Here is a 144,179-nt window from a genome sequence, read left to right as displayed (position 1 = left end):
ATACGTTTTTCTTCAACACTTTGAATTATAAGAAATGTTTAACTTGTATTGTACATCCTGCAGTATAGCGTAGGTGTTACCAAAATACCTCTATTATATTATTGAATTTCATCGTAAAAGGTTAGCAACTCCGCCGGCATCCGCGAGCCAATTACTCCCAGATTATCCAATCAAGGATGCTTTCTCCGCAGCTGTTGACCTCCACCCTCGCTCCTGGCCGCACCACATCTGCATACACTTACATAATATCAATATACTGCGTACTACGTAATTATATTTTTATCTACATTATAATGTATACAGGAAGAATTTTTACACTTTACAAACTTTTGGAAGTGGATAATGGGTATTGGTACCCATAAAAATAAGCAACATTTAGTACGCCGTCAACTTTCTAAGTTGGCACTCCTAAAAGTTTGGATATTGTTTAAAAACTCTTCCTATAATCGTTATTCATGAACAAACAAATTGAGATACTTTGGATACAAAACTATTGTTATCTACAGGATAGGCCTATCAGTTAATAGAATTAGAAATTATGTGTAGAAACTACGTAGTAAAATAAATAAAAGATAAACAGCTAAATTATAACAATAATCTATTTTTATGTCACATAAAATAATTAGGATTTTGCTATTAGATATCGGAAGTCAATACTCTCTTGGGCAATTTGATTTTGTTAATGTTTGGCAATATGTTGTTGCATACGTGGCATTCATCTACACAATTTAAATTTTTTCTTCCTAAGTTATTGGAAAAAGGTTCAATATTTTCCTTATACATTATATGATCTTGAAACCCACAATTTGCGTGATATTTTGAATGTATATAATGTCCGTGTGGTATTCTATCAATATTTTTGTGCATCACATAATTTTTATCACACTCTTGAGTCCTCCTTTCAGGTGATTTTGAAATGACTTTGTTTCGAAGTTTCGTACAAACATCAGCACTCTGCGTTTCTTCTGTTTGGTCCTGATTTTGAACTAGCTCATAATCTTGATTAGAATCTGTGCTGTCTTCACTGGTGACAACCCTGAGAATTTTTTCATCGTCAGCAAAAGTGTTTTTAGATTCTTTGGCATCATTTTTATAGTTACTTTTATAATTTTGATGCTTATTATTACTTTTAACATCATGTTTAGAATTATTTTGATTTTTTTCAAGGTCATCATCATTTATTTTGTGTGATGCTAAATTATACGGACAACATACATCACAGCAATCAGCTCTTAAGATAGTCATTGTACTTTTGTCAGAACAGCTTATTACACTTCCTATAAGTTTTGATTCTTTGTAATTTTCTTCTTTCTTGATGCTATTCTGGTTATTGTAACAGATTTTATTGGTTTCGTTACATACTCGAGTTTCTTTAAGATCTGCTTTTAATTTTTTAGTTTTTCCACGAAACAAAGAATGCCACTTTGATTTATTATGAAAATTAGAGTACACAGGTATGTCAATTAATTGCGTGTTATAATTTTTATATAATTCATTGTAAAACTTTAAGAAGTCTTCATCACTGCTGTTTGAATTCAACAAAGTGTTTGCTTGGAAACTTCGTTTGGCCATTTTATCAATATTATTTAAAGAAGGCACAACATGTCTTTCCATATTTGTACTCAATATACCTATTATATTTTGGTATCGAACAAAATCGTTTAGAATTTAAATTATTTTTTATTGATTTTTGATTTTTTTGTACAAAATATAAGATCCATATTTCGTTTATTATTGTGCCAAAGAGAACATGACTTTATTATCTGTCAATGCACAAGAATGTTTATGTTTTTTTGCTTTATTTGCTAAGGCTTATGTGTCTTGGCAATGGGTTCGTTTATGTTTTTGTTGCTATGAAAATCAATAACAAATTCTTAAAATTATTATCAGTGTCCTAACAGCTGTAAGGACGGAAACACCTAGTTGATCGCGAACCACTTTAATTCATAATCTCGTGCCAACATGGGATTGACTGAGTCGTTCTTACAAACCGACTCGTCGCCCACATCGCACATGATTCCTTCAGTTTGCTCACGAATACCGCTCAGTCGACGGCAAACGTACGTTTGCAGGCTCGAGCATCGTCCACAGTAAATAGACCTGTCATATCTCTCCGTCAGCGCCGGAACAACGGGCAGGGGGAGCTCAGGTTTAATTTGAGATATGACGAGTGCTCAAGACGGCAGATGCTGACAATTGGCCGAGTCAAAGATCAGAGGAAGTGGGTGCGGGCAGCTGGACGGCGCGTGCGCCAGCGTCACGCTTCCACTCTAATTGTTCGTCATCTCGAGACTTTAATTGACCTCGCGCATGATCAAAGATTTAATAAGCTTCGTAATAGACAGCATAACTACAGTATAAAGATGCACATCAAGCGCACATAGCAACTAATTGTTATGCAGTTCTCTCTCAACTCTAAGCTTTAGTATACGTATTCAATAGAATTGTTAATTATTCTTTTGCCACCCCTACACTCAACCTACACTTATCCAGAGCGGACTAATTAAGAACTTCAGAGTTAAAAACTAGGTGGTCCTCTTTATCTAAGTTATTATAATATTTCCACAAACAGTATAAAACATTAGATAATATATTTAACGCTTATCTACTATCTTCGCTCTCGAGCCCTAGACATCAGACACGTAATAAATAATGAGAATAGTTCGAGTCTCGTAAAATATAAATTAAGGCGCGGTAGGCCGCAATTAAAATTATATAGGATGGATCATATCAAACTCGTAAATATTTTATCGGCCATAAAATTAGGGTATAGTGTTTATCTAACTGCTGTTTTGTTTTATATCTGTTGACAATTACCGGTGATATTATACTACGATACGATACAGACGCTCTGCGAACACAAATTGCATCGATTGTAGAGTTAGACAATAAATCTAATATATAAAATTCTCGTGTCACAGTTTTTGTTGCCATACTCCTCCGAAACGGCTTGACCGATTCTCATGAAATTTTGTGAGCATGTTGAGTAGGTCTGAGAATCGGCCAACATCTATTTTTCATACAAAAAAAAATATATATGGCAAAAAAACGTTTGCCGGGACAGCTAGTCTATACTAATATTATAATTCTGCAGAGTTTGTTTGTTTGTTTGAACGCGCTAATCTCAGGAACTACTTGTCCGATTTGAAAAATTATTTCAGTGTTAGATAGCTCATATATCGAGAAAGGCTATGGGCTATATTTTTTTATGCTAAAACTAATAGGAGCGAAGAAATAGAGGAAAATGTGGAAAAAACGGGGAAAATTATATAAAATTGCTTATTATCATAAGAACTACTGGAGCAATTTTTATGTTATTTTGCAAACATGAAGAACAGACTACGTGAAGGGACTTAGGCTATTTTTTGCGGAAAAATGTACGGTTGCGTGAAATTCCTAAATTACGCAAGCGAAGCCGCGCGGAACATCTATCTATACATCTATACATCTAAATAAAATTGGAGTGTCTGTTTGTAACATTGAAAGAACAGTTTTTTACTACATGCATATGAATGTACATACGATACATATAACCAAATAGCAATTTTTACAATTTTTGTCTGTCTATATGTCTGTCTGTTTGTTCCGGCTAATCTCTGAAACAGCTGAGCCGATTTTGACGGGACTTTTATTGGCAGATAGCTGATGTAATAAGGAGTAACTTAGGCTACTTTTTAACCGACTTCCAAAAAGGAGGAGGATATTTTTTACTTTTTTTATGTTTTACCCTTTACCTATATTTTACTCCGCTGTTTGTGGACCGATTTTCAAAATGATTTTGTTGTTGCATAAGATTTGCTCCATTTTGTTGACGCGGACGAAGCTTAGAGCATTAAACCAGCCGGTTTAATGCTCTAAGGGACGAAGTTGCGGGTAACAGCTAGTATATAATAAAATCGTAGGAAAGTCAATTCTGGACATTGAATATTTTTGTACAATAAATAATACTTGGGATCTGATCTACTATGCTAACGCGTACGAAGTCGCAGGCAACAGCTAGTAATTATATATAGAGCTCTTATTCGTATCTGGGGCTGTACCACGAAACCGTTTTGAGAGTCAAACGATCGATCGAGAATGCCGCATCCTACTGTAACAAACGTGAAATGACGTTGTTAGAGCAGGACGCGGCATTCTCGTTCGATTGTTTGAGTCTCACAACAGTTTCGTAGTAGGCCTACAGGCTACGAATAATAAAAACTACAGGTCATTATTTTCGAAACTCTCAAATAGTGACTGGGTAAAAGATAAACAAGGATCTATAATCTATATAGTACATAATACATACTATTGGTCCAATTACTAGGTTATATCTTCTTCTTGTATACAAAATTCTCGTGTCACAATGATTAGTTACCGTACTCCTCCAAAACGGCTTTACTGATTTTAACCAAATTTTATATGCATATTCGGTAAGTCTGTGAATCGGCTACTGGGTACTTATTATATTGATAAGTGCATTTGTTGAATAAATAATAGTAAATTATTACAACTCGAGATTGAAGACGGCCATTGTTTGCATGCTACGGAATAGCGATGTTGCCATGGTGCCATACTTATTTAGGCACTTCAATAAAATAATATGGGCGAAATACTTATATGGCAAAACAACATTTGCCCGGACAGCTAGTTTTATATAAATATCAAACGTAGTTTTATACTAACTGAAGATAATGTTTTGACGATAGCTAATCAAAAACGCTAGAGAATTGGTAAATTCTTTCCAGAAAACCTCAGAAACTATTATTTTAAATATAGAGCTTCTCGCGGGTATTTATTAATATATGCCTATGTCACTCACTGAAGAAATGATTAAAATTGACTCAGTAGTTTTTAATAATAATAATTATAGTCATTTATACTACCCGTGGCCCGCATTGGTCGGTACCGCCGTTAAGGCCCTGTATTCCCAAAAACGGACGATTTTCAAGATTTAAAAGTGACAGGAGACACAAAAATATAGAAATTTAAATTCTGAAAAAAATATATGTGTCGACTGAAAGCGTACCAGCTGAACCTTTGCGCCTGCTATTTTATAGTTTTTTGATCGTCGTTTTTTTATACATCAATTAAATCGAGTCAAAAGAACGAATCGCCCTAGATTTAGATCTTTGTCTTTAATTCAGTGCAAAAATTATCTGAAAATTCCAAATAATTTGGACATAGTATGGAAAATTCGTTAAAAAAAGAGATAAGTTTGGGATATTTTTCTATCGAGTGAAGTTCATGATATTGTGTAATTGAATATAAATTCCACGGTGTTAGATCCTTAACTAACACATATATTTTTTTCAGAATTTAAATTACTATATTTTTGTGTCTCCTGTCACTTTTAAATCTTGAAAATCGCCCGTTTTTGGGAATACAGGGCCTTATAGCTACGTCCCGCAATTTTTTAATCTGTAATATCTTCGAAAATGTTCATTTAAATCATATATGCTGTAAAGGGCCATATCATAAGATCTATATTAAATCAATAATGTATTTAAAGAATTTAATTGAATAAGCATGATTGCCGTATTTGTTAAAATCGCTTCGAAAATTAGCCATTATATCGACCCCTCTGGCTAGAAACGTCGTAAAAGCCATTTCGGCCAAAATGAGTTTTTAACGGTTTCTTACTCAGAATCGCGAGCTCTATCGAACACGTCACCAACAAATATGGCTTTTACAACATTTTCTCGACTTCAAACATTTTTTTATTCTTTGAAGTTATAATAAACCACTATAGCTCAGTTAGCTTAGATTTTCGGATAGTTTATTAAATAGAAACTCAAAATATTCTACATTCAATAGTTTCAGAAATCACATAGCTTTTGCTACAAAAAAATCTAGTTGTGAATGGCTTTTACAACATTTTTTTTTGCTTCGCGATTATAACCATTTATTCATTTGGTTGTATAGTTTTTCATTATTTTAACATAAAATTGTACTATTCCGATAAACTTTAATAAAATTATCAAATTAAATAAACTTGCTATAAGTAAAAGCTTCTGAGTATGATGACTCAAATGAGATATTCCTTATGTTGATGACGAGCGAAGCGAACATACAGTGGGTCAATGTTTTCGAGTTCAAAGTCTTGATACAGTAATATACTATTGACATTTACTGCCTAAAAGCCGCTCATATTTTGAAGCTGAAATCAAAATATATTTTTTAAATTATTTCCGAGTAAAGAAGCAGGAATCGTAAAATATTTTATTGCGCTCGAAGACGCAGCTAAAGGCTAACAAAGCGGTCTCGTGTAAATAAAAATATTATGAAACAGTGGGAAAACGACTCCATAAACTTGTGCTTTCCCATTAAAAACGTTATGGCCATAATCAATTAGGTAGTGTCGCCGACTTTATATGCGACTTTAATTTTTGACAGTTATAGCCGCGCCCGCCGCCATCGACATGCGACGTGCAACGCGTGACCCGCGACAGTCGCCAGTCGCGACACCCGAATAACCCGATACGGCCTCGATGCACAAGCAAAAAATGGTCAACTACATAGATTGTAGAATCTCATAGAAAGCGTTACTTGTTACTACTATTTTTTTTTCGTGTTTTCATGAAACAGCATCAAGACGTGTTTGGAGACGTTATAGTTATGACAATGCACAATATTAAAGACCAACAATGACCTTGACCCAATTCTCATTTTATTTTTGTAGAAAATAAAGTACAATTTTGTGTCTGCGACGTGTGAGGAAGATCCCTAATAATAAGAGGCCAAAAATTGATTGACATTAATAAATTTAATAAAATAGTGAGAACTGAGGTTGCATTAAACTATGATCAAATATTTCACAATGACCCCCTATCTCTATATTTATAACCCCATGTTGAATAGACATTGCATTTTGCAGCTTCTAGTTTATATGACGGTATACCTATTTAATGAGTAAGTTATTATGAATGAGTAATAATAATAATCACTTTATAATAGAGAGTAACACTACGATTTGCATGAAGATTGAAGATGGATATTTTTCAACATTAACCCTTCATCGCCGGGGTAAAATTGACCCGATAACCATCTCCGGACAATAGTAACGTATATTCGTGTAACGTACCAAACACGATAATCATTCGAAATTGAACTCTACGCCTTAGGGATACGATTCTTTTTATTTTATTAACAGGTCGTTATGGTATAATGGGCACCCCGCGGATAGTCTCGCGAGTCTTTTGTATGGGTAATTTCATTCGTGCTCACCCCTCCACTCCAATAACACTGCACCTCATTAGATACTTTGAAACTAACAAACTGTTTTGTAAACGATACTCCTTGCGAAGTTCTGCTTCGGTCATTTTATGAACTGACGTAAATGTTTCGCACTCGGTAGTTGGCTTATGTCGCATTAAGTAGGTACTTAATAACGTCGTTATAATTTGAGTGTACGAATTCGCAAAAGGGGCACTGCAAATTAATTATTTGTATAAATCCAAAAGTCCAGAAGCTACTCGGTCATTCAATGTTTTTTAAATTTTCGAAAACTCTAATCTAATACTCATTTACATTCCTAGTAATTAAGTTTAATATGATTGTATAATATTACAATGAAAAGACGACCCCCTGAGTTTTTCCTGTAATTAAGATATCAGTGGGTAAATTATATTTAGGAGTGATACACCTTGGTATGGTCGGCAGGTGCACCGTTATTGTATTAAGATATTATGATATTAATGTTCTATTTTGGCAAGCGTAAAGTTCGGTCATGGTGATTTGGTGCGTGGTACACGTTACAAGCTGAAGCGTTTTATTGATATAATAATATTTTAAAAATGCTCGACAATATTATAATATAATATTATTGCGGGCGTAGCAAACGTCGTAGCGACGCTACACCGTGGCGTAGCACGGCTACGACGCACTGTTGCAAGTTCATTAGTAACGCAACAGACATTTTTACTTTTTTTTGGTGACACGGGTAAATAGGGTTCCGTACCCTATTACTAACAGCCGTTCCCAATATTTGATCTATCTCTGGTTTTGCCCTACTAGAGATAGGAATAACTCACATTAGACATTAGAGACATATATTTTATGTCAATTTTGAGCTATTCCTATCTCTAGTAGGGCAAAACCAGAGATAGATCAAATATTGGGAACGGCCGTAAGACTTCGATGTCGGTCCGTCTGTCTGTCTCCAGGCTGTATCTCAAGAACCGCTATAGGTAGACTTCTGAAATTTTCACAGATTGTGTATATCTGTTGCCGCTATAACAACAAATACTAAAAACAAAATAAATAAAATATTTGAGGGGGGCTCTGATACAACAAACGTGATTTTTTTTTTGGTATTTTTTGCTCGATATCAATAACGGCAATACATAGGCTAATTTAATAATTATTAATGATAAAATTAGAATAAACTAAATAATTAAGGGGGCTCCCATACAAAAAACACAATTTTAGCCAATTTTACTGTTTATTGGTACGGAACACTTCGTGAGTAATAATAACACACATTAATTATTACCACTGTCAATTTTGGTTTTAGTACTGCCAAAAGTACACATTCATTACTACTATCAATTTAGGTTTTCAACAGTCTGTAGCTATGTATACCACCACTATAACAGCCTACTGCTACTACAAAAATTACACACCATAATAATATTACCTCTTACTAGCTGTTGCCCGCGACTTCGTCCGCGTTAGTATAGTAGATCACGTCTCAAGTATTATTTATTGTACCTACAAAAATATTCAATGTACAGCCAATGCTGTACATTGAATATTTTTGTAGGTACAATAAATAATACTTATAATAAAATCGTAGGAAAGTCAATACTTTCCTACGATTTTATTATAAGTATATAGATGTTCCGCGCGGCTTCGCTTGCGTAATTTAGGAATTTCACGCGACCGTACATTTTTCCGCAGTCTATGTCCCTTAACGTGGTCTATTCTTCATGTTTTCCAAATAACATAAAAATTGCTCTTAAGAATCTTAAGATAATAAGTAATTTCATATAATTTCCCCTGTTTTTTCCACAATTTCCTCTATTTCTTCGCTCTTATTAGTTGTAGAATAATGAAATATAGCCTATGGCCTTCCTCGATAAATAGGCTATCTAACACTGAAAGAATTTTTCAAATCGGACCAGTAGTTCCTGAGATTAGCGCGTTCAAATAAGCCCTTTCAAATAATTTCCCCCCGTTTTTTCCACACTTTCCTCTATTTCTTCGCTTTTATTAGTCTTAGCGTGATAAAATATAGCCTATAACCTTTCTCAACAAATGGGCTATCTAACACTATAATAATTTTTCAAATCGGATCAGTAGTTCCTGAGATTAGCGCGTTCAAACAAACAAACAAACAAACTAACAAACTCTGCAGAATTATAATATTTATCTCTTACTTTTCTCCGCGATTTTAATATATTACCAATGTGTAGCCGCTTAGTCAGAAGTTCATGTCTTTTACCACACATAGATGGGTGACCCCGCGTGGATGCCACGGGGGTCCGGAGCCCATCAATTATATCTGAGCTCTGTGAGTCCGCTCCGCCCGCCGCGCCCGTCAACAGGTGCTCTGCCCTAATGTTCTGTATACGTAAACATTATTAACTATATTACGGTTACGACATATCTATTTTTAAATATCCAGAAATCTTTGTAACCATAGTAGGTAAAATAGGCGTGAATAATATACGAATAGGAGTTTCTTCGTGTGTTGTGTTGCAAAATATACAACAAAAATCTTTGATTCAGCAGCAACCTATATTTAATTTGATAATATGCATCAGGGACTGGGTAGTCAATAGACTGGATAATAATATGATTTTATTACTATAGTTATAAGATGTAAATGTGGTATACCGTACACCGATTTAATCAGCGACCGTTCACAGTATATCAACTCGAAGCCGCAATCTACAAAAGTACACTCGACATCGAATACCAATATTTCAAAATTAAAATAAATAATGTATGGTTTTAAACATAATTAATAACACATAATACGATCATTATTTGCGTCGTCGTGATTTACGTGGCCGTAGATCGTGATTAGCTCGCAGCTTGACTCTGTCGGCTAGCCGGCTCAGGCGGCTCGGTCGGCTCGGCCGGCTACAGTCGGCGGCTAATTGAGATGTCCGTCACTTAGCCGGCCATTACCCGGCTAAGCGCATGTTTATTATTAACATAAAGCCCCTACTGAATCTAGCTGCTTCATTGCGGCTGTCATGCCGATTGTCTGTTCACTTGATACGATTCGCCAGAAAATAGAGTTATAGTTTACAAATTACAGCTACAAATTATAAATGGGTAACATTTTGATATTGTTAGGGGGCAGCAAATATTAGTTTTGCAACTTACAATAAATAAAAATATTTCTTAACTCAATCTGCTACTCACTTTCTCTTTCGTAGCCAATGTTGAGTTCATTATGCTGGGATCTACCTTGCTTCGGATTTATAAAGCAAAAGTATTCGCAAGTGAGTTTATCTTCTAAAATCATCAGATAAGGTATTTTTTGGAATTTGATAATAGTTTTAAGGGAATATGCAAAAAATGTTTGGAAGTAGAGAAGACGTTAACTGAATATTAAATTGCAATAAGGTTGGATTGGACGATAAGACTCTAAAGTAGTAAAAAGGTAGATACTTGTCACTTTGAATCACATCAATTCATAAGCTGTAAACAGCGTAATAAAACTCGCCAGGAATCGAGTTAGGGGAAACTTTTTTAAATATAAAACTAATAATAAGAAGGATGGTTTTTGTCTAGATTTACAACCGTCGTATATTACGTGTGGATTCTTCAGTTTTACGATGCCCCTGAATGGTCACCATTATACAAAAGAAAGTCTCTAAAGATACACAAAGAGATCCTTAATTTGTTTTGGTTATACGAGCTAGGAGTATTGTTGTTTGATTTATTGTTTTGATTTGTGTTCGTCGGGCCGGCGGGGGACGGTGACCAGCCAGATTTACAACTGGAGCGTGCTTTTATTTTGTGCTGTTAATTGTTTTACGAGTTCCAAATTTTGTTTAATATGACACATGGCAAACATAATATAAATGCTTACATAGACTTTTTGGTTTGTAGCAATATTGGCATATCCGTTGTATACTTAATAATAAATTATTGTACAATGGGAGTAGAATATTGGAATTGTGATAGAATAAGAACAAGCAAAGTTTAAACTGCTTTAAGTACATCTCCTCTTTATCTTTTTTTAATTGGTTACCAATGTTGCAAGTTGCATTGCAAAAACTAATAAGTTTAATTTTAAGCTATTATTTATTTTGCGGTGACGTTCAAAAGTAAGAGGTCCAAGCGTGACAACTAAATTAGTGGCGCGTCTCTACGTGAGACTTATTTATTTATTCGCGCAATCAACGGGACCATAACACCATACGGAATCTAACTCATCCTTACGACACTCCAAAATTAACCTTACTATAATAACGAAGAGTTCAATTTTGAATGCTACGAAACCAGCAGAAAATCATAAGTGAGACATCAAATAAAAGTGAGTTTTAACGTAATCGATGTAGGGTGTGATACGGCGTGGAACGAATGCGCCGCAGAAGGGAGAACGTATCTGGAAATAAATTGTCTCCGATATATCCCTGCACGTATTTTATAAAGCATTTACACCTTTGTAGGGCCGACGTACACTTGTTGTTTTTAATAAACCTCAGTGGAAAACAAGAAGTTACCCACTACGTACGTACTACGACGGCGCCCGCGCCGACGCGCCGGTGGGTCTACGGCAGACACTTTCTATTGCTAAAAATGTTTTTTTTAATTTAGGGCCTCTTTCATCACTTGCTGATAAGTGCCGGATAGGCTATCTAACACTTAACTTGACAGATAGAGTATGGAGAATCTGTTAAAAAAGTTGTGGAGATGGCTAGAAGCTTATCCGGCACTTTATCAGGAAGTGCTGAAACAGGCCCTAATGTTTTATTTTTTTAACCTAAGCCATATTATAACGGAATGGATGTTCATCGAGAACGTTGAACTTCTCGGTGACAGAATCTTTCCCACTAGGAATATGGTGTTACAGGATTCAAGTGGGTATAGCGACAGAGATCCAGCCTTCAGGTAGCAACTTGAACTCAAATTCAACCCCTTTTAAAATCTCATCTATTCGTCAAACATATTCGTTAAGAGTTAAGACGTATTTCGGGAATGAAATTGAGAAATCAAATTATATCACTTAATCAAAAAGTTAATTAAACTTTTTTCTATAATACCATTGTGACTTAACGCTATGGTGTCATTTATAAAAGTTTTTAGTTAAAAAAAAAACACGCTTTTCCCGTAAAAAATTTTTTTTCAAAAAATTTCAACAAATTATTTCATTGTCATTGGCTCTTAATACGAGTACGTATGCAAAGTTTCGAATTAAATTCAGTAATCAAATATTCCGTTACATACATGCAGCGATGCTTGCGATTTCCCTCTGCCAACATCTAAGTGTGCGCCCGTCCCGCTCATCCTTAAGCGGCGTATCAAACAGGATTAAACGAACGCTATAAATATGGCCGACGAGATTATAATAATTTGAATAATAACATTAAAATAATAATAATACGCCTGTGCCGCCGGCCGATGGAGTTGTCATCTCTTAATAGATTTATCTCGGTCGTGCATCAAAATTACTATGTGCTAGTGTTGTTGTCGTGTGGTACTGATTACCGACTCATTAGTCACCCGCCGATATTTATCGATTCCGTCGGTCCCGAATCGATTTTAAGTCTTCATTAGTTTTTATCGATGCATCGGAATTCGTGGATCCTATGTTATTGAAAGTTTAAGCCGGTAAATTGTAGCGGTTATTACCTTCTGTCATTCAAGGTGGAAAATTAAATTTGGAACAAATTATAGAAAGGTACAAATAAAATATATTAGCTTCCGAATTCTTATTCTCTAGTACTCTCTTATAGCCTTGTTAGTTGTAGCCTTGTACCCAGTGTGTAACAAAAATAAGTGATAATACTTTAGGGTGTGTGTTCCTTGTAGAGAGTTCACTGTGAAAGTAGCAGCGCTGAAAGACCAAAATATTTTTCACTTTTGTATGGGGAAACTCGTGACGCTCGGGCCCTTGCCCATACAAAAGTGAAAAACACACTTTTTAATGAATTTTAGGAGTTGAGGAGTAAATTAACTTGTCATCAATTTATAATTAATGAAAATTTTATAGTTATACAAAGACTAAAGATACCTTTGTAAGTTTGTATTAATCTTGTAAAGAACTTATAGCCCACTAAAGCAATAAACCACCCTGCGTTTATAGTTTTACTGGCCCACTGATAACACCTCGTAAGTTTTACAATCTAACTAGCTGACCCGACAATTGTTGTTTTGACCACGTTATTTCGGGTATTGAAAAGTATATTATGTATGTTGGCCAATACTCAGACTTATCCTATTACTTGACCAGTGCCGTAAATAGGGCGGTGCCACCGGTGCCCGGGCACAGGGCGTAGTCTCTGGGTGGCGCAAGAATGGCCGGACCAGGGAGGACTCGTAATTTTTCGGTTTGCTCCCAATAAGTTCCCGCTGCGCCCCAGAGATGTTTCCCAATGTAGTAAAAAATATCCACAGCCGAACATAATATAACCTCCTCCTTTTTTGAAGTAGGTTAAAAGACAAGGATGCAGTTATAGAAGCTCGCACAGGGCGCGAAAAAGACTATTTACGGCACTGGACTTGACATGAGCACTCAAATAGTCCAGCCCTTTTAGAGGCGTTTGGCAACAAATATCGTGATACGAGAATTGTCCCGGACAACATCCCAGTGTAATACAAAATATATTAAGTAATATATTAAGTTTTCTTTAGTTCTCCGCACTTTTTAGCAAGCGGTGCAAGCAGCAAACTCACTTATTTTCTCGACGAACAGATTTTGAAGAAAAGGTACGAAGTATTTACGGAAAATGTTAAAAAATTTGATCAACTTAAAACCCTTCACCCATCTTATTGAAAAATAAGTAAGTATTTAAGTATTTCGAATTTCGAATTTAACATTCAACGCTACGAATAATATTTTATTATTCGTAGATTCTACGATATAAAACAATGAAATTATTCGAAAATCGAACTTTTATATTATGAGCATTGCGCGACACTCGACAACACAAAGCACCATAAGGTATTATTCAGTAAATTTGTTCCGTGAATTTGTCGTCATTGTGTCCGCGTGCGCCCCGCGAGGACTCCTCCATCTTTGTCTTAGCGTCCTGCTGCTATTTTTTTGGCGAAGGTTTGTGTTTAAGTAGTAAAAGTGATCCATCACACGCAAGCTACTGCGTGGTTTACGACGGTCGTGGAATGCGTTCCGTTATACTGTTTTTAAATACTGACAGCTCTTGTAGCGGGTGTTTCAGTTTTTCTCTGATAATACTATAAGTAATGTACGTCAACATTACTAAGATTTTAGTTATATATATATATATATATATATATATATATATATATATATATATATATATATATATATATATATATATATATATATATATATATATATATATATATATATATACGGTGTAACTCACAAAGATGTTCCTGTACAAAAAATGTACCCACTTCTAAGAATAATACTCATAAAATCAATTTATGCTTCCGAATTATATTTAATAGGGCTCGCGTTTCATATGCCTCGGTGATGTATTTGGTAGCCCTCCTATCAGCTAAGTAGTAATTAAGCATTAAAAGCTGGTAACTCGTAAACATTCCGAGAGCGACATCAAATTTTACGACAGGTAGCGCGTTGATGCAGTACTTTATGATATCAGGCTTTGGTGGCTAGCTATAACTTAGTGGGCCATTCACTTATCTAACTCACTACTTATAAAGTAGACAAATCGAATACAATAACAGGGATTTGAAACAGGAAAAAATTGCACCTACTTATTATTTAATACAAAGAAGTTGTGAAATAATCTTTGCGGATATTTAAAAAATTAATATTTAAACTCTATTACTTATATGATTAGATAAATTTGAGAAAGTTTTATATAAAACATTTCATTAGAAAGTAAAATTTAAAATATGTAATCACAAAACTTTCATAGTTGTAATAAAATAAACATAAAGCTCTCTTAAAAAAAAACTTTTAAAAGAGCTTTATGAACATCCTGTATTCCGTTCGCATTGTGCATGTGGCTTTATTGTCCGCACAGTGGCCCTAAATGGTCACCTAATGCTTGTTTATATTGTTAGCAGCTAGAACAAAGCGCGGACATGACACGCCACGAGACACATTCCCAGAACATTCACAATGTTTACTCCGATGAGACATCCGTCTTTGTTATTCGTCTATTGAACTCTTAAGTAATCATTAGGACGAAGTTTTGGATCTACAATAGGATGCGATATGTATAAAATGGGTAAATAGAAAGCATGAGGTAGTATCAAAATAAAATTAACAGAGACAATTAAAACAGAAAATTAAACTTTCTTAATATAATACGAGTTAGATACTGTAGAAAATGTTATAAATTTCTTCTAGTCGCTGTTATGTAACGCCCAATACTTTTGGTTAGTATCGTAAATAAATTTTGACCTTTATTCAAATTGTTTTCATCATCCATCCCAGTTCGAATTTCAAGAAAAAAGTTTATTCATATAATATTATGCATAAATTATTATTATTGGTTCTCTTCACATAAAATTCTTTGCATGTACCTACTTATAAAAAATAAAAATAAATAAAAAGGTGATTAAGTAGGTAATAAAATTACAATATCACTAGATGTTGCCCGCAACTTCGTTTCGCAGATATTTGTTTTTTAAACACAATTATAATCGTGCTAATATTATAAAGCCAAAAGTTTGTTGGATGTATGCTTTAAAGATAATATATGTGTCTCGCGCGCGCTTCGTCGCGCGACACGCGCGAGACCAATCATTTTAAATAAATCTAAGGATGTATGGATGTTTGTTACTCTTTCACACAAAAACAACTGAATGGATTTTAATGAAACTTTACAATAATATAGCTTTACTTTAAACACATCAGAATAACTCATACCCCCTTACTAATAAACGCTGTATAAGCAAATTTCAAGGAGTCCCCTCGATTCCTCCAGGATCCCATCATCAGATCACCACTTTTGTGAACATGGTACCAAATTCGAGTTAAATCCTATACAACACAAAAAAAAAATGAAAATCGGATCACAAACGGCTGAGTTATCGTTGAACATACAAAAAAAAAAGATACATACAGCCGAACGTATAACCTCCTCCTTTTTGGAAGTCGGTAAAAATAAAATTGTTTGTAGAAGTCCTGGGAAGGTTCATAGATTAGGAGGAAAGTGATACGAAGATCCCCGGGTCATCTAGTAGTATATAAGCGATATAAATGTCATGTCCTTTCCTGGGACTCCCTGAGCTCCCGTATCAAAATCGGTTTGGTAGCTTAAGGCCGGACAGATAGACAGACAGCCATGCCTACTTTCGCTTTATATTTATATAGATATTGTACGGAGGCGGAGACTTGTGAACTTTTTGCAAATGACATTCAAAATTAATGAGAAATCAGCGGCTCCCGGTACCTTTGTTGTTAATTATTGCTGTTTCATATTTTATGTAAATAAGTAATAAAAACAGGGCAAGCGATAATATATTAGGAAATTCAGGTTTCTTGTCTTGACGATCATTTGCGACAAGTGTGATGAGTGATGACTGATGACTAACACTTTTTTTTTTAATTTTTATTAATTTCGAATGAACAATTTTGATTTCAAACTTTTCAGGAAATGTAGGTAGTAGTAAAAATCATAATATTAGTTATAGTAGGGAATAATTATTATTATTATCTAAGCATAGTAACACGTACCCTATGATAAGGTAATAATTGTTCAGATAACACATGAAGTATTCAATATTAGCAACATATTATTAAGGTATCGTTTATGGTCGGTATTTTACTAAATCTAAAGTCTAAACAAAAGATGCACGCTGTATTATCCCTGTTTAATACATTTTGATCTAGGTGGAATAAAAGCCAAGCCTTATCATACATGCTGATAGAGATTGGTAGATCTCTAACACTTAGATTAAGATAAATTAAAACTAAGTATAAACTCTACTAACTCCAATACAACCAATATAAAATATCAGTACCGTCGCCGGAGGTTCCGAGGCTCTATCGCGAGCGCGGAGGAAGCGGACACCGGAGCCGAGTTTTCCGGCGCGCGGAGGCCCCGCCCCTCTTCCGCCTCCGCCCCCCGTCCTGCGCCCCGTCATCACAGATATGACGGGCCAGGTGGGCTACTTATATTATATATAGGCATATCACATATCCTTAATAATTCATTATTGTTTGGTAATGAAAAGAAGTATTGAAATTAATGTTCTCATAAACGCGGAATTTTTGTACAAAATCAGACATTGCTGCAACTTTTTTGCATGATTTAATGCGGTAAAGTACATTTTTCCCGAGTCCTCAAATTATTATTATCAGTTCCGTTGTTAAAGCCTGAAAAAGTGTAGCAGATGCCTGACAGCTTTGTCTGACAGACATGAGACAGATAAACATGAAACAGAAACAGTTTCTCTAAATGCAACACAGCAAACATACCAAGGTAAATGGTAATAATTACATGCATAGGTTACTGGGTAACACCACAGTAAAGTCGGACATATCCTTATGGGCTGGCCCATAAGGAATCCAAGAGGATTCTCCCGCCCTCCCCGTGGAAAAAAAAATTACATGTATAGGGCATCCTTTCTTATGAGAGTCCCGACGCATCATCTACCGACCTTCGAGAAGGAGAAGTTCTGGCCGATTGGAGTCGTCTACAGAAGGTTCCGAGGACGACTTCCGAACACATCGCGCCCCACGTTGCAGACAATTACGTGTTTAGTGTTAGTGTTAGTTTTAGTATAATTGTAATATGTATGTTAGTCTATACCTAAGGTATTTATATAATGGGCCAAGATGCCTGACTTAAATAAATAAATAAATATTAGTAATATTTTGTGTAGGTTTTAACATTGATTTGAAAATACCGTATTGTGAGATTCTGAGACTTTAGATACCCTCTCCTACTTTATCATTGTTAATATAGAGTTCAGTTATGATCGCCATAATGAGCACTTTGCGAGTTAACCCTATTCTGTACCTACACGACCTGTCAAAACGTTTCCCCGCGCTGGCGGCATTCGCTTTGGTAAAAACTGAATACAAGCCTTTGGAGTCGGCCAACCCGCAGTATCGGGTTGGATCGGGTGTTGTCGGGTGGTGTCGGGTTGCGACGTCACCTTCCCACCTCGTCCCGGTCACCTGATACCTCCACTATTATGCCCATTATTTGGACACTAATTGTGCCGCGTTTTGTTTGCCGATTGTTAAGATTCCACATAACCTGTACATAAATATTTAGCTGCGAGACAAACACTAGAGAAACTATGCATTTGTTAAATAAATTTTCTTTAGGAGTAATATAAATATGGACCATCGAGGAAATTGATTCCTAGGCAGTTGACGGACCAACTTCATTTAGTCGGCGTATGTCAATTCAATGTTAGCTGTGATCGGTCTAATGGGTTTGACCCGCAAGGCCGCGACCGAATTACTTATATTATTTGGTCCGCCTTCTGCCTAGGAATCAACTTCTTTGCTGGTACTTAGGCCCGATTCGACCAAACATGAAGTTACACGAGTATAACTATCATGAGAATAATTTTACTCTTTTAATTTACTGTAGGATATTATCGTTTGCATTTTACCAAGTTACTCAAAGAGTATGAAATAAAATGTCAATTATAGTTCACAATGACACCGACACCAAAATAGCCCGTGTAAATATTTACTCCCGTGTAATTACCTCATTCTTGGATTAGAGGTTGGAAAAACGCAAAACCAGCTTACTCTTGGATTAGGAGACAGTTATACTCGAGTAAAATTTTACTCCAGTTTGGTCGAATCCGCCCTTAGGGATACAACTTCTAATTTACTCGGGTTATGTCAAGCCTAACCGACCTGACAATAGTTCACGTGTAACAATGATTTACCATAACCCCACCAAATAACGTAGGTCCGTCATCTGCCTATACAACTATTTCTCTGATAGTGATACTAATAATTAATTGCACATGGTGACAAGAAAATGTTGAAATCTAATGTGACACGTATTATATGTGATAGCTAAAAATACTGTAACTGATATCCATGCGGTGATAGTTATTGATCTACATGTTTGTAAAACATCGTTAGACAAACATGTGATGTGACGGTCTGCGACTGCTACCCACTTTTTACAACTTTGTTAGTCAATGGCTGTTAGTGTTACAGACACCGGCTCGAGACAGTTGTACAAATACGTGGATTCTGTTACGCCACTTTTTGTGACTTGCCACCAAATAAACACTCCTTTGTAGCGGGCACACGGAAGTCAAACTGAAAAAGACACGTATTTAGATGAATTAGTTAGCAGGTTTACGCTTAAAAGTATAAATAATCAATCTAAAGATTCTACAGTAATATGTACTTTAATTTATAAGAGTTAAGACACAACAATGAGATCTATATAAGCTCCGTGAATGAGATACACATTACCTATAGGCATGGGCGTACCCAGGTTCTGGGCCAGGGGGGGGCAAATCAGATTTTTTTAAGCTAGGTGCTTATAAAGTATAAAAACTTGTAAAAATATTGTATTACAAACAAATGGCAAAAATTAGTTTTCTTAATTTTAAAATTTTATAGATAAAAGTACATACTAGATAAGATACTTTAGCGAGAGCGAGCGTATCTCGGGATTCGGTATCTCGGGAGCGTACCCCCTGGATCATGTGGAACGTCCACATGATCCAGGGGGTACGCTCCCCGTACGCTCGGTACGCCCATGCCTATAGGTATTTCAAGGAATCCCGAAATTCAAGGAATCCCAAAAGATTTTAATATGCAGGTAGGCATAGGTAAGTCAAAAGTCAGCAGGTGGGTAGATCATTTCTGACATTCACATGGTTTGAAAATAGAATTACCATCTGTCAAATAAGGTCGCTGCAGAATTGAAATCCTTTTAATCTCTAATATTAGGTGAAGTTCTCAGTTCTCACAGATTTCGTGACTTTACAGATGTAGTGACGTGAAATAATCGCGCTGTCGACGAACAAATGATTTTCATTGTGCGTATTGTCAGCGACTTCAAAATACCTGCTGCCGGCTCCCATACACGTCAACTTCATCGCTATGAAGTCAATGCAAAATGTCAAGTGCAAAATGAAGTCATGTGTGATGAAAGTTTCAAAATTAGAATAGGTACAACGAATTTCGAACAATGTAAAGCAACATGGTAATTTAATATTTAAGAACTTTGTGGCTTTAAGGTTATTTTAAACAGGCTAAGATCAATATTAATAAATTTTATATATAAAATTCTCGTGTCACAGTTTTCGTTGCCATACTCCTCCGAAACGGCTTGACCGATTCTCATGAAATTTTGTGAGCATATTGAGTAGGTCTGAGAATCGGCCAACATCTATTTTTCATACCAAAAATTATTTATATGACAAAACAACGTTTGCCGGGACAGCTAGTAACTTATGTAATCTATACATTATAATAAAATCTTAGAGGTAAAATGTTTGTACATTGAAAATAAACTTGAAGTAATCGGCCAAGTGCGTTTTGGACTCGCGCACGTTTCCGTACCATTATAGGGCAAAATAGGTAAAAAATATGTTTTTTCTGTATGGGCTCCCTTAATTCATGAAGCCCTAAGCGACCGCATCCGGCCACGATAACAATAGATAAGCTATTGTGTCTCGTTATTCCACGATTTTATTTAAATTTTGTTATAAATTATTAAAGCACAAATATAATTAAGAATATTTTGAGTATTTCAAGTGCCAACCTGCTACCATTATTGATTACGAGCAAAAAAGGCCAAAAAAATCACGTTTGTTGTATGGTAGCCCCCTTTAATATTTATTTTATTTTGTTTTTAGTTCCTATTTGTTGTTATAGCGGCAACAGATATACACAACATGTGAAAATCTCAGAGGTCTAGCTATAGCGGTTCTTGAGATACAGCTTGGAGACAGGCAGACGGACGGACAGACGGACAGACAGACGGACAGACAGACATCGAAGTCTTAGTAATAGGGTCCCGTTTTTACCCTTTGGGTACGGAACCCTAAAAACGAGTCAGAGGCGGTAGCCAAAGTCCCTTTCGTTAAAAGCGATGACGAAATTTGTTATGAAAATGTATGAGATTTGACATTAGTCTTCGCAAACGAAATGTCATTTAGCGCTGACTTATGTCAAACCGCATACATTTTGATAACGAATTTCGTCATCATTTTTAACGAAAGATACTTTGTCTTAGGAGCCAGGGATATCATAGAAGTGTAATAGAACACATCTTAACTATTTTTGAAATTTTTGTTTCTCCGTCTGCTTGTCTGTTTGTACAGGCTAATCTCTAAATCCGCTGGACCGATTATAATGTTTGGCATGGTGATACCTTACATCCCCGGTCAACATCAGATACTTTTTTTAACCGACTTTCAAAACAGGATGAGAATGTTTACTTTGCTGTTTGTGGTCCGATTGTGATTTTTTTTTTATTGTATTGATTGTAAAGCCGAATTTGATACTATGTTTACAAAAATGGTGATTAATTGATAAATAATGATTCTCTCGGGATCCTCGAGATATCGATGGAACTCCTTTACAACAAAAACATAACAGTAATTTTCACTTTTTTGTAAGTAAAATTAACATAATATTATGATATTATGCTACCAAAAAGTAAGATTTGCACAAGGCATATCTTAGGGTATAGGGCTTCTGAAGGTTCTGTTGCTGATCGGAACTCCTGATTCCTTTATATATAACTAGCGGCCCGGCCCGGCTTCGCACGGGTGGACATTGGTTTTTAAATTATTTTTTTTAAATAAAGGTAGTCAATCTTTAAGTTAAGCAGAACATAAAAATAGTTTACATTATTTAGCCTGCAACTACTATATTATAATTATTATGTACATATAACACATTTTTATTGTATTTTTTTTTATATTTTTATATTTTAAGTGTTATGTTTGATTATTTTATCCTTACCTGCAGAACTATAAGACTATAGTACATCACTTTGCGATAAGTAAGTATAGTCTATAATTTATAAAGCATAAGCAAGAAGGAATATTTTGGTAGATTTTTCACACAATTATTAACACTTAATACGGTTCCCTTTTTTCTCTCATTAAATATAGCCTATATTCAGCAGAAATAGTGTGGATTAAAAAATATGCATTAATACTTCCATCGTACATCGGCATCGTGGGTATCGCAGACACAATAGATCTTCAATTGTTATGCTGGCAGCCGGCTGCCGCTATTGGAGATTTATAGTTAAAGAAATTAATTAATTATAATAGCAATCAAAAATCATAGTCATTCAAAACTTATTTTAAAAAGTTCTAAAAATATTACTTTCGTAGTCATAACTTTTAAAGCTTTTTTGAAATTAGGATTATAATAATGAAGCACGATAGTCTACATCAAATCAATAAAGCAGCACCCGGCTGTCGCATAACTATTGAAAATCTATTGTGTCTGCGATTCCCACGATCGAGGTAATATTTACGTGGACTCTCCGGGCGAGTCTGTGGCACTGATAATTAAATCTCTCCCCTACCGCACGCACACCCGCGCATCGCGCCTTGACGCCCAATTCGCAACGTGCAGCAGAAATCGTAATATTTTAATTTCGCCATAACATTAAAACCAAACGTCCAATTTTAATCATTCAAAGACCAAATATTATCTACATTAACTGTACTTAGTGATGAAATAATTTATTTTGATAAGGGTCAATAGCATGATTTAAATAAACGCATTTAAATATAGTCCAAAAAAAATTCTAGATTTTTTAATAAAAAAATGGTTATTGTGCCTCACTCAACATAGATAGGTATAGTGTGTCGCGGACTTTTTTGTAGATATTTAAAAGATCTATAATTACTTAGAACATTTTATGCCTCTATCTTTTATAGTTTAGGCAGCGTACGCAAAATAAGTAACTTTTCTGGTTGATTTTTTAAACCTTGCGTCCGAAAATCCCAAATATCTTACGGAACCTTATATTTTTCCAAAATAAAAATTAGCCTATGTTCAGCAGAAATAATGCAGGATTCCAATGGTAAAAGAATTTTTCAAATCGGTCCAGTAGTTTCGGAGCCTATTCGACTCAAACAAACAAACAAACAAACAAACAAACAAACAAAAAATCAAATCTTTCCTCTTTATAATAGTATATAGTAAGTAGTAGTATATAATATAATATTATTAGGTATGTATATTCCTATATCCTTTAGGTATATTATTATGTATGTGTTTCAGCGTTGTTTAAAATACTGTAAGCACATGCCGCTAAGTAAATTATATTAAGTAATCATCATGATCACCACCATCATTACACCATCCATAACCACAATATTATGATGCTTTTGTTATTTTTTAGGGTTCCAAATGGCAAAAACAGAACCCTTATAGATTCGTCATGTCTGTCTGTCCGTCCATATGTCACAGCCACTTTTCTCCGAAACTATAAGAGCTATTATAGAGTTGAAACTTGGTAAGTGATGTAGTCTGTGAACCGCATTAAGATTTTGATACAAAAATGGAAAAATTATTAAAAATTTTAGGGGTTCCCATAGGTACAACTAAAACAAAAAAAAACCACCTAACCTATGCGTGTGGGGTATCTATGGATAGTGTAGGTCTTCAAAAATCATATTGAGGTTTCTTATATCATTTTTTTCTAACCTGAATAGTTTGCGAGAGAGATTCTTGCAAAGTGTCCCCCCCCCCTAACTTCTAAAGTAGGGACATGATAAGTCTAAAAAAATATATTATGATGTACATACATTACTATAAAAACTACCAACGAAAATTAATTTGAACGAGATCTAGCTAGTAGTTTTTTTAATAGTACGTCATAAATGGTAAACCTTAAATTAACTTTCATTAAAGCAACTGAAATATAAAAATAAATTAAAAACCTTTTAATTTCATAAAAATAAACCTTACCGGATCAGAATCGAAATTGGTTCTTAATATACTTACATAGTTAATTGTTACTTCAAGCGTTATTTTATTCAGGTTTTCAGGAATCTGAGAGTAAGAGGTAGGTTAAAGAGAAGAGAAAAATATAATATCCCGGCTTCTGTAGTCGTCTATCCTCTATCTCCGTCACATATTCCTGTCCCCTGTCTTGTGGCCCCTTTCCCCTGTCCACGCCAAGCGGTATTCGAAGAAAGAATTTTCAAAACGATATCTGTGGTTCCAGCCCCGCCGACGAAAGTTACTAAATAAGACTGGGTTGCACCAGAGGCGCGGTTAAAGTTAAATTTAAAGTTAAAGTTATAGTAAAGGCAAATTTAACTTTAACTTTAACCTTAACTTTGCCCGGAGAAATTGACAGATGACAGCTGATCCAACAAGGTTATAAATGCACCTGGGCACAGGAGAACTGTCAAAAATGGCGGTTTTTGTATGATGGCATCGTTAGTTCCTTTTTTCGCCACATGCATTTAAAACCTTGTCGAGCTCATAAATAGCATGGCATCTTGATGGCGTCCATTTTTAACTTTAACCAAAGATTTGACATTTTGCATTGTAGTTAAAGTTAAATTTACAGTTAAAGTTAGTTGGTGCAACCCAGTCTTGAGCTTTCAATGTTCCAGGGTCTTTAAAGTAAATTACAAATTTCGTTTGTAATACTATAATATTAATCCTTATCCAAATAAAATAGTTGTTGATGAGTAGGTATTCAATTTTCTAAATCTCGCGGACGAATTTTTATTATCAACATGAATTTCCCTATTTTTAAAAATGTTAAATGATGTAAAATAATTTAATTACATTATTTTATTATGTTTTAATTGCTGTTACATTAACTATAACTATTACTAATAGTAAACATTGTTAAAATAAGTTAAAATAGTTATGAGAACCTAACCTAACCTAACACCATACTAACACCATCTATGGAGTAATAGATATTCAAATAAAACATTTTATAATACTGACATCTAGTGACAAGTAGATTGTGTTTATCCAAAGTAGTGTAAAACGGCTTAGTTTTATTAACTGAGTTCGAAAACAGATGGCGCTTTTAATTATGAATAAAAAATATAATCGACATTCAAAATATGAGAACAAAATAATTTTCTGTGAAAGTACGGTAATACAACTGAGCAGTTACTTAAACAATCTAACGGCCTTAGTCCTTACTCAGGGACATATTTTAATGCTGATAAAACTTCAATTTAATGAAAAGATTGCCAAAAAAAATTGTAAGGCAGTCATCTATTCTTACTTACTTCAACTGAAACATGTTAGTTAAGGTAGCTAACTAGCTACCGAAAAAACAAAAGAAATTACCGTAATAAAATAAACCAATTTTTTATATAATATTATAATGATTATAAAAGAAAATGTTCAGGTGTGAAAAACTAACCTAACTGAAAAAAAACCGGCCAAGTGCGAGTTGGACTCGCCCATGAAGGGTTCCGCAGCAGCAATAAGGTTTATTTTTATGAAATTAAAAGGTTATTGATTTATTTTTATATTTCAGTTGATTTAATGAAAGTTAAATTAAAGTTTACTCTCTCGCAGACTATTCAGGTTAGAAAAAAATGATATTAGGAACCTCAATATGATTTTTGAAGATCTATTAATAGATACCCCACACGCATAGGTTAGATGAAAAAAATTTTTTTTTTGTTTCAGTTGTACCTATGACCCCTAATTTTATTATAACTTTTCCATTTTTGTATCAAAATCTTAATGCGGTTCTCAGACTACATCTACTTACCAAGTTTCAATAGTATAGCGCTTATAGTTTCGGAGAAAAGTGGCTGTGACATATGGACGGACAGACAGACACAACAGACATGACGAATCTATAAGGGTTCCGTTTTTGCCATTTGGCTACCGAACCCTAATTACTGTTTTATGCAAGAGCACAATAACAATAGTTATTCTTACTACTAGGTAAAACAAAAACATTACAATTCCTGGTATACAAGCCTGTATTTTCACAAAAATTTCATAAGAAATTAACAATATTTCCCTAAGAATTATAATCAAGACCTTAATTAGTGTATAACATTGTTACAATCATGGAAAATGTAATACAATTTAATAACCTTAGATGGCACTTTATAATACAAATTTCATTTGTTACATACGTGCAATAATTTTATCTATACAATAAATATTACTAGAGACTAAATACATTATCATTAGTTTGTTTAATAGTTCAATGCTAAAAAAAGCACCATTATCAATTATTACATTCACAGCTTAATTACTTGCTGCATATCTCGGTGCAATAAACAACTGAGTACTAAATATCTGTCATGATATATTATACTATACTCAAGCATTCAGAATATTAGGTATTATCTTGTAATAGTCTCAACAGGGTTAAAACAACAAAACACAAATTAAATATTTTAAAATTAACAGAAAAACTTTCTCTGTTTTAAAGGTTCATCATCACTATCACTGTCCGTGAAACACGTAGCAAAACCACTTTTATCTCTCAAAGAGTCTTTTTGTGATAATTGTCCTGACACATTGTTCGCTTTTGTCACTTGTCTAGTTCTTCTAGATGAACGTAATTGGACACAAGAGGATTCCCCTACTACATTCTTTTCACTTTCATCACACAAGTCTTTTTTATTGTTTCTGTGAGACTTACTACGAGGAGTCAGGGAATTACTTTTTCTAGACCTTCTGCCTCCTACGTTTAAGGTGGGACTGGAACTCACTGGTTCACCACTATTGTCAACATTGAGTCTCGTGCAAGCTGACACTTCTGGATCCGCATCAGCTCCAATCCTTCTTCCGCTCCTAGTTTTAGATACTGTGTTTGCAGAGTTTTCCTTGCGCTCTGATTTACTTTCTTTGGGCATGTTGGCTTTTGTTGCTTTTTCTGAAGCATTCACTTTAAGAGCATCTCTTTCAGAGTCAACTATCGACACTTTTCTTTGCCTCGTTGGATACCTGGATGCATTACTACTTCTGGACTGAAAAGATGCTTCATGATTAGCGACTGTATTTCTTTGTCTTATATTCTTTTGGGAGTCGAGTTCCTGAGTATTTTTAATGTTTACAAATTTAAGCTGGGATGTGCTTTTATCTACATTATTAGTTGCATCCTGTTCCACAGTAACCAGATTAATAATATTTTGTGATGAGTCAGTGCTGCAGTTTAAGACTGCTGCAGTTGGGTTCCCTGTATTTGCTGACTTATTTACATACAATAAAATATTATCATTAGCATTCTTTTTAATTTTGACTTGATTCCTGTTTCCTTTACTCTGGACTTTAGTAGCAGTTTTAGATGAGTGCACTTTAGTGGAGCGTATGTAGTTTGCGGTGAACCCAGAAACGTCACTTGAATCCTCATAGTTACCATTTGTTTCATTTTTATTATGTACTGGCAAGTCTGTTTTCTCATTGGGCTCTACTTTAATTTCAAGTTTGTCCTGTGCTGTTATAGCACTAGCATTTAAAATTTCAAACGAATCATTAAGTTGACTATAATTATTATTGGTTTGTCGAACTTTACGAAGGCTTCTCCTTAGATTAGTGTTAGGTGTGGAAGTGCATACTTTGTTTATCTTGGGTACCTCCTTGTTCCTTTTTTGTACTTTTGGTTTTTTAGGCTTCCGTTGAACTGCTGGTTTAATTTTGAAATCTATGCTGGAAGCCAATGAATCAGATTGTAGACTTTTTGGAGCTTTAATATTTTTGCTTAGTGACTTGTCAAAGAAAACATTCTGCTGCTTCTCTGATGATTCAGATTCATTGAGGAGTTTCAATTTCCTCTTTTTGCTCTTAGGCTGAGAAACCTCAGCATTTGGGGTACTTTTCAATGTATCTTTTGAGCAGTGAGCTTGCTCATTTTGTCTCTTTATAACGTTATCATAGTTAAGAAGGCAAGGTGCCCTTTTAGTGGTCACCCAATACGATATTTCATCCATCATGTTCATAAAGGGACTGGGTTCTCGGTTGCGCGTTGCAGGGGGCATTGGTGGCGGGAAAACTGGTAAATTATATTGGTGAATGCGCATGGCCTGTGCAGGGAACGGAAAAGGCAGCCTAGCAGCGAAAGCCAACTGCAGCCCCCTTGCATAAGCGTTTCGGCGCTTCCATTCGATTTCACGACTGAATATATCTGCTGGTGTAGGATATTTTTGTCCATTTTTACATTCCATGCAACTATAAATAAAAAATGTACATCGTTAGAACATAACTACAAAGTTATAACTAATAATTATATTACAAATGCCGTAATGGCAATTCGCAACAACTGTCAAACTACACAAAAATTATGTCGCCGTATTCGCATCTACAAAATATGAAAAGTTCTTATAATACTTACTTATAAGCCGAATTTTTAATAAAGTTTTATAGACTAGTGTATAAAACAATCAAAATATTGCAAATATTACGTAAATTATTCATATTATGTTGTATGTATGCTTTGAAATGCAACTGCAAACACCACTGGCTTCAAAGGATGCCCTGTTCCTAAATTTATCGAGTTTTACTTTTTAGTTGCTATGCTGCTTTTCGTATAGAAAATTTGTTTAGTTATTAGTTTATCAATTTCATTTCCTCGATGTTCAATTTTATTGAAAATTGTAAACGACAAAATACAACAAAGATTGTAAGACAATAGACAATAAATATTTTTTTTAAGGAATCAATTGACCACAGAATATAGACAATAGATTCATAATCATAGATAAATGATAAATCTAGGGTAAACATAAAAATGACAAGTATTGGACAGTACCAGTCATTAGACAAAGCAAAAACACAATATATTATTTTATAAAGGCGTTCGCTGCGTTGAGCGTGTACCCGGCGCGGGCGCCGCGCCCGCCTATTACTTATATGCTGGCACTCGACATAGGCGAACGCGTTGGCCCAATGTGTAGAACGGGCGTTCACGCGTTGGCCGACGCGATTTATTTCGAGAATACCCTTTAAAAAACTTTTTCTTGTCCACATTTACAAAGTAATTATAAGCTGTGAATAAATATACAGCTGCAGCTGTTAGCGACTCAACATCCATTTTGAATCCGTCCGCACATTGGCGCGATCCAAAGCATACTGAACGACCTTCCTATGTGTGGATAAGGGGGATATTAGATTATCATATATATTGGATCCGAGATCATTGAGTCAATACTCAATGGTATTGGATAATGTTATATAGACATATGATTAATTTCTTCCTTGATCATAGATTTTTGACATTTGCTGAGAGATTGGATCCAATACGGTCATAGAAATAGGTGTTGCCAGTTATTTAATATAAAAAAGAGTTTTTAATTCTTTGTTCGTTAATATGTTTCAAATAATGCAATGTAATTATTTTTCTAATTATATACTTGGATAATCTTGCTGAAATAACAAAAAACAAGCCATATTAAAAATGACGATGTCTTTAGACAAATCGAATTCTCTGAGATCTAGTAACCCTGACGTCAATACCTGTCAGCGTTAGCGCTCTCCATTGGCTATTGAAACCACATATGACGTAAAATAGGATCAATGAAATATGATAATGTAATATGCAGATATGATCAAATGAGCATATATATTGGATCCTATATATGATCATAGAAATGATCATATATAAATGATAATGTAATACCCCCCTTACTCACAAACGCCGCTGCAAGCGCACCGCCAACGCGTCTGCCAACGCGTTGGCCGACGCGTTCGTTTATATGGGGAGGCGGCCTTAGGTATAGTAAAGCCGGCGCCAGACATGTGTTCAAATACGCAAATATAATGCGTCAAGAAACTAGAAAGTCATGACATGACAGGCGTAATCGCGACGTAATCACGCTTAAAAGGTGTATTTTTTTCTTTATATTTTCACAGAGAAAGCTTATTACATTTTAAATATGCCACCTTGCACATTTTTATCTCTAAAATTAATAAAGTTCTCTTATTTTTTATTTCATTTAAAATTTTTCCCGCCTGTCATGAGTCATGACTTTATTGACAGACTATAGCTACAAATTCACCAAGTGTGTATCGTTTTTAGCGCGAAGCTCTACGCATAATATGCGGCCGCGGCAGCCGGCAATAGGCCATAGCACGAATGAATAATGATCTTGATGACGAAGCTTCCTACGATAGACGCATGTGCGGCCACAGACCATGAATTAAAAAAAAAAGTCGATGTCAATTTATGTCAATTGTCATCTGTCGAATCAAAACAAAATTGCGGGTAAACTTTTGCATTCTAGAAAAGTTGAGTTTATTTCCGATGCATTTTACCGCATAAATAAAAATGAATGATATTCAGAATGTAATTGATAGGCAATTGGGAATATGTAAGTAATTTACCACTTACTTTATGTCATTCCTTCATCACAAATGTTGTGACTTGTGGTTGTCCTGTAAATATATATAACCACAATAATGTTCAATTCTATTTTCTAGATTCCCGGTTCAATTACGATAATATATTAAAGAGACTCGTGGTATATGGCGAAGAATCTTATTATGGATTACAAAACACGGTGCTAGCTGCCAACTTTGACCAGGATCCTCCAATATTTGCTTGTCGCTTCAGCGAAGCTCCCGGGCGCGAGCATATTCTAGCGCTCGCAAACGAAGATGGTCGCGTTGCGATACAGGTACCAATTTTTGTATATTAACGAATTAGGGACAACAGTAATGCCCAATCTCCATTTTGCACAATATATAATAATTACCATGTAAATGCCTATTTCCCGCTAGGGTTAGTTAGCTAGACACTCCCTAACCCACCAGAAGATGGCAATTGTTACAGTGGTAAACTATAAACTACTACTACTTCCTTTGTGGCCGCCACACTATATTCCCACATTGGGTGGTGCTTGCTGACTGGTCAGTGTAGTGAGAAACCCCCATGCCGAGGCGGAGTCGCCCAGGCCGCGGTAATTGCGGCTACTGGACGAAGTACCCAATGAGGTGATGCTGGCTGGCACGGTGCAAATGTAGGAATATAGCGTGGTGGCCACAAAGGAAGATCTTCTGACAGAGCGAGGTGTTATGCACGATGAGGCCGAAGCCCATACAACACATTTCAGATGTTGTTTATAATTATTATACCGTCAGTCTATATTTACTGTTTTAATCAAATAAAGTACTGGAGGTTACATTTGCCAGGAGCAATTGCATACCATTAATTATACAGCTGATTTTGAATACCATAGTTCTAGAGTACATATTCAATGTTTTAGTTTACAGTAATTGTTGTGGAATAATACATCCATGCTTCCATACTATTCATACTAATATTATAAATGTGAAAGTGTGTCTGTCTGTTACCTCTTCACGCCCAAAGCACTGAACCGATTTTGCTGAAATTTGGTATGGAGATACTTTGAGTCCCGAGGAAGGACATAGGATACTTTTTATCCCGAAAAAAATGTATGGTTACTGCGTGATAAACGAATTTTGGCGCAACGGAGTTGCGGGCGTCATCTAGTGCACAATATTTTCAGTATTATTGCTAATGCTATCTCTTCAGTATTATTAATAATGCCCTATTAATATAATAAAGTGGCCACTAAGAGAATACTTTGACCTTCAAAAATATTTGTGTAGTGCTCTAAAAACCAAATGTCGTCATCACCAATTATAATAATATAATGAATTATTTGTGAATAAAATGTTGCAGGACACTTCTACAGTCACAAGTGCAAGCTCCTTGGAGGGTTTTCAGTGTCACAACAATGCAGTGTTTGATCTTGCCTGGATGCCTCAAAACATGAATTTTGTCACAGTTTCAGGTATTTATTTGTCATATTAATTCTTTGTTACTTTATTTAATAAAAGCTATATTTGTATGAGCCCTTTTTCAACCCTACTTAGTACTGAGTGAACTATGAACTGGCTTTGTCCTTTGAATATTATAAAATTAGTAAGATGTGGCCTTTGACTTTAAGCTGATAATAATCGGCCAATTGCAAGTCGGGCTTTCGCACGAAGGGTTCCGTACCGGTATAGAGTGAAAGAAGACAAAAAAATGTGTTTCTTATATGGGAGCCCCCCCGTAAATATTAACTTTATTTTATTTTTAGTTTTAGCGGCAACATATATACACAATCTGTGAAAATTTCAGAAGTCTAGAGCTATAGCGGCTCTTGAGATACAGCCTGATGACATACAGACGGACAGACATCGAAGTCTTAGTAATAGGGTCCCGTTTTTACCCTTTGGGTACTGAACCCTAAAAAGTAATGATCATTCATTGTATTTAATATTGTAACTTGAGCAAAGCTCGGTCAAGTCGGCTAGTAATAATAATTATAGCAACATCCAAAGCAAATCAGAAGTTCGGAAGTATTGTATTGTATAGGTATATGTTACCGTTAGAATGCAGAATACGTTAACATGCATGTAATCTGCATATTACTATAGTTTGTGCGTTCTAAGATGATATGGGTGACAGTTTTCATGTTCCTTGCTACGGGTTTTTTTTACAAGAAAACAAAAAAAAAACAAAATGTAATAAATTATATTCCATCTGCAAAAACATATGTTTCCTTTAATTGTAAATGAATAAAAATGAAAAGATGCTAAATGCTAACTTATTGATAAATTAATAATTATAAATATTTACTGTGAAAAAAAGTCGCCTGGAACGCATTCAGAAAAAGTTTATAACTTACCTGACTTACCGCTGTGGTAAAAGATTTGATTCCTATGACGAGAGCTGCGCTGAGTTTGATCTCTTGCCCCTGGAGCAGAGACGTACTGTTTTTGACTTATGTTTACTGTACGACATCGCTAATAGTAAAATAGATTGCCCTGATCTCGTGTCACAACTTACCTTCCGCACGCCGAAATTCCGCACTAGAAACACCCCCCTACTGCACATACCTGCATCAAACACTAGTTATGGACAGAACTCTGTTATATCACGTATAAGTCGCTCATACACAAAAAAATTTAATTCTGTAGACCTATTTGCTTACAATACTAAAACGAAATTCAAGAGTGAAGTTATAAAAATATTAAAAAATGATACTTAATTAAAGAAAAAAAAAAGAGGAATGAATTTGCAGAAACATGTTGTATGTACAAACCTTACATGCGGTACCTACCCTAGTGGTATTTTTCACTGATCCCAAGACTTCGTGTCGTAGGGCTAGGGTGCCGCACATGCACACACACATACACACAAACACACACACACATACATTATATTAATATAATTAATTAGCTAAGACAAAAATATTTTACATTTTATTAAAACCACAATACTGGGAGTTGACTAGCTTATTAAATAGTAACCATGTCAAGACCTTATTGTGTCGATAATAACGATGACGGTCTTCTAATTTTAATGAAATAGTTTTTATTATAATGTTAAATACATAGCACTACAATTTGACAAACAATGTAATACCTGTTACTGGCCATACTAATTGTTACATGTTTAGTGTTAAGCTCCAAATTGTAATACGCTGTTGGTATTCAATAAAGAAAATAAAAAATAAAATAAAATAGGAGTATAAAATTATTGTTACGAAAACATTTGAAAAATGTCATATGCATGAAACGGAACTTATGTCTTCTTTTTTTTTTTTTAATTAAATAAGCGGGCAAACGAGCAAACGGGTCACCTGATGGTAAGCAGCTACCGTTGCCCATGGACACTCGCAACATCAGAAGAGCTGCAGGTGCGTTGCCGGCCTTTTAAGAGGGAATACGCTCTTTTCTTGAAGGTTGACGCCAAGTATCTCAATGCTAGGGATTCAATAGAGATTGACTCTGTTGAATCGAAATCAAATCGATAAAAAAGGGCGGCCATCTTAAATCGCCGGCACCACTGAAATGTCAGTACGAAATCGATAATTTCGATTGCAATTCCTTTACGAAGTGATTCGATATTTTTAAATTATCGATTAATTTTTGTTAGGTAACTTCCCTACTATTGTCAATTATAATGTATCACGCATATCATCATAAAACGCACAAACTATAATTGATACCATCCATTGAAGTGTGTGCATTGGTCGGTACCGCAGCAAAAGCTACTTCCCGCAATTTTTAGGGTTCCGTACCTCAAAAGGAAAAAACGGAACCCTTATAGGATCACTTTGTTGTCCGTCTGTCCGTCTGTCAAGACCCTTTTTCTCAGGAACGCGTGGAGGTATGAAGCTGAAATTTATATCAATTACTCAGGTCTACTGTCCCTTGAAGCTGTGAAAAAATCAAACTTCTAAGCCAACGCAATCAAAAGATACAGCCGTTTATGCCGCAAATTTTCGACACTTGCAAGGGAATCAAAACCTACAGGGTGCTTCCCGTGAACTCAGAATCTTGAAATTTGGTACGAAGCAACGTCTTATAGCATAGATAAAGGAAAAATTACGAAAACCATAAATTTTTAGTTACATCACATAATATATTTTTTTTTAATAATTTTAAACTTACTACCCATTTCCTTATAAACGCGTAGAGGTATTAAATTGAAATTCATACCAAATACTCAGGTCTATAATACCTTTAAGCTGTAACAAAATCAAACTTCTATGTCAACGCAATCAAAAGAAACAGCAATTTAAGCTGCATATTTTGAAACTCGCAAGTACTCGCAAGGGAATCAAAACCTAAAGGGTACTTCCAGTCGACCTAGAATCTTGAAATTTGGCATGAAGCAACGTTTTATAGCACATATAAAGGAAAAATTCCGAAAACCTTAAATTTTTAGTTACATTACAAAATATATATTTTTTAATAAATATAAACTTATTATTAGGGTTCCGTACCTCAAAAGGAAAAAACGGAACCCTTATAGGATCACTTTGTTGTCCGTCTGTCCGTCTGTCAAGACCCTTTTTCTCAGGAACGCGTGGAAGTATGAAGCTGAAATTTATATCAATTACTCAGGTCTACTGTCCCTTGAAGCTGTGAAAAAATCAAACTTCTAAGCCAACGCAATCAAAAGATACAGCCGTTTATGCCGCAAATTTTCGACACTTGCAAGGGAATCAAAACCTACAGGGTGCTTCCCGTGAACTCAGAATCTTGAAATTTGGTACGAAGCAACGTCTTATAGCATAGATAAAGGAAAAATTACGAAAACCATAAATTTTTAGTTACATCACATAATATATATTTTTTTAATAATTTTAAACTTACTACCCATTTCCTCATAAACGCGTAGAGGTATTAAATTGAAATTCATACCAAATACTCAGGTCTATAATACCTTTAAGCTGTCGGAACCCTCGATGCGCGAGTCCGACTCGCACTTGGCCGGTTTTTTTCCTCATGAACGCGTAGAGCTATCAAGTTGAAATTCATATCAAATACTTAGATCTAATTATATTTATTAGCCTTTAACCCGTGAAAAAAAAAATTCTATAAAAATACCATAGTTATGACTCGATTGTCGTAATGAACGAACTTTATAAACCTTGCAGGTTTGTACGGAACCCTCGGTGCGCGAGTCCGACTCGCACTTGGCCGGTTTTTTTAACCTGTAATATCTTCGAAAATATTCATTTAAATCATATGCTGTAAAGGGCCATATAGATCTAAATTAAATCATAATGTATTTAAGTTATTTAATTGGATAAGGATTAATGCTGTGTTTATTAAAATTGCTTCGAAAATTAGCCATTATTTGTCGTAAAAAGAAAATCTTTTATGGATATCTCCTACGAATAATAGGATACCTCACAATAACATTGTGAGATATCCATAAGAGATAGACATATACCATCGCGGAGCTTTCTGTAGACCTTTTCATTGTGTACAATACTTGGTACATTATTTTGATAAATCTCGTAGGGTTCAGCCTGCGTTTGCAATGTAAGCGGAAAAAATGTACTTAATTATTTACGACATCACATTAGAAACCCTAACAATAGGTAACAGTATGTCTCCACTATTTAATGAATGTTATCATACCTATAACCTTCCTCTTGAATCACTCTTATCTATTAAAGAAAACCGCATCAAAATCCGTTGCGTAGTTTTAAAGATTAAAGGGAACAAAGGGACATGAGGGAAAAAAGCGACTTGTTTTATAATATTATGTATAGAATATATAAAAATCTCGTGTCACGGTGTGCGTAATTGAACTACTCCGAAACGGCGAATTTCGTCAATTTTAGCGAGCATATCGGCTAGGGTTGAGAATCGGACAGCATCTACTTTTTATATTGATAAGTGCATTTGTTAAATAAATAATAGACTGGCGGCGGGATAGCGATAAAATATTTTATATGGCAAAATAACGTTTGCCGCTAGTTTAGGTATAAAAATGATTTCTATAATATTTATATTCTAGGTGATCACACAGCATGCCTTTGGGATGTAGGTGAAGCAGCACCCAGAAGAATTCAAATGTTTGCCAGCCACACCAGGTCAGTGAAAACGGCAGTTTTCAGACCGACTGAGCCCTCGGTCTTTGCTACAGGGGCGCGCGACGGTCATATTCTCATCTGGGACATACGCGCTAGCAGTACTCAACCCCTCGTCATTCAGAAACCAGATAATTGTCTCATGAATTGCCACGCCAGCTTCACACCCAAGACACCTGGATCTCACGGTAAGAGACCCAGAATAGACAATCAGAGAGCTATAAGTATAACTGGCTTGGTTTTCCAAGATGATACAACGTTGATTTCGTGTGGAGAATGGGACGGGAATATTAAAGTATGGGACCTCAGAAAAAATTACAATATTTACAAAAAAGAGCCACTTCCTAAGCATTCCATTCCATATTGCGGAAGCTCTACAAAGAATGGATACACAAACCTAATCATCGACAGTTCGCGAGTGAGACTTTACGCTAGCTGCATGGATAATGTTATCTATTGCTTCAACATATCCACATACAACTCCCTACCGGAGCGAAGATACGTCGGCCACGAGAACAACACGTTCTACATCAAGACGAGCCTCAGTCCAGATAGTATGTATTTGGTCAGCGGAAGTAGCGACAAGAATGCTTATATTTGGAATGTAAAATATTCCCAGCCCATAGTAAAGTTGACGGGCCACTGGGCGGAGGTGACGTGCGCCGCTTGGTGTCAGAAAGGTGACACTAAAATCGTCACTTGCAGTGACGACGCGAGACACAAAATTTGGCGCATCGGCCGGGAATTTCCAGATAAAGATGAGGAGGTAAAGGGAAGAGCGGAGGTCGTGCCACTCGTGGAGGTAGCCAGCCTTCCCCAGTGGGGGGCTTTAGAGAAAACACCAAACTCACTGAAACGTAAAATGATCACAACCCCGAGTTCACACAGTACAAAACGTACACGCGGCCTTTCGGAGAGCGGGACCGTTAGAAGAACAAAGCGATGCCTCACAGACTTGATGAACGCTACGAGAGACGCCGACGAAGGGGAGAGCGGTATAAAAAGAATGAAACTCGACATGCCTCTCATACCGGAAGGTGACGAATCAAAAGCGTTATCGGCGCCTACCAAGCGTCGAATTTTGTGTTCGGACGCCTCCGTCCCAAACAAGAAAATGTGCCAGGACGGGGAGATGCCGGGCCCTAGTGATTGGACATATTTAGCCCCCAAACCTGGGACTTCCTTTATGACGCCCACTAAGAACTACGAGAAGAAAAATTGCAAAATCCTGTCCCCCAAAAGCCCAAAGACTATATCGCCCGGATCTAGCAGGTCCCCAGTAAAAGTGTCACCCACGAAGGTTAGAATAATCAGCATTACGACGCCTACTAATAATTTACCGAACTTCGTGCTGGACGGTGAGGCGCCGCACCTGAGATTGATGTCGCCCGTGAAGAAGAAACAGGACACCACCGACTGGTTGACTTTGATGGCCAGAGAGAAGAAGGGCAAAACTGACCCAGTAGAAAAAATCAACCTCCCAGCTCCATCGAGCCCGAAAGAAATACCCGCTAGAAGAAATTCAGCCACTGAAAAAACTCCCAAATTAACGAGCAAAAGTAGAACATTACTCAAGTACTTTAGTGTATCTAACAAGAAATAGTAAATCTCACTACGATTAAGCATCAACAAAAGTAAAATAGGCCATTACAATCTGCAAAAGATTAAGCAGGAGATTGAAATTATTTATTTCTTTATTATTATTACCAATCTTTGGATTGTTCAAAACTATTTCTTCCTTTTCTGCTATATATAAATTGTTAAAACGTGGGTACTGGGCACCGACCGGCGACCACACAACCACTGCCTGGTGATACTGGGTAATCTACATAATTATATTATTGTGCCTGTTGGGTTTCAATTATTTATTTGAGCAGTAGTGGATTATGAACATTGTCCAAGTTGTTATCGTTACTGTGTAAGAATCTATATCCTCGCTTCACTTATGAACGAGGGTGACAAAGGCCATAAAATAATGCAGGTAGGGAATAATAATTAATTAGACTTATTGTTACATTTTGTTCTGGAGACGAGACCTATGTAATTTTGCTTTGTTATGGATTAGATCAAACATACAATTTGTATGTTAAATGTTAATTGATATAAAATTATTTTAAAAGAAAATTTTAACTGTGCGACTCATTAGTCAAGTCAAATTTTATACGCCAAAAAGTTTTCGAAATTGTGGTTCCTGTTTGTGAATAATTATGATTAATATGTAATGAATGATTAAATGTACATGAAATAACTTTTATCATCTGAGAAGTCAAAAAACGGTTACATTTTATTTAAAAAACGTCTTTTGTTGACTGTATATGTGTGTATTCGATGTCTGTGTTAAAAATGTAGTTACAGATTTTACATGCAAGTTCGTGTTTTCATCACAATGATCCTTCGGTTTTCTATATTTTGTTCTATGATCCCATGTCGCCTATTCATTCGTTATCTTCTAAATTTATTGTAATACTTGAATATTGTCTTGGCGCCCAAGATAAATTATTGTATTTTATTGACTATGTTTGAGAATCATCGAGATTTTTAAGAAGTATGGCATATTGTGATTTATGTAAGTATTAAGAAAAAAAGTTTACTTCTATGTGATTTAGGCATAATAAATAATCATCTTTAAGTCCGTTGTTTTATTTAGTTTTACCTATTTTTCTCTTATATAACCAAATGGTTGAACCATATTATTTTACTAAAAGGTAGGAAAATGTTCTCGTCCCAAACATTTTAACATTAGGTTATTCTTCATAATAATAAAACACCGTTTAAGATGTGCCATTGCTCACTCTTTATTACGCTTGTTAATTCAGTATATAAAAACATAATATAAATTATCTTGTAAATATCACCATTGATTGTCGCTACATACACCACTGCAAGCCTTCTCGATCGTTCGATACAATCAAATACGTCGCACACTGAGCATCTTTGATTGTATCGACGTGTACAAAATCTACAACTGATTTCAGAATTTCCATACAAAGTGGCATGTAAATATACAAACGAAATTATACTCAGTTGTAGTGAGGGGATATGTATAGCTAGGGTCGGAGGCGAGGCGGGGAGGGGGGCCGGAGACAGTACAGTAGGCCAACGGTCGACTCTACAACCCGACACTAAACGATAGGCGACGCTCGGAAAAAGGAGTATTGCGCCCGGAAAATATTTAAATTAAAAAGTGGCTCCTGAGGCCCGGAGGCCCCCCTCGCTCCGGCCTGGGGTTCGGCTCGCAGCTTGCAGTTTACTGACAAGTCAAAATTACCATGGACAGGACAGTAACGAATCCGTAGTGGGAATAAAACACAAAAGAAAAATGTTAACAAAAGAAAGGCGCCGAGCGCCCTGCCATACAATTTGTTATACCTACTACATCTAAAACTGCACTTATACTACGTAACTTAACACTATGTACATACAATCTTTATCCAAGCGATTTTTAAAAAAGTCTTAGTACTTTTACCGTATTAATTTGAAAATTTGTTAAATGTCTTTACATTCACTGATTCCACTCGCACCACATATTTTATGTTTTTTTTTTTCATTTTTGTTTATAACACAACAAGAGTAACAGAATTAGCCCTGCTAAATAAACTACTAACATAAGTTACAACTAGATACAACCAATTTAACGTACGAACGACGAGCGCGCCAGATGACGTCACAGGGGCGACGGAGGCGTCTACGGGCGGGCGGCGACACGACTGCGATACGATCGCGTCGCCGACACTAAATAAATCCAAACGTCGAGCTCATATTGCACAGGGGGCGGCGCATCGCGTTCATACCAATTGACATTTAATAACTGATAAAAATATTTTGATAATCTATTAAGGAATTACGCGTGGACCGTGTGTTCGTGTTAAGAAAATATTTGGCTTCGTTAGTGATTAAGATTTTCGTTTAACACTAACACCGACCGACTCAGTCGCAATTCGAGATCAAAAAGTCGAGGTACCTCTACTTTCGCGCTACCTCTTATGTCGTCGCGGTGCGGGCTGCGACATTACGACTATTGGTGTAAACGTAGCAATAGTTTCATAAAAAATTGCGATAGTTTATAAAGATACTGGACAGCTTCGAAGCCCGCACCCTACAAAAATACTCCGATATCGGCGCCGACGCGGCCGACTACGACACTGTGAGGTTGGAGTGAACGTCACACGTCACGACACCGACCCGACGATCGGATCGGTCTCAACATGCTCGCAAAATACATCACCGCATATCGTGCGGACGTTCGAAAAAACCGACGTGTTTACAATCATTCGGACCTGATTATAACAGTGGCAATAATTTAAACACAGTATTCAAAACGAGTAAATACTTCCAAAAACTACCGGAGACAGCGCACACGGACGCGGAAGAGAATCAGCGTAGGAGACGGGGGAAAGCAAAGTGGCTATGACAAAACGAATTGGTGTGAACAGTTTGATAATGTTGTAGTTCAAGTCTAAGATGTAATTTGGTGTAAGGCATTTGAAACAAAATAAACGATCTAATTTTAAAAAGGTCGATTAGACTCCCGTCGCTACGCTGGTTTTCTCAATACGCTAGTGGTATGTACATACGGCGCTCGCGCTCACAATATAATAGTATTAGTAAGTTTGTACTTTGATCATTATTTGAGTGCAAAAAGGAACTCGAACACCGGAGCGAACGACAGTTCTCGGCTAACAGCGTCTAACTTTAGAATATATGTTCCACAAGATTTTCTGCGTTAACAGTTAAGTAGGATCCTGGATCCTTTACAATTTTAACAAAGACCAAAACAGAGGTGGATCTAAGTCTATTGTAGAGGCAAATATGTATTTCTCAACATAACTTCGCTAAGAAGATATCGTGTATGATGTTCTGAATAGTTTCTGAAAGTTTATGCGCCTTTAATGGCAACAGCTTATACCTGTTAATACATATTTGTGAACTAATAATAATTATTGTTAACAGAGGTCATATTGCCGTTAGATCCACCTCCGCGAACACTGCAATTGAATATGAATTCTCTGTCACGGTGTATGTTCCCGCGTGCGATGCGACGTACTTTAACGGACATATCGGTCGTTCCGAACGTTCCGGAGTATTCAGTATTAACTCAACACAAACGTGACAGAAAATCCACGCCTATTTCCGGAAAATAAAATACGACGAAGTATATTAAGTTAATATAGGAGACATATAATTACAGTAGAGTTAACCTCAATCTTAAGTTTAAAGTACAAGGAGCATAAACGTACGTATACTTTAAGATCTACGCACATGCACTCAATTTCGCTAATATGAGGCTCCTTAGTGGTCGTTGAGGTACCGTTTTCCGCAATATTCTGTATCTCCGAGACGCCTCGGGCGTCGGGCGAAGAGATTCACAACAGAGTAGGAGATCATGAAACACGTGCCGACTCGCGGCCGATGTTTCGAGTCGAACTGGAACATCGATGTGGATCGATTGGGAACATCGAAAAATATCGATTGAACATCGATTATATCGATGCTAGACGCTAGCAAGGGCGGCGCGGCGCGCGGCGCCTTCGCCCGCTCCGATACTCTGAAAATAAGAGAAGAAATAATATTTAAGAAACGTGGTCATAGAGGCGTTTACCGCTTTTTTGTACATTGATGACTTATTATTGGTGTGTGCATAGCACATTTTTGGGGTTTTGTAGGTTTGAAGCACTTCTAAGACAGAAGTATGTTGAATTAACTCGCGCTACTGACAGCTGAGTTGGCGAGGTACAGGAACCCGACAGGCGGGGAGAGTTACCTGCAGCGCGGCGACAGCGCGGGCATCACCAGCAGAACACGGACAGCTCGCCACCGTGCGCGCCGCCCACCGCGCGCCACGACCGCACGCCGCCGCCGCCCACTTTCAGCTGAAACAGGAAAACAGAACATCACACATTGATGACATCAAACGCCGGAGCCTACTAGTAAATCAATGCCACATATTTTAAGTAAAGTGTTATGTTATGTTATTGCGGTCTGGTAGTGCTTATATTATGTGGTGAACGTAAACACGTTATGAGCAAAACGAGCTCGACTATTTGATATAAAGGAGAGGTACCAGGCATGTATGTTCGTAGTTTGTACACTCGTCGGGTCAACTCCAAGATCTCTATTTATCGATCTGTGATCGATAACGGTGATAAAGGAATCGTTCCTTAGTCCCTGCATAACATCTAAGAACTTATAATATTGTAATTTGCATTATGTTCGCTCGTAAAGAAGTAAGTCGTTAAAATCCAATCAATCACGTCCATTATAGATAATACAGGCAGCACGGACTCGCATAAAAAGATCTTTAAAGTCAATCAGAGTCATTAAATTGATCGAATGTGAGTTGCGAGCGGGCATCGGTCCTGCATACGAACGATCGAGCCTCAATCGAAACTCAAAACGTATATTCGCGGAACGATCTCGTAAACATGTCCGGCGACGTCGATTCCGCAAGTCGATTAAGTAAAAAGTGGGATAATATGAAACAGGAACGCATTATCAATAATGCAACGATAGTCGTACCATACGTGGCGGCGACAAAAACTGCCGGCTTCGGCTCGCATTCCACGTCTGGCCGGGCCGGGGAGCGCGGCGGGCGAACTGCGCGCGCAAGGAATGTCGTCATTGACGAGAAACTCAATGGAACAAAACCGCTCACCCCATTGAGCCGGCAGGGTTGTCCGCTAATGCCGCGGACGTGATGTAATTCCGTAATGTTGAGACGACATCACGACTCCGGGAAATCCTAAATGCACTCCAAATCGAGAGCATAAGACCGCACAGTCTGGAGATTCAATATTATAACAATCGAATACTTAGGGTCGTAAACGAGCATGATTAGAATCCCGAATGTCTGTTACAATTTAATGGTCCTCCAACATACAAAACGGCTGGAGGGAGAAGACGGCTTGTATAAATAGTAGGAAACATAATGTATGTATATTGTTATATTATGTATGTATTAATAACTTTACAGATTAAGCATACTAATTTGGTTTAACACATAAAAAGACATTTTATATCCATGAGATATGTAGGTACATACACATTATATAACTTTATTTTACTATTAAACAATTCCGTAGCACGAATGAAATACGTTTCAATACTCCTTTTGGATGTCAAACTTTTCCCATTCTCTTCAGTTAAATAGACTGTTAAAATATAAAGTATCGACTCCTCAGTCCTCAGCCCGTATGGCGGGCATTGGGGAGGTTCGGCGAACTTGCGCCCGCCGATAACAGCTGACAGCCACGATAAAGGGGACAATAATACTATTGACAGCCATTGAACACCAGCACCGCGCGCCGGCGGGCATAAGACGTCCGGTTGCATACAATTCCACATTGAATATTATATTGACATTACCAGGTACTCCTAGTAGGTACGATGTCCTTTTGATTTCAAAGTAACGGAAGATATTTGAATAAAGTAAAAGAGTTTAAAAATAGCATCTTTCATGTTTAGCGACGCGACGTCAATTTAAGATACATTGAATAGAGAGCTCATACAAATTTTAGTTTACATTGAAAACTTTGATCGTTTACTTTTGGCGATTGTCGGTTTACGTATCTCCTGTGTGTCGACTGTCGACTCTAGTAAAATTATTCTAATAAGAATCACATTTTCTAGCCTATGCAATATGCATATTACCATTTTTTTAACAATTTGTGAACCACTAGACCGAGATAATAACAATATGTGGAGCTGTCCGTGCGGCATGTTCTGTGGGCTGTGGCGTATGTTCGTCGTGGGAACGCGGCCGGCGGCGCATATGCCGGCTAATTATGCGGCCGGCCCGCACGTTGTACTTTTGTACGCTGCATCGACTATGCAAATTGCCTCTTTTATTGCTCTATTTAATTATTACACTAACAATATGCGGAGGCTCCGAGGAGGATCGGTCGTTTAATATTGATTATTATTGACGCTCGACTCCTTTCCTAGATTTTCGAATCGATACCGCGAAGCCGGTCAATATTTCACAATAGAGCGTTTTATTTTGCATTACTTCAAGTTTTCTCCGTCTAATATTGCATGAAATAATTTTCCATCAGATTGACATAGGTATTGCGGCTGGCAAAACTAGTGTTGAAGTTGTTTTTATTTTTTTGTTAAGAAAATAATAGTAATTAAAAAAACAAATTGTTGGATATATGTATTTAAGTTTTAGCGTCACGTGGAATGTCTAGCCTTCTAGACTAGACATTCCACGTGACATGACATCCAAGACCAATTATGGATAGGCTGAGCGCAATGATCATACCTGTTGCATCTTATCGAAGTCTAGCGCTGGACGATGTCTGCGCGGCGGCGGCAGCGGCGCCCGGCGACGTCGCGGTGACGCGCGGCCCGCGCACGCACACGACGCGGCGCCGACCGCACGCCGCGGCTTCAGCGCCTCCAGCGGCGGCGACGTGCGGAACCGCACCGGTGTCTCCACCTGGAACACCGGAAGTGTCACTTAGTACAAAGTTCTAGAACATCTGTTCAAAGGTTCATAGTACAAATAATCGGCCAAGTGCGAGTCGGACTCGCGCACGAAGGGTTTCGTACCGTTATAGAGCAAAAATAGGCCAAAAGTTGTATTTTTGTATGGGAGCCCCCTTAAATTTTTATTTTATTTTAATATTATTATTAATTATTAAAAAACACATTATAATTAGGGCATTTTTGAAAATTTCAAGTGCTTACCTGTTTCCATAATTTATAAGGAGGAAAAAAAGCCAAAAAAAATCACGTTTGTTGTATGCCCCCCTTAGATATTAATTTTATATTGTTATAGCGCGGCGGCAACAGATATATACACAACCTGTTAAAATTTCAGAAGCATAGCTTTAGCGGTTCTTGCGATACAGCCTGGAGACACACAGACGGACGGACGGACAGACAACGAAGTCTTAGTGATAAGGTCCCTTTTTTACCCTTTGGGTACGGAACCCTAAAAAGCAATTCTGAATAAAGGTAAGACCGCACTAGGCTACACTACTGCAGCGGAGCGACGCACGCACGACTGCACGTCAACAAAATATATTCTTTGTATGAAATTGTATGAGGTAAGCTGCTGCCTGTGGCGCTATGCGACACAAAATGTCATTTCTATGGAACGTGAAGTGTCGCGTCGTTCCGTTGCAGCGTAGTGTCGCCTAGTTCGGTTTCGCCTTTACCCCTCGATTTGTACTCCCTTCTGCATCAAATAAAGTTAAATCCCCAATCTTTTTACTATCGGACGAGTTCACTTTACAACCCCACAACGCATTCGCATTGGGTAGAAAAAACATTTACAAAATACTCGACGGTTATTTTGTTTCACTGCATGCCGTGGCCGTGGTACGCAGAGCCTTATTTGGCCGGCCTGTATTAACATTTACATCAACGGCACCCTACGTCTGATTCGTACAATACTACCCTTTTTCATTTATTCCTGATCCCAGTTAAAATCCTCAGGGCACGACTAATTTCTACTCCTTTCAAATGCGTTTTTCATCAGGTCCACTTCGCTATGAAACAAAAGTCTGATGAAAAAAATAAGTTAAACTTTTTTAGCAGTAAATATAAAAAATATGCGTATAAAAATACCTTTATAATTTATAAATATTATTATATTATTATTCCCACAAGTATTATTTTCGGTTTTATTAGATATGATTATGTGGCGGTTAATGCAATTTTAAATAGTAATCGGCGAGTACATGAAATGGCACTCCAGATTGCAAGAAGCGTTTTGAGTCAGTGCCAACACAATCTTTAGTATTTATGAAAAATATTATAAAGAAAATTGCAATGTTATTATTTCATATTATTTTATAGCTCCTTTTAGAAATATCAAATATTTGATTCTGAATTTAGTTTTCTCAATCAGTGCCATCTATTTTATGAATCAATAAATTTCTTCTAGTCAACAAAATTTAATCAAAACTTCGACTTACTTTCAGTTTACATGTTTACCTGGATTCCCCGTTTAGCACTGGAAAGGTACAAACTACAAACTAGACAGTTTTAAAGTTCAGTATCCACTACCCCATAAAGTTTTTTAAGTTACGCTTACGGTTCTTGAAACATTTTTATACTCTACAAGTTCCGGGTCGTAAAGAATGCACAGGTTTTTCGACGTTCAAAGAAAATTTTAGGCTAGGGTTCGGAGCGTATCAAGATACTTACTAGACCTGGATCCCAGAAGAATAAGACATAACTTACTCTCTCATGGATGAAACAATAGGTTCTTAGTAGTGCCTCGTGTACTTAGAATACCTGCGAGTTTGTGGAGCTCTACGTGTGACACCTGGTCAGGTACCAGGTAACAAAGTTGACTAAAAATTAGTCTTACTTTACTTATGTTATCATGGCTTATATTTATATATAACTTGTAGATTATTGTTCTGAACTAGTATCATATAGTCCAGGACACTTTTCAATTACCAAAACTATTATCAAATGTAGAGCTTCACAAATTCACAGGTATTCTAAGTACAGGAACTACTGAGGACCTAAGATTTCATCCATAATATTGTGATAGTAGGTAAGTTATGTCTTATCGCTCTGGGATCTGGGTCTAACAGGTAGGCAATTGACTAGGTATATGACCAAAAAATACTCAATTGTATTCATACTTTAATAATAATCACTACATGTTAGAAAGGGGAGGTACAGCCTGAATATGGACAGACAGACAGACGGTCAGGCTGAAATATCTTTGTGATCGGTTCCCGTTTTTACCCTTTTCGTAAAAAGGGGAAAATTATCCATCTTTGTTATTATACTATGCTGACACGGACGAAGTCGCGGGCAACAGCTGTAGAAAATAAATTCTTACAATATAGTATTGTTTTCTAAGGTGATAAATTAATTTATAAAATAAAAATAATGCCTTTGAATAAAATGCAACAAAGTTATTTTTAAAACGTCTGATAATAGTCTTGGTCATTGAAAAGTGTTTTGCACTACGTGATACTAGTTGAGAACAATAATATACAAAATATATATAAATATTAGCCATGATAAAATAAGTAAAGTAAGACTAATTTTTAGTCAACTTTGTTACCTGGTACCTGACCAGGTGTCACACGTAGAGCTCCACAAACTCGCAGGTATTCTAAGTACACGAGGCACTATTAAGAACCTATTGTTTCATCCATGAGAGAGTAAGTTATGTCTTATCCTTCTGGGATCCAGGTCTATACTGAGTTGTATTTTTTTTGACAAGTGAAAATTACATTTATAGTAGGTTAATTCATGCAATGAATGTAGTTAAATGGCAAACCTTTGTGTCATCGTCGTCGGAGGAGGGCGCCCTGGCGGTGAGCTCGTCCTCGTAGGGCTCCGCCGGCCACCGCCGCTTCTCGGGCGCTGTCCGCGCGGGAGACGATGCGCCCCTCCGCCGGCCTTCGCCCCTCGGCGTCACCGCCGACGACCCGGCGGGGCTTCCGTTGATGACCTGCACCAGTCCTCCGTCACTCTTCGTTGTAGCTCGATTCGATTACTGATTGACGCACGTCGGTATTACGGGTGATGTGACACTTGTAAGGTTACAGACTCTATGATGAATGAGTATGAGGTGACTTAATTATGGAAATAAACGAGGAAAACAACATCTATACGGCTTGTGGAAAATATACACGTGAGCGAAATTTAACACGATAAAATAGTTAAGTCACTCATCATTTAATTTGTGTAATTTTAACCAACGTTATTTAATTACGCCAAAACCTTAGGTAGACCTACGACTACAGCCCAGACTGTAGAACCGCAAGTAAACAATCAAGATTCAAGAATAATATAAGTACGGACGGAATAAAAACACAAAACATTTAATCGTATAAGTATTTATAAACCCGATCTACGCAGGTGCTACGACTGCTACGAAGTAAGCGAATAAATAACAATAAACGGAGTGGATGCGGATTTATTCCGAGCAGACGAAGAAACTCTCGCGCGGGGCGCAATGTCACAACAAAAAATTGTCTCTCGGTGCGACGTGAATGAAGGCTGTTTTGCGGCGCGCGGCCGCCGGGTGGCAGGGGGGCGACGGAGCGCAGCAAAGGAAAGAAAAGGTGGTTAAAAGCGGGCGCTCCGGCCGCGACGTCTTCGCTGAATATTTCAGCATGTAATTGCAGAACTCGCAATTCTCGTCCATCAAAGCGCTGCGTCATTACACGGCTGAATTAATACCCGGACGAGGCCCCTCCCGCTTTCTCCAGAAAAAAAACCAGCTGAAAATAGCCGGCGAAATCGCCTAATGCTGCGACCGCTCATCTATTATGGATGCGGAGCCCGGGCGAAAAAACCTCATCGACTTGTTCCTGCCGAGGGCCGCAACGGTTTAATGGGATTGCATAAATTACCGAGCAATTAGGGGTGCGCTTAGGGGCTGTCCATTAATCATGTGAGGCTCGAAAGGGGGGGGGAGGGGTCCATAAAAAATCACGAAATATCACAAGGGGGAGGGGGGGGGGGAAAGTAATATATCACGTGTACTTATTTTATGTATAAACGCCGCTTTTTATCTTTAGTCAAACGCGTACAAAATAAAAAACGGCTTGTAGTGTGACCTTGATTAGCCGTTGCCAGGCAACGAACGAAATGAAGTTCCCGCGAGCCGCGACAATTGTCCGCCGGACTCAGCTTGTCAGTGTCAGTTACTCTGTTGTTTTAACACTGAATACAGTCTATCTGTCAATACACTCTGACATTGGCAATCCACGAATCTGCCATTAAAGAAGAAGAAGAAGAACACTGTATACACATGCGTAAATTGTTTAACCTCGCACGTTTTAAATTAAAACAATGTCTAAACTAGGAGATCTGTATAAAGACCTATTTGCCGAGTATAAGAAAGGCAAAAAACCTAGTGTGGCTCAAAAAGAATTTAATGAATTGTGGGCCAATTCGAAACAAAAATATACTACGAAAGAAGAATTTATGAAGTGGGCTAATGATCTTTTACTAGATTACCGCCAAAAGCACCAAGCAAAGAAGTCTTCCAATATCCTCTTTTATTGTTCTAATACTAAAAAGGTATAAAGTTAAAATTTGTATGTATTACTATATGTTTTTATGGACATTGTTCTAATAATAAGAATTCACCTATAGTTCTATTTGCAGTACATAATATGTTATTGTTAAATCTTACATTTTTTATTACATTGAGAAAATAAATTATATACTTACTTACTTTATAAATAATTAATAGGCATAGCGTACCTACCTACCTTAATTATTACTTAAATTCAAAACATTTTTAACAACGGTAGATCGAGAGAGATTCTCTGCGTAGTGCGCGAAAATGATGACGCCGAGTGGCTTGATGAAACCGATGTTGATCTTCAACTTCAACTTGATGAAACCGATGTTGACTTGCAAGATGCTTATCCAGTTATTGGTGTTGAAGAAAGTCTTGCTAATCCGTGGTCCGAAAATATTGTACATTAAATAATGTTCATGTACTAGTACAAAAAACTTTTTCGCATTTCTTTCATTATTTTTATGTCAGTCAAAAACAAACCTTTCTGTCTACCTCTGAACGTTTATTATAGTAGTCTTTAATTTTCTATAATAAAATTAGATGATACTTATACCAGTATTTTTTTATAAATAAAAAGTAGATTCTTTGCAGATACGAAAAAATACACGTGATATAGGGGGGAGGGGGGAGGGGTAGTCTTAAACCTCACCACGTATCACCAAGGGGGAGGGGGGGTCAAAAAATGCCAAAAAAAACATCACGTGATTAATGGACAGCCCCTTAACTGCTGATAAAGCTTTTTCGATCGGCTGTTTAGACGCTGCGGCGTTGAGCGCGAGCCCGACGCCCGCCGCCCGGGTTCCGACGCGCTACGTGTGCGTATCACTTTTATCTTTATTCTTCGTCAAATTGCTTCAGTAGGCAGTCTGTAACGTGAAGCTTTTATCTTTTGATGTATCAAATGTTCGCTCATGTAGCACACGCTCGTATAATATAAACATGATTAATGCTCAGGTTACGTAAGTAGGCACATTATAATATTTATTAGGTAGGAATACTATTAGTATGGACAGGTTCTTCAATTATTATTATTATTACTAGCTGTCCCGGCAAACGTTGTTTTGCCATATACTTAAATAATTTTTGGTATGAAAAATAGGTGTTGGACGGTTCTCAGACCTACTCAAAATGCTCACAAAATTTCATGAGAATCGGTCAAGCCGTTTCAGAGGAGTACGGGAACGAAAATTGTGACACGAGAATTTTATACATATATAAAATTTATTACCAGAATGTACGTGGTTTAAGGACAAAGACGTCGAGCTTTCTAAGAAATATAACTTTAAATGATTACGATGTGATCTGTTTAACTGAAACGTGGCTCAGAGAGGATTTTAGCAGCAATTAACTTTTTAATGACAGCTATACAGTATGGAGGCGTGATAGAAACTACTCCGCTACGAATCAAACATTGGGAGTTCGTTCGTCGGCGTTCTTATTGCCGTGCGCCGTGATATTATGTCCAGGGTACGTACCGAATGGCATTCATCGGCTGAGGACATATGGGTGACAATTACCCTGAAACGTTCTAAACCAAACGTTTCTTATAACTTACACATTAGCACCGTTTATCTTTGTAAACAAAACTTAGGGAACTCTCTGTCTGAACAGCTGACGCGTTATTATAATATTTTGAATAATATTAGGAGATTTTAATATACCTAATCTGACTTGGACATTATCTGACGATGGATGTTCTTTTTATCCACGAAATATTCAAGGCTCTGTCCAATCTGAATTCATCGATATCCTAAATAGCTGTAACTTATTTCAATACAATAGTCATAAAAACACAAACCATAGATTACTAGACCTAGTTTTCTGTAATAATATTGTAAGTGTTGATAAGTGTCTTGACCCACTAGTACCAGAAGACATGCATCACGTGTCTCTCAGCATTTCTGTTGATTTCGTAGAGTATCACACACTGCACTTCCGGGCGAGAACTAATTTCTAATGAACTTGATAGCCAAGATTGGCACAACGACATCTCAAACGGCACTGTCGATGATGCCTTATCATTATTTTACTCTAGATTATACAAATTACGAGACACTTATGTACCGACCAAAATTATTAATTTCACTTCTAAATATCCCCCCTGGTACAAAACTTCATTAATAAAAATGTAACAACAAAAATTTAAATATCATTCAAAATTTAAAAAATATCACAATCAGTCAGACTATGAATGTTTTGTTACTTTACGTGACAGTGCAAAATTATTAGAAAGAGAAATGTTCGATGAATACATTAAATTAATAGAAAGTAATATATATATATATATAAATCCCCTAAAGCTTTTTGGTCCTTCGTTAAAAATAAACAGACTTCCAATTCATATCCGTCCATAATGAAGTTTGGACAGCATTCGTCAGGCCAGGGCGATTTTATTTGTTCGATTTCTTTTACAGTAATTTTCTCCCTAGCTCATCTGCTTTAGATAACTTGGAACAGATTACTAGTACTGAGAACGACTTTGAGTCAGCCGCCGACATTAGTTCTGTCGAAATCTGCAGTGCAGAAGTATTAAAGCTCTTAAAATCCCAAGATCTTAATAAATCAGAGGGTCCTGACGAGATTCCTGCCATACTGTGTGTGCGATGTGCTAGGAGCTTAACCCTCCCCCTTACATTACTGTTTCAAAGGTCTCTTAGGGAAGGAGTTGTTCCTCGCATTTGGAAAACTGCCTTCATCACTCCCATTCACAAAAAGGGCCCCAAGAATCAGGTAGAAAATTATAGGCCTATTTCGAAACTTTGCCTTTTTGCAAAAATTTTGGAGCCAATAGTATATTCTCAAGTATATCATGGCCTAACCCACACATTAAACGATTACCAACACGGCTTCATAAAAAATAGATCTACTGTTTCGAATCTGTTAACCTGCTCCGAATATCTGAGTCGCATTATGTCAGAACCCTCTCAAGTCGATGTAATCTACACCGATTACACGAAAGCATTTGACAGAATAGATCATGTCATCCTCCTACGTAAGCTCCTTAAAGCAGGAATCAGAGGAAATTTATTCAGATGGTTCGTTTCATATATAAGAAACCGTAGTCAGACAGTTGTTTTAAATGGATATAAATCTACACCGACATACATTCCATCCGGTGTCCCCCAAGGCTCACTACTCGGTCCCTTGCTGTTCGTCATCTTCATAAATGACATAAACACATGTTTCTCACACGCTAAACTAGTGCTCTATGCAGATGATATGAAAATATTCCATCCCATTTCCAACTACAACAATTGCACCCAGTTACAGCAGGACCTTAACAATCTCCAAGCTTATTGTACTCTGAATAAACTTGAACTTAACGTCTCGAAATGCTTTGTCTGCTCGTTTACTCGGAAACCTAACCCTATCATATTTAAATATAAACATCTTAACAAAGATATTAATAGAACCAATAAAATTAGAGACTTGGGTGGGGTCTTCGATTCTAAATTGCTTTTTGACTCACATATAGACACCACCATTAATAAAGCCAACAAAGCCCTCGGCTTTATTTTAAAACTCTCAAAAGATTTTAATAATATTAAAACCATCAAAATCTTATACTGCTCTTTTGTCCGTAGCCATTTAGAATACGCTTCTCAGGTGTGGAATCCAAATTATAACTGCTACATTAATCGAATCCATCCAAAAGCGCTTCCTACAGTTCCTACAATTTTAAACTCGCCATTATGTGTCTGGTTACGAAACACGTTGTAAAAAATTTCATATCTTGCCATTGCACGAACGACGTCGTATTGCTGACCTATCTTATCTTCTTAAAATAGCGAACGGCACGGTAAACTGTCCTGAGCTGCTAGGTGAAATAGGTTTAGTAACACGCTCATTTCTGAAGCACAGGCCCAAGCTATTACACATCCCATATGTAAACAGCACTTATAGGCAAAACAGCTATCTGATACGAGCCAGTAGAAGCTTTAATGAAATTTCGTACGAGTATCCAAACATAGACTTATTTAATACCAGCGTTTCTACAGTAAAAAAATGTATGTCTAAAAAATTCTTTTGTGCGTGATTTATTAATATTTTGTTATGTTTGTTACTCTGGGTATAATTAACTACCGACTTTATATTTCTTGTTAGTTTTTCTATCTATATGTGAAAACTTTTAATTGGCCTTCATGTATGTGTTCTTCTGTTTATATTTGTATGTAGCCGTAAGTTTTCCGAATTTAATAAAAAATATATATATATATATATATAAGATTATTATGATTTTTTTTTGTTTTTTATTCTCCTTTACAGGGTTCTACTAAAGTTGCGGGCTTGTGGCCAACTTCAGGTAATGTGATGATTAATAATTGTTAATATTATTATTGAAATTAATTAAATAGAAACCTGAAGATTTCAAAGTCACGGAACACTCGTCAATCTAGAATTTAGATACACTTCGAAAACCTTTCCGCTACGTATATGCAAATAATTAGGCTGTACCGAAAGGCTGTACGTACAAAGGATGCACACGAACAAAAACCATTAAATGGCCAATCCCCATCTCGACAAATGAGCGCGTGTGGGGGGTGCAACGCGACGTCTCGCCTCTCGGCCGAATTTCACGGTTCGCGGCGCTACAAAGAGATCATCCGGCTACACTAATCCCACTGCAAGTTTTAGATAGCTAAAAATTACTCGCCCAAATTAGCTAAGACTTAATGCTCTGCTGAGTTTACCCGAGCTCCGGCTACGTAAATAGGACGGTAGAGGGTAAACCATTTTATATTCGAGATCGTTTATTATGAAGAATAATCTTATTTGGAAAAGCAGGACGGGCAGAATGTACCCACGACCGCTGACATTATTTTTTAACTCATCAACCCCCAAGCGGCAGCCGGCTGCCGCACAACAATTGAAAATCGTTATGCGGCAAAAGTGTCTGCGATACCCACGATGGAGGTATTAACATAAATTCGAACCCGACTTCTAAAGTAAAAACAATATTATTAAAATTATCTAAAAAGTATGAAATAATGGCTTTTTCTAAATTCGACTAAACCTCAACTACTTCTGCACCCAGTTTTCATTCATTTGAAGTCGGTAGTCGGTACCAGCTCAGAACTGAGATCCTTGACATAGAACTTAGCCGGTACCGAATTCAATGATTAGCAAATCATTGAACAAAAGCAGCAACAAAATAATTTTCGAAATCGGTCCACAATCAGTGGAATAATGATCAAAGACATCGGTATCGATAAAAAAAAACCATGGAAAACACTAATAATACTAATAATAGAGTGTAAGGATAGTGAAGATGATGATTAATCTAATGTGCCATTAATGCCTTCAATTCTTAAGAGGGAACGCGGGTGCAGTCGAATTTAAATGAAGAAAGTTCTATTGCCATCACACTTCACCCTGCGCCGGCACGTGTTTTGGGATAGAGACAGTAGGCCTACTACGAAACCGTTATGAGACTCAAACAATCGGACGAGAATGCCGCGTCCTGCTCTAACGTCATTTCACGTTTGTTAGAGTAGGACGCAACATTCTCGTACGATTGTTTGAGTCTCAAAACCGTTTCGTGGTACGGGCCCTGGCCTTGTACCATGAAACTGTTTTGAGATAATGCCGCGTCCTACTGTAACAAACGTGAAATGACGTTGTTAGAGCAGGACGCGGCATTCTCGTTCGATTGTTTGAGTCTCACAACAGTTTCGTAGTAGGCCTACTGATTTGACTGTTCAATCGAGGTAACGTAGTCGTCTGATTCCTCCTTCAAAATAGAGCCTATCTATTTTTTTTAAATATCTTCAGGAAGAGTGAGTCTATGCCTCTACAGTCTACGTTTTTATTTTATCTTAAAGATCTTTCAAATTTGTTTTATGGTCGGTAGATTGGCAGAGTACGGGGCATTCATTTTTTGCGATTTATATTTAAGGGTCATATTTTTTTCGTCGAAATTCGAAACCCTTAAACATGTATCTATGAGGAGGCCGGAGATCTGTTCATCACCTTCGAACCATAGTATATATCCTGGCGCAAAATCTAGCTTTTTGTAAAGATTTACTTGGAATACTTCATATTGTTACGGAACATGGTATACGGACACGTAGTGCCATCTAGCGACAAACCAGCAAAACTTACCGAGGGAACACCGGCAACATAAATCCCCTACTCAATACTAGATGGCGTTAGGTGCGCTAGTACATACTCGAATAGACTGTGCTCGAACTTTCTAGAAGTTTCTTGTGTCTTGTTTACGTGTTTACCGGTTTATTTTGTTTACGTGTTTAGTTGTTTATGTTTATTGTGGTACATGCTCGAGCCTCCTAGAAAGTTCCGACATTTGTTTACTTGTTTACGTGTGTCGGGAACTTTCTGGAATTCGTCTCGCCATATAAAAAGCCGCAGGTAGACGGCGCGGCAGTTCAGTTCGTTTCGAGCTATCATCAAGGCGATTTCGGAGTGGCAACAAGTGATCAATAGTGAGTGAACCAGTGAAACCTGCGACTTGGCTACGACCTAGGACAGTGATAGTGCTTAGTGATTGGACCTAGTGATTGGACCTAGTGATTAGTGTTTGGACTTAGTGCTAAGTGTTGGACCTAGTGTGTGCTTGTGTGACCTAGTGTTAATAAAGTCTTCAGAGAGTCACCAGGTCTTTCTCTCCAGATCCTCGAACCCTAGCACGTAACAATATATATCCAAAATCACCTATATTTCCATTTAAATTGAAATACTTCAGATGAATCGAAATACACAATATCATCCAGATAAATTTCAGTATAAATAGCGAGGAATTCCCTCGATTACTTATGGATCCCATCATTACGTTACCTTTTTTTTATTTTATGAACATGGTACTTACCAAATTCGGATTATTGCCTGTATACTATACAATAGCGAAAAAATCTTAAAAATCGGTCTACAAACGGCGAAGTGATCGTTAACAATTGGGTGCAATTAAATCTTCCGGCCAAATTTCGATATATTGATCCTTAATAAAAATAAACGTATTATTAAATAAAATAACGGTTATCGAATGTCAAGTGTGCTGTCACGATTTTTATAGTAATTCTCTGTCGATATCTGATTTGGCCTGGCTTGAAAAACTGTTCACACGCGGCATATACCAAGCCAATACTGGCTGCCAGTCTTATTGGCAGCCAGTACTGGCTCTGTGAAAACTATACTTTACCTACATAAGTATTATTTTGCTTTATGGTTACCTACTAGCATCTGTCAAATGTTTTGGTCGACCCCATTGATCATTTAATTTTACAATCTGCATAATATTATTATGATAAATTATAATGGCGTCCTTGGTACCGTCTGCAGCTAGAGTTGCGTCGCGATTTATATCCGAGAGAACTATTGTCCGTTTACACGTTACAATTAAAACATTGTTGGGACAAAGGAATTTCTAATTTCCAGTGAAGCACAAAATAAACAAATGGTACGTAAGCAGACGAAAAAGGATAAAGCGACGTTTTGTTTCTTTTGTGCGACGAGAAAAATAGCTTTAAAGAAGATGAGCCCCGCCGGAGGAGGTTTGACATAATTAACACGAAAATATCTATACAACGGCGTTCTCGTGGTGCACGGAGCGTCTGCGGCTATTCAGCTGTCTGCTCGTCATTTTACTTGACACTAGTAATTTGCTGTTTTGGAAGTCTCGTTTCCTTCTTTTTACGAATCTTTATATTAATTAAGTTTGTTTAAACAGAAACAGAACTAAGTCGGAGTTCATGTCTGGGCAATTTTTATTTCTTAATTACCTCCCTTTTTTCATCGCAACGAAAATATTGGATTACAATTAGAAACCGACTCGAGGAAAGTTGTGAAGGGGCACAAGGAAAAATATAATAACTTTGATGAAATTCGAGCAGCATTTTTTGAGCTAGGATTTGTGTCTTTTACCGGTTTTGCGTGAATTACCCGCACTGAATCGGTCATTAAACATTATTAAAAAATAATCTGTAGTCTGCATAGTATTTATATGAAGTACTGAAATGACATTTCAGTGTAAAAATAATGCTTTTTCAATAATTTTAATGAGTTTAACAATCAGCATGAATTCTATCTACATTATTTAATAACGTAAAACTAAAAGTCACCCTTGAGTATAATGCGTTTAACTAATGTGATTAATGAGACAGCACAATATATTTTAAAGTTTTAACCCTTCACATATTCTACAATGTAGATATAGTTTTATTAAGCTTAAAGCGTCTACAGACCCGTATCGCACGCATCGGACGCAAATCGCAACGGATTTACGTGCGCCTCGTATAGAAACTCCTAGCGTTCACAAATCCGCACCGCACGCAACGGACTTTCGAAAATCCGTTGCGTGGTATATCAATAGGTGGCCGCTTGCCTTTTAGCGATATAGTGGCGTTTTATTTAACAAGGCTATAATTGTTGTCGCTATTAGCCGCCAGCGCCCCGCAGTCAGCACGCACGGTGCAACACGCTGCGTTATGTAACTGGCCCACTATTTAATCATCGGAGTGCTGGATTACGGAGGTGTCGAACAAAAGAACGTCGCGCCGGCTACCCCCAAAATAAAGGGTCCCTTCACTTGTAACCCTCCACCTAAGAGTTACTAAAATCTCAGCACAAAAATTTAATTACTGTTTTGTTGTGTAAAATTTTGAGTAATCATACCAAATGTTCCAGAATTGCATTGCACTTAAGTATATGGTATGTACGGAGAAAATTATATTATGTAGAGTTCTTTTTAAGAAACTCTACATATCTATTTTAAAATCTGATATAATACTAAACTGAAACTGAATCTGAAACCTTAAAACGACAAAATGTTGTTACATATTTATCGGTTTCTCGATTGTGTTATCATGAATTTTAACAAAACCATTGAATTTTTACTGTGCTGAAAAATATTACCGTATGTCACACATAGTCAGGAGTATAAAATTTCCAAACACAGCATATTACTTGAACTCTCCCTTACGCCGACGACATAAGCGCCACTCTCAGAAACTCCAAGGTACAATAACCACGAACGGACTACAGTCGTGTGAACTTGCCTCATATTGGTCCACGTTTTTTGCCCGCTAATATTCTCTACCCCACAGCCGGGGTCGTTCACCTGCTCATCTTTTTACGTAAGCAACATTTAATTTTGCAAAACGCTTTTCAGTTTGTGAAAACTTTACACGATATTCAAGTTTGCCTGTGTCTAGATTTCAAATCTTTGCATTTTAAAATTATTTCTAAAGAGTAGTTAAATTAATGGCTAGTTCCCCATAAGTGTCCTATGTGTTTTAGTTTAGCAGGAATAAAATATGACAACTATTCGTAGCTAGGTATAATATAGGAGCTGTGATAGGTTTACAGTTTTTATGCTCTATCAAAATCGATTTATTTTTACGTTTTGAATACGTAGTTAAAGATATATGTCAATGAATTATTGTGAAAAAAAAAACGAAATCATTTCTGAAAAACTACTAGAAATTAACACACATAAAGTGCGCAATTTATTAGTGTTGCGTGGCGCCGAGCTGTATATTACACGTTAACATAATATAACTTATGGTTTACTCAATTTCATTTACTTTTACAGCGGAGGCCAGTGACCCGTTAACAATATCAGCTCCGGTTAAAAAATTCCTCAAAGACAAAGTTAGGTTCTTTTCATTGAAGTTTGCGAGAGTTGATTACACACTCAGACCTTCCGAATTGCCTCTTTCGTGCAGGAACAGTGCGGATGCCAAGACTCTGCATAATAGTTCCCCGGCGGAGGGGGTGGGCGGGTCGTCGGAGGGCTGAGGTGGAGGGAGAGGAGGGGGGAATGTAATTTAGTTGCGGTGTCGTTGAGTCGTCGGATTAATGTGGCGTGTGAGATGCCTGCCCAGTCAACGTGAGGTACAACTAACTTAGCGAGCGACTGCTGCTCTTGCGGCATAGGAACTATTAAATTACGTGCATGTCGCTCATACAATTCAAAGTAGGGACGATTACGAGTACCAGAGTAGTCAACTAAGAAGGTCCCCCCTTGACTATTGCGTTTCTAACGTTACCGAATGTAAAACGTTACGAAAACATAAGTGTCACTTGTTCTTGCCTCGTTATGGCTAATAATAAATTGGCAACTCATAGAGTTTTGTGATCATTATTCGTTCGTGTCGGGGAAGCGGTGACCACTTCAGCGACAGCCAATTACCATCATCGCTTCGCGCTAGCAATTATTCTTGTTATCTGATCCTTCGGTTTCGCAATGTTTCATGCATTTTTCATGGGTCCTTCGAGTTTCCTGGTTAAAATTTAAAAGTTGTCGAATTATTCTACTCTGAGACACTTTAGTATTTTGTAACGTAGCCCAAAGAAGAGTACGGAGCTTCTCGATCCCGTTACTAAAAAAAAATGCATTAAAACTTATTTTCTCACAATCGCGAAACAATATGTATGTTCAAATATAAATTATTAGCAGTCTACTAGGAAAATAAGTAGGTACTATTGATAAAGTCGCTTTGTATTCTCAATAAATAATTTCTCAGAAAATTTCCATAGAATGGAATAGTTGTTTCGAATGAAGTGGCAAAAAGTGGCGTCGCAACATGTTCGTGCTCAACTTGGTTCTGACTTTCGAATATTACGGATTTTTTACGTGGAACCGATACGTCTCTATTTTTCTAATATCAAACATTGATATTAGAAATATATTCTAGATATATTCTAGACGTGTTCGAGTTTTTACGCCTTAATGGCCTAGGATAACTTTGGCGAGTATATTACTGAAAAAATCTAGTACCTACCGAACCCTTCTATACACTTTCAAAGAGAAAGTATATTAAATAAATTTCGCATTACCGAGAAAACATAGACGGTAATAGTAGCAAGAAAATGTAGGAATTTAACTGAGCCTCTGCCAAAACACAGACAAATTGTTAACTATTCAGCGGAAAAATGTCCGAGAAGGTAATCTCTGTACTGCGGCTACACTAAAATTAAAGCACTGACAAAGGATGGGCGCTGTAATCGGATTTGTTTTGTTTAGCTCAGCTTTTAACGTTGTTCAAATATTCATACATGATTGCGCAGTTATGCTAACAAAGGTTCTGAAAGCTTTCACGTTGCACCCAGACTACACGACGGAACCAAATTTCATTACGAATAAATAGGGAATCTCGAGAGTATCTCCGATCTTATTGGTCGGTTGAAAATTAATTTGATAACGAATGCTTGCACACATTTAATAGAATACGTAAATTTTAAACGTTGACTAAGTAAATCGAAGAATCGATTGGAGTAGGCTATTCCACCTTAGCTATGAAAAGAAAACGGCGAACACTATTGAAAGTGTTTAAACTTAATGTATATTGCTCACACCAAACAAAACACGAAACGGGCTCGAATACTTCCAGCTACACCATAAAAGTAAATTCTAAGAGCCATTAACGATATATTATTTTTACAGCTCCAAGAACATTTCCAAAGCTTTTATGTGTCCACGAATAATCAGGATATTACGACCAATTTAACGTAAAATTAAATGTTAAACAATTTGGGAAGACACATAGCTTATATTATTACTTTAAGAATTCTGTTACAAAATATTTTTTAAAAACATTTCCAGGACATGACGTTCAGAAAATTTTGAAAGAAACCACAGCTAATTCCGCTAAGCAGGAAAGAGGCAGGAGATGAAACAAGAACATAATAAAATCTAATCAGTCCCGAGTCGGAGGCTGAAGCGCTGCAACATTTCGCGTTTCGCAAATCACATCAGCACGAACAAACAATTCCGTACCCACTTAGTACTACAGGATATGTATTTCAAGTTACAAAATATATCTTGCTAGATTATATCTCTCGGTAGAAAACAGATATGTATAAAATATATCTTGCTTTGTAGAAAATAAAATCAAGAGTCTGACTTCAAAATTAAACTTGAATACTCTACGTAGAGTTATCTCTATGTTATGTCTAAAATATATTACTTAAAATAATATGTATACCTTGTATATCTATTAGTTTTGTTACATAATATAGGAGAAAGATATGTACTTGTATAACTATTAAGACCAAAGACGTTGGCCATACTTCTGCTGAATTATAGCTAATAAGTATCATTTACTTTTATTAGAACGTACAAAGTAATAATTAAACACAGTATAGTAATGACAGAGTTGACTGTTGAATAAATTTTTGCATTCAAAGTTTACTCATTGCTGGAAAGTAATAAACAGGATGCTTCGAGCTCGTTAGAAAATTGAAACTTCTCCGAGTTCTCGTATGGGATTCCACGGAACATGGCAACTTAGTTACGACTTATGATTAACGAGAAATTAAGCAATCAACTGCGTGGAAAGTTCTACGACGAGTTACTTTCAAATGTACGTAATTGTAAAATGCTTCGTTGCAAGGAATCCTTGTTGCCATACTATATACCTACTTTTATACGACAGGCCTCAGTGAAAAAAATCTCCGTAGACGATGTTCATATTTTGTATTCATAATTCACCACGGCGTTTTCCCCGCTCCGCCGCTGTTGTAATCTCGAAAACGTTCTTAATCTAAATAAAGTTCAGGCGTAGTAAAAACGTGACAAATGTTACAATTGCAACAGTAAATAACAATTAAAACGTCATGGAATTAAAATATACGGGCCTGATAATTTTATTATGAATCTAAAATGGTAATTCGGGCGAGGCAGGACAAACGCTGCTAGATTTTACTCTACTTATATTAGGAGGAGAGATTCGCAAGTTTATTTAGATTTATATTAGGTACGAACTGTTTCATTTATGTTTTTATTTGGTTTCCGTTTTCGCGACTCGTTTGTGGAGACCGTAAAGCTTAATTAAAACAAATGGGACGAACAGAATTCATGGGTTAAAAACGCAAACAGTTCATGGAACATAGAGTCTAGCACATCCATAAAACACTCGAATGACGAAACAAAAGGACACTTTATGAGGTTGACGGGAACATACGGTGAACAACATTATACCAAAATATACCCCACCTCCAGCTCCTCTTCTGACGAGTGGTGGTCGTATAGGTGGTCGGGCTCCGGCGCGGCCGGCCGGGGAGGCGCTGGTGCGCACGCGCAGGCTTCGCCGCTGCTCATACCTGCACGACAAACCGGAAACAAACTGTTAATACTTGAAATTTTGGCACGTTTGTTTGGGGCACTAAACTCTTAGTCCATACTTTTTACGTTTTCTTTTGTAGCTAGTTTTAGATATTTAAATATAAATTTTTGAGCCAGATTGCGTGCTTTGCCCTAACAATAATAATATTATGTAGGTACGGCTATCAAGATCAAAAATTGATGTTATAACTTATATTATATCAAGAGACTCAATGAAAGATAACGTTGAGAGAGAAAACATTGAAAATCTTCAAAGCAAACATTACAATTTACAACAGTTTTTCAGTGGTAAACTACAGTAATTGCAGCAGGGCTTCCTTAATGGTAAATATGAGAATCTTAAGCAAGATCCGCTAATAAAACAATTTGCGTAGATAGTCCAAAAAAGGAGTGAAAAGTTTAAGAGTTCCCGGTGCATGTGTTTATAAGTTTGATGTCTTAAAATTATCTCTTAAAGAATGCACATGTGTAAGTGTATATGATATTTAAAGTATTATACACCCTCAGAATTCCATTGACACTGGTCGTAAATAAAAAACAAAATAATATCTTACGGTATGCCCATATGGCTCTATGATGCGTGTTTCTTTCACTTATTTTACCTTTAGGGTCTCTTGTCTTTCTCTACTACTATGAATTATGATCCGTATTCCAACATCATAAAGATTCTGCGAGAGGTAAAATGCCTCGAAACGGTTTGTAAATAATGTGGTGTTATAAGTTATGTAACACCCATTCCGAGATTACGTGACGGGAGCCATATTCAGTATAGCAAGTGTTTACATTTCGGGTGCACGTGTGTAACACATTTCGTATTATATTATACATGAGATTACACGGAGACGAACTTAACATATTGTGTGAACTTCATTCCCACAAGATTTTTGTTTCGCTTTTTTATACCTACACCCAATAATATTGACGATCTTTCATAATAACTTTTCTAGGCCCAATTTATCCTAATATGTGTTATTTGTTAATTAATTGTACTGACTGCCACATCAAAGACGAATATTAATTACCTACTTAATTGTAATTAAATTAATATTTTGACATAAGCGATAGGCCCATACATTATCTGTCAAACTCTTCATTTAATTACCGTTAAGTAATTAATATTCGTCTCTGAATGCGGCAGTAGGTCCCATTTTTACTAACACCTGTTAGTGTTAATTCAAGTATTCAGTAATCTGTGGTGTAAATGGTTTGTCAAAATACCATGCCTTCTCCTCCATCATTAAAAATGTGAAAGATCAGAGATACTACAATATCAAATGGACAATTAACTTTAACAGACGTTGGTGAAATTGGTACTTACGGTTTATTTCCCCTAAAGGTTTGTTTTTCGTTTCAATCCAACATCCACCTCGACGTAGTACCGGGTAATTGGATAAAAATATTCTAAGAATGACTCTACAATCATTCCCCGGCCGTCGTTAGTCCGTTCGTGTTTCTACTCATTGTATTTGAGTGCTATAATTGAAATAAAGGACAAAAATAATGATGACTCTCAATTGTTTTTATTATGGAAGCAAAAAAAAAAACAAATCGTAACAAACGAAATAATTAATTCGCTGTACATTTTCCTCGTCGGTGCGAAAAATATTGACTTACTTTTGAAAATAATCCGCGCGATACGAGGGGAAGGAGAACGATAATACACGCCTAGTGAATAGTGATAAATAGATAGTTATTAGTTAGATACGGGCTCGTGACATGATATCAGGTTTCCTTAATGCTTAATAGGAATACTCATGACAACTTAGCAAATAGATACCTGCCAGGATGTTAACAGTATTGGTGAAAATGATGAGGCCAAGTGGGAGTGAAACACGTTTATGTATAAGAGAAGCTCATAATGATATTAAAATATTAAAAACACAATTCTATCTGGGAAGTTTTTAATTGTGTCTTCTCTCACAGAAAGGAAGATAAATACGGCCCGTTCGACAAAAAGCCTCAACAAAACAGACAGACATGAGACAGATGACAGAAAGCGAGTCTCAGTAATTTTGCGTCCTATGGACACGGGACTCTAAAGTCTAAACAGTAGATTCTCCTTCAAATATTATAAAAGCAAAAGAACGGCTGGAGCGATTTTAATAAAATTTGGTGTGGAGTTAGCTGATACCCTAGATTAATACATTAGCGTTTTACTGGGGGAAAATGTTACAATTTATTTCCCAAAGAAACCTCGGGTTACGTAGTAACTTATAAGTAATCTGTGCTTCGGGGCACAGCTAGTTATATCACGTTATATTATATCCAGTGTCCCTTTAATAATTTATATTACCGCCACATATAAACGGCGATATCCATGGGCGTACCCAGGATTTCAGCTAGGGTGGGGGCAGCTCATACCTGTTTCAAGAATATGGTTATTCTGGTGTTGAATTAAAAAATCATAACAATTTACTTAATCTTACTGAAAAATATTTTGTTTTCAACACTTCATTTAGAGCAGAGTAGGTAACACTTTGTAAATTCCCACTTGCCAGGAAAATTGACTTTTTGCTTATCTTCCAGGGGGGGGGGGGGACGCCCATGGCGATATCAGCCGGCGACTGACAACTGTGCATCCACTGTCGGCCAGCAAAAAAACATTGTCAAAAACTCGTTTCATTTATCAGGTTTCCCCAGATTTAAACCACTACACCGACGCCCACGGCTTCAAGATACGCACCAGCGATTATATTTTGCGCACGGTAGCATACGAGTACCCATACAGATATATAATAATTTATAATATTTAATATAATATTTATAATATATCTTTTAAGATAAAGTTAAAGTTATATATTATGAAATATGAATAGTTCTTTGTATTGATAACTTGCAGATAAGAATAGTTGAAGAAAATGCCGACGAATTTTCCTTAAAGTTAAAACGAATTGAGAAAATTATACTTACATTCGTAAAGCAATTACTATATCTGCGGGGCTAAAATGGTCGCTTTGAAGAATCATATATTGAATCATAATATATATTTTTTTTTTTATCTATGGACGCTTCACACCACGTCAGTCTGGCCCCGTGCTAAGTACCTAAGGACTTGTGTTACAGGTACCAGACAACGGAAATATATTTAATACTTTTATACTATACATATATTTAAGATTTTTATTATATCATACACATATTTAATACACATCCAGACCCGGGAACATTGAAAACTTTTTGTTCCGTCGGCGGGATTCGAACCCGCGACCCCCGGCTTGAGCTACCAACGCGCTCACCACTGAGCCACAGAGGTCGTCTATGATTCATTTATAACTCCACTTTGCGTGCAATTCATTTAGTGATTCGCTTCGATTAATGATTGGTCGCCGCGCGAGAGACCAATCATTGACGTAAGCGAATCTCGCAGGTTGAAACCACGAAGCGAGCAATAAAACTTCATAGGGTGAGTCATAAAGTATCAAATTTTGTGACTAGCCCCATATTTCGGATCTCTCTACTCGCTAGATAGCTAGTTTGTCCAGTTTTACAATTATTCTGCTATTCCAGTGTTTTTCAAACTTATTTATGACGCGAACCCCCCATAGCCTTTTTTTATCATGTACTTAAGTATGTATTTTTGAAGATTTCCTTCTGTTAAATTGCATCCTTAATCTTTTTTTTAAATAAAATAGTCCTTTTAACCTTTGGCGACCTTGCGACCTGGCGAGAAGCTTCGCGACCCCCCTGGGGGTCGGGACCCACAGTTTGAAAAACACTGTGTTATTCCATTTCCCTTATAAACAACAACACTTTACATAAACGCTTCCGTTCAACATCGAAACGTGTACAAAACTCCGTAAATATTTATTTTATGCGACAACTCTTCTCAAATGTGACCTAAAAACGCGTAACGATGTATGGAAAGTATGGAATTAGCGATGCACTGAGGCCGTTACCCGGGGGGGATGGCGGGGTGTTGGGGGGAGGGGGCGGACTTGACATTGCACACCGCCTCCCTCAGCTCAGACAATGTTATATAAACTGAACACTAATGTTATTGATAAACAACGCACGTTTCGCCCATTTCATAACACTTTTTCAACAGAAAATTATTTTGTTCGACTTAATAGGTATGTAATATTATGTTGTGCTTACTTTATTTCGTAATATGTATGTTTCAAGTCATTAAAATGCCCTTAAGCTTTCTTGAAATTCGACCAATTGTATTTAAAGAACAAAGTCACGTCATAAGACGTAAGTATATTCGCTTGTTTAAAATTCGCTCGGCAAAGCTCAGCGAGTTACATGCATCTTCACTTAAAAACTTCATCGCGATAATTCATTTTGGGGCTTGGAATTAAAGTAATGAGCATTAAAAGCCAGTCTCGAACATATTTCACGAAGTTTTAATTTAACTTGGGTAGCCATAAAAAAGATTCTTCCGAAGCACTGCTCTTGGCAGAGGAGCCAGTTCTGAACAACTAGTGGGTCGTAAGTTTGGAAGTTTAAGTGCTAAAAACACCATCCATCACTACCGTAATAAAGATAAGTAATTAACTTTTAGTTTTCTTTTATGAAATATTGGTCGCTCGAACGTATAGGCATACCCCGCATACCCTTAAGGTAAGTACTCACATACGGTTTTGCTCGATAGTTTTACTCCAAATCGAGCAATAACCACCGTGTGGACCGCAAAACTGACAGCTCGAAGGGTCGCTTCGTAAGTAAGTATTAGCATTACACTTACAAGTAATGTTGCTTTGATATCTTAAAAATGTGTTAGTGGTTGTGTTTGCACTTTGCACTATAATATTATGGTCTTAACTGTAAAGTCTAAACCATCGAGAAGTCTTGTGTCTCGACTCTCGCCTCATAGACCTTGAAATGGATCATAGACCATAGTGTCTTGCCGGTATGGCATGTATTCGAAACCTTTTTAAAGAGGTTGTCAGTTTCATAACACCTCTATAGGCATCACCTCGAAGTTCGAACAATGTATGTAACCGTAAATTTTTCAATACAATCAAGAGCTCTCAATCTGACAACATGACATTGATATGTTGTCTGTTCGTCATATTCCGTGTAAAGGTCGAAGGTTACAAGTTCAGGGCGAAACAGTTATTAACTTTACACACCGATCGGTACAAAATCAATCCCATTCCTCGCGAATTCGTTTCAATTTTGCCATTCTACCGCAATTCATCCCAGTTTTTAAAATTCAATAATAAAATTCCCTATGAAAATAACAGCATAGCATAATGTGGGGTTAAAAATATAAATAAACTCAACAAGCTTAGAAAAGGAAAGATGCAGATCGGGGGAATTAAAAATAACTGCAATCGTTAGTGATTATTTTTACCGCGAGCATCGATATGTGGACTAATAAAGCCGGCCAAGTGCGAATCGGACTCGCGCACGAAGGAACCTACTGTTATAGGGCGAAGGTAGGGAAAAAATGTGTTTTTTGTATGGGAGCCCCCCTTAAATATTTATTTTATTTTAATTTTATTAATAATTATTAAAGTATAAATATAATTAAGGATTTTGTGAAAATTTCAAGTGTCTAACTTTTGCCATTATTGATTAATGATTATTGAGCATAAAACGCCATAAAATCACGATTCTTGTATGCGAGCCCCCCTTAAATATTATGTAATTTTATTTTCTTTTAAGTATTTGTTGTTATAGCGGCAACAGATATACTCATTCTGTGAAAATTTTAGAAGTCTAGCTATAGCGGTTCTTGAGATACAGCCTGGAGACAGACAGAAGGACAGACAGACATTGAAGTCTTAGTAATAGGGTCCCGTTTTTACCCTTTGGGTACGGAACCCTAAAAAAAGATTTTGTGTCGTTACAACAAAGATTTATGATGACTCTTTTAAATTGAACACGAAGATGGAGGTAAATATAAAATATAGAGATAAATATTTGTTTTTATGGCAACTCGTCCTAATAGGACGAGATTTTGTTGGACGAGAGACCAAACTACTCGATGTTTATACAGTTATGTCAGTGACTGAGGGTTGTGATAATTAGGAAAACGTAAATAAACATGCATTATGGGTAACACTCATGCAAAGCTTACACAAACGCCTAATTGAATTTTAACACCTTTTAAATGCAAAGGGTTGAATGCGATAGTGCAGGGGTGATAAGCCTCACGCACTCCAGGAGTCGAGACCTATACCTAGTACATACGCTATGTAAATACTAATGTACGCTCCTACTGCACTCGACACGAGTAGACAAGAACTCAATCTGTTACGATCTCTACCCGGCATCGTGTAAACCCTTTTTCATTCATATAAGTACACCCTAACGACTCCTGGGGGTAAAAACTTAAAAGGAAAGATCTTCAAAATGAAAATGCAGAGGTGAAAAGGGACACGTCAAACAATACTGCATGTCAAACATCTCAAGCGTCGATATTACCATTTGATATCCCGACTACGGCGAACCCAAAGGGAAGGGTTATGATTTTGGCAGTCTGTGAGATACATAGACTGTCATTACCATAACATAAGGTGTGAATGGTGATGATGTATTTAAACGTAGTCGAATTATAGTTTTTTAGTTTTGCATGTTACATTTCTCGTTCAATTTCTTGCAATAATGCACATATACTACTTAGACATGATAATATTGAAGGTATTATAATTATAATACCTGCAATATTCTAACCTAATAAAGTTTAGCTTTATCTATGTTTTATCTTTAATCGACTAACGTAGCTCACGGGATGCATAACGATTTTAGTTTAAAAATGTAGCAGCCGCAACAGAGTCAACATTTTTGTAGCTATAATGGCTGCAGGCTAACTCTATTAGCTTTTTATGCAACTTCCTCACGTCGGCCAATGATAGACTATTATCAACAAATTACAAAAGTGTCGAGGGGCATATTCGTATTGCCCACAGATTTTAGAAGTAAGTATTGCCTATGACCGACGATGATTATGCTTACTTTAAATTATTGTAGACATCATGATGGCAATAATAGTTCCCCGTCATGGCCCAACGTGGAGAGGGCCCTTGAGAAAAAAGATAGTCACTGTTAAAGAAAACGCTAAAATAAATAAAATAGACGTGGTGACTGCTGACAGGCAATATCAGTAGGAAGCTTTTATTATAAGAAACAAAAGTTAAGGCCTCAGACGGGGGCTTATAAAGTTTCCTATAAGGAATAGTGCCATTACTTAAATTGCTTTTCGAGCTCGTAATCTTATACAATCTTTTTTATGTAGGCTTTTTATATGGCCCATAATCCAAACGGCGTGATCGATAGCCGAGGGCCGACCAGACAAAAACTGACCCTAGCGCGGTATCAACCCGCACTACGCTATAAATCATTCCTCTTACATACGTTGTGTAATAATATTATACCTGATACACTAGCAATGGATTTTTAAGGCAACGCTGAACGCATTATAAAGTCTTATTGCGCTACCAGAGAAACAAACTTGAGAGCAGGCAGAGTGTTCTCGTAATTTTATTTTTACGTAAGACGCCTTACTTGGAACAATCGTAAAGACGTTATCACATTATGTATATGTCGCAGTCATCTGGTTCAATCTGCGATTCAATTCAATGCCTAACACATTAATTGAATCATTCAATGAATGTGCTAGGCATTTGAATGACACCATTCAATTAAATGACTCGGCCGAACGTCGATTGGACGATCGTCACTCAACGTCCAACTAGTTCGTGATTTGTAACAAATTTCCCTTTGAAGATAGCGGACATGAAACCAGTCAGGTAATTGAACGTATGTATTTAATTTTTTTCACACTGCGGCGCTAGCAGTCACTTAAACAAATATGGCGTCAAACAGCTCGCACAGCTGATACCACTGTGTTGATAATTTGTCGATTTAATTTACTTTAAAGTGCATTATTTGTAGTAAACTAATATGACAGCGTGGATTTACCTATAACTACCCCGTCAATGACTACTTAGAAAATTATAGCATCCCATTTAATGACTTCACTATAATGACTTTTAGTCAAGACGTTAAACGTCATCCAATCGAATGGTGTCATTCAATAAATACTGTGAAAGTAGCAGCGCTGAGAGACCAAATGTGTTTTTCACTTTTGTATGGGGAAACTCGTGACGCTGGGGCGAATGCCCATATAAAAGTGAAAAAAAAAGGTCTTTTAGCGCTGCTACTTTCACAGTGAACTAGAGAGTTCACTGTGAAAGTAGCAGCGCTAAAAGACCATTTTTTTTTTAGAACTTTAGGGTGCATACGTCGTGTTCCTTGTAGAGACAAGGAACACGACGTATGCACCCTAAAGTTTATAACTTAGTTTTGTTACAATCTGTATACATAGTGGGTCTTTTATTAGCAAAATGGTTCCTAGCCTACCTGTGGCATTAATCATTATATTATGCCCTATGACGTATTGGAAAGTAGAGTTCGTGCTCTACATTTTATGAAAATGTGTTTAAAAGTTCTATCTAGCATTATAAAAGGTTCTTTTTAGGGTTCCGTACCCAACGGGTAAAAACGGGACCCTATTACTAAGACTTCGATGTCTGTCCGTCCGTCTGTCTATCTCCAGGCTGTATCTCATGAGCCGCTATAGCTAGGTTTCTGAAATTTTCACAGATTGTGTATATCTGTTGCCGCTATAACAACAAATACTAAAAACAAAATAAATTAAATATTTAAGGGAACTCCCATACAACAAACGTATTTTTTTTGCTATTTATTCCTCGATATCAATAATGGCTATAGATAGGCATTTGAAATGTTCACAGAATACCCTGTACTTTAATAATTAATAATAAAATTTTAATAAAATAAATAATTCAGGGGGGCTCCCATACTAAAACACATTTTTTAACTATTTTTGCTGTACGGAACCTTTAGTTCTAAAGCACTTTGTGATAATAATCATTTAATTGTAATCAAACTAAGTACAGATAAAATGTCTATTTATACCTGATCTTGGTAAACAAATGATTTAATCATTATTGTAATTTAATTGTATCGTTTACGAAACCTTCGGTGTTATTTCTTATCTTAATTGCTATATAATCTACATTTTGTATAATAACAGTTCTGTAATGGTAAATTAAACCACAGTAGTTGGCCCCCAACCTTAGTTATGTTTTTCGCTTATCACCACAAGTCACAACCTTAACCATTGGCCGGAGCCGAAAAATTATTATGTAAGTAAGTAAATGTAAAATAAATAAATAAAATAAAATTTTAACAGGAAGCCTTTTCAGGTCAAAGCCGAAGATTTGGCCGTCAATGGTTATTTTTTTCATCAATTTTTCAATTAGTCAATGGTTAGTTTTAGCCTACGAATAATAAAAACTATTTTAGCCATGTTACGCTAAACTCTAAAGCCTAAGCCGATGCTTCGGTTAAACAATTATACTTAATTTAAAAAAAAACATATTTTTACTATAAATCTTTGTAAGGTGCTTCTCAACAATCGCTCTGTATTGTGTTCTAAATTCTAATCTCAGTAAGCCCAGCTTGTATTGTATCGACACCTACATCTCATGTTTGACAGCTGTGAAGCACGCCCTTACCACGGAAGGCTGTCAAATTAAGAGGGCGACTAACCCCAAAAATCAAACATCGTCCTTCTCTCTTCACACTCACGCCCGTCTTTCATATTATGCCAGGTGAAAAAGAACGACGCGGATTCATCGCCAAATTAGTTTTTTCTCAATAACTCGATAAATATACAACATTTTAAAAATCCGCTAGGTCGATCTCTCAATGAAAGAATTTTTTACAATGTGTTAAAATATTAACTTAGTTCAATGCACGGTTATGGCAATAAATGAAAAATTCGTGAAAATTAGCTGCATCTTTGTGATTTTTTTCTATCGAGAAAATTTTAAGATATCGTGTTTTTGCTCGGATCGAATTCTCGGAAATATAATGTAGTATCTAATTTTAGAAAATGAAACAATTCGGGGCTTATTTTCAAGTATAAAATGAATTATAAAATCGACACTGTAGGGCACTTAAGGCTCAGCACATAAGGTTATTGTGCCGTACATCAGAACACGTCTCCTAACAGTGTATCTTCTGAATTATTGAAAGGCCTCGCTCGCACCGTTCTCGTTATGATCTTATCTTCTATTGATAATGCTGCAGCACAAAAATATACTTTATTGTATTCATAATAAGGTTAATAATTAAAAGGTTACAATAATAGAGATGCTACGTCGTCGATAAACTGTATTGACGGACTGAAAAAAATCGAAAAATTCCCATTTTCTTACTAACTCATTCAACGTAATGAACGTTAGATAAATATTAATTCAGGAAAATTAAATAATAGAACGCCAATTTAAATATCTACGCATATTTTAGAATCAAATATTTTTTGTGGTGTTCTTGTTTAAAATTATTAGAACACGGACATGTTAAATCTTATAGGTGTTCCGTAAGTAGTTAAGTCTATAAAGTTAAGCATCTACTTATCGTTTGTAACTTTACATAAATATTTTTACGCTCGAGCTCTGTCAATTGTCATACAGTACCCTCTATATACTCGCATTGACATTCTAGAACCTATTTTTTTTCAATTCATACATTTTCCAAGACATAATAATTTAAATTAATTTCTAAATTTTCCAAGTCACAAAATAGCTCACCCGTCACGTTTTGTTTCAGCGCAAGTCGAGAGGGTAGTTTTTAAACTTTTTGCTCATTAAAATGATCGATGCGTACCGCTCCTCTCTTGCAGCTATCGCGGTGCTGCGCGGAGATCAAGATCCTATGGTGCGCGCTGACGGGAGCGAGTCACGACTGTCGTCCCGCTGCTCGGTGGCCATACGTCGCGCTCCTCCCGGACAGCCGGGGACTTGTTTATGGCCCCGCGCCCGATACGTTTCCGGCCCTCTCATGTTTCCATCTGAATGATTCAACGTTATTTATAGGGGTACAATGGAGTGGACGTAGGTCTCGGAGATGTATGTTTACGTCAAAAAGCTGTCGCGTAATTCTATTTAATTTAAAGCAAGGACGGTCCCCTATCGGTTTTGGTAGAATATACGACTCGACTCGCGTCTATTTCTTTGCAAATTGAATTTACTCTGAGATATTTATCTAAAACCCAGATGATTTATGGGACGTGTAAATTGCACGCAAATAGTTAATACTTAATAGAATCAGGCGTAACTTTGCGGAAATCCATAGCTTAAAATTTAGTAAATAATAACATATTAAGTATGTACAAAATTTTTTGCACACAAATGTTATTTGAAAATTCAGTAGCAGCTTATGACTTTCGGAGCCATGTTGAAAAATTCTGATGCATCATTAAAAGTGCCGCAAACTCTCATGTACTGTTTCGATGCGTTGTGTCGTCAGATCTATGTTCTGTATCATCAACCTCTAATTTCTCTTGTCCTTACTGTGGTCGTCTCACGTATCGGCTTGCACGGCCATGAAACGAGCTATAACACAGACCAATACAAAGAGTGCAATAAGTCGTGTTTTTGGGCAAATTGACAGAAGACGATATCTATTAGAGATAGGATATGGTCTTAAGTCAATTTGCCCAAAAACTCGACTTATTGCACTCTTCGTTAGGACGGCAGATTATTTATACGCCGTAAATCGTCTGACAAAGACGTAAAGGCCAATGATGATATCGTCAGGATGAAAAGTATACCTACTACTTCATCATCCACCCATCGTCGGTTGTTCTTGTTTCGTCAAAGCACCGGCCTGTCATAAAAATATGTATTTACGTAAAACGTCGTTGCAGCGCCACTGCGGCCGCACCGCAGCAGCGACGGAGCAGTGCGCATTTAATGTCCAAAAAGTGACAAAAAGTCCCTAATAAAAACAAATATACCATAAATCTGTATAGATTTAGTCGTCTTAGTGGTGTCAGCTTACGAAGTCATCTATGTAAATCAGTAACCAAGCTTATGAATATACGGTACATGATTTTGAAAGTCCGTGTTTAGGGGGTAATGATGGTCACCAGTCACCACAATGCAAATGTGGCCGACGCGTCTCGGCGTGACCGGGCCACAGCGGGCCGCGTGGGCAGCCCACTACTACGAGCACGTACTCAAGGTTACCGCCCTCCAACACAGCTTTGTTCTCGTACCGAACTCTAATCTAACAAACCGATCTCTTTAAAGGTACACGCAATTCAATGATCTAGGAGAGTCATTACGCCAGTCCACTTATTGCTATTCATTTAACACAATATTATCATGTATTTTTAAAAAAAACGAAAATCGAAGGAGATCACAAAATAATTATTTATCTCAATTCGATTGAAATCTGAAAACAAAAAGAAAAAGGCTAAGATAGAGAATTATAGAGATCATCATAGATAGATGATACAAAGTCACATTAAAGGTTACGCAAAATGGTATAATATAAAACTTCCAGAAATATTATAGAATCACTAGATGTCCCGCGCGGCTTCGCCCGCGTAAGTTAGGAATTTTACGGAAACCGTACATTTTCCCATAAAAATAGCTTAAGTCCCTACTCCCTTTACTTGATTTACTCTATATCTGTGCCAAATATTGCCATAAAAATTGCTCCAGTAGTTCGTAATTTCTAATATTTCCCCCGTTTTTCCCACATTTTCCTGAGTTTCTTCGGTCATATTAGTCTTAGCCTATAGTCTTACTCGATAAATGAGCTATCTAACACTGAAATAAGTTTTTAAATCGGACCAGTAGTTCCTGAGATTAGCGCGTTCAAGCAAACATACTCTCAAGAAATATTAAGTATATACTCGAAATATACTCGAGTCTCGATCTAAAAGACTATGAAAAGTACCAATAACAGGGTCATAACCATGGGACTATGTATGGTATAAAATGGTAGTGATGATGATGATGATGATGAATGTAATTTGCATAGTAGCATATGCTTTCCATTCTTAAAACAACGCTGAAACTCCCAAACTTGTATCTATAAAGAATCAGGAGTTCTCTCAGCACCTTCCGAACCACAAATCTTACTTGTTGGTAGCATATGCTTGTAATACTTCTCACGAAACCGAAGTCACCACATGTTTCCATATAAATTTTGAGGAGTTCCCTCGATTACTTATGCATCCTTCATCAGATCACCACTTTTGTGAATATAATACCAAATTAGGATGATACCCTATATACCAAAAGAAAAATTTTGAAAATCGGTTAACAAACGACGGAGTAATCGATGAACATAAGAAAACGAACATAACACCTCCCCCATTTTGAAAGTCGGTTAAAATTGTAGCCCATGTGTTATTCTGATATACAGTGTGTAACAAAAATAAGTGATAATATTTTAGGGTGTGTACGTGTTCCTTGTAGAGAGTTCACTGTGAAAGTAGCAGCTCTGAAAGACGAAATTTTTTTTTCACTTTTGTATGGGCAAGGGCCCGAGCGTCACGAGTTTTCCCATACAAAAGTGAAAAAATTTTTTGGTCTTTCAGCGCTGCTACTTTCACAGTGAACTCTCTACAAGGAACACATACACACCCTAAAGTATTATCACTTATTTTTGTTACACTCTGTATAAGCTATATTATTGTAAAGTTTCATTAAAATCCGTTCAGTAGTTTTTGCGTGAAAGAGTAACAAACATCCATACATCCACACATCCATACATCCAAACAAACTTTCGACTTTATAATATTAGTAGGAGTAGGATAGTAGGAAGTAGGATGCAGTTGTTTGTACAACTTTTGAGGTTATCAATACGATTCGAAATGGGTTGGCTCCATCCAAAGTCGATTATCTTTAACATGAGCGAAGCGTGATTAAATCTCGATTATTATTCGATTACGGCTTGCCACTCGCTCTAAGCGGTTCTATCGATTTCACATGTTTATGGATTTGTTTGGTAAATCAAGAAATTTATTATGGTCCGACGTGACTGATCGATTAGTGGAACTCGCTTTTTAATATCTTTATATTTATTTTATGTATTTACGATACATTTTATGTGATGTTCAGGGCTTGCGTGATTTTATAATGCATCTAGAGACTGAACTTAGAAAAAAACTATAAGGCAAAGAAAAAGTCCGTGGGAAGCACTTCTATACAAGACAATCCACTTTTTTTTCAAGATGTAAAAACATAGTGTTTTAGGGTTCCGTACCCAAAGGGTGAAAATGGGACCCTATTCATGAGACTTCGATATCTGTCTGTCCGTCTGTCTGTCTCCAGGCTGTAACTCAAGAACCGCTATAGCTAGACAACTGAAATTTTCACAGATTGTGTATATCTGTTGTCTGTCCGCTATAACAACAAACACTAAAAATAAAATAAAGTTAATATTTAAAGGGGGCTCCCATAGAAGAAATGTGATTTTTTGGCATTTTTTGCTCGTAATCAGTAATGGTAACAGTTAGGCACTTGAAATTTTCACAAAATCCTTAATTATATATTTTGTACTTTAATAATTAATAATAAAATTAAAATAAAGTAAATATCCCATACAAAAAACACAATTTTGTCTATTTTCACTCTATACCGATACGGAACCCATCGTGCGCGAGTCCGACTCGCACTTGGCCGATTTTATTTTATGTAAAAAAATCGTTGTTAAAGGCATCATTTGATAAAAGTGATTGTAAAGCATTAAGAAGTGCGTGGGCGTAATATGAAAGGTGTGAAAAGCCGTTTACTGTTCCACTTTGAGGAGACGTGTTTATTGTGCGTGCCATCAAATTAAACGAAAGCCTGAACGAAAACATTGTTAAACCGGATAACAGCAGGATATTCTAGGAAATAAATAGAGGTACTAAAACATTTAAATTTAAGAACTAAAAAAATATTTATATAAACAGGGCCTAAGGAAGGCCGCGGGAAGGCCTACGACTTCTGTTTGACGACCTACGGGCTACGATGTTTTCTTTCTAGGTCTGAGTTCCAAAGCTTCCCTTCGAAACTTGCACATAGAGATTGTATTATAAAAACAATTTTTAGTTACTGGTAATATTTATTAACAATACTGTCTATTCCAATCGTTCTCAGTTCTCACCAATAAAATAATACCGCATCCGCGTCGTAAGAGAATAAAAGACCGAGTCAATGGGCTAATAGCGTTCAATTAGTTGTACTGCTATTGTTTTTTTTTCAGACAATTCAATAGCAAATGAAAACTTCAACGCCCCACACACTTATTAATCCTAGTATGACCACAGAATATACAGGGTGTAACAAAAATAAGTGATAATACTTTAGGGTGTGTATGTGTTCCTTGTAGAGAGTTCACTGTGAAAGTGGCAGCGCTGAAAGACCAAAAATTTTTTTCACTTTTGTATGGGGAAACTCGTGACGCTCGGGCCTTTGCCCATACAAAAGTGAAAAAAATTTTTTGTCTTTCAGAGCTGCTACTTTCACAGTGAACTCTCTACAAGGAACACGTACACACCCTAAATTATTATCACTTATTTTTGTTACACACTGTATATTAGTAGTACCAAGTATGACTCCTGCATAGGGTTGCCAGGCCAGGGCAGCAAATCTGACAGCCGGTCACTTGTATAATAAAGACGGGATACCTTGTGATGCGTATATAATATGAAGAGGTTAGGTTCGATAACGCGCATATAATTTTTTATTTTATACCTAAAGCACAGAATATATAATAGTACTCCGTACCTAAAGTCCCAGTTTCACCAACGTCTGTTAGTGATAAAAGCTTGTTAAAATGTCATGTCTTCTTTTTCATTACATGAAAAACGAAAGAGGTAACGTGATACTAATTCGTGCGTTAACTTTAACAGTCGCTGGTGAAATTGGGGCATCTTCTAAAATTTGATGTTTTTAAAAAAAATATAATATACCTAAGTAGATGCAAAGCTATACAATTTTTGGCCGGACACGCAATCAAAAAGACTTTGTACGGTTTTATCCGGACTACAAATTCGAATACTGTCAAGTCAAGTCCATGATACGAGAATTGTCTATCACAAACACTGGCAGGTGATGACACTGTCAGGTCGAGTCGGGTCTGACAAGTTGGAAACAGGTGACACGCTACGACGGGCCACAAGAGTGTTGCACCGCATTGACACGTCAAGTAGACATGGCGTAAGCAATGTCGTCAAAATATTAATTGGGTCGAGTAGCCTCGCGACCCAATGTTTTAGTTCAGTGAAATGATAGGTATATACTAATTAGTTGTATCTCAATTTTATCCACCTTCATGATTAGAATGTAATTTATTCATTTACGAAAATGACAAAAAAGATTACATGTCGGCCCCTATCCTCTTCTTTTCTGAAATGAATAAATTACATTGTTGACATCGTCTTCTTCTGAATTCTAATTTTAATTCACTTAATATAATTCAACTACATAACTAAACCCAAATCCCAAGTAATTCATTTTAGTATGATCTACAAAAAAGTTCTTCGCGTGCGAATACTTTGCTGTTTTTAAGTTTAAGTTACACTAGTAGCCTTCGGGCTTCCCCGTCTTAGATAATATTATGTGCTCAATTACTGTATCACAGTAAATAAAAGTGACTCTACAAACATTCAATAGTAATTATTGTGCATATCATTAAAAGTAATGTCATGGTCTTGGTCGGACAATTTTCATGCGATGCTCGGTAGACTGGTGGGCGCAGCATAATTGCGGTGTGTTCGCCTTGGCTTTGCTCGGGCAAGGCCAAGGTCACCTGCTCCCCCCTCGCCGCCACCGCGCCCCCCCGTGTCCCTCCCCTCGCCCCGCTGCGCACGCGATTTTTTGCGCGATGATGTAATCAGAATTTCGGCGTGCGCGCAACATGGCCGCCCGTCACGCTCACTCGACTAAACACTTGAACTTTTTTCACGACGCTTACTATCAACGTGTAAACTAAACAGTGCTCTAGCGCGGGCGCGGCCTTCAAAATATACTAATTTATTTAATTTAATATTACATTCGCAACTGTGTTTGCATTCTTTTTATTCCTAAAACGCATTCTAATCTTGATAATGTGAGAAGTTTGTACGATATTAAAGTCAAAGAGCTTTACTGTTACAGCTCACTAGTATACGCATATAAGCAGAACGCACTTAATCAATACATAGTAATATTATTCTGAAAGAACCGGTCTCTACCAAAACTGTTTTTATTAATGTTTGCTAGATATTATATGACTATTTAGATTGGTGTACTTAATTAATACATAGTAATATTATTCTAATAAAGAACCGGTCTCTTACAAAACTTTCTTTATTAATGTTTGTGAGATATATAATTATGAGACTGTTTGGAGGTTACGATGATGCTTTAGACCTATTGCATGTTTTTGTAGTTTAAATTTCTACAAAAACATCCAATAATGACAGAATTTGTGAGATCAGAAAATGGAAGTAGAGTTTCCGTTCGCCTGTGTTACGCTATGAACCTCAATATTGCATGCTCTTTCCTACCAAAATCAAAATAATCCATACTTACTTATATTATAAATGCGAATTTATTAGCTCTTAGTTGTGTAATAATTTTAGCTATAGTTGAATTATGTAGCTGTAAGTTTTCCTAAGTTAATAAAATAAATACTGATTTTGCTAAAATTTGGCATGGATATACTTTGAGTCCCGGCAAAGGATATAGGATACTTTTTATCCCGGAAAAAAGTACGGTCTTCGCGCAATAAACGAATTTTGGCGCAACGGAATTGCGGGCGTCATCTAGTTTATGAATATTTGATTCTATATTTTCCTTGCAAAAGCCAGCTTTGAACTATAAACGTATAAGGCTTAAGGCCCTTCCCATACGGAGATTCCGTAATTTACCGTATTTAGAGCCTTATAAACTCATAATTTGGAAGCTACAAAGTTAAAATAAAAATACATTTCCTGTCCCCGTTCTAAATTTTATAGTTTTGTTTACTATACTCATGATATTAGCTTCCAAAGTAATACCAATTTATTAAAATTGAAGCATACTTTCAGCATCTTCCTAGTGTTTACAAATAACGTTTATTTGAAACACACGACAATAGATAGATAATTTCATTATCTACTTAAACTTTCTAAGTTTAGGTAGTTAATGAAATTATCTATTTTTCCTAAAAGATCTAAAAAAATTTAAATCCCGTTTTAATTTTTTTTAGATCAATTTTGAACTGAGATAAGTAAAAAAATGGATTTTTGTGCGATCTCGGCAACGCGTCAAATGTATGGTCAATGTCGTTTGCTCGGGGGATGGCCTTAAGTTATGTAGAGACAGAGAAGTTTGGTGGGAGATTTACTTAGTCTAGTCGTTATTAATTATTATATCAGGCAACAGCCCTATTCCCCAAATCACAGTGGCACTAGAGTCTAGAGCTTGATAAAAAAATGTAGAGTTTTGTTCTCCAATCAGAACTGAGTCTGTTAGATTAATTTTTAATCCATTAATATTAATATTTCACAGTTAATAATATAGAATGTAGACATTATTCATCTCAGCTGACTACTCTTCTCTACACAATTAAACAGGAATGTCGTATTACTCGCTTGACAATGTACGTAATTTGTTCTATACAACTTGTTTTTCATCGCATTTCATTTGTTGTATCCTTAATAAACGTCCATCTCAGTCAGTGTGTTAATAATAGTCGAAGTAATCGATTAATTTATGATATCATTTGAAATAACTCATAATATTATAACAGTGAACAAACAATCGTACTTGTTGGATTTGTGTATAGTACGTAGTGAATAGTATAATTAACAACAGTTATTTACGTATCTTTTTAGAATTTTCAATAATACATATTTTTAGCGTTTGAAAAATGAACTTCCATGACGAAAGCTAATTTTTCAAACGCTAAAACAGTAATAAAACGTTAAAAGGAAATAGCGGTGTTAACGGTGCAGCCATGCCTCGTGTTTTCATTATGGAAATGACTTCCTCCGCCCGAGAACTATTAGTGAATTTGGCGTTGTGCTGCCGAACTATTTCTATATGAATGGCCGGGCTATAAGTATCACTACGCCGTACGTCTTCCTGGACCCGGTGCCAAATAATTCTATATACATTTTTTAGTTGCTGCCAGAATGCATACTTTGTATACAATTACATAAATGTGACATTACAACCGCTGCCAAGCGCTCATCGCAGGGCGCTTTTACTATCCCCGCACCCGCAGTCATGCCAGACTTCGAGCTGTAGATATGATTTTAATAATTCATTATGATGTTCATTTTATTACGACGACAAATTGTATTTTGTAGATTCTTCCCGAACTGGTTACGCAAGTAACACGTAACTTTCATAAAGTTTTGTGTTGACAGGTTCATAAATTATTATGAAGAAACATTCATAGGCTTCAGTTTATACAAGTGGACTCAAATATTACACAAAGCCTTTATAATGTTCAAAATTTACTAAAAGAATTACCTATGTGTAACTTTATATTTATTCAGAAATAAATTTTGAACATTTTGTTTGGAATATTACAAATTGTTATTATAGTTATTATTTATTATTAATATTGTTATTATTTACTATTAATATTTTAAGTTCAAATCAATTGATTTATAAGTATAATCTTAACGCTTAAACCTTTATAATGGCAACTTCTATCTGCTCAGTGGAGTCGCCTGATACTTTTACTAGATTATTATATAAATTCAGGGCAATTTATGAGTTAAGTTGTTCAAAATCCATTAATGTCTCGGAGCTGAGCACGAAGTCTGGCGCATTTGACTTATATTTACTTGGCTCACTCTGCCATTTATTTTACCAATTCCATTGTTAGAACTCGGTCATTAAAGAGTTTACTATTTAGTACTTCAATAAATATGGGATAACTGGACATAGAACAGGACTTATAGAGTTATCAGGCGAATTACTATCGCCTACGACCTATGGGATTCAATCTAAATGCCTGGTCGTAAAATGGTTCTCTCACTAATATAATAGTTTGCTGGGTACTCTTTCAGCACCATCGCGCCTTTTCAATAAGCGATTTTTCTATTTTATATAACAACTAGCTGTTGCCCGCGACTTCGTCCGCGTGGACTTCAGTTTATAGCGCGCGATGTCAACAAAATTTGTGTCAAAAGCTTTTATAAAAAAAAACCCTGGTAGGTACCCCTTAAATCAAAACAGCTGTGCAGTGTGCACATAATATTTCATTTTTTTTAAATTAAACTTTATATATTATGCCAAATTTTAAAACTTATTTAGCCCCCTTAACTTTACCCATAAACTATTTATCATTGATAGGTTTAAGGTTACGTCACTGTATAATGTATATTATAATATTAAGTACTGACTTATTAAATAACGTAGAAAAGAAATAACAATCGAAAAAAATCGGGACTCGAAGGTATGATGATACCACCTCTTATAGAAAGATGTTAGTCAAGCGTTAGCGCGATGTAAAAGACGCACGGCGCCATCTAGTATGAATTTTTGGAACTAACTTAATTTGAAGTAGCCTATGTCCTTTCTCAGGCTTTAGACTATCTGTATACAAAATTTCATTACAATCGGTTCGGTAGTTTTGGCGTGAAAGCGAGACAGACAGACAGACAGACAGACAGACAGACAGACAGACAGACAGACAGAGATACTTTCGCATTTATAATATTAAGTATAGATTATTAAATCTGGTAAGTACTAATACCTGCTGATAAGTAGTTTGGCATGGTTTGTACCAGCGCAACGTTACTATTGCATATTTTTAGATTAAAAAGTAGTTATTGTAAGATAATAATAATTGTAGTAGTCAGACATACGATATCGCGGACTTTTACGTTGATATTAATGTCCTCTATAAGACTATAGTACATCACTTTGCGATAAGTAAGTATAGTCTATAATTTATAAAGCATAAGCAAGAAGGAATATTTTGGTAGATTTTTCACACAATTATTAACACTTAATACGGTTCCCTTTTTTCTCTCATTAAATATAGCCTATATTCAGCAGAAATAGTGTGGATTAAAAAATATGCATTAATACTTCCATCGTGCATCGGCATCGTGGGTATCGCAGACACAATAGATCTTCAATTGTTATGCTGGCAGCCGGCTGCCGCTATTGGAGATTTATAGTTAAAGAAATTAATTAATTATAATAGCAATCAAAAATAATAGTCATTCAAAACTTATTTTAAAAAGTTCTAAAAATATTACTTTCGTAGTCATAACTTTTAAAGCTTTTTTGAAATTAGGATTATAATAATGAAGCACGATAGTCTATATCAAATCAATAAAGCAGCACCCGGCTGTCGCATAACTATTGAAAATCTATTGTGTCTGCGATTCCCACGATCGAGGTAATATTTACGTGGACTCTCCGGGCGAGTCTGTGGCACTGATAATTAAATCTCTCCCCTACCGCACGCACACCCGCGCATCGCGCCTTGACGCCCAATTCGCAACGTGCAGCAGAAATCGTAATATTTTAATTTCGCCATAACATTAAAACCAAACGTCCAATTTTAATCATTCAAAGACCAAATATTATCTACATTAACTGTACTTAGTGATGAAATAATTTATTTTGATAAGGGTCAATAGCATGATTTAAATAAACGCATTTAAATATAGTCCAAAAAAAAAATCTAGATTTTTTAATAAAAAAATGGTTATTGTGCCTCACTCAACATAGATAGGTATAGTGTGTCGCGGACTTTTTTGTAGATATTTAAAAGATCTATAATTACTTAGAACATTTTATGCCTCTATCTTTTATAGTTTAGGCAGCGTACGCAAAATAAGTAACTTTTCTGGTTGATTTTTTAAACCTTGCGTCCGAAAATCCCAAATATCTTACGGAACCTTATATTTTTCCAAAATAAAAATTAGCCTATGTTCAGCAGAAATAATGCAGGATTCCAATGGTAAAAGAATTTTTCAAATCGGTCCAGTAGTTTCGGAGCCTATTCGACTCAAACAAACAAACAAACAAAAAATCAAATCTTTCCTCTTTATAATAGTAGTGTAGAAAACAACTATTGTTAAAACATTTTAAGGTGGCACAAAAAAAATTGAACTCTTATAAGTAAAGACATAATATACTATATTATATTCATCAGAAAACTTCTTTGAACTCTTAGTGATATTCTGCAACTATTTATGAGTTTAAAGTGATATAATTCATAATAAGTTCACATCGAGTATGCAAAATACGATATCGCTCTTAGACTAGAAACATATTTTGTTACTTTAGGGTGGGTTGAACCAGAGGGGTTGTTATAGTTATGGTTTAGGTTATCGTTTAATATGGCGTCCATTATTGACTTTTACTACAGATTTGACATTTTATTATAGTTAAAGTTATAGTTAAAAGTAAGTATAGAAAACGATGAAATGTGACCAGTATTTTGACAGGGGGGGGACATTAATGAGCACTGCGCGACTTTCTGAATACAGCGATTTAATTATTATATTATATCTACTACTGAATCAAAATGTTAAAAACTTGTCTTAGCGATTAGTAGATGGTTAAAGTAAATGTCTAACGAATTTCTCATTTCAACTTGAAATTTTCTTCCAAAATTGTTATGGCGAAAGACGTCCTATTTTCTTGGCGGATACAAATATTTTTTACACCAACATCGAGGTAAAAGATGTTCTCGGCGGGTAAAAGTAAAAACTAAAAACCTTATACTCATTTGCCCTCGTATCTTTCCGAGATATTTGGGACACATCAAGGCGTCCCATTCTTCACGCCCGCCCACACTACTACCGTTCCCGTACTATGTGTAATGTGTCTAGCGTTTTGTTATGTATGTTACGCTACGGAACATTGTAGCTGCCAAACAATTCACTATTTGGATACACGAAAACGTTGATGGAGATTGCTTTTTGATCTCTATCTACTTCTTATTTCTTTTACGGTAAAACGTTGCTAAATAGCGCAGTGTAGTATTTATATGTATATATATATATATATATATATATTTTTTATGAAATAAGGGGGCAAACGAGCAAACGGGTCACCTGATGGAAAGCAACTTCCGTTGCCGATGGACACTCGCAGCATCAGAAGAGCTGCAGGTGCGTTGCCGGCCTTTTAAGAGGGAATAGGGTAATAGGGGAGGGTAGGGATGGGAAGGGAAGGGAATAGGGGAGGGTAGGGAAGGGAATAAGGGTAGGGGATTGGGCCTCCGGTAAACTCATTCACTCGGCGAAACACAGCGCAAGCGCTCATTCGTGCCGAAGCATGGCTCTCCCACGTAAATGTAATAGTATTAAATGATTTACCATATTACTTGTTACTAATATGTATTCTGTGATATTATTAATGAAGACGCAGTTTATATCTGCTGGGTTCCAATATACCAGCCAAATAAATACCAGCAGAACTTGTTTATTTATTCGCTGCGTTGACATTTTTATAAGTATTAAAGAGATTTGTGTTTGTATAATTATGTTTGATAGTAATTAATTATATCATCAAGTATTGGTAATAGTCAATAGAGTGCAGGAAACAAGGGCACCGGTACTCACTTATATCTGTGACGTCATTCCACTTCATGATGACGTCCGCGCAGTATTCGCCTGAAAACAAGGAAAGTCAATAGTTTAGACGTGTACATTATTTGTAATAAAATATTTTATATAATATACTAGCTGTCCCGGTGAACTTCGTGTCACTTTAAAACCTACCCTGGACTTCTACGAATATTTTAAGACTAAAATTAGCCCAATCCGTTCAGCCGTTTTCGAGTTTTAGCGTTACTAACACAATTGAAAATCCATTTTTATATATAAAGATATGTGTGTCTATCTGTCTGTCTGTCTGGTTACCTCTTCACACATGTTTAAGTAGGCACTTGAGTCTTTGCCCGTAAGTCGTAATTATGCCTAGGCGGGGAGTGGAGCACCATGGGGTTTTAGTGGGTAGTTCCTCTGAGTCCCACATACCCCGGCCGATTTTGTCTCTCGAGTTTTCCCGCAAAAATAGCCTATGTCTCTTCACGTGGTTCTCTCTATATCTGTGCTAAATAACATAAAAATTGTTACAGTAATTTGGGAGATATGCCCTTACAAATAATTTTCCCCGATTTTTCCACATTTTCGTCTGTTTCTTCGCTCCTAATAGTCTTAGCGTGATAATATATATAGCCTTCCTCGATAAATGGGCTATCTGTCACTGAAAGAATTTTTCAAATCGGACCAGTAATAACTAGATTAGCGCATTCAAACAAACAAATAAACTCTTCCACTTTATAATATTACTAGCGGCCCGCCCCGGCTTCGCACATTGGTTTTTAAATAAATTTTTTTCAATCTTTATTTCTTAGTCAATAGTCATTCAAAACGTAATGAATTAATGAAGCACAATAATATTATCCTATCAATGAAATGGCACCCGGCTGTCGCATAACTATTATATTATAAATCTATTGTGTCTGCGATTCCCATGATCGAGGTAATAATAATTAATATTTACGTGGACTCTCCGGGCGAGCACACCCGCGCGGCGCGCCTTAACGACGCCCAATGCAGCAACGTGCAGCAGAAATCGTAATATTTTAATTTCGCCATAACATTAAAACCAAACGTCCAATTTTAATCATTCAAAAACCAAATATTATCTACATTAACTGTACTTAGTAATGAAATAATTTATTTTGATAAGAATTAATGCCATGAGTAAAATAAAAGCAATTAAATGTAGTCCAAAAACATTTCAAGATTTTTTAATAAAAAAATGGTTATTGTGCCTCACTCAACATAGATAGGTATAGTGTGTCGCGGACTTTTTTGTAGATATTTAAAAGATCTACAATTACTTAGAACATTTTATGGTTCTATCTTTTATAGTTTAGGCAGCGTACGCGAAAAAAGTAACATTTCTGGTTGATTTTTTACACCTTGCGTCCGAAAATCCCAAATATCTTACGGAACCCTATTTTTTTACAAAATAAAATTCAGCCTATGTTCAGCAGAATTAATGTAGGATTCCAATGGTAAAAGAACCTTTCAAACCGGTCCAGTAGTTTCGGAGCCTATTCAAGACAAACAAACAATCAAATCTTTCCTCTTTATAATAGTAGTGTAGATAAGTATAATAATAGTTTTATAATGGACGTCCGGTGATCGGTCTGAGCTAAATAAAACAAAGGCCACATTTTGACTTTGAACTTGACTAAAAATATAATTGGCATCTCACTAATTTGTAATTTTATTAGATAGGTACGCTTGCGAGTTGCGACTAACAAAATATAAAGGCTAGTTTTAGTAAATATTACCTCTAGATGACGCGCGCAACTCTGTTGCGCCTAAACTCGCCTAAACTCACGGGAACCGTACATTTTTTCGTGATAAAAAATATCCAAAGTCCATTCCCGGGACTCAAAGTATCTCCATACCAAATTTCAGCAAAATAGGTTGAGCAGTTCGGGCGTGAAGAGGTAATAGAAAGACAGACAGACACACTTTCGCTTTTACAATATTAGTAAATAAATTTCTAAAGACGAAACACTATTCATATTAATTTTATTCAAGAAAAGGTAGAATTTGAATCCATAGTATCAAATAATAATTCAGACTTCTACTACGTTCGACAATGATGGATGAGTTTGCGTATTATTTTAAAAATCATCAAAATAAACGATAAAGGATTACGATAAATATTTGTTTTTTACCTTCAGTCATCTGCTCATCTTTGAGATAAGATACACTTGATATGTTATAGATCTCTTAGCACTATTAAATAACGCTTACGGTACGCAAAAAATAGACCAATTTATGTAGCTTTAAACCATACTACCTGGCTACATCGCGTCGAGTCGAGTTTTTTCTACTCTTACAGTTCGTTCGCTCTACAAAACCGATAATATTGTCTTTGTATAGTTGAGGTTTAGTATTGTAAAATAAAAACAATTATTTATATTCATCATTAATAGTTCTTAACTATCTATTCTTCCAAATTGATACCCGTTTCTTCGATTATTTTAATCCAACAATAATACAACTTCGATCCAGTCAGAGCTTCTTTAGACGTTATTTGAATCTCTATCTTTCAAGAGTCGAGACTGCATCGAATATTGTGAGATCACTTAGCAGAATCTTTATCATCTTGGTCGTACATCTAGCACTTTTGAAACATAGTTTATTGTGATTAAGCAGAATCGACCTTTGTCATTCAGTCCTAGTAGATAAGTGGCAAGCCATTATCGTAAACGCTAACAAAATGTATGCGTTTTGACATAAGTCATCGCTTTGCTAGCGAATACTAATGTCAAATCCCATACATTTTGTGGCGTTGACGTTTACGATAATCGCTTGCCGCTTGTCTAGGCCCTCTGGTCTTACCTTACTAGAACTATGGAAAGGCAGTGATAGTCGGTATCGTGTCACTGGAGCCCTAGTAACACTATTCATAATACAGTATGATTGCACACAACGTCAGATGAGCCCGCACGCCACACGCAGCACGCAACGATAATGATGCCATTAAAATTTAAACACCAGCGATCACGACTACACCGAGCTCTACCCCCGCCTGAAAACAGCATTTTACCGTTCGTCAATTTAACCGCGATTTAAATTAATAGCAAGGCTTGCTGGCGCACTTTACTGTCTGGCGATTTAGAGTGAATTGTACTTATGTGATTTCACATTACGTATACAACCATAAAATATAAAGATCTCTATAATATTACAGCAAATACTTTGAATAACAAATTATAGAGCCAAGAAATTCAAATCAAAAATCCTCTGCTGCTTCATCAACTAATTTAATAGCTAGTGATCATAGCGCTACCAAGTCCAAAGAGTGTCCACAGTCCATACCAAATAACAAATTATAGAGCCAAGAAATTCAAATCAAAAATCCTCTGCTGCTTCATCAACTAATTTAATAGCTAGTGATCATAGCGCTACCAAGTCCAAAGAGTGTCCACAGTCCATACCAAAAAAATGTTCAGCAGAACAGATACCCTTTCGCAAACAAAGATGGGGCTGTTTAGGGAGCATGTAACAGTTACAGGGGTCTGAAGAAAAATGGACATGAACCGTCAACGGGGTTGGCGGAGGGCGTTGACCCAGTTCAGCTGAATGAATTATTCTAATTGGCACGGAGCAGACCTTTCAGATCACTCGCTCATGTTTGTTGACTCCGCGCGATCGATATCACCCTCATCATTTTTCCTTGGCATATTTCTGTTTTGCATGCAGTTTTGATTTCAACCAGTGTTTACTGTTGTAAGAAGAAAGATGTTATGTATTTTCTATTTAGGATTTGTACGAAGATGCCTGTATTACCGAAAGTGAATAGCCTAAATATAGTAATTATGCATAAATCCACTAAAATTGGTCTAATACATCTAAATTATAACACATTTACAAAATATAAAAATAATAAAATTATTTTATGACAAAAGAATATGAACTATGAGATAAAATATTCCATCGAGTACCCTAAAAGTCATAACTCACATCCAATTAATGCCAAAAACATAATATTCATATAGAATATCGAAATGATTCTCCAATTTATATTCATTCTAAAGAGCAACGTCACATATTATTCGAAAAAAAAATTATATGTAGAGAGTTGACAAGTTAATTTTATATTCGAGTTACGTATCAGCAGTTTCTAATCCACGTTACTCACTACAACACAACCTGCCTCTCGCAATCTTTGCACGACAGCGAATTAAAAAAAAAAAACATTTTTTAGAACGTGCATTATCTAATCACTGATACCGGGTAGTTTCTATCTGGATTAGTTTGTTTGGAAGCAAAGGGGGGAGGCGGTAACCTTCGCGACCCGGTTTCGCTCGAGGGGTGAATGGCCGCGGGCATAGCGCTCGCTCTAGACTATAGCTCGGCCTACTGCACACTGCACAGACACGCTCGCGCTGAATCCGATGACATTTCTCATAATGCCTGTTGCTTTCATAATCATATTATAACAATGGCATAACTGTTTCTGTGACTTTTAAACACGTAATGACATAATAATATTTGGTTTTACATGCTCCGAGTGCGTAGACCTCGGCGGTCGGCCTCTATGCGAGATAGGACAACTGTACTGACATGCGCTAGTCGTAAACATTAAACATTACTCGCGCCATATCTGTATTCCATGCTGTCTCTGCATGTACATAGTTTGCGCCTTTCTGCAATATATAATATACTTTGTAATAGATTCCAAGCAAAAATTGATGGAGGTAAGTATTAAAGAACAAATTTAATCTCGTCCAAAAAACCTACCTAAATCTGTTTTTAAAACGTCTAATCTGGTAGATATTGTTATCAGACTTTGGCTGATAGTATATGACACTGTTTTTACGAACAAACAACGTACAAGCAAATGGCCGATAAGAGCGCTGACCTCGCGGTCTAAAAACAGCTGTTTGATGGTTACTGATATTCCTGCGTCAGCACTCCGCATCCAAACTGTGTTATAAATGCAAAATTGGGTCTGTCTGGTACCACCACTGAACCGATTTTGATGAAATTTTGGTATGGAGATGCCTTGAGTTCCGGTAAAGGACATTAGATACTTTTAATCGCGAAAAAATGTACGGTTCCCGCACGATAAACTAATTTCGACGACACAGAGTTGCTGACATATTCAACTATAGACTATCATAAAATATACTTAATCGGCATCAAAAGTTTAATTCTTTTGCAATAACTTTTATTGCACTAGTGATAAGTCGAACCGCTTTGATGGCTGATATTACATACTTACATAGTAAGAGCTCTCGAGTGCTTATCACAAGGGAAGAGGAACTCGTATGAAAAAGAGAACGTTCAAAGACGAGATCTCAGTTTTGCGCCGCGCCTGGTTAACTTTCTTTAAGCATTCTTCTTTTTATTGAGAGTATCAATTTGGTTACTTTTAACGTAGCTTAACATTGTTAACTGTAATAATGGCAGAATAAAGAAGCGTTTTAATATAAAACATAATATTTCCATTTTCGGAATATACAGGGTGTAAAAAAAGTGATAATACTTTAGAGTGTGTACGTGTTCCTTGTAGAGAGTTCACTGTGAAAGTAGCAGCTCTAAAAGACGAAAAAAAATTTTACTTTTGTATGGGCAAGGGTCGTTCCCCATACATAAGTGAAAAAATATTTTGGTCTTTCAGCGCTGCTACTTTCACAGTGAACTCTCTACAAGGAACACGTACACACTAAAGTATTATCACTTATTTTTGTTACATCCTGTATAATTATAGTATTATGCCCTACGGCCTACACATAAAATATTACTAGATGACACCCGCAGCTCTGTTGTATCAAAATTCGTTTATCACAGGAGCAGTATTTTTTTCAGGATAAAAAGCATCCTTTGTCCTTTCCCGGGACTCCAATCTCTATGCATGGGCGTACCCAGGTTCTGGGCCAGAGGGGGGCAACTTACCCAGGTTCTGGGCCAGGGGGGGGCAAATCAGGTTTTTTATAAGCTAGGTGCTTATAAAGAATAAAAAATTAATAATTTTTAGTTGTATTGCAAACAAATGGCAAAAATTCGTTATTTTTATAGATGAAAGTACTGGATAATATATTTAGCAGGGACGTCAACATGATCCAGGGGGGGCAACTGCCCCCCCCCCCCCCTGCCCCCCCTCGGTACGCCCATGTCTCTATGCCCAGCAAAATCGGTTCAGCGGTTTGGGCGTGAAGAGGTAACAAACAGTCACACTTTCGCATTTATATTAGTACGGAAATTAATATGGTATATTAGAATTAGTATGGATAATTTATTTGTACGTATTATAATTTATAATATAGCACTGGCGTAAATCTCGACTGCAAAACGTTACACGCGAGATGTACGTCACGGTTGGATGTTCTAGATTCTAGAATGTAGAGTGGTGATTTAGGTTTATGGTGCGATTTGGGATCCACATTCCAATACACCTCTTGTCTTTGTTTTCAGCAAATCTAATCAATATGCACGTCACGTGATGCTTTATCAGAAGTCATTTTATCTTTAGGGATTACATTAACTTCCATATATAATATTTATCAGGATTTTTCATGAAAAACTACTGAATAATCAGCAGTTAGCAAGTATGATTACTGCTTGTTCAGTAATCAGTATATTTAAGTATAATATGATTCTAAATAAAATGTAGCTTTTCATAAACATTACATTATGGTTTTTTAAATTAATTTGCAAAAAGTAGTTTGTCTCGTTTTTTAGATTTTTTAGATTTCCTATTAACATTAGCTCCTAGATGATGATGTAATACGTACTTACATTCATGTCTATGCATAAAATACATTTTTGTACTAGATTTCCTGATGTCATGTTTACGAGAATATTATTTAGTGATAGCAACAGTGTTGTGGTGTCATAAAAACCGATAGCCTGGCAAGAAGCTCCTAGAGATAACCGGTGCGCATAGCGGGAGAAGTGGTGACGGAAACGCAGTTCCTGATGATACTGACTTTTTGTTGCTCACAATAGTCATAATTCATAACTCATAATTCTTATTTCTAATGCTTCAGAGTTCAGCTTGTTGTTCAAGCGAATAAAATACTTTACCAAGCCATGCCAGTTTTTTCTGTATCATCGTCATCGGTAAATACAAAAATAGGAACAAAAGGCCCATAAATTGTATATCGCAGCTTTCAACTACAGGATAAATCTACAGTCAATCCAGTTGCTGTCGCTCATTTGTATAAGTACCTACTAGATATTTCTAGATAGTTCTTAAACCAGTTCTGACCTTCCCACCTCTCGCAAGCATTCGCTTTCCAATAAACTTAAGTTGGGGTTAAATAATATTATGTAAATAGTGAATACATTTTGCACCCAGGTTTGGGTACCATTGGCTTTTAAATAATTCTCGAAAATATTTTTCAAGCGAAATGGCTACTACATATTATATCAATTTTGATTAACCGTTCGTGCGGGGAGGGCGGGGGGCCGGTCATTGATACCGCGCGGCGATTGGCTGCCGCACCGTAATCTGCGTGCGCGCACGCTAAACGCTAAACTGCCGCAACATGGTCACTCAATTTATAAATACGCTTTGAAAATCTCCTAATTTCTCTAGTGAAGCGTGCAGAACGTTTCAGTAAACACTGCCACGATATAAACGGATCAAGAATGAATGTCTCTAAACAACATCAGCGAAAGCTTGGCAGGTTTTTGGTTTAAAAGGTATTTATAATGATCTCTTCAAATTTACACTAATTTACATCATCTAAAAGTATTTTTGAAAAGATGACAAGTGTTAATAACAACAAAATTGTTTCTACTCGTCCAAATGGCAAGATTCAGCAGATCTTGAACGTCATTCCGAGTTCATTAACCCTCGTTAGAGCAGCACGTGCAGACTATGCAGCATCTCATCGATTTCAATTAAAAAGGACGTTTCTAGTAATTGGACTTCGATACAATAAAATAATTTGCTCGGATCAATTAGCATCTAAATTTGTATTCATTAAGCGTTACATTTGTCCTACTTTTGAACACATCGGCAACTAACACAAGATAGTAAGCGATAGTAAACAATCAATAAGTTTATTTGCATCTATAAATAGCGAACTATCGGACTGTGACGGTTTCGTTAACTAAATTAGCAGCGGAAAGTTTCTTGATTTAAACTAATACAATCCACATTAGTAGCGAGTAGTCAACCCTAAAATAAAACGAGTTGTCGACTACCTATTTCTCTTTAGAAAATTATACCTCTACATCTGCATGCTTAACTAGACTAGAATTACGGAATATTTGAAATTATAATGTCCCTATGTTTTCTTTTTTTCCATAATTTAATTATTAAATAAGATATGAACGTTCAAAAATCCAAAAAAATGGCCAGATTTTCCGCTGTGTTCAAACATCCTGAAAACAGATTTAGCTAGATTAAACAAAAAATAATAAAACATAGGAACACAGCTCAAGCCTTTCTTTGATCTTTAATGAAAAAATTACTTAAATCGGTTAAGTTTTGGAGAAGGAATCAGGGGACAACGAATCGTTGATTTTCTGCAGTTGTCTCTATCGCGTTCTGCGGTATAGGCTTGAGGTAAGGGAGACAGCTATAGATATTACACGTACTTTTTTTCATTTCTCTAGCCCCTGGTGTATCCTCTTAAACCTGAACCTACAAGAACAAAGAAATAGAAAATAATACGTTAACAACGGGAAGGCTATAATATTAACATTCATGGATATGAAAGAGCTTGTGTAGATAGATATCTACAAGCCCTTTAAGCACAACATCTCAATTCTCAACATCTTGTGCTCAAACTTGTAGTGTAATAAAAAACTGACTTGCGAAACAGTAACTGGTTTGGTAAAACTAGTAATGTAGAACGCGTAACGAATTTTAACTAAACACGTACAGAGGTGCGACCCAACACCGCCGGGTTGGTGCACGAGCTAAATATTAATTAAACAGAAATAGGTTCATAGGCATTGTTTAATATTGTACCTAGAAAAAAGTCACCTTATGGACTTCCAAAATCGAAATACAGAATAACGATCTACAATCCTATATCCACTTATTATTGTTATTATAATCCAACATTAATCATACTGCATACATTAGATCCAGTTCGAAATCCAGATCCTATACTGAAAGACACTGGAAAGGCATGAGTGCAGCTTAAATAGACGAAAGGTCGAAATCGCAGAATAAGTTATTAAAAACTAATGCTGAGATTAAGAAGTCTCGTCTAAGGACTAGGTAAATTGATATTTGCAAATTTTTAATTTTATTACAAAGATACATACATTTATCGAATATACAGGCTATACAGCATAGTCTTCGTCGGATCAATAACTATTAACTTGGTGTAGGAATGTCTTAATTTTTAGTTGTTAGTTATAAATTACAAAAGTAAATTAGATTATGAAATATATTTTAGCTATGAAACGTGATAATCTACTGCAGAATGCTTTGCGGCAGAATTTTTGAGGACGGTCGTACCAACCCGAGCGAGCTCTGCGCGAAACTCTATCAGCAATGCTTTAATGTCAGCGTCGACGTTCAGAATTTGCCAAATAACCTTAACCAACCCCTTAACCTTCTCCATATCTTAGAGATTTATTATACTTACTTTACAAAATACAAATGTAACTGTGTGTTACATTGTGAATCTAGAGGGCTTTACATATTAAAGAGAGTATAGATTCTACTTACAATTACTATTGTTTGATTATTAAAATTAGCGATGATTATTCGTAAAAAAATATTCGAAGAAGCATTTAATTGAAGACCATTAATTGTAAAAATCGGCCAAGTGCGAGTCAGACTCGCGCACGAAGGGTCCGTACCGTTATAGAGCGAATGTTGGCAAAAAATTGTGTTTTTGTATGGCAGCACCCCTTAAATATTAATTTTATTTTGTTTTTAGTACTTATTTGTTATGATAGCGGCAACAGAAATACACAATTTGTGAAAACTTCAGAAGTCTAGCTATCTTGAGATAGTAATCTTGAGACGTCCGTCCGGACGGACGGACAGACGGACGGACGGACAGACAGACAGACGGACAGACAACGAAGTTTTAGTAATAGGGTCCCGTTTTTACCCTTTGTGTACGGAACACTAAAAATTACTCTTAGGTTTTTTAATTACAAGAAATATGAACGGAAACCGGTCGGCTGACAATGGCGAGTTTCACATAAGCGATGTTACTATGGATGCGTTAGTTTTTGCCGAGAGAAACGTGGTCGCTCGTATAGTGTAGACTTGTAGAGCGTGGAGTGGTTTTTGCGGCGGACGTCGCCCGTCGCACCATATTGGGACGCGACGGCAGAGGGCCCATTCACTGTGCAATTGCCAATTGATGGTACACGCGATTCACTTGCATTAGGGCTGCCAGCGTCATAATGCTTTATTTAGAAACGAAACTGCCACCGCATCCTGTGGATACGCAATGCCTTTTGCCCGGGCATAGATTACGCATCGAGGATGAACGTAAACTGACAGCGAAAGACAACCCTGGCGTAGTTCGTAGAAGTGGGTCCCAATTAATTTATCCAGTTTTGGAGTGATATGTTTTATTCAGGGCTTCTGCGGAGCTTGCTGGACGCGGGTAATGGCCGGCGGAAGTGTCCACGTCGAGCTCGCTCCGAAGCTACGACCATCAATTACTTCGATCTTAAAAGCTTTAAATGGTTATCCCTATGTAGAATATTTATTTGAACTGAAGGCAGGCAGTAAACCTAGTCTGAGCGATGATATTTCACCTGAATAAATAGCAATGGCCAATAAAAACCACGTAGAACTTATTTTATTCAATTCGAGCCAATGCGTCTTTTAATAGAATGACGAATATAGATAAGGAAGAGTGTCAGTAAGCTATATCGAAGGGCATTCTTGTGTAAATGGGCCCGGTTGTGTTGGCAGCCGACTGCATTAGTCACGTAACATCTGGAGCACCTGGGTAAATACTAAATACCGATAATTGCCACTAATATGACTTGCGATGTCCCAATGAGTATTTATCAACATCAAATGTATCCGTTTGCTGGTTGTAAATCTTTAAAGGTCTTTTTGGTCATAGGAAGCCATTGAAATAAATCCCTACCTGTTTTTGCAAGGGTTGTCGCTTTACAAAGTCACAACTTATGTTTTATACGATATAATGGAGTGTTTGGGCTGGTAAAAGATCTAGAAGTTTAGGAAGGCGTCTCGAAAAATTTCTTATGACATCTAAAAAGTAAAAATGGATGGACAAAAAAATGGCACATGTGCCAACTGGCAAGGTACAACGTGTTACATTTACAAAATACCAATTCAGTTCAAAATACAAACTCAAATAATATATATTAAATTAATGTATAAACAAGCTTTCCGATCTTGAAATTATCCTCTCTCAAGCAGCTTGTAAACGACATTCTGTTTCCGTTTATAATTTTGAGACACAAGGCGACGCGAAAAAGCTTTCATTTAAACCTGTTCACGAGGATTAGGCAAAAAGTGGTGCTACATGTCCGACAGAACCTATCGCTTATTTCAATCATACAGGTGTATCATTCCCATGTTTTTCATTTCTCCACATAAAAACGAGAATCAGACTTCCGAGACCAATTTACAATTTTCCACGTTCTTTGTGGTAAATTTATCAGAAGCACGAAGGAATTTCATAATTACATAGGTTCTCGGTTGGTGCAAAAGATTATTTTTGTATTTACCAGATGGTAATTGGTGATAAAGTTGTGATATGCGATCACATTACATAGGTATGCACACGCGCGAAACTATCTTCTAATTATCTAATAGATGTCATGTACATCACAACATCGAACCTAACAGGAAATGATAGACGGGGGCCGGGGCAGATCTTTGCAGTAATCTTTCGCTCTCGCAAAAATTATTACTATGACGTGTTGGTAAATGTAAAATAAGAGGGCACTTATTAGGATTTAGAATTTAGATTTTGGGGTTTTGAGAGTTTGGTCGTGAAAAATATACAAAAAAAACTGGCCAAGTGCGTGTCGGGCCACGCGCATTATAGGATTTCGTAGTACCGCTAGTTTTTGATTTGTAACGTGTTTTACACTACAAACAACATCATCTCAGTTCCGTTCAAAGGAATTTGAACGAAAAGTTCCGTTATACTTCGCCGAATACATTTTTTTTAGTTGATCGACTATTGCTCAATAACTTTTGAAGTCTTCTTAGCCGTGATAGTTTTCCTTTTAAATTCAGCATATTTCCTACTCCCGTGAATTTTTTCACATTTTCAGAAACAACCGTTTAGCAGGGTCCCAACACTGGACTGTAACATTCATGCCGAATTACGGCTTTGTAGGCCTTATAGTCTCTGAGAAAAACCGCGGACAGACAGACGGACGGACAGACCGAAACTATAAGGATTTCTTGTTGACTACGGAACCCTACGGAACCCTAAAAAGAATTAAACTGCTGTTCGATTAACGAACATTTACGGAGACAAGGCAACTCCAGTATTGGTTGGCAACTTGGCAACCTTTAGGTTCCCTCGTTTGTTTAAATTAGATACGAGAACCCTCACTACTTGGAGTGAGCGGTAATTGTATTGACGTTCATGACGGATGTAGCGGCAGACAACTTCAAATCAAGTGCCTGGACATCCTTCCACAGTGTGATTATGTTTCTATACCATTTTATAGATTGACAATTAAGGGTTACGAATTACGATACCAGTTGAAGACATTTGTCTAAGGGCATGTTTCACCACTTCTTGATAAGTGCCGGATAGGCTATCCACCACTTAACTCGATAGATAGCCTATCCGGCACTTATGGCAATTAGGGCTAATTGTAAAATTCTTCCGACTTTTAGTTGCGTTCGAATTTCTTAATCTCAATCATCATTGATCATGAGGTGGTAAGCAGTCACCAAAAACGACTTGTAGAAGTCTTTTATCGACTTTTAATTTCCTCAAGATTTTAGGTATTTCCAAGGAGATATCATAACAAAATAATATCATGATGTATCAGCTGATATACGAGTCGCTATAAGAAACTATTCTTATCGATGTAGCGAAATGTTATTGCTTCATTGCTTACGTACGGGCCTGCTCCATACATTGTTACAGGGAAAATGTTCCTGATTTACATAATATGTTGTTTTTGTTAAAAACACATATAACCCATTTATTCTGGTTAATTCTGTGTCCAGCTCACAGAAGATTTACTTTGTAAGTAATACACGGTACACCAATTATATTTGTATAGACTATTATTATAGAAGTTATATGGCGGACGTGGACGCGTCACGCCTGTAGACTGCGCGTCGTCAACAACTGATAGCTCGAAATAATTACTTCAAATTCCAACAAAACTACATGGAATTGCCATTATCGATGTATTTACTAGGAATACTAATATAGGACTTATGATTACAAAGAAAGAAAATTGTTCCCTTCACCTAGGGTCAAGGTTAATTACTTATTTTAAGGTTAAATACTTATTTTTAGTTTAACATATTCTCCGTATTATCCTTTAAAATTATGTCCATGTATTATTTATGAAATAAATTGATGGAAAATCCTTACTCGTTTACCTTTAAGTACTCAACTAATTACTTATAGAATACTAGACGTTCCGTGCGGCATCGAGCGTAAATTAGATATTTCACAGACAAATTAGTCCACAAAAAATAGCCTATGATCCTCTTATCTTATTTGTGCCAAATAACAGAAAAATTGCTCCAGTAGTTCGTGAGATAAGCCCGTTCAAATAATTTCCCCCGTTTTTTTTCCACACTTTTCTCCATTTCTTCGCTCCTATTCGCTATCAGTCTTAGCGTGATAAAATATAGCCTATGGCCTTCCTCGATAAATGGGCTATCTGATACTGAAATAAATTTTCAAATCAGACCAGTAGTTCCTGAGATTAGGGCGTAACAAACAAACTCTTCCACTTTATAATATTAGTATAGATTATTATATCTCATTTGCGATATACTTTTCCTCCTTCTCTTTCTATTTATCATTTTCTTCGCGAGGCTTCGTATAAGACTTCTACTGAACAGCCATATCCTAGGACCTAGACACTGATATTATATCGTCGTATTTATCCAGTCATCGGACGTAGCTGTACTTCCAGGAATTCATTTGCTAAACTTGTCCAAAATGGGACCCATTAGCAGTGTCCAGTGAACTGACATGCACATCTGCCACCATTAGGTAGTCGTGTAACTCGATACCTCCATTACTCTGTTTGAAATGAATTAGGCAGAGTTATGAAGTATGACAACACAGTGTTCGCATATTATGATTGTTATGTAGACGAGACCTTGACTTTTGTTTGACTTTCCCGATAAAAGAAATAATCACGCGTGACGTGATCACACTCGCAAGTCGCAAATGCCATATTTTGTTTAATATACACACGCTAGCTGACACGGCAGACATTGTTTTGCCAATTGGCATAGATATTATTATAATTTATAAGAAAGTTATCTGGTAGATTATATTAGACTTAAGTACCAAAAATGGACAAACATTTCATGAAAATTGGTAGAGGCGATTCGAGAGAGTTTATGTTAACAAACACTTTGAGACAAGATTTATTATATCTAAGACGTCGATAAGATGTTATACAATAACTTAATAACAAAAAGTAAAAAAACTAAAACCCAACTACGACAAAAAACGACGCTGAAAAAGTATAAAAGAAGATTTTCAGAATACTGAACAACAAAGTTGCTAATGTAGTTGCAAGTAAATGGACACAGTAGACTCTACCAAGATGCCTTCGTTGTAAATTGACAATAATGTCATACAATACTATTCTGAAGTATGCAATATTCACTATGTAGAGATAAATTTTCATGTTTGGAAAGGCGTAGTGACACGTTACATATACCTACCGTAGCACTTTGACAACGTGTGACTGCGGTTTTCCAAACATGAAAATTTATCTCTACATAGTGAATATTGCATACTTCAGAATAGTATTGTATGACATTATTGTCAATTTACAACGAATGCATCTTGGTAGAGTCTACTGTGTCCATTTACTTGCAACTACATTAGCAACTTTGTTCAGTTCAGTATTCTGAAAATTTTGTTACGAGGGAACAGATGAACATACATACATACATACATACATAGCCTGTCAAAATCATAACTCTCCTTTTGCTTTGCCGCCGTAGTCGGGTTAAAATACAAAATCAAAAAATGACAGGAGATAGAATAAATAAAACATAATATTGTTCAATACCTATACAAACACAATATTCTGATATCCATGCTATAAAGCCAGAAAATATATCATGGTTTTATAACATATTTATCTCTCAGAACACTTATACCCACACGTAGAATATAAGTCATCTATCACTTGTTTCGGAATTCAAATAGGCGACAGAACTGTAAAACAACGTTACCAGAATTTTGTTACATTTTACAACCTCTTTTCAGCTCTAAAATATTTAAATATATTCTCTTGAAAAAAAAACCTCTACAGATATTTGCAGGGTTACTTGCATCTTGGAAAAGTCACAATGATTAAAACTTTTAAAAAGCACGAATATACCTTCGATATGCCAATACTGTTCCATCGCAATTTATATCCTAGAGAGAGTAACGTCCAGTTTCTCGAAGTTCTTTGACAGGATTGTATCTATTCAACAGTGTTGTTGATTGGTTAATATTTTAGTGCTAGTCAATATAAAGTGCTAGTAAAAAAATCAGCCAAGTGCGAGTTGGACTCGCGCACGATGGGTTCCGTACCATTATAGAGTAACCAAAAATATGTTAAAATTTTTTTTTGTATGATTAATAATCATTAAAGTATAAATATATACAACTAGGTATTTTGTGAACATTTCAAGTTCCTACCAATTGCCGTTATTGATATCGGTCAAAAAAATTGGTTTTTTGTATGAGAGCCCTCCTTATATAATATATTTAATTTATTTTGTTTTTAGTGTTTGTTGTTATAGCTGCAACAGATATACCTACACAATCTGTGAAAATTTCAGAAGTCTAACTACAGCGGTTCTTAAGATACAGCCTGGAGACAGACAGACGCACAGACAGACATCGAAGTCTTAGTAATAGGGTCTCGTTTTAATACCCTTCGGGTACGAAACCCTAAAAACTTTGAAACCGGGCACAAGTGATTTTCTTTCTTTACAGCCACTTTTAGTCTCACCAGTCCTCAAATCATTGAGTTATAAGTAATAAGTATGTACTACGCTTCAAAAAGGAAACTTTCTGTGTTTTAGTATCATTAGTACTATGAATAATGCAAAATCGCATCAAAACTCACAGAGGTAATCACAGTCATTAGGTAACGGGTCTACCTCGGAGTGACACGGAAGGTGAGAATATTGTAATCAACTGCAATCAATCATCCGATAGCGGGATATTCCACATAATACCGATTCCAGAGTTCACAGATACGTATTTTACATGGACAGGGAGGGACCAGGGTGTTTCTGTATTTGAATTGTGACGCCACAAAAATTATTCGACCATTCTACGCTAAGCCGAGATTGGAGCCTGCAGTATAAAATATACCGTACATACACCTTTTACAGGAATGGCAGTGGTGGGAATATTCAATATTATGTGTTGGACCAATGCCCGTAAAAAACCATACGCATGAAGCACAGATTAAAATCTAGGGTATACGACGGCACTATGACCATCCGAGCTGGTCCAGGAACAAAAATATACCTTAAAATGTGATATCTAAAGCCATCGCGCCTCCGTGGTTAAGAGCATGGCTCTTGACTCGCAGATCGTGGGTTCGATTCCCGCGTTGGAAACATGCTATTTCCAAGTTTGGTTAGGACAATGCAGGCAGATCACCTGATTGTCTGACAAGTCAGACGATTCATGGTGGGCATGTAAAAAGTCGGTCCTGCGCCTGATCTCTCGCCAGTCGAGCACGTGTCGGTCTTCTGTCCCACTGGGTTATGAGAGTAAAGGAATAGAGGGTGCTCTTGTGTACTGCGCACACACTTGGGCACTATAAAAATTATTCCTGCGTAACTGGCCTGGTTTTAATGAAACAGGCCACCGTCGCCGAAACCGGTGTGGGAGTTATTATTATTATAATATACATCCCGCGTGTTACATGTCTACGTTTGAATCGACAATAGAGGACGACATCCTTAGCCGAGCTGGTCACAGGTCAATGGTGGCCCAGAAGCGAGACCTTGGCGTAGGTCCTCACAAGGTAGTGGAACGATATAGACTAAAGGCTATTTAAAAGGGCATCCATTCCACTATTCTTGTTAGATTACTAGTTTTTGGCTATCCCGTTCAAAGCGTTATTTGGTGTTTTCTCACTTTTTTAAATGTTTTTTTTTTAAAGTAAAAGATGGTTATTACAGGTTAGTCGGTGAAATGTGCTGATTATTTTTAATTAATTTAGGCATAACAAACATTGTTCCATACGCATTGCAGTAATACCTATAACTATTTTAGGTGGAAACTTAATACCCTTTGAACTGTTCAAAAGGGAATGCTTACATTGGAAGCGTTACCGCAACTCTAATAGGATTTAAGCCTTGCTTCGTATTACAAATCCCATTAATCCCCTGATCAGACGATACAACAGCACGAGTTTAATTTAATAAGTATATTGTATTTCTTTACTAAGTTACAAGAACAGCTGATTGGTAGCCCATCAATTTAATGAAGGAGTTTTTAGTATTTTACCCAAAGTCAATGATAAATAAAAATCGTAAGCTTTATTGGCGCCAATAGCCTAGCGACTAGCGACATTTTTAGGGTTCCGTAGCCAAATGGCAAAAAACGGAACCCTTATAGATTCGTCATGTCTGTCTGTCCGTCCGTATGTCACAGCCACTTTTCTCCGAAACTATAAGAGCTATACTATTGAAACTTGGTAAGTAGATGTAGTCTGTGAACCGCATTAAGATTTTGATACAAAAATGGAAAAAAATATTTAAAATGTTAGGGGTCCCCATAGGTACAACTGAAACAAAAAAAAAATCATCTCACCTATGCGTATCTATGGATAGGTCTTCAAAAATCATATTGAGGTTTCCAATATCATTTTTTTCTAACCTGAATAGTTTGCGAGAGAGACTCTTCCAAAGTGGTAAAATGTGTGTCCCCCCTCTAACTTCTAAAGTAGGGGCATGATAATTCTAAAAAAATATATGATGTACATTACTATAAAACTACCAACGAAAATTGGTTTGAACGAGATCTAGCAAGTAGTTTTTTTATACGTCATAAATTGTAAACATCAATTTAACTTTGATTAAATCAACTGAAATATAAAAATAAATCAAAAACCTTTTAATTTCATAGAAATAAACCTTATTACTGCTGCGGAACCCTTCATGGGCGAGTCCAACTCGCACTTGGCCGGTTTAATCCCTTAACAAGGACCAAGACCCCGATACATGATAAAAAAGTATTCACAGACGAACGTAAAAGAAATCTAAATCGTTACCACATAAGGACGCTGTTAAGCATTCGTGTACTAACCCACAAAAAATTACGTATTGAGTTATGAATGCAGTTATGTTCTTTAGATGATTTAGAACAAGACTGCATTCAAAATTTAACAACAAAAAAAATTGTGGGTTAGGACACTAATGCTTAACAGCGACCATTATTTAGTAATATCTACTGTATGTCTGGTCTCTGTATCTACGAATAAGGTTACGTGATGGTTACATGGGTTTATACAACTACGAAACACAATCAATAACGACGACAACTCAAGAGACTTGCTTTTGTAAATTGTCTACTGAATCATCCCTTACATTAGTAACCATAACAAAAAGCTACAAAAAGTATAATTTATTCATTGCCAGTTTCAAGTATTAAATCTCTGATTAAGTTGAATTTTACTACTGCATATACGTTTGTAATATTTTAACACTTAAAAGCGTAACCATGTACCGGTTTAACAGCCAAATCTATTGTAATACAAGTTCAAGGTCACTACTGAAGGTCGTACTACTAACAAAGAAAATATACGCCATTGGTCCTTTATAATTCTACTGCAGAATAATTAGGATGTAGGTGGGTGCCTATTACGACGTATTAATGATCACGTATCATTCATGTCACGATCACTCTAATAAGAAATGAAAATCTAAAGGACTAAGGAGCATTGATGAACAGCCTAATCGGGTCACCTCGCTTTATCAGTAGTTAATCAGTTTTAACCATAAGATTTAGGCATAAATGATTTTGATAATTTTGTAATTGTTTACATAATATAGGTACCTAAATGACGATTGATAAATCTCAATAAACCGCCTCCTCATTGTGTAATATAAAGGTAACATCGTCCATTCTAGATGAAGCCTCGGATGTATAGGTATCAGAAAACCAGTATTCTGTATGTATACGTTGATAAAATATAAACACTATGAGCGACAACTGACGTAAACCTACGCCGGCCGGTAAACGCGATCGTGCGTAAGATAGTGACACAGATTGATGTAGCTGGGATCGTTATTCAGTTATTTCGCTGAGGCTGGCACTCACCGGCGTCCGTCCGGTCCGCCTCGTCATCCGACTCGGTGCCGGAGTCCCGCTCCTCCACCTGAAAACAAATAAAAACAACTCAAACATCCGATCAATCGGTGCGTCCGCCATCATACACACCGCCACCGAGATGCCGCTCTATCGCAGTTTTCCACCGATTTTTCGTTCTAATTGCAAACTCTCCCGATTCTAAATACATTTGCGAATACTGTGCTTTATTTTGAACCGAATAAGAGCGAATCGCTCGCTCCGAAAGCTCGCGATCGTTCCGCTCCTTTGTTCTCGCGAACGAGGCGGCCATTTTCTGGTGGCGGTGTGACCTTCACAGCGCGAAGCCGGCTGGGCCGCGCCGACACCCACCTTCTCGGAAACGTTCTCCTCATTCAAAGAATGCGTTCGTAGCTTATGAGTCAGGAATTTGAGCATTATTGAGCCTCGGCTCGTCCAGGTCGTCCTCCACGGCACACACTCGCGACGCACCCCGACTCGTCCCCGAGCTACAGAATTTCGACAATAAAACGTTTACGAGCGAACGAGACGCGGCTCCGCCTATGGCAAACGTTCTAAAACCATCTTAAAACTCAATAACACATCCGCTTATCACTCCGCGAGCGTGCACTCGACCGTCTCCGTCGATCGCCGGACTACTACTACTTTAGTTGGAGTAGCCTTGCGTACGACGCAGTCAGCTGAAGTGGGTACGGCTCATTAATGTCGAAAGGGCCTAACGAACAATTATACCGAATACTGTCTTCTCGGCCGCAATTTTGTTGCCAAAATATATTAATTGTCCCTCGAAATACTAGCGAAAAACTCATATATCGTTAGCTGGCTTAAATTTAGTGTAAATCGTTTTCAAGTGGCACTCAAAATGATCTCGCCCGGCAACCCATTGATGACAAAGAACCGGAACACGCAGAGATCGGACGCGATTGGACAAAACATTACAGAATAGGATCGAAATTTAATGCATTATCTTGCGTCCCTTTCTGATACTCGAGATGGAGGCTCGTCTCGAACAATCGGTAAAGTGTTGTGGCTACGAGAGAGATGGCAATAGCGGCACAGGTTCAAGTTATATAACCGTGAGTTGATAATATAGCTCTGCCTGATAAAAAGCGAGGGCTAGAAAATGTGGATACGTCATATAGATTTATTGATGAAAATAAATATTTAAATTATATCCACATTCTACAATCTACATGTAAGTAATACTGAATTAATGATTAATCAGGATCTACCTATTTAGTTAGTGCAGATTTGCTTTACCTGATATGAAGAGTACCTATCTGCATCCAAAATCCATTGCATTAATGAACAAAAAAGGATAAAAAATAAAATAAATAAGGACAGGTGTGGGGGAAGCTGAAGTAGCTCCACCGCCATTGGGGTCATTGTGCTACTTTCTTATTATTACCTCTATGCTCTCCTTTATTTTACTTTTATGACATTACTATTTTATTTTATTAACTACATACTAGCTAAATACCATAATTAATAAAAGGAATAAGTTGGAAGATAACCTTTGGATGTCGGTATATTCAGTAGCTTCAATTTCTTTAACTCTACTTTCATTTCTCTTGTGAATAAAATATGATGTAGTTCTTTCTATTTTCACTGGAAAGCGGGTTTCTGAATTGTTCTTGTAAGTCAGCACTCACCAGCCGCACTGAAAAAATTAGTGAGAATTTACATAAAATAGAAGAAATTCCCTATTATCTTATGAGGCTTCTAACATTTTTAAATTTAGGCATGTTTATATTTTCTATCTCGAGTCGGATTTTCATCGCTTGCCATAATGAATAGAGCGGCCATATCTGTTACCTGCGTAAACGTTCCGACTGCAGCCGATTTCTGCCGAGTACCCTGCCGCGTTTTACCCGGCTAAATTCAAAATCAAATTGGAATTCACGTACCTATTTGTTGAACAACAAATCAAAAAGGAGTTCTTCTTTCTGCTAATAGCACAACTATTCGATGTTTGCAACAATTGTGCAATAATATTAATAATATTTGTATTATCATAATGCCATTAATAGGGTACTGATGCAGGAATTATTTTCTTACATTTTAAAGATGGTTTCGGCAGCCTTAAATAGTAAACCAACATTTAATATACCGAATACGAGACGTTTTTTGTGTAAAAACCCCTTTTGCACAACGGATATGCTTTTTTTTGATTTGCACCTTGCACTAATAAAATATATTCTGTGACCTTGCCCAATAAGCGCATTTTCCGAAAAGGACAAAACACATCTATATTTTATTTATTTAATTAATCTAGGGCTGTGCTGTGCTAGGCCGGCCTAGGGACGGCCGCGGCAGCGTCCTAGGGGAGCGCAGTGTCAAGGGGGCCGGCAGCGTCCATATAGAGGCCCTACATAATATTACGCACATGGGGCGGCGGAAACAAAGTGGCCTACTCTCATAAAATATATAAATTAGGGGCCTAAATAGAGTGACGACAATAATTTAGACTGGCATAAGCTGGTATGGCAATGGACAAAGAAAACACTTTGGATATTTGGTAAATATTATCATAAAATACATAGATCCATAGACAATCATTCTCACATCCAAGTTAATCACAACAACAATCTTAAAATAATATTTTAACAATTTGACCCCATCTACATTAGAATATTATGATACGTTTTATACTCTTTGACTAAATATCAATGAAGACACATTTTTGGATTGGCAGTATAACGTTTGGATTAAAATATAAAACTTATATGATGGATACACAGCTATGTATCTCTATTTATTTCCCATATTATTTCAACTGTGAAGAAAATAGCTTTACTATATCATACCTAAGGCCGGCCAACCCACACGTACCAGTCACAACCACACCACATCGCAACGACAAAATGTCGTCGAGCAGTGGTTATGTGTGGAATGGTGTCGCTGCAGCTTTTTGTAGTTGTAGTTGCGTTGTGGTACCGACAAAATACCGACGTTGCGTTGTCGCCAGTGGTTGCGATGTGGTTACGTACGAAAGTCAATGAAACGGAGTGGGGGAAGAGCGCGGACGGTGTGCGCGCACTGTCATTGCATCGACGCAACGTTGTGGTTGCGATGTGGTCGGTATCACACAAGTGATCGACAACGACTGCAAAATGTGGTACGTGTGAATGGTTCAGTTCATTTACAATACGAAATATATGCCCGACCACGTCGTGTGGTTGTGGTACGTGTGGGTTGGCCCTTACATGAAAATATGATACAGTAGTACATTTTCTAATTATTTTAAATTACTTGCCCGTCCTATACTACGCACCTTAACTTTATAGCACCCATTTATAATATTATGTATAGGTCTACCAGAATCTGATGGCAAATTTTGACGGCAGATTTTAAAAAAATATCCTTGATAATGATCAAGGATATTTTTTGAAATCAAATCCAATGGGACACATTTTTTTATTTGCATGTTTCACACACAGAATAAGCCGCTATAAGGAAAAAAAAGGATCAAAATGTTTTATTCCAATTACCCCGATATTGTTAGAGTCAATTTTAATTACTCACTTTTTGCCATCAGATTATAGTAGACCTATAATTATTCTAAAGTTCATATAAACTAGCATAAACATAATTAATAACAACACATTACACAACATACAATCTACATAGATACTATACAAAAATATTTTTACATACGAGGGCTGCTATTTATGTATCCGGAACTGGCCACTTACAAGAACAATATTTAAAAAGTAATTACAACATTTGAAAATAGAACTCTTTGGTTGAAGAATACATTTTGTTTCATGTGACTGTCAATTATTTTTCCATTGTGGCGTCATTTTGAAAATTGCGTGTCTTCATTTGCCATGGATTTAACGCGTGAACATTTTCGTGCAATGATTTACTACGATTTTCGGCGTGGGCTAAATCAACAACAGTGCTTTATTCAACTCACCGCAACTTTTGGAGATGAAGCACCATCAAAAACCACTGTTTATCACTGGTACAGTGAGTTTAATCGTGGGCGGTCTATGCTCACGGATGAAAATAAAGAAGGTCGCCCAAAAACAGCTGTTGTCCCACAAAATATAGATGCTGTGCGGGAACTAATAATGCGTGATCGTCATGTTACATATCGCGAGATAGAGGCGTCCTTAGGCATAAGTATGACGAGCATACATAAGATATAACACGAACATTTGGCTGTAAAAAAAATATGTTCGCGTTGGATTCCGCACAACTTGACAATCGATCAAAAACGGGCTCGTGTCGATTGGTGCAAAAAAATGATAAAAAAATACAACCGTGGTACGTCAAAAGCCGTTTATAATATCTACACAGGTGATGAATCTTGGATCTATGCATATGACCCCGAAACTAAACAACAGTCAACGGTGTGGGTGTTCCAAGATGAGCCGAAACCAACAAAAGTTACTCGTGCAAAAAGTACTTTGAAGCAAATGGTCGCCTGTTTTTTTGGAATTAATGGACATGTGGCTATAGTGCCATTAGAGAATCGTAAAACGGTTAATTCTGAATGGTATACGACCATTTGTTTACCAGAAGTCTTTGAAGAAATAAGAAAGGACAACCGACAACGCAGAATCATATTACATCACGACAATGCTAGCTGTCACACCTCAGCTGAAACAACTCAGTTTTTGGAGGGTCAAAAGATCGAATTGACTGGTCATCCGCCGTACAGCCCTGATTTGGCACCTAACGATTTCTTTTTATTTCCATACGCGAAGAACAAATTACGTGGTCAACGTTTTTCGAGCCGCGAAGAGGCTGTTGATGCGTTCAAAATGCACGTTTTGGAGATACCTCAATCAGAATGGAAAAAGTGCTATGAAAATTGGTTCCAGCGTATGCAAAAGTGTGTCGATCATCGCGGCGAATATTTTGAAAAGCATTAAAACCATATTAAATGATATATGTTTGTTTCTTTTTTTAATTCCGGATACATAAATAGCAGCCCTCGTACAAACATTAACAATCAAAATTCAACAATAACATAAGTACAAGTGTCTACTTTCTAACTACGTATTTTACTACAAAGAGAAGTGTATAATATAAAGATTTAATTGATTATTAACTAATAAAGGCGTTATAAAAATATGTACAAAGTTGAGACTGCTATACATTCAAGTCAAGTTCGTGTCAAACCGAAAATAAATGCTTGGATGTACTGTAAGTGTGTTTTATATAATAATATGGTACTAAGATATTTATAATTCTTTGGAAAACATAGAATAATATTATAATTCGCGATGGTAAATTCATGTTAAATTCATAAATATAGTTCATTTTAGGATCACAGAATAAAATGTTATCGTTAATATACTAAAAATGAGTGTAAACAAATAAAATCTGACCCTGCTGCTGTTACGATAACCCTGGATCGACTGGATAACGGATCGAAGGCAAAATCGTCGCTGTCCTACTGACCTAATGTCATGATAAATGTTAAAATATATCACAGAATAAATGTTATACAGTAGACTAACTTAGACGAGTCTTTGAATTCGTACTCACTCAACACAAAATGAGTCTGCGCGGCGAATGCAGTATGCATTCTTTACTGCTTCTAGTTATCTGAATTTACGCTAATTTGTGGAATATATCCCAGATAACGGATTCGGGATATAGATATTATGGTCTACTGTACAATATTTTTATTGTGAATAATGATTATTATATTATGTACTTTATATCGTGAAATGATACTAAATACAGTCGCGTGGTGTCGTAACTTTGATCGCTTGCATAAGAGGTCTCCGTATATTTTCAGTCTTGACAATAAGGTTTTTTCATCTAAATTCATTATATTACTTAGGTAACAAACAAGGCCACGCAAGTATGAATTACAAATAGAAACCCGACATTAAGGCACTATGGCTGGTTTTGTCGCTAAGCGTTTCGGCAGCGCCGTTGGAGCGCACGCGTTCGAAGATGTATGCGCTCGACCACGCTTGAACTACGTCTAATCGTAGACGAGCGCATACATCTTCGAACGCGTGCACTCCGACGGCGCTGCCAAAACGCTTAGCTATAAAACCAACCTATAAGAGAGAAGTAGAATTTTGGAGGTAGTTACTGCGTTATAAATATATTGTAAAATAGAAATAATCATAAGAGATTCTTGCGCTGTTATAAAATACTAACAAGTTGACGATGTAAGTCGACTTGTTACAGGAGGCATTAAGATTGGAGTATCGAGTTTGCCGGCCGGTTCTTCTCAACAGGTTAGAATTGAACCGGCAGACTCATGATGACGACTTAAGTTCAATTAGAAGTAAAATTATTTTCTCCGTAATCTCTATCAAACATAAAGTATTAAGTCTATTCGTGATAACAATATATTGACGGTTGCTGGCTTTTGTTAGCCATTTCTTGTTGAAATATACAGGGTTACCTCATAAGTCGACCTAGACCCTTTAAGGGGCTATAGTTTAGATCATTTCTGACGGATTTGACTATGAAACACCCTATCCTAAATCCAATGGTTTTCGAGATAAACTAATTTTAAGTATTTTTCATAAAAAGTCAATTTTTTGCCTTTTGTTGTATCTCCTTTTTGTAATCTGAGGCTCTGGTATGTTTATTTAAACGTTTTATTTTAAAATATAAATTGCTCTATCCATTACAATAAAAAAAAATACAATTGCAGAGTAAAAACAAGAAAAAAACCTAAGATGTGTCTTTCTTTAAGCGATACTTAAAAAAAATCTATGGAAGTCTGTTTGCAGATGAGCTTAAAAACATCTCCATTTTGTCAGCTATCCAAAAAGGTATAACATTATAGGGTAAAGGCAGTTTTTATTACAAAAAACTCAGACGATAGCCTCCCTGGGCATTGAAATAAAATTATTTAGTTCTAAAAATTAAACAAAAAAATGTAAACAGTAAATATTTATTAAATTTTGTTTTTACAGTTCATTTTCTACATGTCCGCCTCTGTTTCGGACACAAATTCTCATTCTTTTTCTCAAAGCACTTTTGACTACTCCTTGTTAGTGTAGTTCGCATTTTTGGCATAAAACTTCTACATTCGTGATGGGATTGGGGTCGTCATACACCAAAGTCTTCATGTGTCCCCATACGTAATAGCCCATGGGGGTTAAGTCGGGACTTCTGGCTGGCCATGGTGTAGGTCAACCTCTCCGTATACGTCGTATGACGTATCTAGCAATTGTCGGACTGATCTTCGGTAATGTGCAGGACAACCGTCGTGTTGAAACCATATATTTTGGGTGATTTCCACCGATAAATCCTGCAATAGTTGTGGTAATTATTCAGTCAAAAAGTTTTCATATGTTTCTCCATTTAAATTTTCGGGTTGAAAATATGGGCCAAATAAATGGTTACAAACTATACCCATCCACACATTCAAACTAAATCGCCTCTGGGATCTCTTTGCTCTTTTCTTTTTTGGATTTCCGTCTGCCTTTGAGGCCCAATAGTGAGCATTGTGGTAATTTGTTATACCATCTTTGTCAAATTTGGACACATCAGTCCACAAAATGCGTTTAAAAAAATTTGGGTCTTCTAAATCGGCATGCAGCATAAATCTGCAGAAATCCAATCTCCTCACATGATCGCCTTCTTCGATGACTTGTACGGGCGTGTAATGGTATGGGTATAAGCCAGGTGTATGGACGGTGGACCACACTTTCCACTGCGAGCATCCAAGATCTCGGGCAACAACACTCGTTGTTGTAGTTGGATCTGATCTAAATCGTTGTAAATCGTTATCTTGTTCGTCGTCATCATTAACACGTGGACGACCCAGGTCAGACTGTCATCTTGAAACTGAACCAGTCTCTCTAATTCGTCGGTAAACACTATCAAACACACTGACATCTGGGGCGCGGCGGTTAGGAAACCGTCGTGTGTATTCGGCACGAGCTCTTGATGATACACCATCGCAATATCCGTAACACAATAACATGTCAGCATATTCCTCGTTCGTATAGGCTGCCATTTTCAACAGTTCCAAATCAGAAGCACAAAACAAAGTCCACAAAGCAAGCACAGGTAGTCACGAAGATAAAACGGGATCAGTCCAGAAATACAAGCTGAGTCAAAAAACAGAGAGAGCACAGAGCAAGAATCGAATACCACGGACGAATCGCATGAGCAGACTAAGCAAAATATTTTGTTTAGTCATCCAAACTCCAAAGTAACTCAAACTATCTTTTTTCTCACTCCCACATACACAAAACGTATCTCATCTCGCTCGCACGTATCCCATTTCAAACAAGGACACTTAACAAAAGACCGGAATTTTTGCTAACTGGGGGCCTTTTAACTAAGTTTTTTTTATGAGGTTGTTATACCTTTTTGGATAGCTGACAAAATGGAGATGTTTTTAAGCTTATCTGCAAACAGACTTCCATAGATTTTTTTAAATATCGCTTAAAGAAAGACACATCTTAGGTTTTATTTTTGTTTGATTTTTCACTTTTCACCATATTTTACGACTCATTTTATTCTGAAATTGTATTTTTTTATTGTTATGGATAGAGCAATTCATCTTCTAAAATAAAACGTATAAACAAACATACCAGAGCCTCAGATTAAAAAAGGAGATACAACAAAAGGCAAAAAATGGACTGTTTATGAAAAATACTTAAAATTAGATTATCTCGAAAACCATTGGATTTAGGATAGGGTGTTTCATAGTCAAATCAGTCAGAAATTATCTTAACTATAGCCCCTTATAGGATCTAGGTCGACTTACGAGGTAACCTTGTATACTCAATTCAGTGAATACAGTTTACGTGTCTGTGATCAATACAACATTATTGACACTTCACCGTATGCCTAACGCGAATAGACCGTATTTCAAACTTTTCCATCAAGAGATATACAACAGCTCATCGGTAAGGTAGTTCGGATTGTCGCGGACGTATTCGCACATCTCGTTGAGAGCTTCCGTGAGCTCCTGTAGCAGGTCGGCGGTGTCGGAGCCCCTAGTGGGATTGAGGCCGTCGTCGGTGGAGACGTCGTTGTCGGCGCCCGGCGTGAGGTCTCTAAGAAGCACGTCGGCGTACGCGGGCAGCTCGTATCGGCGCAGCGGAGTGACGCCCGGCACCATCTCACAGTTCAACCCTTTGATACTGCGAGCGAAAAATTAGGGGACATCTTAGATTTTACTAAAATTTAACGCCATCTAAGATAGGTCGAATCATTAGTGGTTTAGTAATAAGAAATACCCTACACATTATTTTAACTGTAAACCCATTACTGACTTTTGCCCTTAGCGTGTTTACACACAGCGCCGCAGCGGTAGCGTTTTTCGCCGTCGCGGCGCTGCCGCGGTTAAGAATCGCCGCCGCGGCGGCGGCGCCGTGTGTAAGGGCAAATAGAAACACAAGGATGAGTAATGGAGCGACACCGCCGCCGCCACGGCGTGTGTGTAAATTACCCTTACTCAACTAAGATTGAGTCATGAACCGTTAAACGATTAGAAATACCCTACTGTAAACTTTAATTTCTTTCTGAATCTATTTAGTCGTAAGTACTACATTATTTATACATATATTCAGTGTACTAGCGGCCCGCCCCGGCTTCGCACGGGTGGACATATTTTTTGCATATTTTTAACCGACTTCCAAAAAAGAGGAGGTTATATGTTCGGCTGTGGATATTTTTTTTAGATTAAAAAGTAGGATAATAGATAAAAAATAATAAGAGCGATTTTTATTTTAGCGGTGGGCTCAGAAACTGCAGCCAGTTTACATTTTTGAAAAAGAAAATATATTCAGAAAATTGCTTACTTAGGTAAATTATAAACTATATTTTAGATAACAAGGACTAAATCATTTAGTTTAGTAAAAAATAAAATATCTGCGAAGCTTAGTTAGGAAAATATGAAGCTTTCTTTTTATATTTTAAAATATCCCTACAGGCTTACCTAACCTTTGAATCGTCATTGCTATAAGTGGAAGCTTCTTTGGGGTATACTAAACATCCCCTATCTTAATCTGACAGATCCGATGACATTTCAATATTCACTACAAAAAGATTTTAACCCACCACGTGAGAAATCTGATTTCTATACCATGATAACTATACACATGTCGGAAGCCTATACAAGCTTAATATGACACGCTCGAGCTTGTCCCGAAATCCTCTCTTCCCCTCCCCAACTATTAGTACCTAAGTATCGTTTTCCTACAACACAAATTAAAACTTACGTAGCGACGTAGCACTTGCGGTAGGCGAGCGGGTGCACGGCCACCTCGCCGAGCAGCCGCAGCGCCATCATCGCCATGCTGTCCGCGGCATGCGGCGTGCGGCGCACCGCGGCGCGGCCCAGCAGCGGCGCTGACACTGAAAATTGTTGAGGTACTGTTAAAAATCAATACTTTACTAATATTATAAATGCGACAGTATGTCTACATTCTGACCACGTCGCAATAAAATGGCCGCTTTTTGGTACTAGATTCTGCCAACAGTACTATATACTAACGAGTGGGCGATGATGGCTGCGCCAGCTGCGGGAATTGAAAGTGAATCCGGCGGGCGACTGCAGAAGCAGTAGTCGCGTGGCCGGTAATCTTTTATACTATAATTTACTAGTCATGTTGCTGGTGCTGCCATCTTGTTCCTTTTATAATATACTCACGAGTGGGTGAAGACTGCTGCGTCAGCTGCGGGCAGTAGAAGGTGAGGCCGGCGGGCGACTGCAGCAGCAGCAGACGCGTCGCCGGGTCCGTCGCCAGCCGCCGCAGCCACTCGTTCGGCGCGCGCGCACTTTGCACCGCCGCTTCCGTGCTGAATATGTCGATCACCTGGAATTTTTACATGCTTTTATTAGCTTGGACTGTAAAAATGTAACGGAATCTATGAGTACCATTTTTACCTATTTCCAGCAGTCTAATTCTTCATTTGCATATTATGTATTAAAACAAGCCAATGAAAATGCAATAATTCGTTAAAATCTTTGAATTAAAAAAAAAGCGTCTTTTTTGTTTTTTTTTTTTTAATTGTTAATACTTGTATAATGTTACCAAATTGTACCAGAAAGGAGGTTGTGTTTTTGAGTGTTGTATATTTTTTTATGGATGTCTTTGAGCATATAGATTATAGACCGACAAAAAAAGGAACTAACGCCGCCATGATACAAAAACCCCATTTTTGACAGTTCTCCTTTACCGGCAGCCCCCCTGCCCACGTTCATTTAAAACCTTTTTGGTATTTAATAGTATCATTTGATTAGACTTATGCTGCCTCTCTACGTTGTCTAATAAAGGGACAGTGAAATCTTTTAATATCACTTTTGCTAGTAAATTAAAGCCCTCGACTCCGTGGTTTTAAAGACTGTAGGTAAATTAGAATTTCAATTTCAATCGCATAGACATCTTTGGAATCCCAGTTATCCTTATCCCATTTGGCCTTTAGTCGTAAGAATGGCGAACGACGTTTAGTCGTAATAAGCAATTGTAATAAGTTATTAAAATAATTGATTGTTGAGAAAATCACATCTGTTTGTTACAAGGAAACAAACAAAACGGGTTCAGACATGATATACGGTGACAATCATGTCCCTATATTCCAAGTTTGTTTTGATGTTACAGAATTTAATAATAATTACAGTCATCTTTTGTTTGTGCCGTAGTCATTTGTCACAAATAGTAGTGGTGAGTAAATTGACCTTGAAGCAGATTTACAATACATTGTTTACCAATTAGACACATCAAACATCGAAAACAGAAGCAATACCAAATAATAAATACAAATACAAAAGGAAGTTGGCTTACTGAAACATATCAACTTCATAATATTATCATGATCACTATCCATACTATATTATAATATTTTAATATATAAATGCGAAAGTGTGTCTGTCTGTCTGTCTGTTACCTCTTCACGCCCAAACCGCTGAACCGATTTTGCTGAAATTTTGCATGAAGATACTTTGAGTTTCGGGAAATTTATTTTATTTATTTAAGTAATACAAATTATAACTTATGTCTAATTGAGAGTGTACCATAAACCTGCAAGGTTTGTCTGGTACAGCTTAGAGAGTTCACCACGCGCAACATAATATCACTGTAATCTAGTAAGAAACTAATAAACAAATAAACTTATCCAATAATCTATTGACTAAAGTTATTCATCCTTCACCGGTGGTAGGCAACGTAGTTTCTTCGTTCGACTTTCACAAAGTGTATGTGTATGATACCCATTTTGAATAAAAAGATATTTTATTTCTATTTATTATTTATCACGGGGAAGTACAGCTAATAACAAAGATAGTGTAGTATAAACTAAATATGATGTATTTTGCAGTTGCAAATAAAAACATTATTATAATTTAATTTGCTAAACTACATCACTTATCAGTAAGTATAACAATATAGTGTCAGCTGTGGACATAGGATACTTTTTATCCCGGAAAAATGTACGGTTCCCGCGTGATAAACGAATTTTGGCGCAACAGAGTTGCGGGCGTCATCTAGTACACAATATAACATAATATATCCAACCAAAAAACAAAAAAGAAGTCGATTGGTTGAATACTGGTTTTTTAACTATCACTAAATTCATCTATACTAATATTATAAATGCGAAAGTATCTCTGTCTGTCTGTCTGTCTGTCTCGCTTTCACGCCAAAACTACTGAACTGATTGTAATGAAATTTTGTACACAGATAGTCTAAAGCCTGAGAAAGGACATAGGCTACTTTTTAACTGGAAAAAGGGGTTGTAAGGGGGTGAAAATGCGTAAATTTGTTCAAATTAAGTTAGTTCCAAAAACGCATTACAGATGGCGCCAAGAGTCACCTAGATCGCGCTATCGCTTGCTCATATGTATTTCTATAAGAGGTGTTACCATGTTGAGGTAAATTTTTCGATTCTTTCGATTGTTACACACGTTATTAATTAATAACTCACCTACCAACTTAGATATCAGAAACAACAGCGCCAAAACTACTGAACCGATTGTAATGAAATTTTGTACACAGATAGTCTAAAGCCTGAGAAAGGACATAGGCTACTTTTTTACTGGAAAAAGGGGTTGTAAGGGGGTGTGTGTAATGTGTAAATTTGTTCAAATTAAGTTAGTTCCAAAACTCATAACAGATGGCGCCAAGAGCCGCCTAGATCGCGCTATCGCTTGCTCATATGTATTTCTATAACAGGTGGTGTGGTCCATGTTGGACTAAGTTTTTCGATTCTTTCGATTATACACGTAATCAAATAACTCACCTACCAACAGATATCAGAAACAACAGCATACCAATAATAAATACTAAATAGTTTATGGGTAAAGCTAAAGTTGTGTAATGCAGCTAAGTTGTGTAAAGCTAAATAAGCTTTAAAATTTGGTATAAAAAAGTTTAATTTAAAAATATATATATATTATGTGCACACTACACGGCTGTGATTTAAGGAGTACCAGGGTTTTAAAAAGCTTTTGACACTAATTTTGTTGACACCGCGCGCTATAAACTGAAGTCCACGCGGACGAAGTCGCGAGCAACAGCTAGTACAACAATAATTACATTTAAGACCTCTTTATTCATATAAGAGATCCTACAATGCGTTTCCAAGAATATTGCTTGTATTATAGCAATTAGCAAACTAATTATTATTATTCGATAACCTTTAACTTATTCAATTCGATAAACAATTTGTTAGAACTTGTTACTTATTATACTGAAAGCGCGTGTTAGGAAAGCGATAAGTAATGGATGGAAAGATTATTCCACTACTGTTAAATGCTGTACTATACATGTGTAGAGCACCATAAAATGGTGTTATGTTCGCTGAAACATCATGCAAACGTCAAAAATTTGTATTTTTATACCAATACTAGCTGTTGCCCGCGACTTCGTCCGCGTTAGCATACCTAGTAGATCGCATACCAAGTACTTATTATATTTTATTGTACAAAAATAATAAATATACAGAATTGACTTTCCTACGATTTTATTATATATAGATGTTCCGCGCGGCTTCGCTTGCGTAATTAAGGAATTTCACGCAACCGTACATTTTGCAGCAAAAAATAGCCTATGTCCCTTCACGTGGTCTATTCTTCATGTTTGCAAAATAACATAAAAATTGTTCCAGTACCTAGTTCATAAGATAATAAGAAATTATTTCCCACGTTTTTTCAACATTTTTCTCTATATCTTAGTTTCTATTAGTCTTGGCGTGATAAAATATAGCTTATAGCCTACCCCGATGAATGGGCTATCTAACATTGAAAGAATTTTTCAAATCGGATAAGTAGTTCCTAAGATTAGCGGGTTCAAATAAGCCCTCTCATATAATTTCCCCCGTTTTTTCCACATTATCCTCTTTTTCTTCACTCGTATTAGTCTTAGCGTGATAAAATATACCTTATAACCTTTTTCGATTAATGGGCTATCTAACACTGAAAGAATTTTTCAAATCGGACCTGAGATTAGCGTGTTCAAATAAGCCCTTTTAAATAATATCCCCCCGTTTTTTTCCACATTTTCCTCTGTTTCTTCGCTCCTATTATACTTAGTGTGATAAAATATAGCCTATAGCCTTCCTCGATAAATGGGCTATCCAACAGTAAAATAATTTTTCAAATCGGACCAGTAGTTCCTGGGATTAGCGCGTTCAAACAAACAAACTCTTCCCAATTATAATATTATATTAGTATAGATGTCACAAATTATATAATATTTTGAACTCGTATTTTCACCCAGGTTTCAACTTTCACCTGTAGTTGCGCGATGTGGGTGACCGGTGGCACAGCTGCGGTGAATTGTATTGTTTCCGCAACTTAGCCTTACCCGATGAGTGGCACATGATGAGTGGCACATGATGAGTGGCACACGATGAGTGGCACACGATGAGTGGCACACGATGAATGGCACACGATGAGTGATACAAGATGAGTGGCACACAATGAGTGGCACACGATGAGATATGATTAGATAGACCCACGCCGATGTTCCCAATCCGCTGGGGATGTGGAAAGCATTTTCCCATGTAAAAAGAGAAGTTTTAGCCGCATTTTATGAAAAAATATACCTGACAGCCCGTGCGACGCAGAGCCGTGGCGAGTATTTGCACCGCGCGCGTGAATGGCGGGCAGTCGCGCGCGTATATCAGCAGCACGCGCGTACCGACTGGCACCGCCTTCCGAGGAGTTACCGTCTCTGACCTGGAAATATAAAGTTTTCAAAAGTTAAAATTGTTTCATTAATAAGTACCACACACCGCAATGTAAAAGTATGAATATAATTGTCCCCACAGACCCTAGAAATTGTAACATATGAAATAACCGGCCTCCTCACTCAAAAGGGGAGTTAAAAATAATCAAACTTGGCTCTGAACCGTACCGCTCTTCAATTCCTAACATTATAGAGCTGGCGCGCAAGTCAAAGCCGGTTACCTCTTCAGCCAGTGTTCCAAGACCTGCCGTTGCAACTGCTTGCCGCGCGTCGTGCGCACGGTGAACAGTGCCGCTAACGCGAGCGCACTCAAGCCCAGTACTATCGCAGCTCCCCCCCACAAAAGGGCCGTGGTGGCATCGCTCCCCGAATCGACTTCGCTTAAAGGCCCCGACATGGCACCCGAAAGACCTGAAATTACCAAATAATTTAGGTATCTTTGCGATCCATGCAGCATCGACAGACGCAACATTTTGATCTTATTCTTATAGCCATATAAAAATGTGAACCTTAAGTGGTTAAGTCGGACTTTGCGATTACATCTGTTAACCGATTCAATGCGGCGCACCTTTTTGAAGACTTTCAGTCGTGGCGGCATACAATTTTCTCTTGACACGTGAGCCGTGTCATATGCCATAGAAGTGGATGACACGGCTACCGTGTCATCCGCCGCGTTCAAAAAGCTTTATGGTTGTTTTTGGTTTTTACGCTTGTATTAACTTAATTTATTTAGTTGAGCCCAAACCATTGTTGTTGACGAAAGGCTACGTTGTTTTGAGTTGATTTCGAGTAGTTTTACTAAGTGTAAACCTGAAAATGGCAGGTAAGCGATTTTTTTATTCAGATGTTGTTGTTTTGTAGGTTTCAAAGTTAGAAAAATGAGTACCTACCTATATTAAATAGATCTGGGTTTCCAAAGCAAATAATACGTTCGTAGATAAATTTAAAGAAGTTCGTTGTTAAGTTTTTTTAACCGACTTCCAAAAAAGAGGTGTGTTCAACGATTACTCCGCCGTTTGTGAACCGTTTTTCAAAACTTTTCTTTTGTTGTATGGGGTATTTGTTCCGACTGATCCGGTTCCGAGTTGGTACCATGTTCACAAAAGTGATGATCTGATGATGGGAACCATGAGGAATCCAGGGGACTTCTTGAAAATCAAATGGGAACATATGGTTATTTTGGTTTTATGGGATGTGTTTTGATCATATTATGCTAACAAAAAGTAAAATTTTGCACCATGGTATACCACGGTCCCGAAGGTGCTGAACAGATCTCCTGATTCCTTATAGATACGTGTTTGGGAGTTTCGCTGTTGTTTAAAATACCAAAGTCATAAGCTACTATGATGATTACATTAATCATCATCATCAACACTACATCATCAAATTATGACCCTGTTATTAGTACTTTTCATAGTCTTATAGATCGAGACTGATGTTTTTGATCATTATTCTGTAGTTTGTCTAATGATTTTAATATTATTTTGTTATTTTAAAGCTTAATACTATTATTCGAATTTGATGTTATGGCTACCAAGGTGTGTTGGTGACAATTATGTTAATAAAAAACGCCAAAACTGTGTAGAAAACTGTTAAGAATAACTAAAAAGAGTAAAATTATTATTTTTAAACAAAAAAATTAAAACCGACTTCCAAGGTAAAAACAATAGTAATTTTCTAAACTGAACTAAAAAGTATTAAATAATAATTCTTATCCTGTACTCAGTATTTCTGTTCTCAATCTTCATAATTTTGAAGTCAGTACCAGTCCTATAAGTTGCAGTTACATTATTCTATCATAGACCTGGCGATTAGGTTAGCTGGCGGCTAGTTAGCCGGCGGGCATCCGAATTTTTGTGATCAGAAATTTTGGATAGTGTACTGTGGGCTAAAAAGGAGACAGCACCTACTTTTTTTCAATTCACAGAATATTCAGAGAGGAAGCCTATAAGCTTGTTTTGCGTAGAAAATTTAGACAGTTTTGTTCGGAGTAGAACCTTCTAAAGTGGAATTTGAGGGAGATACAATCGCTTTTTAAATGACACGGCTCACGTGTCATACGCCACACGTTAAAAACCCATAAGACGCGGCTGCCGTATAATCCGCAATGAATGCACCTTTTAAAAAAGGTTGACGGCCCCTACTTTTTTTCAAATCACAGAATATTCAGAGGCGAAGCCTATAGGCTTGTTCTACGTGAAAAATTAAGATGATTTTGTTCAGAGTAGAACCTTTTAAAGTGTAATTTGAGGGAGATACAATCGTTTTTCAAATGACACGGCTCCCGTGTCATACGCCACACGTTAAAAATGCGTATGACACGGCTCCCGTGTCATCCGCACTGAATTGGTTAATAATATGCACAGGAAAATATTTTAAATATAACACAAATAACCTATGTAGGTGTAAACAATAAAATTCCTCGTTGTTCTGCCATGTATTTTATGATCGTTGTTACGTAATTTATTCATTACTGTATGGGAAATTTTTATAAAATAAAACTTACAGACATTATAATTGTATCTCGATTGTTTTTCGAATATTTCAGCATCAGCCCATGGTGATATGTTCGTAAAGAACACTTTGTAGCAGCCCCCCAGATTCTTGAGAGAGCAAATTATTTTGTAGCTGGTTAGCTCATCTACGGTACAGTTAGTGACATGTATACATGAGCGGCTATGCTGAAAAGTAAATTGTTCATCAAAATTATGCCTAAAATCAAGGTTTATTTGTTCATAAGTGCATTGTATTATATAATAATATAATATATGTATATAGATGTAACAGCATGATATACTCTTCGGCTTATAAAATGCTACATGAAACTTAAAACCTAATCAAACTTTAAAAAAATTAACAAAGCATGAATCCGACTCCTAGTTTACGAGTCAAAAGCCACATGGGGCACCCCATTTATAGGCTTAATATTATTATTTTTTATATTAATTTTAACATAAGTAACAGTGGTAATTGTAACAATACCTCTTCATGGGGACACAGTTCTAATTCATAGTCCGTTACTGGAACCTGTCCAGTTAACAAAAGAAGCTGGTCCATGCCCCTAAAACAAATTTTTACATATGTAGTCAAGACCACCAGAAGCTCCTAAATGGCGGAACACGTCAAAAGGAATAGCATGGCAATCTCAAGATTATTGATTTGACTATTATTCAACCATAACAGACAATTACTTATTAGCACCATTCACTTACAACAGCATATTACGCTTTAAAGAGAATGTCAGTCTATTGTTACAACTCTAGCACATAACTGACAGAGGACTACCTTTTTTGGCAATAAAAATTAATAAAACTTAAATCGAAGTACTAATATCTGGAGTCTGGACCTTAGTTAAATAACAAATCGTGATAATTGATTATCCATTAGTTTAGCACTATAAGGGCCTGTTTCACCACCTTCTGATAAAGTGTGGCTAAGGGGGGTATTACATTATCATTTATATTGGATCATTTCTATGATCATATATAGGATCCAATATATATGATTATTTGATCATATCTGCTTATTACATTATCATATTTCATTGATCCTATTTTACGTCATATGTGGTTTCAATAGCTAATGGAGAGCGTTAACGCTGACAGGTACTGACGTCAGGGTTACTAGATCTCAGAGAATTGGATGTGTCAAAAGACATCGTCATTTTTAATATGCCTTGTTTTTTGTTATTTCAGCAAGATTATCCAAGTATATAATAAGAAAATAATTACATTACATTATTTGAAACATATTAACGAACAAGAAATTAAAAACTCTTTTTTATATTAAATAACTGGCAACACCTATTTCTATGACCTTATTGGATCCAATCTCTCAGCAAATGTCAAAAATCTATGATCAAGGAAGAAATGAATCATATGTCTATATTACATTATCCAATATTATTGACTCAATGATCTCGGATCCAATATATAATATGATAATCTAATATCCCCCTAATAGGCTATTCACAACTTTTTTGACAGATTCTCCATACTTGATCTGTCAAGTTAATTGGTGGATAGCCTTATCATGAAGTGGTGAAACAGGCCGTAAGTCTTAAACATTATTCTGCTATCATATTTTGGTTGTCTGGAAGAAACCACTGAAAGCGGTAAGGCCGCCTATTTGCCTAATGTTGTTTTTGTTATTTTATATTGTTTTTAATGCAAATAAAGAATTTATAAATAAATAAATATCCATGATAGCTGTATGTTCCAGATTTTTTTTCACAATGACATTTTAAAGTATGCACTATAGTCTAAACAATACATATCACATTGTAATTTATAGTATAATATTTTGAAGATATCTGTAAATTAGTTTAAGACTAACAGCTGCAAAAGCAAATGCATATTATGCAGCATATAAAACAAATCAATTGGCTGTCTGTCTCCCTTATGTGCTGTTTTCAAAATATTTTTATTAGTAATGGGGCACAATAGTAACTTACTCCAATGGCACATGTGACATGACGGTCGTACTATTTGTAAACATTTCTTTGGGAAACTTATTTTCTGTAAAAAACATTGTATCTTTAGGAGAGTTAATTTGGTCATGACCGGGTGTCATACTTTTTAATTTTGTCTGTATTTGGAAGCATGTCCCATTGAATATTAAATCCTCGTAAGTTGTCAAGCATATTGTCTGAAAATCAAAGGTTAAAATAAAGGTTAGTCAGTATATTGCAGTAAAATTAAGTATCAAGTGTTTAAGAGTGTTTACGGCTTATTTCAAGAAAATTCATAAATTTATAACTTCCGCCCCCCTTCTCCTAAAATAGGGGTGGAAGATTATATGAGACTTTCACCAATTTTATGAATTAGAACATGAAGGTTTACAAGGTAATGTAGACAGTAACTGAAAAACCTATTAATAAGTACTTACAAAAAGAACTGAAATCCCACCAAAAACTTTTCGTGTAAAATGTTGCCAAGACGACGACGAAGAGACATATGACATAAGGTTTACCCTGTGAAAAAGATATCAGATCTCATATTGAGCCAAGTTTCTGAATCTACAGGGTCTAACTCTACCAACCCTAACTTCAACAAATTCTACATATTATTATGATCAGTAAATAATGTAAGTAAAGTAAAAAAGGCTTGGCTGTTTCGTTGCTTACTTCAGATCAGAAACTAAATATTTGCATCACCTCCATGACAGTAGCGAAACGGCGAAGCCATACATTTATTGATAATATGTAGAATTTGTTGAAGTTAGGGTCGATAGAGTTAGGCGGTGTAGATTCAGAAGCTTTGGCTCAATATGAGATCTAATATCTTTTTCACAGGGCAAACCTTATGTGGTCGTCTTGGCAACATTTTACGTGAAATGTTTTTGATGGGATATAATTAATAATTATACGGAATTCAGATGTTTAAATGTACCCAAGAAAATTTTATAAAAATTGTTGTTATTCGCATTAAAATAGCATACTCACATTCATACACTTCTTAGTAACTTTATATTCTGTATAAGAGTGTCTCTCAGCATGTGGTATTTTAGTCAGAAATTGTTTACATTTTTCTGGTGGAATACCTTCTATGTAGTTTAGGTTAATGACCCAGGAGTGGTTATAGTGTTCCAAGTTTGTGCACCATTCCACCTTATAACGACCATCTATTCCATCTTCTGCTGGCACAAATGTTAAATTATTTGCTTCATTGCTACATCTTGCATTGTATTTGTAGCCAAAAACGGGTATCACTAGAAGATAAAGCAGCACTAGTATAGTCATAATTATTGATACTGCTATTTATGCGACCTTCTGACGATGCTAATACGAATTCATTCTACAAAGCCATAGGTTATCAACACAAAAACTGTTGAGATTATAAGATATTCCGTCAGTACGTAGTATACCGGTTTGAACGTCACGAAACGAACACATGTAAATGGATTTACGACATTTGAAAAACAGTTTATTTTAGTCCACCAAAATGTGATGGCTGGGGTGAGACAATCACTTTGCTTTGTCTTTACTTGACTTTTGTTACAGCACGTAGCTAGAGAAACAATTTTAATGTGACGAAATCACAGAATACAATTAATTACTCGACGAATAATTCAAGAATTACAAAATACAAATAAACAAGATAAACCACACGGCACACAACACAAATGTGAAATGACAAAACCACAGATTACAATTTGCAAGTATACTTTGCAGTCCGCCGTGCAGCACTGCGAAATGACGTAGCCCACACATTATCCTGCTTTGCCGTCCATCTAGGGATGTGATACTTGCAAAATTCAATATCAGGGCTTCCAAGTACGAATACCAGAAACGTGCTATTTTGTGTTCCCTCCAAAACTCTATCGAAAGTTTCAGTAAAGCGTCTACCACTTTACTGAATCGACCGACTTGACTTCCTGCCTGTATTGACTTTTACTTAGACTTTGACTAGACTTTTAGACCTGACAATATAGAAAAACGATGTTGAAAATTATTGTATTATAAAATATTGTTTTCCCGCCATAATATATTCAGCTCAAGTGCCATACTAGCCGAAGTGCCATATTAAGAAAACAAAATGTCAAAATGCAGGCCTGCAAACATCCTGCAACCACATTCACGGTCCTTTGCGGCGGACTGCAAGTGGTGGGCGGAGCTTGTACACTTTGTGCAGGACTCAGGTCGCGTCCTGCTCGGTGTTGCAGGCTGCCTTGCAGGCCTGCAACACCATTCACTATCCTGCTAAGCCGGTGGACTGCACGGCAGTCCTGCCGTGAATGGGCCCTTTAAGTTCTAGTAGAGACCACAGAATACAAAATATTACTCACGGAGTCTGTCATTTCCATGGAGCCTGTCACAGATTTTTTTTCCTGTTCTGAGGAGGCTGTAGAGAGAGACTAGAGACAAAACTTCCGTGAGTAATTATTTGTATTCTGTTGACAAAACTGTAGTCGTGTTCGTTTCGTTCATAGAATTACGTTTTCGTTTCGTTATAGAATCGCCGATCAAAATGTATGGAATTGACATTAGACGTAAGACGAGTCGAACGTCAACGTCATATTAACGAACACTTATGTCAATTCCATACATTTTCATCGGCGATTCTATAACGAAGCGAAAAGAAAAAGATTTTGGCCTGCAACACCATTCACTATCCTACACGCCACGCAGGACGCCGAGCCACTCTGTCTCACGGTCCTTTGCGGCGACAGACTGCAAGCTCCGCCCACCACTTGCAAGTTGAACATAATCGGTCCAATAGTCAAACCAACTAGCAACAGACTAGTTACAGCCACGATTAAACTACCATGGTCTTAACCAGACGAGTAGCTTAGACCCTTTCGAAAAAAAAAAAAAAAAATGCCGGCCTTTTAAGAGGGAATAGGGTAATAGGGGAGGGTAGGGAAGAGAAGGGAAGGGAAAAAGGGAGGGAATTAGGCCTCCGGTAAACTCACTCACTTGGCGAAACACAACGCAAGCGCTGTTTCACGCTGGTTTTCTGTGAGAACGTGGTATTTCTCCGGTCGAGCCAGCCCATTCGTGCCGAAGCATGGCTCTCCCACGTATATAAAAACTGGTGCTTGGAAGTCGGAAGTTGTGCTGCGAGTGAGATTTGGTGCACGACGCATACCGCATACCTGATACCAGAAAATATCGTTATATTTACCGGTATTTTTATAACGATATTTTTTGGTTATGTTACTAGATATCGATAAAAAAAATACCGTTATCTGGCTATCATTATGAAAATACCGGTACGTAACGATATTTTTTCGGGTATTTGATAACGTTATGAAGCCCTGGTGTGAACCCAATGATATTCTACTTATACAGATATGTTACGTCCATACTATTTTCCGGCTTAAATCTCTTACGAACAATTTTCAAATTCAAAATTGCAAACATTGACAATTTTTTTTTTATGAAATAAGGGGGCAAACGAGCAAACGGGTCACCTGATGGAAAGCAACTTCCGTCGCCCATGGACACTCGCAGCATCAGAAAAGCTGCAGGCGCGTTGCCGGCCTTTTAAGAGGGAATAGGGTAATAGGGGAGGGTAGGGATGGGGAGCGAATAGGGGAGGGTAGGGAAGGGAATAGGGTAGGGGATTGGGCCTCCGGTAAACTCACTCACTCGGCGAAACACAGCGCTAGCGCTGTTTAACGCCGGTTTTCTGTGAGAACGTGGTATTTCTCCGGTCGAGCCGGCCCATTCGTGCCGAAGCATGGCTCTCCCACGTATGACAGATAAGTGAAACAAAAGATACGAAAAACCATTTACATAAAAGAGACAGTTCTATTTTTAAACGTCGAATCGTATCGTGTCTCTTTCTTCGCCTGAGCTATGACGAAAATTTGATTTTTTCCAGATTGTTCGAAAAAATAATTGAAAATTTAAATAATCGAGGTATTTATTGCAATCAAGACATGTGGTATGAAATTCCCTGTGTTTTGTTTACTTTCGAGTCATAATTGGTACATTTTCATTACATGCACGACGTCATTTTCAATTTATTTAAGTAAGACAAGACGCAGCACGTTCGTGACTGCGCTCGATGCAGACGGCCCAATTGGGCCGTATTTGAATCTTCACAACGCGCGCGGTAGTAACATATCTGCTTTGAGTTTTTCATCATTGTGTGAACCAATCAGTGAGGCCCATTCTCGGCAGGACTGCCGTGGAGTCCTGCCGTGAATGGGCCTCTTTAACAGCAGCGGTAGACTAGCCACAGATTAAGTACCGTATATTTAAATATAGCAGTTGGCACTAAGCACTTGGCAGCACTGGAGTCACTGTCAAATGTCAATACTCAAATGACAAATCTCAATTGTCAGATAACACTTGTCGCTAAGAAAAATCGGATTAAGCCACTCTGACATTGGCAACTCACCGAGGCGGCCATTTTTAAAAGAAGAAGAAGAACATTTTTTTGAGTTTATATTTTTGGCATTGTTAATATTATTTCCTATTCTATTTTATTCTATTCATAAATAAAAAGGTCCAACATTTACTAACGCAATGACATTATACCATTTTGGGAACTGCCTAGCATTATTATACGCACCCTATCATATGGCATATAAGTTTGCTGGGATGTGAGTGAAACACTAAGAAGGTTATTTAATTTAATTTGATTAATCCTATTTACATTTAAATGTACTTCATTTTACAGAGCCGAATATGCTTCCTTCTCAAAATGTGTCTACGCTGGCATTCTATACATATTTACACAACTATGTAAAATGCTACTGCTAGCTACATTTTTTCCTGATTCTGGCAGTGGAGATGGAGGGGAATATGACGTCTTCTTAGTGAGTATAAGCGTAATATTTACCAAAATAATAAAATAATTTTGGTAAATATTACGTATCGCGCCACCAGCGATTTTAAGGCCGTTTTTTTTTTTACAGTCGCGTTATAATCTGTAAACATCAGAACTAGTATTGTTATGATGGCGCATGACTATTTCTGGCAAAAGAGAGTCGACGGAGGCAATTTCTGGGTGTTGTGGTCTACGTTCCAACCTAACCTACTTTTAGACTTTCTGGGTTGTGTTTGTTTTTGTTTTGGCTGGGGGCTGCGCCCCCCGAGCCGCCCTTTAGGGGAAGGCTGGGCCCCCCCGCCCCCGCTTTGGTATCTGTGGCTAAGTAGTTAAGAAAGACTGATGTTTTTGATCATTTTTCTGTCAATTGACAAACAATGTTTGCCGACTTTTCTCATTTTATCATACTTAAATTTTCGAAAAATAGTCATGCGCCATCATAACAATACTAGTTCTGATGTTTGCAGATTATAACGCGACTGTTAAAAAAAACGGCCTCAAAATCGCTGGTGGCGCAATACGGAATATTTACCATAATTTTATAATTTTATTTATAATTCGTAACTTGCTTTCGGTCTACTTAATATTTTTTTATAAACAAATATATAATTATTATTATACAATCACTAACATAACTAGGGTTGCCAGGTCGCTAAACCGAAAAGCCAGACAAAGCAGCCAGCTTGGCCGGACATTTTTACAAAAAAGTCCTGCTATCAAGTACTTAGAATCTGAAATCTTAGTGTAAAACCGTCTAAAATTAGTAGGATTTTCATATGAAGTTATTGTTTAGAACCTTTTAGGACTGGTTCTAAATATTAAAAATAAATAATAATGACGTTTCGCTGAGTGTCACTTTTCTTTAAGAAATTATTGTTCATATTCTTTGATGTAAACATATTTTAATATATTATTATCCAGTTGAAGTTAATGTGGTCTATTTATTTGGCCCCAATACAACAAGCGGATTCTAAACAGTTATTGATTCAAAGCTCTACAAAAGCCGGACTCCTCTTAATTTTGGCCGGACAAGCAATCAAAAAGCCTGACTGTGTTCGGCTTTATCTGGACGCCTGGCAACCCTAAACATAACATAATCTATTATATTTTTAATTCATTGACATAAATGCTACGAATAATAAAAACTAAGGAATCGTAACTCCCTTACTATTACTGTTTTAAATTTGGTTCGTTTTGATCTGTCATGTAACGTCAGCCTAGTACCGCTCAAGGTCACCTAAATATTGCAAATGTATTTGAAATGTGTACCTAAGGTACACTTTTCTGACGAGTATTGTGGAGCAGGTTTTTTGATGCAGTTACTTTTCCCTAGTTTTTATTATTTGTAGCATAAATGTAACTAAAGCTCAATATAAGTGGCAATATTGCTTCCAAATATCATGTGTTAATCATTCAAGAAAGACATACAAAATATCAAATTGTTCTCTAAATGGAACTAATAAATCAATGTGAGAATGTAGCTTATTAAAAATGTGTATTGAATTTCAGGAAATATTAAAAGCTACAGTTGATCTGGCAGATCTAATTGGACTTTATTTTGCCTTGAACTCTATTCCTGGAAAAGGCCATGCGAAAATTCTCACAGCAGCTATTGGTTGGGCAAGTGCGGAGGTAAATATTTTAAAAATTATATCATTATCTTGTACATTATATATTATTACTAAGACTTCGTTGTCTGTCTGTCTGTCTGTCTGTCTGTCTGTCTGTCTGTCTGTCTGTCTGTCTGTCTGTCTGTCTGTCTGTCTGTCTGTCTGTCTGTCTGTCTGTCTGTCTGTCTGTCTGTCTGTCTGTCTGTCTGTCTGTCTGTCTGTCTGTCTGTCTGTCTGTCTGTCTGTCTGTCTGTCTGTCTGTCTGTCTGTCTGTCTGTCTGTCTGTCTGTCTGTCTGTCTGTCTGTCTGTCTGTCTGTCTGTCTGTCTGTCTGTCTGTCTGTCTGTCTGTCTGTCTGTCTGTCTGTCTGTCTGTCCGTCCGTCCGTCCGTCCGTCCGTCCGTCCGTCCGTCCGTCCGTCCGTCCGTCCGTCCGTCCGTCCGTCCGTCCGTCCGTCCGTCCGTCCGTCCGTCCGTCCGTCCGTCCGTCCGTCCGTCCGTCCGTCCGTCCGTCCGTCCGTCCGTCCGTCCGTCCGTCCGTCCGTCCGTCCGTCCGTCCGTCCGTCCGTCCGTCCGTCCGTCCGTCCGTCCGTCCGTCCGTCCGTCCGTCCGTCCGTCCGTCCGTCCGTCCGTCCGTCCGTCCGTCCGTCCGTCCGTCCGTCCGTCCGTCCGTCCGTCCGTCCGTCCGTCCGTCCGTCCGTCCGTCCGTCCGTCCGTCCGTCCGTCCGTCCGTCCGTCCGTCCGTCCGTCCGTCCGTCCGTCCGTCCGTCCGTCCGTCCGTCCGTCCGTCCGTCCGTCCGTCCGTCCGTCCGTCCGTCCGTCCGTCCGTCCGTCCGTCCGTCCGTCCGTCCGTCCGTCCGTCCGTCCGTCCGTCCGTCCGTCCGTCTGTCCGTCTGTTTGTCCCCAGTCTGTAACTCAAGAACGGTTATAGCTAGAGATTTGAAATTTTCACAGATTATGTATATCTGCTGCCGCTATAACAACAAACACTAAAAACAAAATAAAATTAATATTTAAGCGGGGCTCCCATACAGCAAACGTGATTTTTTTTGCTCTATATTAATAATGGCAACAGGTAGGTACTTGAATTTTTCAAAAAAACCTATGTGTACTTTCATATTGAATAATAATATTAAAATAAAATATTAAGGGGGGCTCCCATACAAAAGAACACAATTTATGGCCTAATTTTGCTCTATAATAGTACGGAATCATTCGTGCGCGAGTCCAACTCGCATTTGGCCGATTTTTTAATTGTTATCATCTAACTCAACTTAAAAATAAATATTTAAATAATTGTTATAATGCCAATGGTTTTCATAATTTCAATTTTATTGCAGGTCATAGTAACAAGAAGCTTTCCACTGTGGATAGGTGCACGAGGTTCTGAATTTGATTGGCGCTTTGTACGCTCATGTGCGGAATCAAATGTAGCCCTGCTTCAGCACATAGCAACGGCAGCTTTGGTGTGGCTATGGACTCGCAGTGACCTACCCCAAAGACATGTTCCATTGGTGGTAACATTGCTAGCCATTACACCCTACAAGGGATTAATGGAGGAGGCTGCTGCAAGTATTTTGTCATTAAGCCCCTGGTCGCAGCTGGGCTTACGCGCTGTGCACTCCAGTGCTATTGGGCTTACTGCATTGGCCATGTACGCTGTATTAGCACAACAAATTGGGATGTGATTTTCATTTTGTATTACAAATTCATATTGAATTACAAATTTTTGCAGTTTAGTAGTAATTATTATACATATTTATTTTTAAAAGTCGTGAATATACCGTGTAGAATACTTAACAATAATTGTTTTTTTATGTATTTTATTCAGTATTAATGTTGTTTTAAAACTTTTTGTTTTTAGCTTAATCAGACAAGTTTGTATCAAGTAGGCTACAAAACTACTGAGCTGATTTTCACGAAATTTGGCATGAACTTACATAATATGGTATACATATTAGATACTAGATGGTAAGACATGGAATACTTCATTAGGCTGGAAGATGTAAGATTACTAACTAATTCTTCTATAACGCAAACTGGATGTAACTTATAAACTAGCATTGCTCGAAACCAAACTAGTGCATGGCATTAACAAAGGATTAGCCACCCAAATAAGGGGGCTCGGGGGACGTAGCCCCCCCGCATAGTAATCAAACCAAACAAATGATTGAATTATAAAATATACTAGCTGTAATTGCCCGCGACTTCGTCCGCGTGGACTTCAGGTTATAGTTGTTCCCGTACATCAATAATTGAGTCGTTTACGCGCAAATCAGAAAAGTATATTGTGTGGGAACCACAAATTTTTCCGGGACGGGACAAAAACATTCCTTGTCCCAGATTCAAATTAGAATCTCCAATCTCCATGCCAAATTTAATCAAAATAGATTTAATAGTTTAGGCGAGAATCATAAAAGTTTATTGTGCGGGAACCGTATATTTTCCGGGATAAAAAGTATCCCTTGTCCTTTCCCGCGACGAAAGTATTGCCATACCAAATTTCATCAAAATAGATTGAATAGTTTAGGCGATAATCATAAAAGTTTATTGTGTGGGAACCGTACATTTTCCGGGACAAAATTAGTATTCCTTGTCCTTTCCCGAGACTCAAAGTATCTCCATACCAAATTCCATCAAAATAGATTGAATAGTTTACGCGCAAATCATAAAAGTATATTGTGCAGTAACCGTACATTTTTCCGGGACAAAATGTATCCTACTTATGTTCTTTTTCGGGACTCAAAGTATCTTTATACCAAATTTCAGCAAAATGGGTCCAGCAGTTTACGCGTGATGTCGTGCGGTGACCACGCGAAATATAACGTTCCGCGCAGCTTCGCCCGCGTAAATTGGATATTTCATAGACAAATTAGTCCACAAAAAATAGCCTATGATCCTTCACGTGGTCTATTATACTACTATATGTGCCAAATAACAGAAAAATTACTCCAGTAGTTCGTGAGATAAGCCCTTTCAAGTAATTTTCCCCGTTTTTATCCAAATTTTCCTCTATTTCTTCGCTCCTATTAGTCTTGGCGTGATAAAATATAGCCTAAGTATATGCTTTCTTGATAAATGGGCTATCTAACACTAAAAGGTTTCAGGGTGTAGTATATACATATCCATGGGCGTACCGAGGTGGGGGGCAGGGGGGGGGCAGCTGCCCCCCCCCCCCCCCCCCCCCCCCTCCCTGGATCATGTTGACGTCCCTACTAAGTATATTATCTAGTACTTTTATCTATAAAAAATAAAAATGAAGAAAACTAATTTTTGCCATTTGTTTGCAATACAATATTTTTAGAAACACCTAGCTTATAAAAAAATCTGATTTGCTTATTCTTAAACACAAAATTAATATCCTAAGCTGTTAAGTGCGTAATATATATTTAAAACGAATTTACAGTGTTTAATACATTTTGACCTTAAATCGGGGCAAGGGTAGTCATCACATTACATTATTCTATTAATTAATCTATTTAAAGTTATTATTAAGTTATATAAACCGCCTTATCAAGCTAATATAAATACTTACCTAATAATAAATCTTAAATAAACCGTACTCTGCAGATCTAATTTTGCCATAAGTACTAATAAAGGCTTATGTACTTAGTCTACTGAAATTAATTAATAAACAAATTTAAGTAATTTATTGTGCAAAAAATACAATGAAACTTAAATATTAACAACAATTATTGATAAATAAGACATATAGTACACAAAGGCGCCCATATTATATAGAAGCAATTTCTTCCAGGCAACCTTAAAAGGTTTCCTCACCGTTTTCCTGGATTTATCACTGAATGTTAAAACATTCAGTGATAAATCCAGGAAAACGGTGATGTGCAATAAATAAATATTATACTAATAAATACAATACATACAATAAAATATTTAAGTTAGGAAATTACAGGTTTAATGCCAACTAGTAAGGTTATATTATATTGCCTAATGCCTTCGACTTCAGTAAATGAATTAGTAAGATAGACTTGCTCTGTGGACTGTGCTAAAGTAACAGAATAATACTAGGAGGTTTAATTAAAAGTCCCTTTCTAACTATTATAGTCCAAATGACACAATTGGGATGGATTTTATTTGGTAAAATAGGTAGGTTCTTTAATCTTTTCAAACACCACAGGTAAGTGTAAGTAAGGTAGGGATTATAAACTACAAAATAATCTTAATTCATCATTATCTTTATTTTAACTTTTAGCATAATATGTTTCATCAGTTACATTATAAACTCTTAGCCACAGAAACAAAATATTTAAAGTATCTTCTAAAAGAAAATGAAAATTGTTCTGTGTCTGTGTTATCAAGTTCTAAAGTAAAGAAAAAAGGTTAACTTTAAACTTCAATTGTTAAGTTGGATGTAGAAGGTCCAAAGAATATTTCGCTCAACTTACTGAAAGATACAAATGGATCAATCAAACTTCAGAGCCGGATATAAGTAGTTATAACTTCATAGAGATATAACATCATCTTGCCAAGATCTTAGGGTTAGATAAACTCACACAGCTCTGTGTGAGCTGTTGATAAATATAATCTATAATTTTGCTAACAAAATTACTACTAAGTAATAATAGTTAAAAAATTGTTTTAGATACAATAAGGTAAATAAAAGATAGTGTCAAATATTTTCTTGTTACCAGTAGAAAGATATACATATTTAGGAAATTAAAATGTAATAAGGCTAAATAGCTTTTTAGTACAGAACAATTTCATAGCTTATTGATGACTGATGATGTTCTTTCAGTAGTTTCTCACATTTTTATATGATAATATTATTCTACATCGACGGCCTTGGTAAGGCAGGTACAGTTCTTTAATTGAATCTGAATTTATCTTCAAGAAAGCAAGAATGTGTGTTATTAGTAGTCACTGTTGGACAAACCACGTATGTTGGCCTGAAACAAAGAATAGGGTTAACAAATAATATCCCTTTGGACTATTTAAAAAGTGTGTAAATAAAGAAACACAAAACATTATTACACACTACACAGCTTTCGGTAAAGTTATAAATAACTTAATACATGCTTAATACTTGTAAAGTCTAACGAAAAAACTTAAAGATTTTTATAATGTTTTAACAATATTCTTCTTCTTTGAAAATAACCTAGAAATAAACATATACCTACTTGACACTTGACAGTGACAGCAATCAGCATTCAGCGACTTTAAACGTTCCGTTTGACTGAACGTGTTTTATAAAATATGTTGTAGAGTTATGAGTTTTTTCATTTAATTTAAACGAAAATGAGTTAGGATAATACAAAAATATCAAGGTTTATTACTTTTGGTAATTTGTGTTATAAATATGTGAGAAAATAAAGATAATATAGTAAAATTTTATGTTATTAATAAAATCAATTTTTAATCGTATAAACGAAACGTAGCTCGTATGTGTAGAATAGGCTTTTAATATTTAGTTTATATTTAGTTGCTGATTTGGATTGTTAGTTGCTGATTTGGGGTGATTGAGTCGATATCATGATATTAGTATCAACCGAAACGCTCCTGATGCTAAACTATTAAAGCCGTGTTTATCCAAATAATCACACTGTTGTTTAAAACTTCCGTCATCACTTTATCACGATCATGTTCTTATTGGTATTGACACAATATTGTATTTATCGACTGACATAACTCGGCTTACGGCCGTTCCCAATATTTGATCTATCTCTGGTTTTGCCCTACTAGAGATAGGAATAGCTATCTCTAGTAGGGCAAAACCAGAGATAGATCAAATATTGGGAACGGCCGTTAGTAACGCTTTGATTTACCGCTAAATGGCGCAAAACACAACATTTTGCAAAAAAACCAAGTTTATCTTGTAGTTTACGTTTATTTTAGATAGATGGCATTGATAATAATAATAATAATAAGCCCGTAGGGCAGCTTGTGGCGAGCTGTTGGGGAGTAGCGACCCCACGTACCCGAGTGCTCCCAGTAAAGCCCCTGTTCTCCATCTCCGGCTTGCCTTCACTGGCCAGCTGGAGTGAACACTGACGGAGAATCAGGTCCTACCTCTCTGCCTTGCCTTAACCGGCCGGTCAGAGTGGAGTCGCGAGAGCTTCGGCTAGGAGGGAGGATGTGAAGCGTAAGTGGCGAGTGGGCGACGTGATGGGACCCTCTGAGGGTGCAAATGATCGGCGTTTAAAGTCCAGCGACACCTCTCCTGCCCCAAGCCGCTCTGTCAATGTTGCCGCCTCGGTGCACCGTGCGTACGACCATTTTGAGGGGCCCATTCAAAGAGTTGGCGAGTCACCGTCTGCCAACTTTATGATACATATTTCTACGTTGTATCGGCAGACGCCATAGTCCTTCCATAGCTCCCGGTTACCCAGTCCACTAGCACCTAACCCCAATAGCCCGGTCTCATTTTAATTTTCCATTACCTGCAATAGTCCTACACTGGCCGCTGGCTTTCCTTGGGCGTACTGTCATAGTGCGGACAGGGAGAGTCACCGGCTAGTGTCACATTACATTTAGATTAAAACTGTGTTACGAGGCCTCTACGTGTTGGCTTCGGCCCCACGCATGCCTTCCAAAGGTCCGGGATTTAATTGCCCGTGAGCAAGGAGTGCTTAACACTAACATAATAATGATAATAATAATAAGCTGTCATCCTCAACACATGCCGCATCGTCCGCAACTTTTTAGTCATTAAAAATTAATCACCAATTCATCACATTACCTGAAGTTGTTTGGCCACAAGCCCGCAACTTTAGTAGAACCCTGTAAAGGAGAATAAAAACATAATAATAATAACCATTCTCAGCAATAGACCAGACATAACCCTCACAATTAAATCTGAAAAAAACCACCTTACCTTATAGACGTCACCGTTCCGAACACCAACAACCTGCAACAGACACATAATGAAAAAATCCAAAAATACATACCGCTTGCCGATGAAATAAAACAAATGTGGCATCAAAATACTGTAAAAATAGTCCCTATAGTCATCTCCTCCACCGGAGTTATTCCAAAAACACTCACCGTTGCACTTAAATCTCTTGACCTTCACAAAAACACATATATACAGTTACAAAAATCAATTGTCTTAGATACCTGCTCTATAGTACGCCGCTTCCTTAATTCATCTTCATCCTTTCCAACATCTCATAGCAACTAAACTTCACACTTCATGAACAGGATACTGCCCATACCTGCTTCATTCTACCGGTGAAAGCCGAGACAAAACTTAATATACTTAAATAATAATAATAATAATAATAATAATAATAAGGGGGTGAAGCCGGTCCCTCCTAGTTGGTGTCCCCGGGCAACACTTGGGTGCGCCACCTTGCCTTCTGCGGGGTGAGGCATTCAAGTGGCTGAACGTCGGTTCTTTCTTTCTCTTCGCTATACTTTCATCATCTGTTTATTAGTCAGTCCTTGTTTCTGTAATGTTTTTGTTTTTATTTTTGGTTATCTATCTTTCACCACCTTTTGTTTCTCTCATACTATCTTTCCATTTTTGTTAACTCTTGAGTAAGAAGCAAGAAGAGTAGATAATGGTCATATGAAATGCGACTTCGGAACAGAAATATACCCCAGGCGGGTACCGAAACGGAAAGTGACGGAGAATCCCGCCCCGTGCCTGCAGGTTCGGGCTGCCCCTCGTATTCTGGGGGGGGCAACGAGTCGCGCCAGTCTGCCCAGCCCAGTGCTGCTGCAGAACTATGTTATCATCATTCGCCCAGTTCATCACCTACTGCATCATTATTCTCATCAGTTCCGTCATCTCCTCAGTCTTTCGCTGTAACATATAACTTTTTTTCTTCAACCAATCCATCAAATATCTCATCTCCAACACGAGCCGACGATGTTGTGCAGGAGGCTCTAGCAGCTGAAATAACTGCACCCGTCCAAGGCAAAGGACGCACACGAAAAACATGGACTAAAGACATGAACATTTTCATAATGCGTCAGTATTTCATTCTCACCAAACTAGAAACAAACAAAAGATCCTATTTAACACCCCTACACTCACTATTTACCACTAAATACCCAGAAATGGAAGCCAGTAAGCAAAGGATAGGTGACCAAAGACGTGCCATTACTTACCGCAACTTTTTGACTCAACAAGAAATTTTAGACATCAAGGAAGAAGCCAAACAATTTATACAAAGCCAAGAACAAGTGTCAGACATAAACATTAACTTACACCAAACACCATCCCACAGAATGCAATGGTCAAGCGAACTTAACGAACTCATCATAAAAAGCTATTATAGAGTCACAAAACTAGAAACCGACCTCACTTCATACAGACCACTTTTACATCAAGAAATAGTCACCAAACACCCCGAACTAGCACACTTGTCTGTCCAAAGGATAGCAGATCAACGTCGAATAATCATAAATAACCAACTTTTATCAAAAGATCACATTAACCGTATAAAGGAAGAAGTACAAATAGAATTAGACCGAAATAGAGACTCACAATTTACAGAAGTAACACAAAATGAAGCCGATGTATCTTTATTACAAAGGCTGACTGATGTAGATCAATATCAAGAGACACCAACTAACACTAATAATGAAATGAGCCCGAATATCATAGTACAATCGAGTTGCAGGAAAGTTCCCAATCTATCCCCTGAAATAGTTACACAACTAGAAGAAATGTTTTCGAAAACTATTGATGAATTTAAAGAAAGTAACCCTACAAAAAGACCATACATCCCTAAACTAAAAACATCTAAAAGGTTATCAGTTATTATAAGCCATCTAAATTCTAACACCATACCAAAAATACTAAATTCAGAAACAGATTTTAATACGCTGCAAACTATAATATATAGCTCAGCTTATACAATAGCTAAATTTAGTGGTGCTAAAATGAATAATGATAAAAACAGAATAAATAAAAAAGTTGAAGCTCCCTGGTGGCAAAGGCGATTAGAAAAAAGGATAGGCAATTTAAGAGCAAATATAGGAAGACTTACTGAATACATAAAAGGAACCCGATCGACAAAATTAGAGAAACATATACTTACTATCAAACAACAATTTAAAATACACTCCCAATATGAAACACAGAACACAGAAATCTCACACTTCCTCGATACTTTAAAGCAAAAATTAAATACGTTGACAAGCAGACTTAGAAGGTACAAAGAAACGACAAACAGAAAGACACAGAACAAGGAATTTAACATAAATGAAAAATCTTTTTACAGAAAACTATCTAACCACGAAAGTAATAATTCCACAGAAAACCAAGCTTTACCGACCTCTGAGGCTTTACACGAATTTTGGACAAAAATATGGTCAACGCCCATAGAACACAATCAAAATTACTGGATAGGTGAGGATAAAGAAAAAATTAAGGATGTAACAGAAATGAAATTCGAAAAAATAGGACTAGATCAACTTAAAAAAGTAATAGCTAAAACTCATAACTGGAAAGCTGCCGGCTCCGACAATATACATAATTTTTGGTATAAAAAACTTACTTGCACTCATGAGCTTTTAGAACAACATATTAACACATTCATACAATCACCTGATAAAATGCCAAACTTTATAACCCAAGAAATAACCTATATGCTACCTAAAGACCAGAAAGATACAGAAAACCCAGCCAAATATCGTCCTATTACATGCCTCCAGAACATCTACAAAATAATCACATCATGCATAAGCGAATCTATATACAAACATACACAAGATCATAACATCTTAGCCGAAGAACAGAAAGGCTGTCGTAAACATAGTCAGGGGTGCAAAGAACAGCTTACAATAGATGCCGTAGCTTCGAACCAAGCACTGAAAGAGAAACGAAACATCCACACCATGTTCGTCGACTACAAAAAAGCGTTTGACTCCGTACCACACTCATGGCTCATTTACATACTGCAACATTATAAAATACATCCACTCATAATTAACTTTCTGAAAAATATAATGTCACGATGGAACACTAAATTAAAAATTTGCAACCATAACAATACTGCTGAAACCGATTTCATCCCCATAAAGAGAGGAATCTTTCAAGGCGATGCCTTGAGTCCTTTATGGTTTTGTTTGGCACTTAATCCGCTTTCATCTTTACTTAACTCCACTAAAATAGGATTCACAATTAAATATAATTCACAACAGACCCTTCTCACTCACCTTATGTACATGGACGATATAAAGCTTTTTGCAAATACGATCTATGACTTACACCGACTTGCCGATATCACTCAAATATTCTCAAAAGACGTATGGAATTTGGAGTAGACAAATGTAAAATACAATCTGTAAATAAAGGAAAAATAGATCCCACTTCATACGAACTTGACAATCAGGAAATTATAGGACCGATAGATCAAGCAGAAGGATATAAATATTTAGGTTACAACCAAACACAGACCATCCATCACAAAGATACAAAAAAGTTACTGCGCGAAAAATTTAAAAGTAGATTACATAAAATATTACACACATACCTCAACGCCGAAAATACCATTAAAGCCATCAACACTTTTGCAATACCTATACTTACGTATTCATTCGGAATCATTAAATGGACCAAATCCGACCTCAAATCACTGCAAACCACAATAAACACAGCACTAACTAAACACAGAAAACATCACCCAAGAGCTTGCGTCCAAAGGTTGACCCTACCTAAAATTGAAGGAGGCAGAGGACTAATCGATATTACAAATTTACACAACAAACAAATTATTATTCTTAGAACATACTTTTACAACCGTTCACAACAATCACCAATCCACAACGCCATATGTCAGTAAGACTCATTCACTCCACTCATGCTTGTAGATCACACTAAACCTATCACTCTTACCTCCAATCAACAAAAAATAGACACATGGACTCAAAAGTCTCTTCACGGCCACCATCGTATGGATTTAACCAGCGCCAATGTTGACAAAGTAGCGTCAAACATGTGGTTAAAAAGAGGCGAGCTGTTCCCAGAGACCGAGGGATTTATGGTAGCAATCCAGGATCAGATCATTGATACTAAAAATTACAGAAAACATATTAACCGGGATCGCGGGGCAGGCAGCGATCACTGCAGACACTGTCACCGCCAACCTGAAACTATCCAACACATCACCGGCGCTTGCTCATCCATCACACAAACAGACTACAAACACAGACACGACCAGGTAGCAGCAATCATACACCAAACACTAGCACTCAAACACAACCTCATCAAAGAAAAAACACCTTATTACAAATACACACCACAAATCATACTCGACACACCTGACTACAAACTTTACTGGGACAGAACAATATTAACAGACAAGACCGTTCATCACAACAGACCAGATATAACACTACACGACAAACAAAACCGAACAGTCTACCTCATAGATATCGCCATACCCAACACACACAATCTCACAAGCACCCATACAAGTAAAGTTACTAAGTATACCGATCTCACAATAGAAATAAAAACGCAGTGGAAAGTAAACTCAGTCAAAACCGTACCCATAATTATTTCGACTACTGGTATAATACCAAAAACATTACATACGTCCCTCAAAACACTTGACATTCACCCTCTCACTTACATCACCTTACAAAAAGCAGTCATCCTCAACACATGTCGCATCGTCCGTAAATTTTTGTCAATTAATGATTAAACTTCCTCATCACCTGAAGTTGCTTGGCCACAAGCCCGCAACTTTAGTGGACCCCGCAAGGGAGAAAAGAAAATTTAAATAATAATAATAATAATAATAATAATAATAACAGGGCAGGGCAGCTTGTGGCGAGCTGTTGGGGAGTAGCGACCCCACGAACCCGAGTGCTCCCAGGGAAGCCCCTGTTCTCCATCTCCGGCTTGCCTTCACCGGCCGGCCGGAGTGAACACTGACGGAGAATCAGGCCCTACCTCTGCCTTGCCTTAACCGGCCGGTCAGAGTGGAGTCGCAAGAGCTTCGGCTCGGAGGGAGGATGTGAAGCGTAAGTGGCGAGTGGGCGACGTGATGGGACCCTCTGAGGGTGCAAATGATCGGCGTTTAAAGTCCAGCGACACCTCTCCTGCCTCAAGCCGCTCTGTCAATGTTGCCGCCTCGGTGCACCGTGCGTGCGACCATTTTGAGGGGCCCATTCAAAGAGTTGGCGAGTCACCGTCTGCCAATTTTATGATACATGTTTCCACGTTGTATCGGCAGACGCCATAGTCCTTCCGTAGTCCTAGTTACCCAGTCCACTAGCACCTCACCCCCATAGCCCGGTATCATTTCTAATATCCATTCCCTGTAATAGTCCTACACTGGCCGCTGGCTCTCCTTGGTTGTACTCCCATAGTGCGGACAGGGAGAGTCGCCGGCCAGTGTCACATAACATTTAGATTAAAACTGTGTAACGGGCCTCTACGTGTCGGCTTCGGCCCCACGCATGCCTTCCAAAGGTCCGGGATTTAATTGCCCGTGAGCAAGGAATACCTTACACAAACATAATAATAATAATAATAATAATAATAATAATAATAATAATAATAATAATAATAATAATAATAATAATAATAATAATAATAATAATAATAATAATAATAATAATAATAATAATATACTTTATTGCATTCCACAAAATACATAAGAAAACAGTAAAAGCAGAGAAAGACAATACAATTCTGGCGGCCTTATCGCTAAATAGCGATTTCTTCCAGGCAACCATCTTAAGACTAGTAAGTACATTGATATTATGATAAATTAGAAACGAGTGGATGCATAATGTGCATAAGAAACTAAAGCTCATAAAAACATACACAAAACAATTTAAAAGCAAAAGTACATAATAATATAGTGAGATGCTATTAACTACTACTATGAATGGTTTAATGATTGACATGGCTGAACAATGCTCCATCCATGTCATTAACGTTTAATGATTTGATGATAATAATGATTATAATGATTGATACCTCAATTTATGAAAAAT

At 36.9% G+C, this 144,179-nt stretch overlaps 5 protein-coding genes and 1 long non-coding RNA gene across 7 annotated transcripts; 2 read left to right on the top strand and 4 right to left on the bottom strand.

The window, feature by feature from the left end:
- Positions 1 to 26,051: 26,051 nt before the first annotated feature.
- On the bottom strand, positions 26,052 to 28,658 carry LOC121739750. The gene is made up of 2 exons (XM_042132302.1): positions 28,374 to 28,658; positions 26,052 to 28,210 (listed from the first exon to the last, which is right to left on the bottom strand). Exon 2 carries the CDS (start codon positions 28,204 to 28,206, stop codon positions 26,443 to 26,445), a length of 1,764 nt encoding a protein of 587 aa, XP_041988236.1. The 5' UTR covers positions 28,207 to 28,210; positions 28,374 to 28,658; the 3' UTR covers positions 26,052 to 26,442.
- Positions 28,659 to 30,243: 1,585 nt separating this feature from the next.
- Positions 30,244 to 38,980, top strand: LOC121739783 (protein lethal(2)denticleless). Its single transcript, XM_042132347.1, has 4 exons — positions 30,244 to 30,348; positions 30,458 to 30,654; positions 31,683 to 31,794; positions 36,312 to 38,980. The coding sequence occupies exons 1-4, from the start codon at positions 30,306 to 30,308 to the stop codon at positions 37,985 to 37,987; spliced, it is 2,028 nt and encodes a 675-aa protein (XP_041988281.1). The 5' UTR covers positions 30,244 to 30,305; the 3' UTR covers positions 37,988 to 38,980.
- A 174-nt stretch (positions 38,981 to 39,154) lies between these two features.
- LOC121736010 (treacle protein) lies at positions 39,155 to 106,200 on the bottom strand. 2 transcript variants are annotated; one of them, XM_042127037.1, is made up of 8 exons: positions 105,585 to 106,200; positions 105,225 to 105,282; positions 85,819 to 85,869; positions 62,352 to 62,458; positions 47,639 to 47,812; positions 44,645 to 44,821; positions 42,146 to 42,254; positions 39,155 to 41,929 (listed from the first exon to the last, which is right to left on the bottom strand). In XM_042127037.1, the coding sequence occupies exons 1-7, from the start codon at positions 105,648 to 105,650 to the stop codon at positions 42,171 to 42,173; spliced, it is 717 nt and encodes a 238-aa protein (XP_041982971.1). In that variant the 5' UTR covers positions 105,651 to 106,200; the 3' UTR covers positions 39,155 to 41,929; positions 42,146 to 42,170. The 2 variants fall into 2 exon arrangements, with proteins under 2 accessions (XP_041982971.1, XP_041982980.1); XM_042127046.1 differs by lacking the exon at positions 47,639 to 47,812 and having other exon boundaries at positions 105,585 to 106,188.
- A 3,989-nt stretch (positions 106,201 to 110,189) lies between these two features.
- LOC121738512 lies at positions 110,190 to 111,721 on the bottom strand. The gene is made up of 2 exons (XR_006037297.1): positions 111,263 to 111,721; positions 110,190 to 111,092 (listed from the first exon to the last, which is right to left on the bottom strand). It is a non-coding gene; the product is annotated as an uncharacterized LOC121738512 (long non-coding RNA).
- A 2,140-nt stretch (positions 111,722 to 113,861) lies between these two features.
- Positions 113,862 to 126,485, bottom strand: LOC121738497. Its single transcript, XM_042130590.1, has 9 exons — positions 125,814 to 126,485; positions 124,824 to 125,017; positions 123,353 to 123,431; positions 122,877 to 123,051; positions 120,592 to 120,781; positions 120,228 to 120,360; positions 115,834 to 115,999; positions 115,403 to 115,538; positions 113,862 to 114,322 (listed from the first exon to the last, which is right to left on the bottom strand). Exons 1-9 carry the CDS (start codon positions 126,108 to 126,110, stop codon positions 114,061 to 114,063), a joined length of 1,632 nt encoding a protein of 543 aa, XP_041986524.1. The 5' UTR covers positions 126,111 to 126,485; the 3' UTR covers positions 113,862 to 114,060.
- A 2,783-nt stretch (positions 126,486 to 129,268) lies between these two features.
- LOC121738504 (transmembrane protein 147) lies at positions 129,269 to 133,042 on the top strand. Its single transcript, XM_042130603.1, has 4 exons — positions 129,269 to 129,424; positions 129,502 to 129,640; positions 131,161 to 131,283; positions 132,599 to 133,042. Exons 1-4 carry the CDS (start codon positions 129,348 to 129,350, stop codon positions 132,944 to 132,946), a joined length of 687 nt encoding a protein of 228 aa, XP_041986537.1. The 5' UTR covers positions 129,269 to 129,347; the 3' UTR covers positions 132,947 to 133,042.
- Positions 133,043 to 144,179: the final 11,137 nt, after the last annotated feature.

Source organism: Aricia agestis, chromosome 2 (genome assembly GCF_905147365.1).
Source record: "Aricia agestis chromosome 2, ilAriAges1.1, whole genome shotgun sequence".
NCBI lineage: Eukaryota > Metazoa > Arthropoda > Insecta > Lepidoptera > Lycaenidae > Aricia > Aricia agestis.
This window is presented reverse-complemented; position numbering and strand designations above follow the sequence as displayed.

Coding starts and splice junctions, on each gene's coding strand:
- LOC121738504 (XM_042130603.1), top strand. CDS start 129,348: ATGACATTATACCATTTTGGGAACTGCCTAGCATTATTATACGCACCC. Junction 129,425..129,501: donor GCATATAAGTTTGCTGGGAT/GTGAGTGAAACA, acceptor TTCATTTTACAG/AGCCGAATATGCTTCCTTCT. Junction 129,641..131,160: donor GGGAATATGACGTCTTCTTA/GTGAGTATAAGC, acceptor ATTGAATTTCAG/GAAATATTAAAAGCTACAGT.
- LOC121736010 (XM_042127037.1), bottom strand. CDS start 105,650: ATGCTCAAATTCCTGACTCATAAGCTACGAACGCATTCTTTGAATGAG. Junction 85,870..105,224: donor GGCGGACCGGACGGACGCCG/GTGAGTGCCAGC, acceptor CCTTGTTTTCAG/GCGAATACTGCGCGGACGTC. Junction 62,459..85,818: donor GAATGACGTCACAGATATAA/GTGAGTACCGGT, acceptor TTTGTCGTGCAG/GTATGAGCAGCGGCGAAGCC.
- LOC121738497 (XM_042130590.1), bottom strand. CDS start 126,110: ATGACTATACTAGTGCTGCTTTATCTTCTAGTGATACCCGTTTTTGGC. Junction 125,018..125,813: donor TTACTAAGAAGTGTATGAAT/GTGAGTATGCTA, acceptor TTTGATTTTCAG/ACAATATGCTTGACAACTTA. Junction 120,782..122,876: donor GAGATACAATTATAATGTCT/GTAAGTTTTATT, acceptor TGGTAATTTCAG/GTCTTTCGGGTGCCATGTCG.
- LOC121739783 (XM_042132347.1), top strand. CDS start 30,306: ATGAATGATATTCAGAATGTAATTGATAGGCAATTGGGAATAT. Junction 30,655..31,682: donor ATGGTCGCGTTGCGATACAG/GTACCAATTTTT, acceptor AAAATGTTGCAG/GACACTTCTACAGTCACAAG. Junction 31,795..36,311: donor GAATTTTGTCACAGTTTCAG/GTATTTATTTGT, acceptor TTTATATTCTAG/GTGATCACACAGCATGCCTT.
- LOC121739750 (XM_042132302.1), bottom strand. CDS start 28,206: ATGGAATGTAAAAATGGACAAAAATATCCTACACCAGCAGATATATTC.